General features: G+C 43.4%; 7 protein-coding genes, 1 long non-coding RNA gene and 2 pseudogenes across 19 annotated transcripts in view; 8 read left to right on the top strand and 2 right to left on the bottom strand.

The window, feature by feature from the left end:
• Positions 1-610: 610 nt before the first annotated feature.
• Supt6h (SPT6 homolog, histone chaperone and transcription elongation factor) lies at positions 611-34,417 on the bottom strand. 5 transcript variants are annotated; one of them, XM_003469725.4, is made up of 39 exons: positions 34,258-34,415; positions 29,553-29,623; positions 29,028-29,123; positions 26,141-26,282; positions 25,095-25,253; positions 24,924-25,000; positions 24,413-24,605; positions 24,102-24,186; positions 23,044-23,317; positions 22,419-22,520; positions 21,632-21,748; positions 21,198-21,287; positions 20,884-21,026; positions 19,726-19,874; positions 19,478-19,576; positions 18,664-18,793; positions 18,428-18,578; positions 18,116-18,270; positions 17,759-17,954; positions 17,145-17,284; positions 16,903-17,020; positions 14,876-14,952; positions 14,504-14,639; positions 14,078-14,215; positions 13,833-14,000; positions 12,995-13,122; positions 11,535-11,742; positions 9,869-10,016; positions 9,385-9,527; positions 8,005-8,145; positions 6,467-6,662; positions 5,858-6,096; positions 5,216-5,329; positions 4,928-5,052; positions 2,875-2,987; positions 2,550-2,627; positions 2,297-2,463; positions 1,639-1,826; positions 611-1,359 (listed from the first exon to the last, which is right to left on the bottom strand). In XM_003469725.4, the coding sequence occupies exons 4-39, from the start codon at positions 26,247-26,249 to the stop codon at positions 1,173-1,175; spliced, it is 5,181 nt and encodes a 1,726-aa protein (XP_003469773.1). In that variant the 5' UTR covers positions 26,250-26,282; positions 29,028-29,123; positions 29,553-29,623; positions 34,258-34,415; the 3' UTR covers positions 611-1,172. The 5 variants fall into 5 exon arrangements, with proteins under 5 accessions (XP_003469773.1, XP_013007602.1, XP_013007603.1 ...); XM_013152148.2 differs by lacking the exon at positions 29,028-29,123; XM_013152149.2 differs by lacking the exon at positions 29,553-29,623 and having other exon boundaries at positions 34,258-34,410.
• Positions 4,162-12,022, top strand: LOC134476509 (uncharacterized). Its single transcript, XR_010048225.1, has 3 exons — positions 4,162-4,311; positions 10,710-10,817; positions 11,459-12,022. It is a non-coding gene; the product is annotated as an uncharacterized LOC134476509 (long non-coding RNA).
• A 249-nt stretch (positions 34,418-34,666) lies between the features above and the next one.
• Sdf2 (stromal cell derived factor 2) lies at positions 34,667-43,415 on the top strand. The gene is made up of 3 exons (XM_003469726.5): positions 34,667-34,881; positions 39,060-39,256; positions 42,598-43,415. Exons 1-3 carry the CDS (start codon positions 34,731-34,733, stop codon positions 42,883-42,885), a joined length of 636 nt encoding a protein of 211 aa, XP_003469774.1. The 5' UTR covers positions 34,667-34,730; the 3' UTR covers positions 42,886-43,415.
• Positions 40,064-41,086, bottom strand: LOC106027623 (Y-box-binding protein 1-like; annotated as a pseudogene).
• A 4,611-nt stretch (positions 43,416-48,026) lies between the features above and the next one.
• Positions 48,027-85,190, top strand: Bltp2 (bridge-like lipid transfer protein family member 2). 3 transcript variants are annotated; one of them, XM_013152119.3, is made up of 39 exons: positions 48,027-48,194; positions 48,923-49,052; positions 49,719-49,768; positions 50,051-50,198; positions 50,536-50,654; positions 50,880-50,940; positions 51,070-51,259; positions 51,795-51,918; positions 52,076-52,200; positions 52,436-52,503; positions 52,834-52,979; positions 54,210-54,328; positions 54,601-54,764; positions 54,901-55,159; positions 56,402-56,607; positions 58,866-59,958; positions 60,494-60,685; positions 60,827-61,029; positions 61,148-61,266; positions 61,373-61,593; positions 62,563-62,753; positions 62,990-63,089; positions 63,219-63,421; positions 64,853-65,147; positions 67,886-68,043; positions 68,307-68,513; positions 74,900-74,999; positions 75,309-75,491; positions 75,837-75,958; positions 76,978-77,133; positions 77,211-77,332; positions 77,760-77,940; positions 82,385-82,475; positions 82,814-82,920; positions 83,058-83,193; positions 83,294-83,424; positions 83,588-83,689; positions 83,962-84,096; positions 84,396-85,190. In XM_013152119.3, exons 1-39 carry the CDS (start codon positions 48,127-48,129, stop codon positions 84,576-84,578), a joined length of 6,708 nt encoding a protein of 2,235 aa, XP_013007573.2. In that variant the 5' UTR covers positions 48,027-48,126; the 3' UTR covers positions 84,579-85,190. The 3 variants fall into 3 exon arrangements, with proteins under 3 accessions (XP_013007573.2, XP_013007574.2, XP_063107242.1); XM_013152120.3 differs by having other exon boundaries at positions 63,222-63,421; XM_063251172.1 differs by lacking the exons at positions 48,027-48,194; positions 48,923-49,052; positions 50,051-50,198 and having other exon boundaries at positions 49,750-49,768.
• A 231-nt stretch (positions 85,191-85,421) lies between these two features.
• On the top strand, positions 85,422-98,624 carry Rskr (ribosomal protein S6 kinase related). 3 transcript variants are annotated; one of them, XM_063251177.1, is made up of 12 exons: positions 85,422-85,547; positions 85,937-86,161; positions 86,255-86,338; positions 86,461-86,529; positions 86,811-86,880; positions 87,115-87,219; positions 87,399-87,439; positions 87,681-87,708; positions 87,819-87,908; positions 87,996-88,084; positions 88,191-88,301; positions 95,377-98,624. In XM_063251177.1, exons 1-12 carry the CDS (start codon positions 85,491-85,493, stop codon positions 95,488-95,490), a joined length of 1,083 nt encoding a protein of 360 aa, XP_063107247.1. In that variant the 5' UTR covers positions 85,422-85,490; the 3' UTR covers positions 95,491-98,624. The 3 variants fall into 3 exon arrangements, with proteins under 3 accessions (XP_063107247.1, XP_003469611.1, XP_023420822.1); XM_003469563.5 differs by lacking the exon at positions 95,377-98,624 and adding an exon at positions 88,707-91,064; XM_023565054.2 differs by lacking the exons at positions 87,115-87,219; positions 95,377-98,624 and adding an exon at positions 88,707-91,064.
• On the top strand, positions 94,122-94,735 carry LOC100726654 (solute carrier family 2, facilitated glucose transporter member 3-like; annotated as a pseudogene).
• Positions 98,625-100,570: 1,946 nt separating the features above from the next.
• Spag5 (sperm associated antigen 5) lies at positions 100,571-119,972 on the top strand. Of its 2 annotated transcripts, none has more exons than XM_063251174.1 (24): positions 100,571-100,707; positions 100,918-101,043; positions 103,202-104,292; positions 104,430-104,607; positions 110,975-111,049; positions 111,293-111,385; positions 111,477-111,611; positions 111,816-111,935; positions 112,040-112,132; positions 112,230-112,343; positions 112,886-112,979; positions 113,135-113,282; positions 113,363-113,465; positions 113,647-113,780; positions 113,976-114,114; positions 117,261-117,372; positions 117,507-117,593; positions 117,865-117,985; positions 118,087-118,198; positions 118,597-118,677; positions 118,804-118,959; positions 119,040-119,114; positions 119,341-119,421; positions 119,660-119,972. In XM_063251174.1, exons 1-24 carry the CDS (start codon positions 100,699-100,701, stop codon positions 119,729-119,731), a joined length of 3,549 nt encoding a protein of 1,182 aa, XP_063107244.1. In that variant the 5' UTR covers positions 100,571-100,698; the 3' UTR covers positions 119,732-119,972. The 2 variants fall into 2 exon arrangements, with proteins under 2 accessions (XP_063107244.1, XP_003469777.1); XM_003469729.4 differs by having other exon boundaries at positions 100,611-100,749.
• Positions 119,973-120,484: 512 nt separating this feature from the next.
• On the top strand, positions 120,485-124,510 carry Aldoc (aldolase, fructose-bisphosphate C). Its single transcript, XM_003469730.5, has 9 exons — positions 120,485-120,688; positions 121,976-122,099; positions 122,195-122,406; positions 122,516-122,570; positions 122,664-122,824; positions 122,934-123,017; positions 123,388-123,562; positions 123,688-123,887; positions 124,027-124,510. The coding sequence occupies exons 2-9, from the start codon at positions 121,988-121,990 to the stop codon at positions 124,120-124,122; spliced, it is 1,095 nt and encodes a 364-aa protein (XP_003469778.1). The 5' UTR covers positions 120,485-120,688; positions 121,976-121,987; the 3' UTR covers positions 124,123-124,510.
• Positions 124,511-126,549: 2,039 nt separating this feature from the next.
• Pigs (phosphatidylinositol glycan anchor biosynthesis class S) overlaps positions 126,550-138,129 on the top strand; it is a 15,285-nt gene continuing 3,705 nt past the window's right edge. The window contains exons 1-8 of one of the 3 annotated variants that reach the window (XM_003469731.5): positions 126,550-126,696; positions 126,962-127,101; positions 127,186-127,297; positions 132,516-132,605; positions 133,428-133,519; positions 135,287-135,494; positions 135,851-135,993; positions 136,872-136,986. In XM_003469731.5, the coding sequence (XP_003469779.1) occupies positions 126,663-126,696; positions 126,962-127,101; positions 127,186-127,297; positions 132,516-132,605; positions 133,428-133,519; positions 135,287-135,494; positions 135,851-135,993; positions 136,872-136,986 (934 nt within the window). In that variant the 5' untranslated portion in view covers positions 126,550-126,662. Of the gene's footprint in view, positions 126,697-126,961; positions 127,298-132,515; positions 132,606-133,427; positions 133,520-135,286; positions 135,495-135,850; positions 135,994-136,871; positions 136,987-138,129 lie in introns of all 3 variants that reach the window. The other 2 variants (XM_013152311.3, XM_063251175.1) reach the window with 2 other exon arrangements.

Here is a 138,129-nt window from a genome sequence, read left to right on the forward strand (position 1 = left end):
GGGAGATGGGAAATGGCTTCCACTGCAACATCCCAGCTCCCTTTCCCTAGGCCTCTGTGAACGTGTGAGTGTGAGAGAATGTGTGTGTATGGCCAAAACCCTGACTAGAGGTTGTCAGAGACCAAGGAACACCTGGGCAAAAAGAAAAAGTGGCTAATACAGGGGCTCAAGATTTACTTTGGGAAGCCCCTTCTCCACTACACAGGGAAGACCACCAACCCAGTCAACAGGCACTGTGTGCGTGTGTTGACAGTAGCTCATATTCATGAAGCCATGGGCAGCTCATACCTGCGGGGTCCTCATGCAGGCTGATAATGCTGGTATCACCGTTTCCCTTTTAATTTTAATGTACGTGCTGCCCAAGCAAGCACATCATCTCCCTTTCAGATAAGAAAGTAGCTTAAAACAACAAAGCTGGCACAGGATCACGGCTCAGAAGAGGGCAGGATGGTGACCTCAAGCACTTCTGAAGCACAAGCTGCCTGTTTTTCTCTGAATGCTCACTTCTAAAGATCAGAAGGACTGTGGGGGGACCTCAGAGCTTCAAGCTCTACTTTGAAAGCCACCTGGTGAGCAGATAGCTGAAGAGTGAGAGAGAGGCTTGGGCAAATTCTCTGTAGAAACACTGTTTATTCAAACAGGCAGGAAGCGCAGTGGCAGCAGGTGGATGACCAGGCAGGGGCTGGCAGGTTAGCACTGTTCTCTTATGTCCCCCACAATCCTGCTTTTATAGCCACTAGGCTCAGAAACACTTTCCCTCCTGCCCCAAACTGAATAAATAGCATCCCTCTCCCCATGAAGGCTGGGGAAACACAAGTGCTGAGCTTGTTGCCCCATCACAGCCCAGAGTCAGGTGAGGGCAGAAGCTCAAAATGGCTTGTTTGGAGTAGAATCCAAAACTGCTCCACTCTCATCATCTTCCTCCTTCCTGCCACACTCCCTCCCAGCCTGGTCCCAGGACGGGTGGTCTGTGAGCATCTGAAGTGGGAAAACTGCTGCCTGGCATACACTGAGCTCAAGCTCACAAGGCCATCAGCCTGTCACGCATCCAGGCTGACCACCCAAGAGAATGCCACTTCACACCACTTATGGACAGAAAAAGGGGCAAGGAGTGAGGCAGTGGTAGGCCTTTCACAGCCTCAGAGGCAACCAGAGTCTGAAAAGCAGGCCTCCTACCGATCCATCTCATCCAGGAGTGGGGTGGCATCGCCAGCAATGGACATGGGGGTGCTTTCGATCATGGGGCTGGGGGAAGGCCGAGGTGTTAGCCGCTGCTTCTGTTTCCGCCGTTCTGCCTCCTTCTCTTGCAGCCACTGCTCTGCCATCTTTCCCCAGTCGATAGCTGCATGGCTGTTGGACCTGAGAGAGGGAAGGAAAGGCCTCTGAGATCAGCTGTCTTCTGGGGCTTGCTGGAAGCCTTTCCACCAGTCACTCGTGGACCAAGCATAGGGAGTACCTGCTGCGCTGTGGCAGAGCAGAAGCCAAATGTCACAATGGCCTTTTGATCTTGCACTACAAATCAGTGCCTGGAGTCCTCACAAAGGATCAAAAGCACCTTTTTATCCTAAGCTCCCCAGTCCTCATGGTAACACCTGTCCCTACCAATAACTTGCTCTCTGCGGCCACCTGTATACTTACTTTGGCTGCTGCTGCCGTTGCCGGGAGCTGGAGGAGGGCTGGGGCTGGGCTTGGGCAGACTGTGGAGTGGTGCTGGCCTGGAGCTGGTGGTACTGTGGTGTGGTGATGGGTTGGCTTGGGGTTGTGTAGGAATAGCTGGGGGTCATTAGTGGCGTGGCCACTGGCTGCTGGGCTGGTGTCGGGAACACCTGGAGAAGCATGGACACATCAGTGAAGACAGGTTGTGGGGTTGTTTGATTCTGATTCAAATTTCTGTGATCTGCAAGGGTGGGCCCTGCACAGAGCTTTGCAGCTGTCTGACCACACTTTGAGCACAGTGTGGTTCTGAGCAGCAGAGGGAGGCTAGCAGTAAGGCACAGGCACCCAAGTCCACCAGTCCTGAATATTTCAGATTTCCAGTGGCTGGAGGGTTCTAAATATCCCAAAGGATTCTGGAAAGGCAGATCTTCCTTTTATTCTCTTCTCTATGCAATGGGCTAGAGAAAAGGAACATCTACTGGGGACCTTCCTTAATGTTGGCACATTTCTTATGCAAATGAAGCACCTCAAGGTGGACATAGCCAGATATCTAAGCTGGTAAGTTGGTAAGCTGGTAAAGACAACTGTTCCCATGTTCCTAACTACCCCATGCAGGGAGCCTTCTCCCCAAGCAACATACGTGGTAAGCACTGCTGCCTCCTCCACTGCCACCATAGCCATACTGGCTGGAGGCCCACTGGGCTGGGGTGGCATTAGGGTTCTGACCCTGGCCTGTTACAGCAGCAATGGCACTGAACATCTGCGAAGTCATGTTCTGGGGCAGGGCATTCACGGCCCGAGTTAGATCTGTAAGCACAAAGGTGAGGATCAGCATGTCAGAGGTGAAAGTCCCTTGGCTCTATCCCTCCCAGGCTCAGCCCTAGGTGCCTCACCTGCAAGGTTTATGTTGGCCGGGGTAGCATTGATAGAGGCAGGAGTCCTTGTCCTGCTGCTGCTGCTGGGGGTGATGCCTGTGAGAAATGGCTGGAATTAGTTTTGTCCCTCCAGAAACCTACTTCTGGCTTTCCAGTTCAAGGGTTTGGAAGGGTGGGAAGGAACTCTGTACAGGCCCAGGGGATGGAGAACCTTCCTGGTGCTAGGAGACGGGCAGGAGTGAGACAGCTAAAAGGACACCCTAGCAAGGCTAGTGATCACTTTGGTCAGGCTGTACATGTCCTTCCAAACACACCCCAGAAACTGAGGGAGAACAAAACTTACCTGGTACAGGATCTTGGTAGTGATCCTTAAACCATCTGAAAAGTCCATTAACAGTTGGGAAGATTTGGCCACGGTACCGGAATCCCTCTGGAGTCACCGTTACATATTCTATCCTGGGGTTTTAGAAGGAAGCATACTGATGTTACTTAGAGTAGCTGTGAGTGGCCAGAACAAATGTTCAACATGTGAACTAGCCACTAGGTGCCAGGGGAGAGGAGAGATGACAGAGCCTGTTGCTGCCCTGTGAAGTGAGGCTATGTGTAGCTGAGTACAGTGCAGGGCCTGCACATAGGCTGCCAAAGGACTGCAGGCTGGAGGAGGTTGTGCTACCACACAGCTGGAGTGTGAAGGCAGCATCTGCAGGTAAGGGCAAAGACAGGTCACGACGTCAGGGGACCTACCAGGGAAGTAAAGTACAATGCCCCCTACAAAGATGTTTTTCTGCCCCTAGAAAGTGGTTAATCTGCCTTTATTCAATACTTCTGAGAGAAAGAGTATAGCTAAGAGGAGGACCAGGGCTCAGACCTGGTTCTTACTCTAGTTTGAGATTTGCCACGTACCATCTAAATGACAACGCACCAAATTATTAAATTATAGTCTGCTGCTGCTGCTTTTTTTTTTTTTGGTCTTTTTGAGACAGGGTCTCACTATGCAGTTCAGGCTGGCCTTGAGCTCACTTTGTAGCTTAGGCTGGTCTCAAACTCACAATGATCCTCCCTCTTCAGCCTCCCAAATTCTGGGATTACAGGCATGCGCCACCATACCCGGCTTATGCTTCATTTGTAAAATAAGCTTAACAGTACTTCAACCCACAGTATGGGTGTAGGGATTGAGAATGTGTACACAAAATGCTTACCACAACACCTACCTTGGGTTTGTGCTCAACAAGAGCTATCAACAGCCAACAGAAAATACCATGTGGCAAAGTTCTCACATCCACCTAAAACGTGCTTCCTAAATCTTCTCCAAGTGTGAATTCTGCTATATTTGGAGAATGTGCAAAAAGTCTACACTCCTTTTCATATGAAGCCATCATGACAGATCTGCTCCTGGTTAGAGATCTCCAGCTTACTCAGCTGTTCCTCATGGCAGTTACCAGCCCTGACACGACCTTGGCTGCTGTCCTCTGGAAGCGTTGTAGGGAAAAGCTTCTCAGAGGTCTCAGAGGGAGTACAGTATTCCAGATGTGCCCACAGTATGCAAGGCTTGTCATCTGGCCTCTAGGTCCACTAATAGTCTGAGCAGTGTTTCACATGTGCCCAGTACAGGTTAAGAATAGAAATGCACATGACCTAGCCAAAAGCCAAGAGAAGGACACAGGGCAGGGCTTGGGCAGACAAGGTTGATGTGATCCCATTGATGAGTGCAAGAGACAAAGAAGGCAAGCCTAAGGAAACAGGACTCTCCTTGGGGCTCCTGGATGAGCTAGAGGCACAGGTAAATGCATGCCTTGGGAAGGGCAGCCTGCAAGTCATGTACAGAAGAGGGAGTGCAGTAGACAGAAAAATGCCCGTGGACCCATCCCCTTCATTGTGGGCATAAGAGTCAGTACACTGCACCATCAGTGAATCATTGGCTAAGAGTCTTGGGGAAGGTGAAATGGGACAGGAAGGAAAGACCAGGGTGCTGCCCTGTCTTGCACCTCAGAGTGTGGTAATTCTGGGAGACAGGTAAGATGCAGTGCTACTGAAAGTGCCAGTAAGAATCTTTAGCTGGATATGGTGGCTCATGCCTATAATCCCAGCACTCAGAAGGCTGACGCAGGAGGATCATTGCAAGTTCAAGATCAGCCTGGGCCACAAGATTAGCTCAAGACCAGCCTGAAACAGCATAGTGAGACCCTGTCTCAGAAAGGTAAAAAAAGACAAAACAAAACCCCCAAAAAACCCCTTGCCTTTGCCTCTAAATTATCATCCGCTTTCCCATCTCAAACTTCAACCTCTATTACAGGCAAGAGGAGAAAGGCAGTCAGGCAGGACCAGAGCCATGTGGCTCCCTTCCAGGCTATCTGCAGACCCCAGTGGTAGCACCTTCTCAGCACCAGTGCTCTCACCTGGGTTTACCCCGGGGCTGGTATCCCAGGAGGAACTTGCCGGGCAGTTCCTTGCAGGCACAGATGAAATAAGGGATGAAGGTGGGCTTCTCCTTCTTAGTTTTGATGAGCAGCTCCTCTAATTTCTGGGGGTAGAATGAGGGAAAGAAGTTGGGACAGTAGCATGCTTGGTACACAATGTCTGGTGCATTTATACATACACTTCTGCCATCACCCCTACATTGAAGGGAAACATACATCCTTAGAGCCTGCAAGCTGTCATCCCTCCTCAGAGGGCTCCAGGCTCACCTTGCGGTCCCCACCACTGCAGTCCTGATAATACTTGTGGTTCAGAAGGTCCCGGGCAAAGGATGCCATGGGCTGGACATAGCGGGCAACAATCTCATCCAAGTCTTCAAATTCCTGTGGGAAGAAGGTAAAGGCTCCATGTGATACATCTAGACCTGAAAATCTAAGCCCTTCATCATCAAATCCACCTTGAAGAGAAAAAGCAGGAAAGGTGGACTTCCTGGTCTTGCTAAAACTGCACTGCACTACCAGGCATTCTCAGTTTGTCACTGAGTCATACACAGACACACTGGTTCTGGAGTAGAATTCTGTGATTCTTTCCTGGTTCTTGGAAACAGTAGGAAATGTCATCAGACTTCACTCAACACAGGAATGAGAAACTTGATATGTATGTGTATGCACAATACACAGGTATTTTTTCCTTTTTCTTACTGGATTTATTTTAAAATTTGGACAGGCAAGAAGGGGACAAAAATATACAAAATGGACAAAGTTTATTCCACATCACATCTATTTGTTTGCTTGCCACAGCTAAAATACATATAATGTATCCAAGGTACTAATGTCCAATGAGAGTGGGCAGAAAGGTCTCGTTTCTGGAATCAGGAGCGGGGCTGGCAGGTAGGCATGCGTCTGTCTCACCTCACTGTTGATCCACAGCGTGGCTCCCAGGCTGAAGGCATTTTCCTTGCCCTCCTCACGCACATCCACGTGCTGATAGATGCCATCACTGACTTTCCAGGTCACGGTTAGGTGGTTCTCTCCCTTACTGCTTGGTCGGATGATAACGTCACCCTGGTCCATGGTCTCCATCATCTTTTCTGCTTGCTTGAAATTAATATTATGGAAGGATGGATGTGCAATCACTCGTTTGATATATGCTAAAGAAGGCAGGAAAGAAGTACAGACAGGTGAGGGGGCTGGGAGCCCATACAAATGGAGAGATGGGGGCTTAATTTCTGATTTGCCATACGATAACTCTTCTCCTTGAGATTCTCTGATGTAAATGACATGTTAGACTGGGTTCCTAGGATGCTGAGACAATGAGATTTAAAAGGCACAAGGCCTTAGTGAACAAATGTGACCCCAATAGTCACGTCACATACGACTTTCTTTAACATCTCTTTGCCTCAGCCCCTTCAAGTTGAGCTCCCACTCCTGCTGGGGAACTAACACACACCCCCCCCCCCCCGCCCCGTGGCCTGAGTCCTGCAATGGCAGGACTACCAAGATTCAGTGGTTACACTCAACTGGTCCGCTGCTGCTTCCGCTTCATGTCCTCCTCTTGTTTGTGGTCTGCTGCTTCAGCATCAAAGTCATAATAGGTATCTTTGGGGAGTTTCCACTCGTTGTTCCTGTCCATGAGGTCTGAGGTACGGCAGGTCAAGTCTGCACTGAACTTCTCAATGTCAATCTTCATGATGCGGCAGTGAACAGTCATTCCCACCTAGACCCACAGAACACGTGAGCTGGAAGGCACAAAAATTATGTAGCCCGGGGCTGGGGATTTAGCTCAGTGGCATAAACGCCTGCCTTGCAAGTGTGAGGTCATGAGTTCGATCCCTGGTACCGATAAAAAAAAAAAAAAAAAAAAAAAAAGATTACATAGCCCAAAGCCTTATTTCACATATGCAAAAACCAAAGTTTAAGTGGAAAGGTGGGACTTGCCCAGAGCCCACCAGCCAAGTAGTTGTTTGGGGATGTATCTGGTATGCAGACCACAGGTGATGCCTTGCACCGGTATCTCTCAGCCTAGGCAAGAAAACGTACTAGTCTGCTGGGTTTACCCTGTCACGCTTCCCTTCTCCCATAAAATTGTTATTATTGCTCCTAGGGTGTGACCAAAGGCTCACTGCCCTTTTTTGAGGAAAAGCAAAACAAGGGCTGTTTTCTGTACCTCAGTCAACTTGCTTGAGCCCTTCTGTCTAACTAGTGGCAAAATTCAGTTACCTTGCATGGCTCTCCTGCTGAAAATCTCCTCAGCTCTATTAGAAATGTGTTTATTAGTATATGTGCTCACCTTGGCAGCACATGTACTAAACTAGGAATGTGTCTCCCCAATTCTCCCATGGTTACAGCTCTCCTGGGTTCATAACACTTAGAAGCATAGAATCTGGGAGAACTGGCCTTGGCTGTATCACTGAGTGAGTGATCCTGAAAGCACATGACTTCCTCTGAAAAAAGAAAATAATCTTTTTCCCATTAGTTTATAAGATTAAAGACAATGTAAGTTCAATGTCAAGTGCTATGTCTAGTGAATGTACAGTAATGGTAGCCATGGCACAAGAAAATTAGAAAAGAGAGAGATTTACTTAGGGATCTGCTCTTAACCCTATTAGGCAGAGACCATTTGAATGTTTCTTCTTTGTCATCTGCTTTGTCATCTGTGCTGTACAAGCCCTGAGGTGGCCTGTGCTTGGGCTGTGGCACACATTTTTATCCATCTCCTAGAACAGTGCCACCTGGTCTTGGGAGAACAGGCAGAGCCTTTCTATTTCACAGCATGCGATGCTAAGCCCTGCTTCTGCCCTCTTCCTAAATGGCAGCTTCCCACACAGGAAGAGAGCTCACGCTCAAAGGCTGGCAAGAGGCAGAAACTGCCTTAAGAAAGGCTGTGGACAAAGACAGCTACTCATTCAGATGCTGCTCACTGCAGCCTCCCCCAACTAGTTAGAAATCTCTGCTGAAACTCCACCAGCAGGGACTGGGAACAGAGCCTAACTTCCAGAGGGGAAAGCCCTAAGTTAGAGAATCTCACTGCTCTGATCCTAGGCCAGTCATTCATCTACCTTTACTCGCTCCTCTGGTCGCTTTACCACTTTGTCACTGAGGAATTTGGTGGGGATGAAGCCAGTGACACCATTGTCTAACCGTGTTTTGACACCAATTGCCTGGCCTGGGCACGAACCGCTGTCAAAGTGGTTCCAGACCTAGAGAAGGAATGAGGAAAGAAGGTTGATCGTTAAGATTCTAGAGATCACACATTCAGAAAAAAAGCAGACACCTGGCACTGGCAGAAAAGTCAGTCACAGGCTGAGAGACTTTTAGCATCTACGATGTTCCTTGACTCACAGCTGACATTTGGCATCACAGGCCATTAGCTGAATGTGTCATGCTGATCTGATGTACATCCTGCTAGCTCTTCCCCATTTGTCCTGCCCTAGTGAGCACAGAAATGTCTACTCAGCCTTCTCAGTTCACTAAGTGAATCAGGAATCCCGTGGTTGTCTTAGGTTCTGGAAAAAAACCACCACCTTTCTACTGGGTAAAGTTGAGAACAAGAACTTTTACAATCTGCTAATATCTTAAGGCCCAGGAAAAGTTTGTTTGATTTAGTATTTTGAGACAGTTTCACTATGCAGGTCAGGCTGGCCTGTAGGCCAGGCTGGTCTCAAACTTGCAACAATCCTCCTGCTTCAGCCTTCCAACTGCTAGGATTATAGGAGTGTGCAACCACACCTGGCTCTTTTACTTTTCTTTAAATTTTAAAACAGGATCTTGCTAAATTGCATAGGATATTGACTACTGACCTTATGATCCTTCTGTCTCAGTTTTCAGAGTGCCTGAACTACAAGTGTGTACCACTATGCCTGGCTTAAGTGATTTTTGACCACCAAAAAGACAGATGACATTTAGAGGCATGTGGGATGAAATTAAACAGTGTGAAGAACACAAAAATTGAAAGAAGCCAGGTGTGGTGGTGTAAATCTGTAATCCCAGCACTCAGGAAGCTAAGGCAGGAGGATCAATGTGCATTTGAGGCCAGCTTACACTCCACAGTGAGTTCAAAGCTAGCATGAACTACAGAGCAAGACCCTGTTTCAAAAAACAAAAAACCAGAAGGGGAAAGGAACATGAAGGTGTCTTCTAAGAAGCATACACAGGAACATTATGTCTACACTGCAGGAAAGAAACATGTCTTTCCTTCCCTAATCTGGTAGTGACCTCTTTGGAGAACAGGACAAGAATTAAGGGCTAGAGTGACCATGCCAGAAGAAAGGAAAATACAAGTAATTTCACAGTAGCATTCTGTATGACCTCTACTTGTTTTCTTTGTATACTTGTTTGATAAAAATATGGTCTAAGATACTCCTTTCAGATTTCATTCTAGATCACCAAGCATGCAATTCCAAGAAATCCACTGCACATGGTGACGCGTCAGCACACACCTCACTCAGTTCAGGGAAGTTGTCCTGCTGACAGAAGGGGCACTGCCACAGCCCTGTCTCATCGTTCCGGATTGCCTGGTCGTAGCTCTCACCCTGTGGACGCCTGTGAGCAATGCCAGTGACATTGCAGATGATGAGCTTTCCTGAAAGAGCAGGGATAGAAAGGGACAGGCTGAGAGGATTGAAGGGAGGGCTCTTTCACACCATCTTTCCTGACAGAATATCCGACTTAACATATCTTTACTGATCACCTTTCCCTCCTGAAGGTACACCTTCCCCCAACTAGATGGTAAGGGACAATGAGGGGCTTTAGAGTGACCCATTAAGAGCCCAAAGCAGGTTAGAAGCGTAACTGTGTATTGTTTTTTTAAAGTTCCTTTGGTCTTCCCTACGTGTAGTACAAACCTGCCTCATTCTATTGGAATCACATTCTGGGTTCCCCAACCCATTCTCCTCTAACTAAAAATACATCCCTAGAACTAACCAATGTAGAAAGTTTCTGGTGTTTCTTTGGTTAACATATTGAAGATCTCCTCTGTATTAGGAGAGCGGTATGCTGTCCGGAGGTCCTTGTATCGACAACTCAGTTCTGCCCGGATGTCATACAGTGTGATGTGTTTGTCACCGTAGCCCTGGAAAAAAAAAGTGTATCAGGCAAACTCTTATAAATTGTTTCCCAACTTGAGTCATGAAGGACTGTTTATTTTTTTGTCTTTTTTTTTTTGAGATGGGGTCTCCCTATGCAGTTTAGGCTGGCCTTGAGTTCACTTTGTAGCCCAGGCTGGTCTCAAACTCGCAAGGATCTTCCCACCTCAGCCTCCGGAGTGCTGGGATTACAGGCGTGAGCCACCACGCCCAGCTAGGACTGTTTTTTTTTTTTTTTTTTTTTTTCAGAACCGGGACTTTTTTTTTTTTAGAACGGGAATCAAGTTCAAGACCTCACACTTACTTATTTTTTTTGGCACCAGGAATTGAATGTGGGACCTTGCGCTTGCCAGGTAGGTGCTGTGTGGCAGCACCTCTATCTCCAGCCACCCTCTTTTTTTAAAAATCTTTTTCATTTTTTATCGGTACCAGGGATTGAACTCACGACTGCCTGCTTGCAAGGCAGGCGCTTATGCCGCTGAGCTAAATCCCCAGCCCCCAGCTCCTCTTTTTTTGTCTTTTTGAGACCTGGTTTCACTATGCAATTTGGGCTAGCCTTGAACTCACTTTATAGCTCAGGCTGATTACAAACTCATCAGGATTCTCCTGTCTCCACCTCCTGAGTCCTGGGATTATAGCCATGTGCCACTGAGCCTGGCTTTTTTTTTTTTTTGACACAGGTTCTCACTATGTAGTTCAAGCTGGCCTTGAACTCAGTATGTAGTCCAGGGTGACTTCAAACTCACAGCAATCCTCCTGACTCCGCCTCCTAAGTGCTGGGATAACAGGTATGTAATGCCACATATGGTTCCCATGGGGGATTTCAAAGAAAGTAATAGGCCAGTTGGCTCCTATCAAGCCTTCTTACCTTCCTTCCCATTATTTATTAAAGGCTTTCTTTCTTTTTTTTTGAAACTGGTTTCTCTACCACTGAGGTACATCTCTAGCTCTTTCATTTTTGAAATAAGTTCTTTTTTTTTTTTATCGGTACCACATATCGAACTCACGACTGCCTGATTGCAAGGCAGGTTCTTATGCCGCTGTGCTAAATCCCCAGCCCCGAGATAAGTTCTTACTAACTTGCCTATTGCAGAAAACTATCCTCCTCCTGGCTGCTGGGATAGTGTAGTTAATATGCCTAGTTCACTAAAGTTTTCAGTCAGCCATGAGATGCTTTAATGAAAATGCTTTATGAAAATTCCACATGAAAAACAAATGTAAGGCTGCACTGATAGGAGGAAAGAAGGTATAGAAGGAAATTCTAGAGCTGACATCCTTCTAACTCCTTCCTGCTCCTCACAATTATGGTCACATGTGAGACTTTTCTGGCTCCTTAATAAGCTTGTGAAAAAGTCCTCAAAAAACCTGGTAGCGCACAGGCTGAGCCTGGAGCCTTCTGTGCTAACAGTATTGGGATTTCCCTGGACAGCTGCTGTCCAAGTTTCCTCCCATCCAGGACATTTGGGATGAATTTTTGTGCCAGGCCTTCCACTGTCACCACCAACCTGTCTCTCCAGTTCTTCTGCAAAAGCATCAAGGTCCAAGTCCTTGAGTCGTTCTGGGTTTTCCAAGATTTCTTCGAGGGCTCCTGCAGGATTGGCATCCTCAGCTGACTCATCATATTCTAGGGCATCTACTGCCATCTTCCTGGCCCACTCGTAAGTCTCAGGGTGGACTCGGGAACCATCAAGGACTTCAATATATGAGTCAGTGCTGAAGGAAAAGCAGAGAAGGAAAAGGATATGGAACAACAAGCTTCTAGGAAGAACCCAAATGTCCACCAATGGGGAGCTGGTTAAATAAATCAGGGCACCTCCATATGATTAAAAAGAATGAGATAGATCTATGTGTGCTGACATGGGAAGATGACCACAATATACTGATACGTGAAAATGCACTGCAAAACACTATGAACTGTATGATCCTATTTTTGTAGTAAATGGGTAGTTAGTAAATGCATAGCAAAAATAAAATTTAGAAAAACTGTACTGTACATAAAGTTTGTTATGGTAGTTATCTCTGGGAAGTGAGATTATGGGGGACTTGCACTTTCTGTATAATATTTGTTTATGTTGATTTTTATATAATGAACTTACATGAATCTTAGGAGAGGATGAACAAGAAGGGGGAAAAGACCTTTGAAAATTTGCTGACAGCTGTTTTCCCCCATAAAGCCTTCCCAGGCTGATCTTGCCCGTGCACTCACATGGACCTATGTTATTCGTGGAGTGTTACAGCAAAGCTGAGTGGAAAATGAAGTTTTAGAACTTGAAGCCTATTTCCCCACTGACTTCCATTACTGAATGAGGAGCTATGTGCCCGTGGAAAAGATCCTCCAAAGACTGAGTTGATAACTTCTGGAGAGGAAGAGGTCAATAGTGAAGTCCAAAGTCCAAGTGAATAGAACTTTCTCTTAATAACATCATCTTAAAACAACAAATCTCTCTCCCCTTCTATGTTCTCTCATACCCACACTTTCCATTGCCCGTCCTATTCCCACCCTTATCTGGCTGCAACAAACCACAGAAACAAAAGAAGCTTGTGTCCACTGAACAAAATCTTAGTTTTGGTTCTTTAATTTGTAATCTAAATTGGTTCTCTGATGTTTCTCGCATGAAAAAGGCCCTAATAATTGAACTGATCTTTTCCATAGGTCAGGGGCTCTTGAAATACATATATTCCTTACCTTTGCATTTGTTTTTTTACTTGAGACAGGGTCTCACTATGTAGTTCAGACTGGCCTTGAACTCATTATATAGCCTAGGCTGGCCTTGAACTCACAGCAATCCTCCTGCCTCAGCCTCCCAAGTGCTTTGATTACAGGCTACCAGGCCTGGTTCCTATCTTTTCTTTAAACATTTTAAAATTTAAATGGCTCGGGACCCTCGATATCCCTAATGCCCTGAAGCCCCAAATTTATAGCCCAAGGGAATGTCTTCTGGCCCATCTAGGCAGAGGGCATCACCTGTCCCCCAGGGAGGCTGTGTCAATCTTGAGGAAGCCAGCACAATTCATGAAGACTTTGGGACCCATGTGACACATGGTGACCAGCTGGGTCCGGCTTTCAAGTCTAGTGTTGTTCTGCTTCAGGATCTAGGGGAGAAAGCTGGAGTGAGCGAAGGCAGTAACCAGGTCCTATATCCCTAGCCTGCTTTCCAATCCCCATAAAACCCTCCATGACTCCATGGTTGAACACTGTCTCCCCTCAGTATCTAATTGAACACAATACCACATTATCTACTATCTACCATTAAAATAACTTCATTAATGAGGATGTTATACCTATCAAAGACTATATACAGGTTAATGTACAGCTTAAAAATGTGACATGCCACAGTCACCACTACTCATCATTTTTGTTTCTTTGAGACTATGCTATTCAAGCTGGCCTTGAAGACGAGAACCTCCTGCCTAGACTCCCCAAGTGTGGGGATTATAGGACTGTACCACCATGCTCAGCCCCTATTACTCATCTTAAGAAAAAAATTGCCAATAGCTTTGAAGCTCCACGCACATTCCTCTGAGAAACGTCATTGTCCTGAGATTTTGTGTTGAACATTCTTTCCTGCTTTCTTCTTTGTTTTAAATCGCCATTTTTCAATGAGCCTTAGAGTACAGGAGTGGGAACATAAGCTTAGCCACTAAGGTCTGAAATGAGACTCTCTTACTAGCTGCCTGACTCTGGACAAGTGACTTTTACTTCTCTACTTTTTGGGCTTCCTAATCTGTTAAATCATACTGATAAAATACATGTTTATAATGAAATGGTAATTTCTGAATTTCCTGATTCAATTCAATCCTACCTTCAGAAGGTGGGTCCCTTTTCGAGGTCCCAGGCCACAGACATACTGGATCAAAGCCTGGCTGTAAGGGTGGGCAATGGCACGGTTGACATCGACCCCGACCTCATTGACTCGGTTGATAAATTCACAGTATAAGGAATTGAGCAGTTCTTCTTTCACAACATGTTCCTATCAACATACAGCAGATAAGGATAAAGTTACTGTGCTTTTCGGCTCATCTAGCCTGTCTGTCACATCCTACTCACCTGCAAGGGGTGAAACTTGAGACACAGGATGTCTTCATCGGAGCTGCACACCTGGGCAAACTCTATCAGAGGGTCTTGGATGCGCCGGGCCAGGGAGACAGCTTGTCTCAGTACTGGAGGGTAATCCCGGAACTCTGCCTGGAGTCAATGAAGGTCATTCAAGGGCGTTAAGGTTTTCTCAGTGCCACCAGAAGGAATGTAAATCACTGTAGCTTGAAGCCATTTTTAATTATGACACCTTTTGTCATCAAAACACTTTAATCTCTTGGGCTCCCAATCTGTGCTATGACTGGCAACATGGAAAACCACTGCATGGATGAGTAAACAGATGAAGTAACAAGCCCTGGTAACCTTTGTTTACCTATTAAAACTCTGGGGTTTACAACAGTTGCCTGGGAAGGACCTGAGGTAGGGCTTCAAATTTACCTCTGACTTTTTGCTGTTCATATACAGAATGGCCAACTCGTTGTCAACCAGCTCCACTCCAATAGAAGACAGTTGTTGGCCCTGGTCCAGCTCATGCACAATGCGCTTTATATCCTCAATTAACATCTGGGCATCCCTGGAGGGATGAGGAATGGTAGTCAAAGGATATATATATCCTCAGGGATGGATAATCTCATGATTGGCATGAGTCGGGTAGGGAAGGAAGAGCTTTAAAGATAAAGAGGAACATCCTCAGAAATATCAGTACTCTTGCTGGGCACATACTCATTCTGTTATGGAGATACACCAAACTCAACAGTAAGGGATGAGTGACTCCAGGCCAGTCTTGGCCTAGTGCTTTGGTGCTCCTACCTGTTCTCTCCTGCAACTGTTACCACATGAGGTTTCTTGTTCAGAAGAAATTTTTTCAGCGTTTCAATATCTTGTGCCTGGATTGAAAGAAAATTAGAGCTAACTGGCTCTGAGCATGGGGAGATTTCAATCTCCTTAAGTAGTTTGAGCTCTTATAAAACCAGAGAACACCAAAAGCTGGAGAGTTTTCAGAGGGTATCTGATTTAAGGTGTCACCAAGACTTCAGTCCTATTTGTTAGGTTGGTGAGCCTGCTTCTGCCTACTTGATTGACTAATTAGAACTGACTTTGGTGAAACTAGTAGCCACTAGTCAGAGGTAAAGAACAGAATTCCTTTTACTGTGAGCCACAGCCTGTTTCCCTCCAATACTTAGCCACTTGTCTCTGTTGCTTCAACTTCCCAGGATTCACTTATTTCCCCTGGCAGTACTGGTGATCAGATCAAGGACCTTGTGCATACTAGGCAAGTACTCTACCCACTAAGTCACACCTGCAGCTTTTTTTTTTGGTACCGGGGATCAAACTTATGATCACGTGCTTGTAAGGCAGGCACTTATGCCGCTAAGTTAAATCCCTGGCCACATCTGCAGCTTTTTAACAAAAATTTACTTTGAATTAGGATCTTGCTCAGATTTGCAATGTTTCTACCTCAGCCTTACAAGTGGCTGGAATATAGGTGTGTACTACCATGCCTGGCTTAGTTCTAGTTTGGATCAAGCAAAACGAAGAACTAATTCTATGTTCTTTTGTTCTTATGTTCTTATGTTCTTATGCTGAAAAGGACAACATGGCAAGTGCTTGTTTTCTTCGCCTTAACGATGCCACTTCCTACTACAGTTCCTTTATCATTTCATTTCCAATCCCATATACACTTGGATATTCTATAATTCCTATGGATGTCTATTTCAGTTCTCGTGTGATATCTACTGAACACCTGAGTATAACAAAGTAAGGGAAGCAGTAGTATTACCAAAAAGCTGAGTCTGGTACACAATGTGAAACTGATTATCATTCTTATCCTGGCCCAAAGGAGCTTCTCACTGATGAGACTCCTCTAAAGATCCTAAACAAAACATAAGTTATGTTCCTCTAGCCAAGAAATGTGATACATCTTTCCCCTTTTTGAGCTGTTCTCAAATTTCAAGTGTCCCACTAATTTTCTAAACAGAAGAAGTCAATACCTTCCTTCTGTGCCCCAAATCCATCTGGGCTACATATAGATGACCTGATGCGTAACTACATACCCAGTGGAGTGGGTGCTTGAGTAGTCTCGTCCCTCTTTAAATAGGACTCTCAATGTTAGATATGATGCACTGTATGTTGGCTAACAACAGAAAATACACTGGGGCCTTTGGCTTGAGTATTATAAATCTGTTACTATTTTCTAAGATAATTATACTTTTGGTTGAAACCTAGGCGTGATCAACTAAGTACACTTGAGTCTTATTTATATAAACTATGGCCTGATAGTACTATTCTGATACTCTGATCTCTATTTTAAGATTTTTATTGTGAAATGCTTTTGTCATTATCTTCAAAATGTGGGATCTGACAATAAAACTGAGATAATATCGGGATAAAAAATTTCAGATACAGGGCTGGGGATTCAGCTCAGTGGCACAAGTGCTTGATTGCAAAGCACAAGGTCATAGAATTTGATCCCCAGACATATACAAAGTAGATGAATTCAAATTCTTTTCATGGAAAAAGAGGTACTAAAAGACTAATGCAGGGAAAAGGTTGGCCAAACGCCCCAGTGGCTTTCATTTCCTAGAACAGTATGACTCAGATGCTAGTAACAACAGCAGCAACAAAGGCAGATCAAAAAGCACACAAGGCCTAGGAACTGGCCTTAAGTCAGAAGCAAATTCTGTACCAGATAACATTAGTGCTATCTACTGTCACGGATGTATCACTAATCCCAAGGGTCAGAAATAATCAATGCTTTACACAGGATGCTGCTTAGACCATAGCACTTATCCCACTGAATTACGTGATATATTCGCTAACCCGTCCTGGAGACTTGCCTTCTTTTCTCGTTCTTCCTCTCTCCATGCAGTTCGCCTTTTGGTAAAGTGGGGCAGCCGGAGAAAATCTGTCACTTCTCCTTCACCATTAACCAGGGCACAGAACACAGGGTGATCTCTACAGCCAAACAAAAACAAGAGTGTAATAATAAGCAGTATCAGGCTATCAGTAAGAGAAAAATGAAATAAGGATAATAGGTAAGAGACGGTGCAGAGCAGCACAGTCGTAGATATGCAGTTACCTGGCAGAGGAAAAAGCAATGCCTAGGACTCGAATGCCTTTCCCTTGGTTTTCATCCATAAAGTCATCATCTTCTTCTACTTGCTGATCTGGTCTGTAGGGTGCTACCCTCAACCAATTGTAGAGCTTTCGGCTACAGGCCTAGGGAAGATAACACGAGACACTATGTGACCAAAGTCACCAGCTGGACTAAGGAGAAAAATATAGGTACACATGTACAATGTCATGTATTCTTTTTTTGGTACCAGGAATTGAACTTAGGAACTTATCCTTGCCAAGTAAGGCATTGTACCACTGAGCTATATCCCCAGCCCAAGGCCATACATTCACAATGTGCACAAGCTTCTAGCCTCTTACAATTCAAACGCATACCTCACTTTTGCAAATAGGGTAATACACACAGGACATTAAAGAAACAAGGATTGTCTAACAACTAGGAGAAGGCAGGAAAGAGGCTCTTGGAGAGCTCTTGGGTATGACCTCATGCCTAGTTTGTACTGCCTCTTAGATTATGTGCCACTTGCCCACACCATTTCTGTTACCCATGGAGCACTACTAAGGGGTTCTTTCATTCTAGTCCATGGAAACCACAAGACTGAAGAAAAAAATTCTTACCTTTATGACATAGTCTTTGGCCTCAGCCAGGAGCTTGTTCTTGAGCTCTTTGGCCATCTGCACATAGAGAAACTGCTGTAGAGCTCGCTCAATGGCCATGGTGCGCTGTCGGTTCCACTCCTGAACTTGGTGGCTGAACTCATCCCGGTAATAGAACTGTTTGATTTCTTCAAAATATGTCTGGTCACTGCCATAGCTGAGAAGATACAAAGCTATGGTGTTAGGGATGAAGAAAAGGTGACACAGGATGTCCACAAATACTGAGCTGGGGACAATGGATAGCTCTGAAATAGTGGTTAAAATTCCCAAGAGACCCCCTCCTCCCACCAAGAGTCCCCAGTCAAGGGCTTTGCTTACCCCTCCACTCCCTTCATATCTATGCTGATGTCAATGACAAGCAGCCCCTCATCTTCAGCCAGGCCCATCTTGAGGAACTGGTCATCTCTCAGTTCTTTAACAGGTTTATTCTTTAAATATTTAAAGGAATAGGCATAGTGGGCTTCATCCACATCCTGTATATCAAGAGGGAATTATTAGTCTATGAACAGATGTGCTTCAGGGAGAAGACTGCTTCAGTGCTTGCAGAGACAGCATGGCCAAGGGAAAGGGACAAAACTTGGTCACTCAAACAGAAAGCAGCCACACTTTAAAGTCATTTATCCAGCTCACCTTTCTACCTTTCTTGGTAGGGGTTATATTTAGCTTGGCTCTCTCCTGAAAGGTCTGCCTCAGCACCTGCCGGACAAGGGGTTCACGGGCAATCTGCAGGGCTACCATGTAGCGGGCACCTTCCAGCACAGCTTCTGGAGTAGGGAACTGGCTGTCGAGAAAATGGTGGAGCTGCAGGAAGGGGGTGTCTTAACCATCAGGCCCTTCCTGCCAGCTATGTTCTTCTACACGCCTACCTGCAAACATAATCCTTGGCCAGCTCCAAAGGTTCTGCAGGAAATTGTTCTGTTTCATGCCGCTGGTAGCTGTCCCGCAGGTTTTCCCCAAATTGCTCAGGAGTAAGCCCAAACTTTTTGGCCAAGCCATCTGAAGCAAACAGCAGAATGAAGGTTAAGGCAGCAGCTGGCCTGAAAAACCTCTTGGCTTTCAGAGTGTAGAATAATCGTCTGTATATGAGACTAGTTTTTCTTTTTTTTAATCGGTACTGGGGATCGAACTCACAACCATGTGCTTGCAAAGCAGGTGCTTATGCCGCTGAGCTAAATCCCCAGCCCAGAGACTTTATTTTTAAATTTTTAGACAGCATCTCACTAGGCGGTTCAGGCTGATCATGAACCATGTAACTCGGGCTGGCCTTAAAAGTTCTGGGAATCCTACCTCAGCCTCCCCAGTGCCAGGATTATAGGCATGTACCACCATGCCCGGTTTGTATACTCGACTTTAAAGGGACCATAAATGAGTAGGACCAGACTGCCAAAGAATAATGTAAAAATTGACTTGAAGCACCTGAGGGACTTTTATGGGCATAAGATATAGGATAGACCCTTCCTCTGAGGGTAAGATTCTCACTATTTCATGACTTTAGAGGATCAAACCATCAGGACAGGGTGGGAGAGAGCAGAGGAAAGATTTATGTGGACCATGTGGTAGGTTCATCATGGACTGGTACTTAACTCAGATATCCTTTTCTTTCTATCTACTGGTCTTCTTCCTAGATAATCCCCTTGCTCAAGGCTAGCATGCTCAGGTCCCAAAGAAGCTTGCTGTTACCTAGCCCTGCACTCTGGCAGATGGTGTACATGTCTCGGCGGGAGGCCTGCTTGAGCTCTGGTCCCCTCTGTTCTTCGTCTTCTGCCTCCTCACCTTCCCCTAAGAAGAAAACATGAGGGGAATTAGGCTCTGGTTTCTATCACTTCCAACAATCTGACACATGTTGACAAGCACCACAGGGAAACTAGACAAGAACATCCTTGGAGATGTGTTAGCCAAGCCTCCTTGTTTTCTTTTCCATTACTCACCTTCTTCATCGCCCTCTTCTCTTACACGCTTCAGCTTCTTGCGGCTAGCCTTGGCAGCATTCTGCATTTTAGGGATGTCACGACCATAGTAAAGCAGAAAATGGTTATAGACATCTTTCAACTCATCCATTGACTGTACATCCTTGAGCCTGAAAGGAAGGTATACGAAAGCTCAGTTGTCACTGGGGAAGCAGTGTATCTAAGTTTTGCTACAAGGAGTTGAAGTTTCAAAGGCAAGCTCCGGACTAGGGTGGGTGCTTAGATTCTACAATCAATATACACAAGACCCTCAAAACCATACCTAGAGTACTAGTAGGTATCTTAATGAAGGAATATGTCAAAATGAAATGGCTATTGGTGATTGTTACAAATGGAAGCATAAGCAGACAAGGCAGCAAGTCTCAAGTCCAAAGTCCTGAGACTCCTTTGGTTGTACAGTATTAGCCACTAAAACTATTTGCTGCTCCTGTCACCTCCCTGACTGTTAATTTGGCTTCCTGCATCACTTTATTTACATGAAATAAATACTCAGATCACCAAATCTGAGTTTCTGATCCTTTTGTTTTTTTTTGGCACCTGGAATTGAACTCATGATCTCGAAGTTGCCAGGCAGGTGCTTACGCTGCTGAGCTAAATTCCTGGCCCACTATCTGATACTTTTAACAGTTAAATTTTTAATCAATAAGTCAGTGTCTTTTATATAATGATATGGATAACTAAGATGAATTTGTCAGAAAATTATGTTTGATGTTTTAACTAGTAGGGTTTTTTTTTCTTTGTATTTTTGAGACAGGGTTTCATTAAGTAGTTTGGCTGGCTTTGAACTCATTTTGTAGCCCAGGCTGACCTCAAAATCACAATGGTCCTCCTGCCTCAGCCTCTCTGGGACTCCAAGTGCTGGGGCCATAGGTGTGTGGCACCATACATGGCAACAGGTAGGATTTTTAAGGGATGAAACCCTTAATTTTATAAGATAACACTGGTCTGTAGAGACTGCTTTTGGCCTGAGTGTTCCTGGCAGTGGATTTAAACTTTGCTTTTTTAATGGTACCAGGGATCGAAATCATGACTTTGTGCTTGCCATGCAAGCACTTAAGCCACTGAGCTAAATCCCCAGCCACAGGTTCCCTGCAGTGGAACAAACCCTGTATATGCTACCTTTCCATGTCGGTGGTGTCCAGAGCCCGGATGCCATCAGCAAGAGGTTTGTCAGGGTCAGCAGAGATTTGCTCATACTGATAAGCTTGCATTTTCTCAAACAGCCGTGTTAGGTTTTCTTTGCGGATCCTTAGCTGGGTCCACTAGGGAATGGCAGGGGAGGAATGAGTACTGATGCTCAGCCCTGGAGAGCCAAAGTTGCTCTGTTTCCTTATGAGATACAGAAGGGGAAACTTGGCAGGCCCAGAGTAGTTGGGCTTGTAGTGGAGTCTGTCCCAGACCACAGCTCTTTGGGGGCCACATCTCCACCTTACCTTTTCATCCCACTGCCACACCCTCCATAGGTCATTGATGTGCAACTCAGGCTCCACGTATTCCTTTCGGTAGAAAGCAATGAAAGGGACCTAGAGTGGCAGAGACTGAAGTCACCCAAAAGAAATAGCTGCAGGATTCCATTTGCTAGAAGGTATTTATCTCACAGACAAACAGATCTAGGAAATTGAACAGCTCAAAGAGTGGTTCCTCAACAGGCCCATCCAAGGAAGGATACTCTCCCCAACAAATGAAGATAATGCTGGAGACAGAGCAGCCTGTACCTCAATTACTAAGGTCTCCACTGGTCCCAACAGAGCTATCAGGGACGACTTGTAAGGATGGGTAAGGTCCTCACCTTACTTAGTAGCTACCTTTTCTCTCATCCTCTGACTTTCTATCCAATGAGATATCAATTTCTAACCAACGGTGTTACCTCAAAATGCTGATTTCTCATGAAACCCAGGGCCTCTTTGATCTTCTGAATTGTGCTGGGCCCTTTTCGACTAAAGCTGCTTGTTGGCTGGCCTCGGTCTAGGTAATCACAGCTTTCCTACAGTAGAAAAAAGAAAAGCAAAAATACTGTCACTTGCTTTGACTTACCACACAAAACTCCTTCATGACACAAGATGGCCACACACTTTTCTCTACTAGGAACAGAACAGGGCAGGGGAGAAATAATAGCTGCTCATCTTATTCAAGTGGCTCTTGCTTCATGTCAAGATCTAACGATTGCCTGGCATGGTGGTTCACACCTAAAATTATACCATTTTGGGAGGCTGAGGCATGAAGATCCCAAGTTTAAGAGCAGCCTGAGGGCAAGGGTTTTAGTTCAGTGGTACAAGCGCCTGCCAGGCAAGTGCCAGGTCATGAGTTCGATCCCTGGTACAAAAAAAAAAAAAAAAAAGCAGCCTAGGGAACCTAGTGAAACTCTACCTCCAAATGAAAACTAAAAAAAGGACTGGGGATGTAGCTCAGTGCAAAGGCCCTGGGTTTAAACTCATACATTATACAACAACCCCTTAGGATCTTTAGCTGGTGTGGCAGTGCATGACTGTAATCCCACATTTGGGAGGCTAAGGCAGGAGAATTGGTGTGAGTTTTGAGGCCAGCCTGGGCTATGCAGTGAGTTCAAGGCCAGCTTGCACTACATATTGAGTGCAAGCTGTCTCAAAAAAGAAACCAATCAGACAAACAAAAAATTAAGAATCTCTTTTGGATACCTGTAGAGAAATGGTTGGTGTGGCAAATGCATTCCTGTAGATCCAGTCAGCTTCTTCTTCTAGTTCATCATCTTCAGCCCCCTTGACAGGGATAGAGCGGAGCTACAGGGATAAAAAAAGATGAAACTTACTTTATGCCATGTCACAATTAGCAAAAACACATACTATTTCTGGAACAAAATGAGTGTTCCTCAGGCACACATTTTCAATACTTTATACAGTATTGTATGGCCTAAAATAAATAATTTACAGATTGTTTTTTTTTTTTCTGGGTACTGGGGATTGAACTCATGACCTTACACTTTCCAGGCCAGCACTTATGCCATTGAGCTAAATCCCTGGGTTCACAGATTTCTTAAAGAATGCCATATCAAAAACTACAAAGCAGAAAAAAAAAAAAAAAAAAAAAAAGAAAAAAAAAAAAAAAAAGAAAGGAAAAGGAAAAAAAAGAACCACACGCAGGATGATAATCTTGTCTCCTGATCTTGAAGAGTTAGAGTCTCTGGATCTACATCAGATGAAGTTCAATGCCCTAGATACTACTCAAAGTCAAAAATCATTACAAGACTGTTGTGGCCACAAGGTGATGGAGTACCATCAAAGACACAGGTTGGCAGTTTCTTACCTGGAACCTTTCAGGCAGGTCAGTGGCTCGGATTTCATTGTCCTGATCTGTGAGGTGGCTGCTTTCCAGCTCACTAGGCTCATACATCTCAAAGATGCTCCTGCGACTCACACGTTTCTTGGTGGTCTTCTTGGGCCGCACTCGGATTTCACCTTCAGCCTCATCATCCTCATATTCATACTCTTCTTCCAATTCTTCATCATACTCATTATACTTCTCAAATTCACCATAGTCAAAATCGACACCAAAGATCTCCTGGGCTTCTTGTAGGGCTCTGTTAATAAGAGAAAAAAATGTAACCTCTGCACAGATCCTTTACTTGCCCCAGAGAAAGAAGGTCACAAGAAAAGTAAGACACCATATTCACTAAGGAGAAATAGCTTAGGTCTAGGGTATTTCTTTGTAAACTACTGTTTATTAGAATAAAAGTCCATCTTTGGCACTGCAGTGATAGAAAACAAACAGTACCTGGAGCAGAAGGGTTTGTATCCTGCTTAGCGGATCCATCTTCTGTTGAAGCATTATAGTACTCCCTTTAGAGCAAAAGCTTTTGAACTTCTAAGCTCTGATGTAAGGAACTTTTCCCCCACAACATTATATTTAGAAGGTCAACAGCTATGTGGTGGTGCACTCCTGTAATCCTAGCACTCAGGAGGCTGAGGCAGGAGGATTGCTGCAAGTTTGAGACCCTTGACTATATAGAGAGTTCAAGGCTGGCCTGGACTACATAGCCAGACCCTATCTTATAAAACAAACAAATAATTAAACAAACAACGAGGTCAATATATAAATGCGTAAACATAAAGCTGAAGGCAGAAGAGGAATGTTAAAGCCTTATTCCCATTGGCTCCTCCCTAATCCCTTAGAGGTCCTGAACTGCACAAAGCTTTCAGGGATAGTAGGAATACAATAGCAGGAATTCTTCGCCTACCACAAGGTATCGGAGGCACAGAGGCAAAATGGTGTGGAACTGGGAATATCCCAGGAAGCCTGTGACCTCCTTCCTGAGTGGACTCACTCAATGCTTTTATCACTATCTTGTACCAGACCCCACTCACGCATCTGTGTATCCGGGAAGCTTTTTCCGCCACTTTGGTTTTTTCAGGGGCTGTCCATCATCATCTACAATGAAGTCATCAATATCTGGGTAGAGAAGGGAGGGATTATTGTTCAGTGTCAGGGGCTGATCTAGGTCTTAATAGCGCTAAGTTTCTGCCTATGAAAGTAGTACAAAGGTTCCTAGAAACACAACTTCTTTATGTGGAAGGCAGAAGGCTGTAACTGAGAAACAGTTTCCCATTCGAATTCCAAGGGAATAGGAAATCTCAACATCCATCCAAACACTGGCTTCCCACTCAGCGCTACATACCTGACTCCTCATCATCTTCCTCCTCTTCCTCTGGAGGAGCCATGGGGGCCTCCACAGCCTCCTGTCCCTCTTCCCCTTCCCCATCCTGGAAGATTTCCTCAGCGATAGCTTCTTTTTCATGCTCCTCCTTGCCATATTCCTCTTCATCATCATCTTCATCATCTGACATTTTTTTGACACGTCGGTATTTTTGCTAGTGGTGAGAAAAGTTGCCTTATCAGGATCTGAGCGGTGTAGCACAAGGGTCCCTGCTCTTTAGTATCATTTCCATCTTCCCACTATAATCACCCTATCTAATGGGAAAAGTGGGAAAGAACACACTGAATGATGCTCTTTCAGCTTTAAGACCAATCCTTGAAATTGACAAATTTTTGTCTAGCACGTACCCAGATCTGGAAAGCAAATCCAGGGTCCACAGCATAATGGTATCAAGCACCATTCTCTTCCCTGCTGGTCCCCAAACTGGGTGTGCTCCCTCTCCCAAGGAGAGAAAAAGAAAGATTACACTTACTCCTCGTTTGACTTTGACACCCAAATTCTCCTCAATGAGGTCGAAATCATCATCCTCCAGGCGATCATCAAAAGATGCTGAAGAAAACAATGTTATACAATGTGCTGGAAGGCCCCTTCCCTACTGCAACTTCCACCTCAGCATCACTGGTCAGAAAAAGAAACTACTCACTGCGTTTTCTCTTTTTGTGACCAACATCATCTTCTGAATCACCAGAGTCACTGCCTTCATCCTCCTCTCCTTCATCTTCATCATCATCATCATTAATAAAGCCTTTTAGGTTGCCTTGCTCATCTTGATCATCTAGGTTCTCCTCTTCCTCCTCTTCATCTGCAACACATGCATGTTTGAGTCATGGAGACTTGGAAACAGGCTGGGAATGGGGCAAGGCTATCTGCTTAGCTACCAGGCCTGCAACTATGGCCTCAAGTATCAGGTGTTGTGTTAATTCTTCTGCAGCAGCAGCACCTAGAAAGGATGGTTTCTTTTTCTATCCTTTTCCTCTGTACTAGGGACCGACCTAGGACCTTCACATTGAATTATATCCAGAGTTTCTTATTTTTGTTGGAGATAGGGTCTCATTAAGTCAGTAGGTTGCTCAGGCTGTGCTCCAGCTTTAGATGCCCCTGCTTAAGTTTCCGCATGTGTCAGGATTAAAGGCATGGACCACCATGTCTGATTCATCATTTATCTTTAGGAAACATAATCTGCCTGTCTTCTCAAAATTGCTACAGAAGGCTTAATAGGCACCCCAAGCCTATTTTCCTCAGTTTATAAACTCAGTTGCTATGTGCCTTCTATAAGCTCTAATTTTGCTGATAACTTATTTCCTTTTTTGTTGTTGGTCATTTCAGTATTCTACTCTGCTAATGATCCTTAAGGTTAGGATTAGCCAGGGCAATAGGAAACTGGGTGTACAAAGAGTCCTCAAGGCCAAAAGCAAGAGGCATTAGTGTGAATTTACTCATTGGTTAATGTCTGCTCCTTCTCACTAATGTAAACACTCCAATACCTGGGTTTTTGTATTAAGCGACAGTGCCTCTTAAAGAGCAGACAGATGCTCTTAAGCATTTTCTAAGATGACTGAAAGTGCTCAAGCTGGAACCTCATGTGTGAGAACTTCTGTGCTCAGCCTGAGTCTTTTATCAGTAAGAATCCCCTATCCAAAGCTTAGCAACGATGGGGAGAAGCTTGAGGTTGGGGCCTCCCCTCCTCACCATCATCCTCTTCTTCCACAAATTTCTTGGTGACTCGGGGCACCACCTCGCCTTCATCATTGTATTCTTCCTCTGACTCTTCAGCTTCGCTTTCTACAAAATCAGACATTGCTGCGGCTTCTCACAGCCTGCCTGAAAATGACTAGGGAAGGGAGGGAAGTAGGGAGAAGAAATGAGACGTGATTTTACTGAGGGTTCTTACACCTTCCCATAAAAAGCCTTTAAGCCATTTTCCCTAGTCCTGCCTACTCAGTCATTTCCACTTGGGGAGAAGAAAGTAGGAAGCAGAAGGACTGGAGTATATTCTAGTTTCAGTGATAAAACACTTGTTTACTATGCACAAGGCCGTGGGTTCAAGTCTCTGGACCCCTTCCCTCATGGTTCTATTCTCTATCCTCTTCCATTTCCCATTCTTTCCAGTGCAGTTTTCTCATGTGTACTTCAAAAAACAAAAACAACAACAAAAAAACCTCTTATACTGGATTTGTACAGATATCACTTCCTTTACTCAAAGACTTTTGCCTTACTATTTGGAGATAGAAATGGGCAGATGAGGAAAGAAATTAATGCAGGGATGATTATATAATCTTGCCTGAGTCCATGAGTGCTGGGATTACAGGTGTGCACCACCACACCTGGAAGCAGTGGAGAACTCTTATGAAGTTTGCTGAGTCTTGTGTAGGACTTTAACAGCACATATCACACAAGCCAGAGCACCAAGAGCTCATGCTGGAACCCAGAAGCTGGCTGCTGATAAACTCAGCACTATTCCTTACCCTGTCCTGTACGATGGTTTTCTTTTTTGGGTACCAGGAATTGAATTCAGGGCCTTGTGCTCGCCAGGCAGGCACTAAGCCACTGAGGTACATCTCCAGCCCTCAAACAATGGTTTATGCTATGTGTCCCTTTTCTCTATCTTAGACTAAAAACTTGTAGAAGACGGAGATCATATCTAATTAAAAGACTAGTATGAACCATGAAAACATAAACAGCAGTGTAAGAGATATTATATGACTCTACTGCAAAAGCTGTCTCCCTATAAGTGTTCTGTACAAGTCAGGAACTATTATGTGTTCATTAAATAAATCTTCAATTTAGTGGCTTTTATCTCCCCCAAAACTACCCTTACTTATATCAACCAATATAATAATCAATTAAGACTAGCTGAGCTCAAGAAAACAAAACTGGAAGCATTGCGCTCTGATGGAAAAGGAAATCAATGTTCAATTGTAGGCTGAGATCTCAGGTGCCATTTTATTGAGTGCCTCCCACAAACTGAGTGCCTACCTGCTAGGAGCTGGAGATGAAGAGCAGGATTATCTGCTCTGAAGGAGGTAACTGTCTAATAAAGAGGAAGATATTAAAACAAATAAGGAGCATAAAAATAGTTTTATGACAGATATATAGAGAAGACACTAGAACTAAAAAAGAAACCTAGAAATTAACAGCATATAAACAAAACTCAACCAAAAGTAATATAGGTCTCTTCTTGGAATTTATTGCAAGTGCCAGAATACTTCATAAATATCCAATAAATTCCCACACTGCCATATGCATACTTCTCTATCCATTCAAAGAAGGAAAAGATAGATTCAGAGGTAAAAACTCCTGTGCAAAGCAACAAAACTATCAACAGGAGAGATATATCTTGACTCCACAGTCATACTTTGTATCAGTAATTTTCAAAATGCTTTCCAAGAACCACTTCTTTTCTTTCCTGAGTATGCAGTGGATTCTCCAGAGGTTTTATGATACATGGTAACACAACAGACTGAATACAGAAAGAGACAGGAGAATCCACCTGTATTTTATTTTATTTGGTACCAGGGATCGAACTTAGGACCTTGTGCTTGCCAGGCAGGCGCTTACACGACTGAGCTAAATCTCCAGCCACCTGTATTTTATTAAGACAGACATTAAAAAGTTTTGCTGCCAGGCCTGATGGTACATACCTGTAATGAGGCCAGCCTGAACTAATAGTGAGACCCTGTCTCAAAAAAACAGCAACAAAAAAGAAACTTGGAAAATACCAATATAACTCATAAAGCAAAATATTTTGTAATCCTAAGTTTTTATTTGTTTATTTATTTATTTATTTAAGACAAGCTTGTCTCACTACGTAGTTCAGGCTGGCCTTGAACTCACAGTGATCCTCCTGCCTCAGCTTCCCAAGTACTGAGATCAAAGTTGTGGATCACCATGTCCTGCTTTAAATAATTCCTAAAGAATATAAAATCATCAGACATGGTGGGGCATGCCTCTAATGGCATCACTATGGTATGAGGAGACACAATGATTCTACATTCAAATCTAGCCTGGGAAACTTAGCGAGACCTTGTTTCAAAATAAAAAAATAAAGCCAGCCTGTAATCCTAGCACTCAAGAGGCTAAGGCAGGAGGATTCTCCAGGAGTTCAAGGCCAACATGGAATACATAGTAAGACTCTCTTCCAAAAACAAAAGTAAATAAAAGGACAGGAACTATAGCTCAGTGAGACAGCTCTATCTTCAATCCTCAGTACAGCAAAGAAGAGAATAAAGAAAAAAAAGCATAAAGGGGTCCCAAGACCAAAAAGTTTGAGAACCATTATAAAGGCCCAGCATGGCTGTGACAGATGTTCTCAAAATCTATCCTGTTAAAGTCATGTAAGCTGAGTACACCCAAAAGTGAAATGTCTTAAGCTCCTGCCAATTAAAATATGGAGCTCTAATTTTAATTTTTGTTTCCCCTCAGCCTTAATTAAAAACAGATTTGATTAGAGCAGCCTCCACACAATATGCTTTAATTAGGCTATCAGACCCACAAACTTAGTCTTACAAGCCCTCACCATCTTCAAATTAAATGACATGCCCCCAGCCTGCTTGCCGGAGAGAAACACAAAGCCTACCTGAAGAAACAACAGCTTTCCTCTGTCCTGGGAGCAGCTGGTGCTCTGGGCTGTACTCGGCTTGGGAAGACAGCTGTGTTCCCTCATTCCCATCGCCTAGGTTAGCAATAAAGCACAAGCTGTGCTATAGCTGGGGAATGCCTCCAATGTAGCTCAATGCCAAGACATCCAATTAAAAGGGCTGTGCCAGAAGCAATTCTGACTTGTTGCAACCTGCAGGAGCTATATGTGGAGTATGTTGCAGCACTGTAGCCTAAGGGTCCCAAGCAGCAACTACTCCAGAACAGAGATAATAATTATTTGTTTACAGATGATCATTATTAGTACAGGGTACCTGCGATGAGCCTGATATAGTTTGAATTTCGCATTTAATACTTACACTCTTCAAACTTTACTCATATTCAGATTATAAGTTAAATATGCCACTGGCCTAGAACTATAAGGGAAATGGGATGCTGAAGGGAGGTTTCTCCTGGCAGAAGCATAGCTGCAGTATAAGATGAGACTCAAAAGAGTGGTGGTTACCATGACATTTTCTGGAAGAGCAATGGAGCTGGGATCAGATTGCCACAGGGGAGGCCCTCAGTAGTTTCTTCCTTTGAAAAAGAAATTGAAGGAGCCAATTAAAAGAAGACCAGAGTGAAAAGAGATCTACGCTATTAATTCCCTCTACTTTGTGGCTTCCAGCCACATAAATTAATCTTTTTTTTTTTAAGGTCAAGCTCTGTGCTGGGCCTCGGGTATACAGCAATGAATAAAATATGCTTTCCACCTTTGTGGAGTTCACCAATCTATCTCAAAAAACAAAAAAAAAGGTAAACACATGACATGACAAAAACATGACTGGATCTGGGGGTGTATGGCTGACTGAAGGAGTATTTGTCTACTACGTAAAAGACCCTGGGTTCAATCCCCAGACTGCAAAAGTAAAACAACACATTTCATAATTAGTGTTGTATTAAGTTGCATACTCTATGAAGACGAGAGTAACATGAAAACAGAGATTGTGGAGTATGTCAGAAAAGATGATGTGTTATTGAGGAGTTAAGAATGGGGACTAGAAAAAGGGAACAGTGAGCAAAACCTAAGGCTTAAAAGGACTGGTTGGTTGAGGAACAGCCTTAGAAGTCTGTTGTGAGCTTAAACTGTAAGTCATTTCACATTTTACATTGTGTGAACAAGGCAATAGGCCCATTTCGAAGCTAATCTAATTTGAAATTTAAAAACCTGAGAAAGTTTAGTAAATAAAAATTTCAGAATTTACCTTTTTTAAAATCTGAGATTCAGAACTATTATGAAAAAGACTAACTATACTAAATACAAAATTAAAATACAGAAAAGGGTAGTACTATTGTTTTCACATGCATGTTGTGTTTATTGCTAAAAAATCTCAGGTTTTTGGCTTTTTTGGGGGGGCAGGTTGGAGCATTAAGGAGCAATATAGGGGTATTCTACCATCGAGCTACATCCTTAGATTTTTTTCATTATTTTTGAGACAGGATCTCCCTCTGTTGCTCAGGTTGGCCTTGAACTTGCAACTCTCCTACCTCAGCCTCCCCAGGAGCTGGAGTTTCAGATGGGCACCATTGTACCCAGCTTAGAATCTTTTCAATGAAGAGCATACTCTTTACTCAATAATGGTTTTTAATATAATTAACTTAAAAATACTATTTATCCTTTTTCTTTCCTGACTTCCTTGGGGGAACAAAAAAAGGACAAAAGAAGAGCAGAAATAATAGACTTATGTAACCAGAATCAGAACCCTTGCAACATGGGGAGGAACATTATTGAGTCTTGAGTTTCACATATACTGGAGAAGACACACTTCTTGCTCTAATGCAGGGGTCTCTACAGAAAGCCTTATCTGTCATTATAACACAAAACTATACACAGACCATGTGTATATTAAAACCTGAGAAACAAATGAAGTAGTCAAATTTGGCCTAGTCTGGTGATTTATATGCGGGAGTTCAAGTCTTTTTTTTTTGTCTTTTTCCTTTTTATTGGTACCAGGGATCGAACTCACGACTGCCTGCTTGCAAGGCAGGCACTTATGCCGCTGAGCTAAATCCCCAGCCCCAGAGTTCAAGTCTTTAAAGAACTGAAGATGAGAGTTCCACAGAGGCAGGCATGGTAGAATGCTCATATACTCCTCCCAGCATTCTGGGAGACTAAGGCAGAAGGATTGCAAAGTTGAGCCGGGCCCGGGCAATTGAGCAAGTTAGCAAAATCTTGTCTCAAAAGAAAAAAAAAAAAAAAGGTGAAGAGGAGGAGCTGATTTTTTCTAGAGGCAGTGGCATCAACAGAGGGCTGATCTGGGCAGAGGGAGAATGGTTGGTGAGTCAGAGGTAAAGGCATAAAGACCTTTGTAGGTTAAACTAAAGATTTGGACTCTATCCTAAAAGTGCCAGGAAGCTACTGCAGGGTATTGAACAGAGAACTGATTTATTGTACTTAGTAATTCAACAAATACTAATTTAATGAATATCTATCATATGCTAGAAATGTATAAGTAAAGGTCCCCACTCTGTTCAAGACAAGGATTCCTGTATCCTTACAGAGGAGACAAAACATAAACAAGTCAACCTTGCTGTAATTACTAAGGAAAATAAAATATCTCTGAGATGGTAAATTTAGGTAGACTGAGATGTCGAGAACAGATTAAAAAAACAAACAAACAAACAAACAAAAAAAACGAGCATGCAAAGCCGAGGCAGAGGATCCAGGAGAAAAAATGGGCAAGAACTTGGCATATCGTCAGTGATGCTCTAGAATCAATGTAATTACAGTAGACGCAGTGAAGATAGACGAATAAGAGAGAAGTGAGGGTCTGTTAAAGATGGCATGAAAGCTAAGGAAAGCACTTGAGTTTTCAGTAGGAAAATGATATAACTTGACAAGATTCTGCTACATGGAAAATAGGCTGGAGGAGGATATAAGTGGAAACAAGGAAAACTAGGAGAGCATTTTGATCATTCATGCAAAAGATAATGGTGGCTCAGAATACAGTGGTAGCCATGAAGATGAAAAACAGATTTGAAATATCTTGGAGGTAAAAGTTACAGGACTTGTATAGAATTTATATGATTCTTAGAAGTCTGGTTTTGGTAACCAGGCAGATGCCAAGTACCACTTAGCGAGATGGAGAACAACAGGTTTGGAATGATGAGAAAACCAAAATTTTCTTTTGATTATGTTAGCTTTGGGGTACCTAAGACAGTCTAATTAAATAGGCAGCCTGAGATATAATTCTGAAACCAAGGTGACTAGATCACTTAAAGGAAGCACGATTCCCTAAGGGACTCAAGATTAAATCCTGAGAAAAACCTAGTTTACTTTCTTTTCCTTTTTAAGACAATAGGTAGAGAGGACAGGAGGCTAGCAGAGAAGACTGAAAAGCAACAGCCAGATAAATGGAGAAAATCTGAGCATAATGTCAGTGAAACCAGGAGTGCAGTTTCAAGAAAGGAGTAATTGTGTCATACAGTCTAGGAAGCTAAAAACAAAGTATCCACTGGATCTGGCACATAGAAATCACTGATGACCTTGACAAGAGTAATTCCAATGGATTGGTCAGAGAGAGGACTCTGGAATAATCTGAACAACGAGTAAAAGGTAAGAAAATCGAATTGGCACAGTTGGAAATCTGGTTATGAAATTTAAAAATTAGGATGGTAAGTGGAGAAGCACATAAGGGATCCTAGAAAACAATTTGTCTGCTGACAGGAACAGTGTATGTCTATTCCTGTTGTTTGTTACAGTACTGGGGATTGAATTCAGGGCCCTGTGCATGCTAGACAAGTGCTCTACCACAAAGCTACATCCTCAGCCCTGCGAACACACTTTTATAGATTCATGGATTGGTTGTGCTGGGAAATAAGAGAAGAGGAAAACAAACGTTATGCACTGTATAGACAATGGCTACCATTTACTGAAATCAAGAACATAAAAGCAAGGGCAAACTAATTTTCCTCCAAAGGCCATAATATTTCTATAATAAGCAAGCTTTCTTTTTTGTGGTTTCCTCTGCAGGGAAAGATACAAAATATGACCCAGTCTCTGTAAGCTGTATCACTTTCTGGAGTGATTAATCTCTTAAAACTTCTTAGTGATGACACCATGTTAACCTAATCTAGTAGCCACGTAAGCCAAATGAATAAAACTCGGTTTGTACTAGTGCAATGAACGTGAAATTCTCAAGTTAATAGGACAGCAGTCATGATTTTGCAATTAAAACACTTAAGATTTAGGCCAGGCATGGTGACGTGTACCTATCTCAGCTACTGGAAGGTCAAGCTCAGGAGTCTGAGAGAAGCCTAGGTAACCTCAACTCAAAAACCAAACAATTCTGAAGACTAAAAATTAGTAACTTGCAGTGGAATTACACTTTTTTCCTGAAGAAATGAGTCAAATTCAATATTGTTCACATTGTAACATAATAATTTAATACTCCCTTGCTCCTTGTGATATTACATTTAATTTTCATGAAAATGTTTTTAAAAGCTTAAGCCTCCCGTGAAAGGGAAAGTAACATCTGTGCTTGTGACAACCCAGGGAAATTAATTGCTCTGGCTAGCTCAAGAGAGTGCTAGCAGAAAAACACAAATACAGTAAGAAGGCAAAGTTTAGACTTAGTCCACACTGATATTTATGGTGGGTGTTTGGAAAAATGTTTGAAAAACTGAATCTATAGAAAATGGAGGGGCTTCAGGTACTTCTACAAGCCGTCTGAACTTCAGAAAGAGATGAAGGTTACAACTATCTCCAAAAAGTTCTACTTTTCAACAATATTGTAAGCGCTATAATGTAGCATGGCTCCCTAGCCTGATAACTGAGTTGCATGAAGCCAGGCAGGATTCACAACCCCAAAACAAATAATTCGATCACCTGATCGCAGGTCAGAAGCCCTAGATCCTTTCCATTCCCAGTCCTTTCGCGTGGCCCACTTTTCAAAAAGCTCCGAAAGACAGAATCCCACGAAGCCTGTTCATTCAACAGACCACCCAATTTACAGGTTTCAAGTGCTACTGTGTTAGGAAAAGCCTTGAGACTAAGAGCAACTACCCTGCGTTTCTTCCTCCTCCCCGCTCATAAGAGTAGAAAAGGCCTGGGGGCCCCCTTCTTCCCGCAGACGGCTCCCTACTGCCTCTTCCCTTATGGGACCAGGCCCTAGGAGCCCGATCTCCCACCTGACCCAAACGAGAAACACACTCTCCAGTCTGAACTCTACCTGCTTGCGGCCCGCCGCTTCTCTGGTGCGCAAAACCCCAACTGAGGAAAATGGAGTCGTCGAACCGAGACTGGGAAAGGATAGTACAGACCCACCGCACGGCCCCTCCGCCGCGATCGCCGCCACTGCTGCGTCAACGTGCTACGTCACTTCCGGCTCCCTGTCACTGGGAGTGGGCGGGCCACTGCTTGCTTTCTTTTATTTGGTTCTCTTGGACGTTTTAGTCCAGAGAATGCGGAAGCCCCAAGAAAGCGATTTAGGAAAGCAGCTGTCACACAGACCTCGAAACACAGAGAGGGACTCGAAGACAACCTGGTTCAGAGGGTCCCCCTCAGGCCGCTCTAGCCAGAGGAACCATAAAGATCAGATAAGGTCTTCTTCACTTCCTCTTTTCGGTAGTTCTGCATCAGCTTCCGGTTCCGGGGAGGGGCTAAATTTTCTTCGAAGATTAAGGTGTTTGAGGTCCCGCTAGGATGGCTGTCGTACCTCTGTTGTTGTTCGGGGGTTTATGGAACGCTGTGGGAGCATCCAATCTGGCTGTCGTTACTTGCGGTTCTGTGCTGAAGCTACTCAACACGCGCCATAATGTCCGACTTCACTCACACGACGTGCGCTATGGGTCAGGTACTGTTGGGTACCGGGTTTGAGTGAGCTGGAAAGGCCTAGTAGACTCTGGAGGGGGCGGGATCTTGAAAGGGTAGGGGTTCCCTGGGAAGGTTTCTGAGGTTCACAACATGTGAGGTGGAGAACTAAGCAACTTAGTCGTAATACCTGCTTCTATACGATGAGATACCTGCCACGTATGTTGCATCTGTACTTTCCCCCAATTTTAAACATTTCAACGCGATAAATAGTACTGTTACTCTGATTCCCTACAGATAAGGAAACTAAGAGAAAGTAAATGGCCTATTTAAATTCTTATAAACTAGTGAATGACAGACAGGATTGGATTCAAAACTTTCAGGGGCCGGGGATTTAGCTCAGCAGCATAAACAGGTCGCGGGTTCAATCCCCGGTACCAAAAAACCCTTACTTTCAGTTTTTCTGGGCTGTCTCCATTCAGTGTGGAAGGGACAGACATACAGAAATTTACAGTAAGGGCTGTATCCCTGAAGTCTCAAACTCCAAGACCCTATCTTTTATTACAACCCTCAGTTTTCCAACTCTCACACTTTATATATTCTTTTAGCGCCTATCTTTTGGCTCCTTTTTACTCAGCCTTAACTTTCTTATAAGAAACTTAAAGCAGTAGCAGACATTGCAGAGGAAACTGACTTTTATTACATAATAAATAATTTGTGGCACATGCCAATAGTCCCAGCACATGGGAGACTTGAGTTGCAAGTTCGAGACTACCCTGGGCTGTGAAGTGAGCTCAAAGCCATCCTGAACTGCATAGTGAAACCTTGTCTCAAAATAATTGATTTGTGGCTCCATTCATTCAGCATAGATTTAATGAACATCTTGTTCTAGATATAGATGACAGTGAATCTCGCAAATTACAAGGAAGAAAGTAAAAAAGACAAAAGAGAAAAAAGTTTAAAGGCTGGGGAGTTAGCTCAGTGGTAAATTTCAAAGCTCTGGGTTACATCTCTATTGCTGAAAAGAAAAACAAGAACAGCTAGCGAGATGTGAGGCGCATCTAAGATAACTTGGATGATGCTATTAGCTGAGAGAAGTCCTCTCAAGCAGGCTGGACTATTATAGTTCATGATCCAGGGTGGGGAACCTGTTTGACCGGTTAAATTAAGAAAGGAGCTGAGGGGAGCTGGAGATTTAGCTCAGTGGCATAAATACCTGCCTTGCAAGCAGGCAGTCATGAGTTCGATCCCCAGTACAAAAAAAAAATAGTTTCTCACTATGCAGTCCAGACTGGCTTTGAAATTGCTACCTAGCCTAGACTAGTCTGAAACTCATGATTCTGCTACCTCAGTCTTTGCATATTAGCATCTGCCACCAGGCTTAGCATATTTTGTTACATCTTTTCTAAAGAAAAGGCAAAGAACAGAAAAAAAAGGCAAATTAACAGCCTTTTACTTCTAGTTACCGCCTCACAGTTCTCTCAGTCCTCACAGCCCTGCTAACTAAATTTTATTCTACATTTCATTTTTCACCTTTTTTATCCCATCTCAATCCTTATACCTTGCAACTACCAAGTTCTGTTTCTATTTCCATCAATAATTTTTAGGCACTTGTTGAGACTCAGTACTCAGTACAACGTTTGTATTTTCCACTAGTACTGCCTGTACTTCAAATTGACACAGAATTTACTGTAACTTTCAGATTGAGGAAGTTCATCCTGAGCAATTTCATCAACTCTCATCACACCACAAACCATCTGCCCAATGCTGTATATCTAACTCTATCTCAGGTTCAGCACTGATTCCCCTTTTGAGCTCCAACAGAATTCGAAACCTACTTTCTTATCTCCATTCTAATTCAGTACATTCAAACTAGAAAACTGGATCAAATTTAAAAATAAGCCTAAAATATAGTGACTGTCACTTGAATAGTTGCTAGGAGAATTAAGACATCGTAATGAGCACAACTCAGCTCCTTTCTTTTTATTTTTTATTTTTTTTGTCTTTTTCTTTTTTTATCGGTACCAGGGATCGAACTCATGATTGCCTGCTTGCAAGGCAGGCGCTTATGCCACTGAGCTAAATCTCCAACCCCCCTCTGCTCCTTTCTTAATTTAACCGGTCAAACAGGTTCCCCACCCTGGATCATGAACTATAGTCCAGCCTGCTTGAGAGGACTTCTCTCAGCTAATAGCATCATCCAAGTTATCTTAGATGCGCCTCACATCTCGCTAGCTGTTCTTGTTTTTCTTTTCAGCAATAGAGATGTAACCCAGAGCTTTGAAATTTACCACTGAGCTAACTCCCCAGCCTTTAAACTTTTTTCTCTTTTGTCTTTTTTACTTTCTTCCTTGTAATTTGCGAGATTCACTGTCATCTATATCTAGAATAAGATGTTCATTAAATCTATGCTGAATGAATGGAGCCACAAATCAATTATTTTGAGACAAGGTTTCACTATGCAGTTCAGGATGGCTTTGAGCTCACTTCTCCCAGTGGGAGAAGCAGTATAGAGGAACTCTGATAGTTTGTTTCTTTCACCCATGTAGCTAGTACCTACAATTGTAAAATGTTACATGGTGAAAAGGAAGTTCTTTAAAAAGTTTTGATCAGTAGAGCCCAAGAAGTCAAAGGAGAAAGGAACAGGTGAGAGTATTTAAGGAAGTTATCTGGGAATACTATATGTGGTATGAATGAGAGGTCTAGGGAAAAGTATTTCTGGAGTTTATGAGAGAGTAACTGGTTTGTGGGAGAGTAACTTGACAGAAAATAGGCAGGAAGAAGAAAAGTAACCTTTGTGGAATATAAGTGGGGAATAGTGTTAGTTCCAGTTATCCTTGGTAGAACTGCATAGTATTCATCCTTTCTAACATTCTAATGTAAAATGGAGATACTAATGTAAAATGCATTCTAATGTAAAATGGGGATAATAATGCTTAACTTAGAGAACAGATGCATGTGTTAAATAACATGTGAGCAGAAAACTTGGTTAGTGCCAGAGTGAATGCTTAATATGTATTAGCTATGAATCATATGTATGTCTATAGATACATATGTGTATACATGTATATACACACATATGTATATGTATATATATATATTTGTTGGAGACAAGGTCTCACAGTGTAGCACAGGCTGGCATTGAACTTGCAGTGATCCTCCTACTTCAGCCTCCCAAGTGCTGGGATTACAGGCATATGCTATCATGCCTGGCTACCATGTAGCTACATATTTAGCCCAATTTTTTTTTTTTTTTTGGCACCGGAGATCAAACTCATGACCTTGCACTTGCCAGGCAGATACTTACGCTGCTGAGCTAAATCCCCAGCCCTTTAGTCCAGTATTTTATCCTGAAGCTTTGCACCAGTTAAGGAAGGAGCCACCAAATTTAGATGACTTAAAGAGTGTTTTGCTGCTACTGCTGCTGCTACTGTTGTTTTTGGTACTGAGGATTTAACTCAAGGCCTTCGCACTGAACTATATATCCCCAGTCTGCCTGCCCACCCACCCACTGTGCAGTTGCTCTTTCTTTCTTTTTCGCTTGCTATTTTGAAACAGCGTCTTAATAGTTGCCAGATTGCTTGGATTGGGCTTAAATTTTTGATCCTCCTGTCTCAGTCTCTCAGAGTGTTGGGATTATAGGTGTGTGCTGCCAAGCTTGGTTAAATATTTTATAATACTGTACATTGATTCGTGGGCTATTTATAGGAGTTTGGGAGTTGTATTGGCTGCTTGGTGAAAGTTGATGGCATAAAGTTGTCTTACTTTAATTGTGAAATATTAAAAAAAATTTATTGTAATATATAGTAGACATTGAGGGGCTGGGGATTTAGCTCAGCTGCATAAACGCCTGCTTCGCAAGCGCATGGTCGTGAGTTCGATCCCCGGGACTGATTTAAAAAAAGAAAAAAGACATTGAACAATATTACAAACATAACAAAATTATGTGCTTAAGTATCTGACATATACTAATTTATGTATTTATATATCTAGTGCTCTTTGGAGCTGGCATAGTCTTAATATAACATCATTATAATTAAAACTATGGTGTATGAACACATTTAGTATTTTACATAAGTATTTTAATGTTGTAGAAGGAAAAAGTATTACCAAGTATTGCTTCTTCCCCATCCTTGCACATCAATTTGTAAGACACAGAGCACGTAGGTCAGGTTGTGCTCACTTGCTTTTCTTTTCTTTTTTTTTCTTTTTTAACTGCAGGCAGTGGGCAGCAGTCAGTGACAGGTGTAACCTCTGTGGATGACAGCAATAGTTATTGGAGGATTCGGGGGAAGACTGCCACAGTGTGTGAAAGAGGAACCCCTGTCAAATGTGGCCAGCCCATTCGGCTGACACATGTCAACACTGGTCGGAACCTCCATAGTCACCATTTTACTTCGCCTCTTTCCGGAAACCAGGTGAGGTGGTATCTAATGGATCACTGCGTTACTCAATTGGCTTGTTATTTGATCTCTGGGTTCTTAACCCTCTCTACTCTTTTTCTCTCTTTCTCTTTTCTTTCTTTTCTGGTGGTAGCAACTGAAACCAGGGCCTTGAGCTGAGTACATGCTCCAACATCAGTAAACTCCAACACCAGTAAACTCCATGGGTACTTGAACTTTCGGAGGATATAGACCCCTTGGTGTCTTCTTTCTCCTATCCCCTACTCTAAAACTGTTTTCCCATTAACACCTTACATTAGCAGAGTAAATTTGGTATAGCTAAAGAAGCAATATTGACTATGTGTGTGTGTGTGTGTGTGTGTATAAGCTAAAGTCCATAATTTATTCTGGAGTTCCTCTTTATTTTTCTTTTTTTTTATTATTTAAGACCTTTATTAACAGTTGCTTGCAGTTTGTTGACATTTTTTGAAAAAATCAAGTTGTAAACTTTTATTACAAATTAAAAATGAAGTTCTTAAAAATCTTAACTTGACCAGATATGAAACAATTTAAAAACCTTTAAAGATGTATTGAGAAAAACCAGGCTTTTTTAAAAAACACGTTTGTCATTACCAAAAAGAGACATCTTTAGATAAAAATAATAAGACCCCCATACTGCATAGATAATGCAGATAGTTCTAGTTATCTGGTCAACAGGCAAAAAGCAAACACTTAAGGTCTTCAGTTCCAATCTTTTGTTCATTTCTTATTGCTGGAATTTCCTATTTGATTCTTTTTGCTGGATGACTACACCAGATGATGATAAAGATGTTAAGCCGGCTTTTACTCAGCCCGGCACTGCTCAGCCTCGGGAGCTGACGAATTCTCATTTGGTGGATTGGCTGCTTTTGTCTCTTTGCCATCTTGTGGTTTAGGGTTTTCTGGGCATCTGCATCGGTAATTGAAGTTGAGGTGGCTGCTGACCTTGGGTCTCATCTCCTTGGTTTTCCTTATCTTCTTCATTGCCGTCCTCTCTAGGCTGTCTTTGGTGAGGAGGGCCCCTGCGTAATCCTGATCTATAGCCTCGATACATATTTTGTCTCATTTGTCTACCCTGTTCTCCTGCACCCTGTTTGTCAGCACCCTCCATCACTTCTCCTTGCACAGGAGGGTTGAAATACTGTGGTCCACACCCATAGGGTCTCCGCATGTAGTAAGGTGGGAACCTTCGTCTGCAGTAGGGCTGGCGTTGCTGGGCCTGGCCTTCGGAGTGCTCTCTGATCCCTCATTCTTTTCCCCACTCTCACTATTTTGGTAATTCTGCTAGTAATTGCATGGAGGACCCCTACGACGTGGATAGCGTCTATAATGGTTACAGTCTGCCGCATATTTACTGCCTTGAACTGGAACTTCACCAGGGCCTGTAACATTTGCTGCCTTCGCACCCTTTTCTCCTTCAACAACCTCAAACTCCACAGTCTCTCCATCTCCTACACTGTGAAGGTACTTTCTGGGGTTATTTTTCTTTATGGAAGTCTGGTGTACAAATACATCTTCCTTAGTGTCATTTCTGTCGATGAAATCATATCCGTTTCTTACATTGAACCATTTTACTGTTCACAAAACCTTCGTTGTGATGAGTTTCTTGTCCCCTCCGGTAGGCGCTGCCAATGTGAGGCCACCCGGGCCATTGCCGGGCTTGGTATCAGCAGCACTGAGGGCTGCTGGGTCTTGGCCTCGCTGCTCATGGTTGCGGTGATGGGACTGGGCCTGCCTGCGGCAGCTGCAACCTCTGCTGGGGTGGCCAGAAGCGACGGTTCCCCTTATTTTTCACCTAATGTTCTTTTTCTGTCCCAGGTACTGCATTACATTTAGTTATCTCATTAGACTTCCATTGGTTATGATAGTAGGAGGATTGCTAGGCAAGTGTATGGTGGATGCTTTTCTTTCGCAATCTGTCTCATATTTTTCTTATGATGAGAGTGTGTTTATAAAGATATTTAGGAAGAAAACTGCAGAGGCAAAGAGCTGTTTTCATCATGTCCTATCAAGTGTCCATCTATCTACATGATTTGTGTTTGCTGTTGACCATGATTACATGACTAATGATACAACAAATTTACACTGCCAACGTGAGATGTTAATGGCAAAACTGTTTTCGAGTAGGGGATAGGAGGAAGAAGACACTAAGGGGTCTATGTCCCCTGAAAGTTTAGCTGGTTGGGGGCAGGTGGGGTAGCAGAGGGACATTGCAGAGGAGAAACAGTCCATGGCAAGGAAAGGTAGGCAGAAGATAGTAAGAAGCAAGTACCTTATATTGTATGTAAACTACCAGGATCAGGGTAATGCCAAACCAGTCAGCAGATTTTTTTTTGCAGAATGATGTTAAAAACAAGATTTAGGTTCTAAGTGAACTTACTGATTATCGATACTTGGGTGTTATTTCTTTTAGGTCCTCTTCTGACAGAGCAAAGAAATGTTTGTGTGTGTACAAATCCATATATATGTATAAATATATATGCATATATCTCTCTTAAGTATTGGTTTGTGTAGTATAGTCATCTGTATATCGAGTTAAAATAGGTTGTTTTTTTGAAACAGGGTCTTGTTGTGTAATCCACACTGGTCTTGAACTCAGAATCCAGTCTAGGCTGGCCTTGATCTTGAAATTATCCTTCTCCCTCAGCCTCCCAAGTGTTAGGATTACAAAGATGTGCCACCTTGGCCAGTTTTAAAATGGGTTCTGAGCCAAGCATGGTGGCATATGCTTGTAAGCCCAGCACTTAGGAGGCTGAAGCAGGAGGATTGTTGCAAGTTTGAGACCAGCATGGGCTACAAAGTGAGTTAAAGGCCAGCTTGAACCACAAAGTAAGACCCTATCTCAAAAAAAAAAGTTACAGCTATAAAGTAGCAGGTTTTCAGTTCTTTGTAAATATTTGGCTTTAAGGAGAAGGAGATTTAGATGAGCAGTGGAATATAGAGAATCTGCTATATTTTGTTTAATTAGTATTTACTATATTGCCATCATTTTGTAGGGGACAAGAATGAAGGCTCAAAGGATTTACATAGGAAGGAATCAAGCTGAGATTCAAGATCTGCTTGAATCTAGAGCCCAGTGTTTTTCCAACTTTCTTACTAGGTCGCTTGAAAACTAGGGAATTGGGGGCTGGGGATTTAGCTCAGCTTTAGCTCCCAGCTTCTCTTTCTTCCCATTGCTTTGCTAACACCCCCCTCCCCCATACCAGGGATCGAACTCACAACTGCCTGCTTGCAGGGCAGGTGCTTATGCCGCTGAGCTAAATCCCCAGCCCCTGCTTTGCTTACTTTTAAGCCTGGGTATCAGCTATGCTAATGTTGCTACCTTCTATGTTTTCCAGGAAGTGAGTGCTTTTGGTGAGGAAGGTGAAGGTGATTATCTAGATGACTGGACAGTGCTCTGTAATGGGCCTTATTGGGTGAGAGATGGTGAGGTGAGGTTTAAACATTCTTTCACCGAAGTACTGCTGTCTGTCACGGGAGAACAATATGGTCGACCCATCAGTGGACAAAAAGAAGTACATGGCATGGCTCAGCCAAGCCAAAACAACTATTGGAAAGCCATGGAAGGCATCTTCATGAAGCCCAGTGAGTTGTTGAAGGCAGAAGCCCACCATGCAGAGCTATGAATCCAGAGGTGCCAAGCCATGTCATTATACAGTATTCATTGACATCTGTTGCTGCTTCACCCACGGATCCTTGCCACACATCACTTGGGCAGTGGCTATGCCCCCATGGAGATGAAGATGCACAATCAAAAGCAATGGCTGTGTTTGGAAGCTGCAGCCCTTCACCTTGGAATTGGTTGTTCTCCCAGACTTGAGTCAGCTCTGAGTAGAGGACTTGCTGGTAAAGCACAGATGCTTTCTATTCATATTGATATAAGAAGCTATGAAAATTTCTTCCTACTAGGAGATTTTTTCTCCTCAGGTGCTTGGCATCATGGAGTTTTTTGTTACAATTTTTTTTCCCAGTATATATTACCAGTATATAACGACAGCATTTATTGTAGGGAGTTGATACATGTACATAATACATCTTAAGTCTTCTTACATTCCCTTCCCCTCGCCTCTTTCTGTTTTTTGGTATAGATTGTTAATGTGTGTGAATTCCCTTCTATTTTTCTTTCTCTAAAATGATAAAAATTTATTGTCAGTTACTGTATTGTAATTTATTAATAGCTGTTTCATGATCTACTTAATCCTCAAGTCCTAAAACTTTGGAGATGCTGGAAACCTTCATCGTGGGCCATTTTAGGGGGTTTACTTACATTCAAACCTTTTCTTTTTGTCTCTTCATTTCCTCCCAGGCACCTCATTAAATTTTTGAGTAAGTATGACTGATGACCCTCAAAAAATATAGCATAATGAGTAGCTAATGAAGTATTCTAGTCTGGATCTGGTGCTGCACATGAGAAAAAGGGGTAGAGGTAAAAGAAGAACCAACATTAATTAACTGCTGAATGCTAGGCATCATGTTGTAGCTGTCACGTCATTTAATCTTCATGGAAATTATAGGACAGACATTAGTTTTACCAATACAGAACAGAACAGTTAAGTATTGCCTGTATTTCTTTCTTATTTATTTTTTTTGGTGGAGGGCATGGGCATTTGGATGGGGAAGTGGACTGAATTCTTAAAACTGGTAAATAGGATGCTAGCTGTGTCTTTTTCCATTATGCTACAATTTTTGTATTTAGCTCTTGGAAGATAGCATCTTTTTTGATTGATAGGATAGGGATATCTTGTTTTGAAAGGTTATGGGAAAGGTTTTTTTTTTTTTTTTTTTTTTGGTCTTCTGCCTCATTTTCTTCTTTTTGTGCCACTTATTTCCAGAAAACTTGAACCTATTTAATTTTTTTCTCTTGTAGTATTAAGTATTGAACCTTGAGCTATATCCGCAGCTCTTTTTAAAATTTTTAATTTTGAGACAGGAGTTTGCTGAAGTCATCAAGTTGGGCTTGAATTTAGATTCTTCTCTCAGTTTCCTAGACTGCAGTGATTAAAGGGCTGTACCACCATGTTTAGCTTTCTTCTGTGTCCTCCAAGCATGGTAGTAGAGAACAGAGATAGTTGCCATCTGCTAGAATTTCAGTGACTAGCAGGTTCTTGTTGTTGATTTTGTTTTTGGTGACAAGGTCTCACTATGTATTGTAGTTTAGATTGCCCTTGAACTCACTATGTAACAGGCTGGCCTTACACTCTCAATGAGCCACCTGCCTCAGCCCCTCAAGTGCTGGAATTATAGGTATTTGCCCCTATACCTAGCTAGCAAGGTTTTTTTATTTTTAAAACTTTTGGGTTTTTCTTTTTTCTATTTATTTTAAGATGTTAGTGTTGAACATTTAGAGACACCAGACATGGTGCATGACATTGAGACTTGTTTTCTTTTGGGGGGGACCTGGGAATCAAACTCAGGACTTTGTTATTGCCAGGCAGGCACTGTGCTCTGAACTCTTATCTCCAGCTCCAGCTTTCTTTTATGACTTACAGTCTCAGTAAACTCTGGCTATGAATTAATAGAGTTCCATCTCTGCTTTTATCTCTCTTCCCTATCCCACTTCAATTGTTTTTACTTAAATTTAATTAATTATTATTATTTTTTGGTAGTGGAGATTGAACTCACGATCTTGTGCTTGCCAGGCATGTGCTTGTGCTGCTGAGCTAAATCCCCCGGCTCTTTTTGTAAAATTATAGAATGAAAAAAATAAAAATGATGATGCAGAATTTCAAAACAATAAAAGGACATTAACAATAGTTAATATATTGTATATTGTTATCTTCAGAGTAGTTCAGATTACAAAATATAAGCATGAAAAAATGATCAATGAAAGCACAAACTTATTTTTGATGAAATAACTTATTAGTATAGTTATCTATCTTGTATATATCTATAATATTTTCCCTCTTTTCTTTTTTCATATCCCAGTTGTTATTTCCTTTTTTTGTCTTTTTGAAACAGGGTCTAACTATGCAGTTCAGGCTGGTCTTGGGCTCACTTCGTAGCCCAGGCTGGTTTCAAATTTGCAAATGATCTGCCTGCCTCAGCCTCCCGAATTGTGGGATTCAGGAGTGTACCACCATGTCCTGTTGTTCTTTTTTTTTTTTTTTTTTTTTTTCTGTCTTTTTCCCTTTTTATTGGTACCAGGGATCGAACTCACGACTGCCTGCTTCAAGGCGGGCGCTTATGCCGCTGAGCTAAATCCCCAGCCCCTGTCCTGTTGTTCTTTCCTTTTGAGCAATTTCTTTTCCTTTCCCTTTCACAATATCTATTGTGCATTTGGATCTTAGTTACTCTTTCAGTTTTTCAAACTAGGGAGACAATATGATATTTATACATTTGAAACCGATTTATTCCACACTGTTTTGATTCCTTGGGAATCAGTATTGTCAATAAAATAACAATATTTCTGGCTCTGAGATTGCTAGTAGGGGTCATGCAGTCTAGGGAGAAGGACGAAAGTGATAGGTATCTTAGCTAAATTTTAAAAAAAAAAGGTGAAACAGGATGAAGGAAGAGTATGGAGATGGGTTCCAAGACACTGACCTGCAGTTTCTGGACCTTCCCTGAGCATTCAGGGAACATACACTGATGAAAGCTACTAATTTTAAAGAGTAACAGAAATAATGATGTTTGGAAGGTAAGTATGACCTTGAAACAATAGCGGTGGCCCTGGAAGATACGGGAAATAAGTGATTCAGGGGCTAGATAAGTAAACTAGTTGGAAGAGTAAAAGCAACTTTGAGTAACATGCTGGTGAAAGGGTGTTACTTGCTTGTGTTTTATCTGATCGAATCACAAAGAAGCTCTGAGAAATCTTGAAGGATATTTATGGAGACTAGGAGTCTAGAACAGAGTTCTCCATAATACTGACTTTTGAAAGTCTTAAGGTTTCTTTAGTATTAGTAAGCTATACTTTAGAATCAGTAAATTATTCGGTATTAGTAAATCATTCAGATAGTGACACACAAACTGGGCTTGGTAGCTCACACCTGTAATCTCAGCACTCTTGGAGGCTGAGGCTGAGGTATGAGAATCACAATTCAGTCCCAACCCAGGCAAGTCAGGGACTTAGGGAGACCTTGTCTTAAAAAAAAAAAAAAAAAAAAAAAAAAAAAGTTCCAGGATGTAGCTCAGTAGCTGCAATTCAAAAAAAAAAAAAAATTTAGTTTTTAAATAGGGTTCCCCTAAGTCATTGAATTGTGGCTTAGGCTGGGCTCAAATTTGGCATTACTCTGGCCCGAGCCAGGTAGAGTGCTGGGGTTACAGGCTTGTGCCAGCAGGCCCATCTAACAAAGCTATTGATTGACTCATAACATCATGGTAATTCTAAGGGACCTTTGTCCAGTTCATTTTACAGAGAAGGAAGTAGATAAAATTAACCATGCCCCGAGTTGACCTTCAGGTTTATTTAATGTAGAGTAATTGTTTTGCTTCCCAGATAAACTTGTTGAAGGACAAGAACAGTATTCACTACTGTAGTATTTACACTTCCGGGCCCAGTTCGTGCTACAAACATTGAAGAAACAAGTTTTTCCAGTAGTGTCTGGAAAGGTCTACACAATAGGTTAGTAAATATAAATTGGCCAGATCCGTATTCAGGCAGTAAATGAGTTAAAACCTCACGATTTCTCTTGTGGGTGGAATGAGATGGAATTGCTGATGTCTTTCAGTTGTCTCTTGGCTTCCTCATTTTCTTTTTTTTTTCAATTTTTTTATTTAAAAAAATAAAAAATAGAATAATACAGAATTCAAAAAAATTAATAAAATCACTAGTTGGTACATTATACATTGTCATCTTAACAGTAGTTGTTAAAGTTACAAAATCAAATCAAAAAGTGGCTAGACACTTAAAAATTGACAGTGCAAAGCCTTCTGTTCAATGATCTAACAGAAATTTAGTAATATGCTCATCTATCTTACTATATATAGTGTTATATTCTTTAGACTACTTTCCTTTCCTTTCACTTTTACAATATACTTTTTGGATCCCATCCAGTCAGTTATTACTATTTTTTACACTAGAGAGACAATGTGGTATTTTCTAATGTGAATCTTATTTCACTAATGGGGATATTCTCAAGTTGCCTTCATTGACCTATAAAGGCCTCAAGATCATCCTTTTTTATAGCGGAATGGTATCCTTTCAATCCTCCTGGGTATTTTCCCAGAAAAATTGAAAAGGTCATGTCACAGTGATACATGTGCACCCATGTTTATAGCAGCACAATTCGTGATAGCTCAATCTTGGAAACAACCAAAATGCCCATCAACCGCAGAGTGCATGGCTTCCCCATTTTCAAGAAAGACTCTTTGAAGAATATGGAAGTACTATTACTTCTGAACCAGGGGTATAGTAAGTTGGACGGATTTCTCGGTCTAGTCCCTGAGGGGCCAGATTGACTCTTTAGCTGTCTTAGAAAATGTGTCTTGAAAGTGGAACCCTAAGGCTGACGTGGGCCAGGCAGGTCATCGCCAACCCAAGGAGCAGACTGGGACTCTGAGCCCCAGCACCGAGACACTGCCAGGCGCGCCCAGGGCGGGCCTCTGGCAGCTAGTTCACGGTCCGCCCCGCCTCGCCTCTGCCTGGCGGCTTCCTCCGCAGCCACTCCCTCACTTCGTGCACGCACTCAGTCGTCCGGGCCGGCTCTCGGGCGCGGGGCGGGGCGCGGGAGAGAGACTGCTGGCTGGCTGGTTGGCGGGCTGCGGGGGGCGGGGCGCGCGCGCGCACCAACGCTTCTCGGCTCAGCATTGGCTCAGCATTGGCTCTGCGCGCGCGGCTGGTCGGCCCGCGGCAGTGCTGCGCGGTTCCGGCGTCGAGGCCCGGCATGGCGGGGGCCGGGGCCAGGCCGGGCCGGACCCGGACCTAAATGCCTCTGTTCCTTTCTGCGCTGTTGGTCTTGCTGCTGGTTGCGCTTAGCGCCCTCTTTCTAGGCCGGTGAGGGGCTTCTACCCGCAGCGGTTGGGGGAGGGGAGGAACAGGCTGAGACTGAGGAGGGGGCGCGCACTCAGGGCGCAGGAGGCGACCGGGGTTGAATCGAGGACGGGGCGCGCGGGCGGAGCTGCAGGAGTGAGGCACGAATGGGGGAATGCCGAGGTTCCGAATTGGATAGGTATGTGGAGGAAGGGGCCTTGTGCATTGGTCTCCCACGCGCCTCTGATGTCTCCTTAATTGAGCGCAAAGGGTTCCTGCAGTCTTGCTCTGAGAACGCGGTTAGGAGGACTGGCCGACCCAGGAGAGCTGCTTTTGAGCTGGCCGATGACGCCTCGCAGTGCTTTCCCGCGGACACCTGTCTGCGGGGTGAAGGCAGAGACAGACCCCTGGAAAGGATGTGATGGCACATTTGACGTGGTTGCCTCCGCCTTGAGTCCTGTTGGGTCATTGTGTTACTTCAGGTTCTTGAGGATTTGAGGAATTGCCTTTTTTTTTGTCCCATTCTTTGAGGGTGGAGATGTTTATTTGGTTTCGTCTGGGTGGAAGAGTCATTCGGGGGTAGGGTCCTGGTTAGTGAGCCTCAATGAATGTACTGGAGAGGTTCTTTCGGAGACTGCAGATTTGCCCAGAAAATCTAGCTGTAGAATACTATTCTGAAAGGCCTTCTAGCACCAACTGAGGGTATGGGAACCTTGGGAGAACGTCCTATGAACTCAGGGATTTTTCTGTAGGTGGCTTGTAGTACGGTTGGCCACCAGGTGGTGTCAGCGGAAGCTGCAGGCGGAGTTGAAGATTGGCTCCTTCCGCTTTTTCTGGATTCAGAATGTCAGCCTTAAGTTTCAGCAGCACCAGCAAACGGTGGTGAGTTTTGGGAAACACCTTGAAGTGAATGGGGTGGGGATGGTGGAGAGGTTGATCCAGTTGAATTTCAGCCTTGAAGTTCCTAAAAAAAAAAAAAAAAAAAATTCTGGTAACTTTCCTAGTTAACCCCATCCCTTGCTATTTCTTTGCTAAGATAATTTTAGAGCCGGTTGGGGGAACACTGGGATTGATGCAAGTTGTTCAGTTAAAAAATGTTAGTAGGAGGGCTGGGGATTTAGCTCAGTGGCATAAGCACCTGCCTTGCAAGCAGGCGATCGTGAGTTCCATCCCCGGTACCGATAAAAATGAAAAAGACAAAAAAAAAAAAAAAAAAAAAAATGTTAGTAGGGCACTAAGTGTCCAGGGCACAAAAGAAAGATACTGAAGTAAAGCTAGCTGGAGCTAGAAAAGTATACTGTTCTAATTTAAGAGGGGAGGCAGGATAGCATATCCAAAAGAGAATAATCAAGTTCAACTAACATCATTATGAGGAACTAGATCTTAACTGCTAAGCAGAAAACCCTTAGAAATGGAATGGGCTATATTTAGTAAATGGGTGGATATCACTTCCTCCTTTTCTGTGACCCAGAACCCTTCCTGGTTTGTTGAGCTGCTCACTGCTTACCTAGCAACTAGGGTACAGAGCTTTCTCCCACACTTTTTTAGGAAATTGATAACTTGTGGATTTCCAGCAAACTCCTTAGCCATGATCTGCCGTGAGTACCTCATATCCTTATTTCTCCCCTTGGGGAATATTATAGGGTTTTCACAGAATTCGATTCTTCTACGGTGTTGCCTTAGCCCAAAAAGGGAAAGATGTTTTTACTGGAGTCTACTTATTAGTCTGAGTGCTATTTCCTGTGAGACAGTTGTTGATTACTGCTTGGAGGCTATCCTTTGCTATTTGAGCTATGTTTCTGGGGACATTGGAGAGTAAATGTGAGGGAGGACTGGTGACTGCTATGGAGGGATAGCATTAAGGTTTCTCTTTTGAGCAGACACTATGTGGCCTTGTGCTTTGGAGAAGTACGCATCAGAACGGACCTACAGAAGGTTTCTGGCCTGTCTGCTCCATTCTCACAGAGAACTGGGGTGGATCAAAAAGAACTGTCTTTCAGCCCATCCTTACTGAAGATCTTCTGTCAAGTGAGACTACTACTTTTTTTTTTTTTTTTTTTTTTTTTTTTTTTTTTTTTTGGAGACAGGGTCTCGCTATGCAGTTCAGGCTGGCCTTGAGCTCAGTTTGTAGTGCAGGCTGGTCTCGAACTCGCAGCGATCCTCCTGCCTCAGCCTTCCGAGTGCTGGGATTACAGGAGTGCACCACCACTCCTGACTGTATTCTTCACTGTATTCCAGGGAGATTTGGCATTGGAGTTGTGGGTGGATTTTTCTACCATTTTGTGGGCATAATGGTAAGATCTGCCTCTCTCAACTGAAAAGAAAGGGAGTTGCCTCGACATTAATTTTTGTTCCTTCCTTTCAGCTATTCTCCATTCATGTAGATGCTATAAACATAATGGTTCTCAAGGTGGCTACCTCTGAGTCCTTGTGGCACATTCAGATCAGTAGAAGCAGATTTCTTTTGGATAGTGATGGAAAGAGGTAAGGGCTGGGTGCAAGAGGGTCTAGAGTCTCATTCTTGCCTTGGGTTGCTTCAGGGAAGATGAATATTAGATTCTCCTCATTGTCAAAGCATCAAGTTCTCATTCTGTGAACTTTGAAGAGTGGTCTTTCTGCTTGCCTTGCTCTTTCTTGCCAGCAGAGCTTGATTGGAGGTAAATGGTAAGCAAAGAGGACCAACTGCTTTTAATCTTTTCTTTTTCCTAGGCTAATCTGTGAGGTGAGCTTATCTAAGATCAACAGCAAAGTTCTGAAGAGTGGTCAGCTGGTGAGTGTGCAACTGTAATTCCAGTCCCTCATTTCCTCCTACAATGTAAAGGCACTTAGGGCCTGTATTCTAGCTTCTGTGTCTTTGTGGGTCCCTTATGAACATCTTAGAGGCTGATTTTCCCTGTAGGAGGACACCTGCCTAGTGGAACTCTCCCTGGCTCTAGACCTGTGTCTCAAGGTGGGCATCAGCAGTAGACACCTGAAAGCTATCACTGTGGGTATATGGACATTCCATGCTGAACTACATGAGGGCCTCTTCCATAGTCAACTCCTGCGTCAGGGCCGAAGCCTGGTATCCAAGCCTGTTTCTTATTCAGGTAAAGCCCCAATCATTGTACTTCCTGGTTCTTTTGGAAGTAGTAAAAGACAGTGGTTCCACTATTTATTTAAGTTTGAGTTGTTAGTCATCATGGCCTTTGACACTGAGGATAGAGGAAATAGGGTGTTTGTAATGAGTAAAAAATTTACATTTAAGTGGATACCCATCATAAATTACAGTTGTACTTTGTGTTTTTTATATTTTCTCACTAAATCCTCAATCTTTCATAAATAAGGAAACTGAAGCCCAAGATGGTCAGTTAGATAAATTGTCTAAGATTAGTAGTCAAAATGAGATTTAAATTATTTGGTGCTAAAGTCCATATTCTTTCCTGCTCCCATGCTATTTGTTTTTTAGAATCTGGGAAAGGGAGTACATCAGGTACCTTGTTCTGTGGTATATTTGCCTGTGGCTTTGTATGGGCATTTTCTTAGAATATTTTATTTGGTAGAATTTGGCCAAAGAAGGAGGACTTGGAGAAATTGAGAGTGTTAAAGATGGATGGCTCTTAAGTTATTCATTCATATTCTCAGAGGTGACAGAGAACTTGGCTGAACCAATGCTTCCTGGTCTGTACCTCCTCCAGCAGCTGCCAGACCAGGTGAAGTTGAAGATGGAGAACACAAGTGTGGTCTTGTCCATGAATAGTCAAAAGAGGTGAGGTCTTTGTGACACAGTATGGAGAATGATAATGTAAGCTGTATGCTGCTACATATAACCAGTGTAGCAGATGCAGTGATCTTACCTGTAAGGAGAAAGGAAGCAGAAAATGGCGTTCCGTGTCTTTCTAAGCTAGAATCTTCTCTCTGGCCAGGCACCTGACTTGGACACTGAAGCTGCTACAGTTCCTCTACCACCGTGATGAGGATCAGCTGCCTCTGAGAAGCTTCACTGCACACTCTGATATGGCACAGATGAGCACTGAGCTCCTACTGGAAGGTTCATGAATAGGGGTACTGGTACTGACAGAACAGGAAAGACCAGGCAGTCTCTTTGCTCGTGTCCTACACAATCTCCTTAACTAAACAGCAGCATTGAAGGGGGAAAGGGAAATGTACTGAGAGAAAATAGCCCCAAATGACAGTGTTGGTGACTGCCTTGCCTTGGTTTGATTCTCCTAGTTTTACTTGCCCTCACTTTGCACTCCTCTAACCTGTCTTCTAATCTTCTATAGATGGATTGTTGCTGTCCCAGAGTCGCCAGCGCATTATCTGCCTCAACTCCCTCAAGGCTGTTGTGCAGGTATAACTGTAGTATCAAGAATTGTTCCTTTGCCGGGCCTGTGATGCACATCTGTAATCCTAGCACTTAGGAGGCTGAGGCAGGAGGATTGCTGCCAGTGTGAGGCCAGCCTGAGATACAAAGTGAGTTCAAGGCCAGCCTGAAATGCATAGTGAAACCAGATCTCAAAAAGACCAAAAACAAACAAACAAAAAAAGCAAAAACAAAAGGCCCTGGGTCTGACATCCAACACCAAAAGAAAAAACAATTGTTCCTTTCTCCTCTGTCTCTACAGTGTTACTAAGTTAATGAAATAAAACAAGCCTACAGTTCTAGTTTTCTCATTTTCAGGTGACCACTATTGATCTCTCAGCCTCTCTACTTCTGAACACATGTATCATTCATTACCGGCACCAAGAATTTTCTCACTGGCTGCACATGGTAGCATTGGAGACTCAAGGGTCTAGTTCATCTGTCCTTAAGCAAAAGAAAACAAGGTCTGTTTAATCTTTCTTCAGCCACAGTCTTATCAGGTGAATTCTTTTGGTACAAGTGGCATCTTGTGTTAAATATGTGTTTGATGGTTTGCTACTTTTCTAAATCTTAGTCTCGGAAGCAATTCTGTTTTATTTATTTTATCCATTAGATCATACTCCTTGATGGCAGGGAGATGTGTTCATTTTGTTTTCTTAGTACCTTACACAAAATAAATATTTGTTGAACTGAATTTAAGTGATAGAGTCTTGTCTGCCGTAGGTTTTAGGATGACAATGGCTAAACTGTGGAACATTTTTTCTCTTTGTATAGTACTTCCATTGTATGGCACATAGAACCTAATGGTTTAGAGATGGTATTTTTTGACTTTATTAGGTTAAATCTTTTGATATGCCAATGTTCACTATGTTGACTGAAAATGGCAATTTCAGCCAGGCGTGGTAGCTCACGCCTTTAATCCCAGAATTTGGGAGGCTGAGGCAGGAGGATCGTTGCAAGTTCGAGACCAGCCTGGGTTACAAAGTGAGCTCAAGGGCAGCATGAACTGCATAGTGAGATCCTGTCTCAAAAGACAAAAAAAAAGAAAAAAGAAAATGACAATTTCATGGGGTTCAACTTAATGTCTTTCTGAGGTTCCTGCAGATTACATTGGCAGAATAGGGGCTGGGGATTTAGCTCAGCGGCATACATAAGCGCCTGCCTTGCAAGCAGGTAGTCTTGAGTTCGATGCCTGGTACCGATAAAAACGAAAAAGACAAAAAATAAAAAAAAAATTGGCAGAATAGACCAAGTTTAGTCTAACTTTCTAGTCATAGCCATTCCTAAGAATTACATCAAAACCAAATTCTCACCCTGATTTTGGGAGCTTCAGCAATCTGCTTCATGGTAGGAATTACTTCTTTATCAAACAATGATGTGTTAGCTTAGTGCATGCCTGTAGTTGCAGCGTCTGGGAGGCTGAGGTAGGAAAGACTGCAAGTTTGAACCTAGCCTGGGAAACTTAGTTTCTTAATGAGACCTTGTCTCAGAATAAAAAATAAAAAAGGGTTAGGTGCCAGGGATATAGCTCAGTGGCATAAGTACCTGCCAGACAAGTACGGGGTCATGAGTTCAGTTCCTGGTACAAAAAAAAAAAAAAAAAAAAAAAGGATAGGTTTGTAGTTTAGTGTGAAAGTCCTGGGTTCAATGTCCTGTACTGCAACAGTAATAAAAATAATGTCTTATCTCTGTAGAATCTTCCCTCAAATCCTGGCTCCTATTATCTTCAACACCTCCATCTCCAATGTCAACATTTCCATTCAGCTTGGAGATACACCACCTTTTGCCTTGGGATTTAATTCCATCTCTCTGGGTAAGGCTCTGGGATAAAAATGAAATAAGAATTAAAAGGGACCATCAGAGCTGGGTGTGGTAACACATGCTTATAATTCCAGCACTCAAGAGGCTGAGGCAGGAGGATCACTGTGAGTTTGATGCTAGCCTGGACTACAAAGTGCGCTCAAGGGCAGCCTGAACTGTGTAGACAGACCCTTTTTGAAAAAAGACCAAAAAAAAAAAAAAAAAAAAAAAAAGTGGGGGGACCATCAGAGCTTAATGGAACTTTTCTTCTCAACCTTTATTCAGATTACCAGCACCTCAGGCCACAAAGCATCCATCAGCGAGGTGTCCTAACTGTAGACCACCTCTGCTGGCGTGTGGGCAGTGACTCCCATATTCAGCGGGCACCACACCCACCCAATATGCATGTTTGGGGTGAAGCACTTGTCCTGGACTCCTTCACCCTGCAGGTGAGTAGAGACTGGTGAGTAGGGGCTTTTATAGCTTCCTATCCTGACATGCTTAAAGCACTGAGCATTTCTTGGCATAAGGGAATCACAAAACTTATCTATATGCTTTTAGTGAGTTCTTCTGCTTCTTTTCTAGGGTAGCTATAACCAGCCTCTGGGGCTGTCCAGCACTCAGTCAGATACCCTTTTTCTTGATTGTACTATTCGAGGACTTCAGGTAGAAGCATCAGACACTTGTGCCCAGTGTCTGTCTCGTATCTTATCCTTGATGAGTCCACAGCCTGGGAAATCAGCTATCTCTAGGGACTCTTCATTTGTGGATGCTGTGACATTACTGTGGAAGGTGGATCTGAAGGTAGAAGACATGAACTTGTTCACTCTCTCTTCTCTGGTTGGTAAGTGAGACAGGTAGTCTGTGCTAAAATGAGTAGTGTATTTTCTCTTTTTTTTTTGGTCTTTTTCGTTTTTTTTATTGGTACTAGGGATCGAACTCACGACTGCCTGCTTGCAAGGCAGGCGCTTATGCCGCTGAGCTAAACCCCCAGCCCTAAATGAGTAGTGTATAACAAAGCAGATTGTGCTGGCTCAGTGTGTTCCTTCTCATTTAATGAAGCTGATTATCTAGAATGTTTCTAAATTAGAAACATGAGTTGCTGGTAATTTTTATGTAACTTGGGTTTTTGCCATTGCTTTGTTTGTTTTTGGTTTTTCTCTGGTACTGGGAATTGAACCCAGGTCCTTTAGATTGAGCTACATTTTCAGCTCTTTAATTTAAGACAATGTCTTGTTAAGTCACTAAAATTTCTCAGGCTAGACTTGAATTTGTAATTTTTCTGCCTTGGCCTCCCAGAATACTGGGGTTACACATCATTGCTTGCTGTTTTTTTTCTTCATTGCCCCACCCCCCACCTTTTTTTTGTTTTGTTTTTGCACCTGGAGCCTTCACACTGAACATTGTAATCCTCAGTCAGCTCTTTCTATTTTGAGACAAGATCTTGCTAAGTTGCTCAGGGATCCAACTCACAACCACATGCTTGCAAGGCAGGCACTTATGCCACTGAGCTAAATCCCCAGCCCTGCCTCAGTTTCTTAAAGTGCTGAAATTACAGGCATGTCACCATGTCTGGGTATATTGCTATTTCCTTTTTTGTTTGTTTGTTTGTTTTTGAGACAGGGGCTCCCTGTGTAGTTCAAGCTGAAACTCTGTGTGTAGCCCAGAGATCCTCCACCTCAGTGTCTCAAGTGCTGGGATTTCAGGCATGTGCCACTACACTTGGCCTATTGCTGGTTCTTAAGGGCTTATGAAAGGCAGTTTTTAAGCATGACATGAAAGAACAAGATTTAGCCTTGATGTTTTCAAGAGAATGGGTTGTGTTACTTTTTATTTTTCTTGTCTGTTTAGTCTTAGATAGTAAATGATACATTTCTGGGCAGTTTGTAGGAGTTAGAGAACTTCTTTGGCTCTACCAGATTTAAAGAGGGGAAAGGAAAAATTTCCCTTAAAAAAATGGAAAATAAACATAGGGAAGCCAGAATAAAGATAACTAAAATAGAGGGAATAAGTAAGAATGGAGAATGATGGGGGAAGTGGTATTTGAGAACTGAGAACTAATGCTCACATGGTTTCTGGATGTTAGGTGCTTCCGAAGTACGACTGGACACACTGACAGTCCTGGGTAGTGCTGAGACATCCCTTGTGGGGATTCAGGGGTTTGTGCTTGCACTGGTAAAGTCAGTCACAGAGAAGATGCAGCCGTGTTGCAAGGCTCCTGACATTCCTGCTCCAGTGCTCCGTCTCTCCATGCTCTCCCTCACCTATCACAGCAGCATCCGCTCTCTAGAGGTAATATGCCCGTGGAAAGGCGGGGCCAGAGAGATCCCTCCTCGCTACCTAAAGCCTATCTCATTCTTTGAAATATCTCGTCAGAAAAAAAAAAAGACACTTGCTGCCTTTCTTTTTGGGGAGCTTGTTCTGTACATTTTTAGTTTTTTTTTTTTTTTTTTTTTTTTTTTAACTATGGAATTAAAAATATATGCAAAACTAGAGACTTTCTTACACCCAGCTTCAGTAATTATGAATTCAACTTGTTTTGACCAACTTGTTTAAGTTATACTCGTACCAGTTTCCTCTGTCCCAGGCTCTGGGATTATTGTTACTGTTTTGTGGTATTGAGAATTGAAACCAGGGAATGTGAAGTACACTCTCAGGCCTTTTATTTTTCTTATTTTAAGATAAGTTGTCACGTGGCTGGGGATTTAGCTCAGCGGCATAAGCGCCTGCCTTGCAAGCAGGCAGTCGTGAGTTCGATCCCTGGTACCAGTAAAAAGGAAAAAGACCAAAAAAAAAAAAAAAAAGATAAGTTGTCACTAAATTGCCCAAGCTAGCCTTTAACTTGTGATTGTCCTGCCTCAGCTTGCTAATAGCTGGTGTTAGAGACATGTACCTGGCAAGGCTCTCGGATTACTTTGAAGATGTTAGATGTGTAATTTCAACTGTAAATACTTTAGTATGTATCTCTGAAAAATAAGGAACTTTTAAAAAATAATGATCTAGTTGGGTGTGGTGGTATATGCCTGTAATTCCAGCACTTGAGAGGCTGAGGCAGGAGGATCACCTTGAGTTTGAGTTTGAGGTTAATCTATACTACATAGTGAGTTTAAGGCCAGCCTGAACTATATAGTGAGACTTTATTCCTCCTCCCCCCCAAGAATAATGTTTTGGACTAGCTATGGTGAAGGCTGAGGAATAGGTAGTTAGTTTGATGCCAGCTTGAGCCACATAGCCAAAACCATTTCAAAAATGATAAGAAAAAAAATCTGGTGTCATTTTCTTTTGAGAGCTAGAAGTGATCTGAAGATAGGAGCAAATTTTTTATTTTCATTTTTATGTTACTTTTTGAGATAAAGTCTCACTGGGTAGTTCAAGCTAGCCTTGAACTCACCTGTCTAGCCTAGGCTGGCCTAGAAATCATGGCAGTCCTCCTGTTGCAGCCTTCTGAATGCTGGGATTACAGGTATATGCCATGGTGCATAGCAGAAGCAAGTTTTGAGAGGCTTCCCAGTGTCTTTCTCATACAGGTATGGAATAGAGCCCCCCTTCCCCAATGGAATCCAGGGCTTTGACATTGAGCCACATCCCCAGCCACCCTCAGCCCTTTTTTTTCACTTTTTGAGACAGGGTTTCACTAAATTGTTAAATTGTCCAGGCTGGTCTGCATGTGTTTGTTTTGTTTTCTTTTATGTGAGACAAGGTATTGCTGTGTAATCCAGACTGGTCTTGAATTCACTATGTAGTCCAGGCTTGTGGCAATTTGCCTTCCTTGGTCTCCTGAGTGCTGGGATTACAGATGTGCCTTACGATATCCAGTTGTGTCCAGGCTGGTCCTGAACTTGTGATCTTTCTGCTTCAGTCAAACAAGTTTTGAGAGGCTTCATAGTGTGTTTCTCCTTTGGGTGTGATATGTAGGACACTTTTTCTCAGACTTCACATTTCTTTGGCAACTAAAGAGATTCTTTCTTTCAGAAAGTGGAACTTGAGAGAATATTTCTGTCCTAGAATTTTAATTTTTCCTATGCACTTAGATGCTCAGAACTGACTTTGTTTTTCAAGCTGACAAAGACTTTACTCCTTCTTTGAGGCCAGAAGTCAGTTGCTCTGCTTAATGGATACTTTTTATTCTACTTTTTAAGAATTAAGTCAAGATGTAATCAGTTCATGAAGCACTTCAAATTGCAGTGGTTATTAGAGTGTTAATAAAATGGCAACTCATGAGCAGAAACATGAAACCAGTAGATTTATTGAGTACCTGCTGTGTGTATAGTGAGTGTATTATAATAGATACTTAAAAATTAAAACACATGGCACCTATTCTGAGACAATTTACAATCCAAATGGGGAGATTATAAAGGGTAAGTGCTAGTAATGTGAGGTAAGTGACAAGTGGTAACTTAGTATATTAATATTAAGGGGAACAAAGGAAAGCAGTAATTAATGTAGTTATTCAGGAAAGATTTCCTGGTAGAGCTAGTTCTTGAGTAATCCCTGCCATCTCTACTATTCTGAGATATAGTGACTGACACATCCTTTTCTCTTCTGTAAAGGTTCAGTGTGGTTCAGGGCTGACCTTACTTTGGAGCCCCCCTGATCATATGTACCTGTACCAGCATGTCCTGGCCATCCTGCAGTGCCGAGACCTACTGAGAGCCACTGTGTTTTCTGAGACTGTTCCATCCCTTGCACTGGAGACTCCAGGGACCACTCCTGACACAGAAGAACATCTCCCTGAGCTGTCTCCACCAAGGCGGCTGCTAAACCTGACACTGGAGGTGAGCACAGCCAAACTGACTGCCTTTGTAGCTGCGGACAAGTTCATTACCTTGGCTGCAGAGAGTGTGTCACTGAATCGGCATGGAGGCTCATTGCAGGCTTACTGCCCAGAGCTGGCTGCTGGTTTTGATGGCAATAACATCTTCAACTTTAAGGAGGTGGAAATACAGCTGCTCCCTGAGCTCGAGGAGATGATTCTCCACCGGAACCCCTTTCCTGCTCTGCAGACCCTCCGGAACCGTGTTTGGCTTCTCTCCCTTGGCTCAGTCTCAGTGGAGTTCCCTTACCAGTATGACTTCTCTCGAACTCTAGATGAAGCTGTGGGAGTTCAAAAATGGCTGAAGGGGCTGCATCGAGGGACTCATGTTTGGACGTCTCCAAGCCCTGCCCCACTACCACCTGATTTGCTCTTGAAAGTTCAACACTTTTCATGGGTTTTTCTGGATGACATTTTTGAAGTGAAACTTCATGATAACTATGAACTGATGAAGGATGAAAGTAAGGAGAGTGCAAAAAGGCTGCAACTGCTAGATGCCAAAGTGGCTGCCCTTCGGAAACAGCATGGGGAGTTATTGCCAGCCCGAAAGATTGAGGAGCTCTATGCCTCTTTGGAACGCAAAAACATAGAGATCTACATCCAGCGCTCTCGTCGTCTCTATGGCAACACACCCATGCGTAGGGCATTGCTCACATGGAGCCTGGCAGGGCTAGAGCTAGTGGCTCTGGCAGATTCCTCCTTCCATGGGCCTGAGCGTGTGGTAGAGCAGGTTCGAGAGCTGGATCCCAGCAGCCCTTTTCCTGCTGAAGGAATAGATCTTGTCATTCAGTGGTGTCGCATGCTTAAGTGCAATGTTAAGACCTTCCTAGGTAAGTAGTACTTTTAGGAGCCTGTTGTTGGCTGGCTGAGCTCCAAGAAGCTGAGTGGTTATAGAGGAACTAGTATTTTTGGGAACTGTGGCTGTTTTTGAATGGGTGGAATGAGAAGAGTGGACTTCCCTTTTTCTTTGTTCCTGAATTTTACCCAGAAACCGCTTAACTGACATAAAGGGACAACTAGCACAGTCATCTTTGAGGTTTTTGTGGTCCTTGGATCTCAGTGCCATGCCTCTCACCTTCTCTAGGATCTCTGTGACCTTTCTAAGTTTTGCTCCTTACCAGTTACTGGGCCTTGTGTTTTTTTTTTTTTTTTAATCGGTACGGGGGATCGAACTCATGACCACCTGCTTGCAAGGCAGGTGCTTATGCCGCTGAGCTAAGTCCCCAACCCCCACTGCTGGGCCTTGTTTACTCAGTTGAATTTGTAAATACACACGGCTAACAGGAATGGCAAGGGGGAAAAAATGCCTAGGAGTGCTAAGACAGCCTCTTAAAATGGTCATGTGCATATTCCCTGTAATAACAGTTCGGATCAGAGACTATCCACGGTACTTGTTTGAGATCCGTGACTGGAGGCTGATGGGTCGACTCGTGGGCACGGAGCAGAGTGGTCAGCCTTGCTCTCGTAGACGACAGATATTGAACTTGGGACTTCCATGGGGTAATGTGGCAGTAGAGAGAAACATGCCCCCACTGAAGTTCTACCATGACTTTCACTGTGAGTAGAGAGGGTATTTGGTTTTGCTGTGGGATATTTGCGGTGGCTGGGGTGGAAGATAAGTTGAGGCACTTGTGGAATGAAGGTACTAGAGCCGGTGACATTCTGTTATAAGCTGTATCATTTGTTCCTCTGTGCCAGCGGAAATCTTCCAGTACACGGTGGTGTGGGGTCCATGCTGGGATCCAGCCTGGACATTGATTGGCCAGTGTGTGGACCTATTGACCAAGCCCTCAGCGGACCCCAGCCCACCCTTGCCCTGGTGGGACAAGAGTCGTCTTCTGTTCCACGGGGACTGGCACATGGACATTGACCAGGCGAACCTGCACCAACTGGCTACTGAGGTGAAGGGTCCCTTGGGTCCTTTTCCTGTTAGAGGGTATAGTTGGGGCCTGTACAGCAGGTGTGGGTACGGGGGTGGTTCTCTTATGCGTATCTCTCAAGTTGTTGGGATGGTTGTAGGACCCGTACAATACAACTGAAAACATGCACTGGGAATGGAACCACCTTTCTTTTCACTGGAAGCCTGGTCAGTTTGTGTTCAGAGGTGACTTGGATATCAATGTGAGAACAGCTTCTAAGTGAGTGGCACGAGGGGTGAGGGTCTCAGGTGGAGGGAGAAGGGAAGAACCAAGGGGGGAGGCAAGTGACCAGGTCACTGAGGGTTGGGGCTCCGTTGTGAGGCAGGTATGACGACTGCTGCTTCCTTCACCTGCCTGACCTCTGCATGACACTGGACCTGCAGTGGCTGTGCCATGGGAACCCCCATGACCACCATGGTGTCACTCTGAGGGCCCCAGAGTTCCTGCCTGAGGTACCCTTGGGCCAACTCCATGACTCCTACCGGGCCTTCCGCTCTGAGAACCTCAATCTCTCCATCAAGATGGATCTGACTCGACCCAGTGGGAGTGAGATTTGGGTCTGGGGCAGTGGAGAGGGAGGGCATGGAGGATGGGCTTATTCTCTGAGGACTTCAACTTAAAGGAAAAGAGAAGATAGAAGGGCGGGGGAGAATATGGATCAGGAAATTTTCACGGGGAGAGAGGTTTGAATCTCTTTAGACCACTGTTAGCAGTACCATAAATTGGCCAGGCATGGGGGCACATGCCTGTAATCTCTGTACTCGGAAGGCTGAGGTAGGATGATCGCTTTGAGTTTGAGGCCAACCTGGGCTACATAACGAAACTGTTTCAAAAAGACAAAACAAAAAAACAGTACCATAAATTGGATGGCTTATAAACAACAAACTTTTTTTCTCATAGTTTTGGAGTCTAGGAAGTTTAAAATCTGGATACTGGCATCTTTTTTTTGTACTGGGAGTCAAACTCAGGACCTTGTGCTTGCCAGGCAGGTGCATATGCCATTAAGCTGTATCCCAGATCTGGGATACTGGCATCTTCACTGTCTCTGGAGGGCCAGTCCTTATAGATGGTACTTTTGTGCCTCATAGTAGAAGGAGCTAGTGATTTCTTTTTTTTGTTGTCTTTTTCGTTTTTATCGGTACCAGGGATCAAACTCACGACTGCCTGCTTGCAAGGCAGGCGCTTATGCTGCTGAGCTAAATCCACAGTCCCGGAGTTAGTGATTTCTGTTTATAAGGGCATTAATCCCACTCAGGAGGGCTCTGACCTCATGACCTAATCACCTCCTAGAGGCTAATTTCTACCTTAGGGTGTAGAATTTCAGCAAAAGAATTTAGGGTGGGCATATAGCCATAGGTGAAAACAAAGAGTTGGAAAGAAGATAATTCTAGGGATGATGAATATGAGGTTGGGTATTGTTTGGTTTTTAAACTTCTAAAAGTTGAAGCTAGGGAGAGATTTAGTTATACCTCTATTTCAACAGTAGCTAAGATACATCTATTCTTTCCTTTGCAGCAATATCCCAGCCCCGAATTCTGCTATATAGTAGCACCCTGCGCTGGATGCAGAACTTCTGGGCAACGTGGACTAGTGTCACAAGGCCTATCTGCAGAGGAAAGCTCTTCAATAACCTGAAACCCAGCAAGAAGAAACTTGGCCAGCACTATAAGCAGCTTTCCTGTACCGCACTTTTTCCCCAGCTGCAGGTTAGGCTCTAATGACTGACAACTTCTGTTCCCCTTCTCCTCTTTTCTTTTTTTTGTGGTACCTGGAACCTAACAACCTTGTGCTTGCCAGGCGGGTGCTTATGCCACTGAGCTAAATCCCTAGTTTTCTTTTATTTTTCTGTCTTTCTGTCTGTCTGTCTGTCTGTCTGTCTTTATTTCTCACATTGGATCTCAAATCATCCCCTTTGTTTAGTCTGATGCTTCGCTGTTGCCAGGTGCACTACTGGGCTTCATTTGCCCAGCAACGGGGCATCCAGATTGAGTGCAGTCAGGGTCATGTCTTCACTTTGGGAACTCAGCGGCTTATACCTCAAGGTAAAACCAAAGACTGTCTTCATTTCTTCTAGCCTGTTCCTTGTCCGTTTCTCCTCTCAGTTTTATTGCTCTCTTAATGACTTAAATTCTGAACTGTTTTGTCTGGGCTCTGTATGCCTCTTTTCGTAGCAGGCACAGTGATGCGGCGCCTCATTTCTGAGTGGAGTGTGACCCAGATGGTTAGTGACTTAAGTCAGGTGACTGTTCACCTGATGGCGTCGCCCACAGAAGAGAATGCTGATCACTGCCTTGATCCCTTGGTAACAAAGACCCATCTGATGAGCCTGTCTTCCCTCACCTACCAACGGCATAGTAATCGTACAGCTGAGGAGGTACCACCTGACATAATCTATTACCTTAGTTACATTAGTAGATATCTCAGTCTGCTTGAGCTCCCTTAACAAAATTCTGTACACCACATATGACTCAAACAATGGAAATTTATTCGATGAAGTTTTGGAGGTTGACAGGTCTAAGATCAGAGTGGCAGCAGGATCTAATTCTGATGAGGACTGTCTTTTCCGTTTGTGGATGACTTAGCTTCTCTTTGTGTCCTCAAATGAGGGAGGAAGGGAAGAAGAGAAGATGCACTCAGGTGTGTGATGTGTGTGAAAGTGCCTTGATGTCTCTAATAAGAACACTAATCTTCGTCATGAGGAACCCACCCTTGTGACCTTATCTAAATCTGATTATAGCACTTCCCATTGGCGTATACCATCACATTGGGGTTTAGATCTTCAACATACGAATTTGGAGAGCACCTAATTTAGGCTGTAGAAGTAGAATTTAAGTTTCTGGTAAAGTTCCTAGCGATAAACTAGCATATGTGTCATTTATAATATACTGTATAATATAATATCCTTAGAAGCCAGGTGTGGTGGTGCATGCCTTGTAACCCCAGCATTTAGAAAGCTGAGGCAGAAGGATTGTCGCAAGTTCGAGATCAGCCTGAGCTACCAAGTGAGCTCAAGGCCAGCCTGAATTGCATAGTGAGACCCTGTCTCAAAAAGACAGCAAACCCACAGAAAACAAAAACTCTTATTTAGCTGCTTCAGCATCCCCTCTACCCCGAACTATATGTCTAGCCCTTTTTATTTTTAAAGGTTGAGACAGGGCCTTGCTAAATTGCTAAGTTTCCCAGGCTTAGCTTGAACTTGTCTTCTACCTTAGATTGTAAGAATTGGTATTGCTAAGATTATAGATATGCTCCAACACATCCAACTTCTTACCATCTTTTAGAAGATTTGTTTTCTCTCTTTCCTTCTAAAGTAGTCTCTTGTCCAGAAACCAGAGTAAAAATTTGTTATTAGCACCAAATTTGGTGCAGACTTTTTTCCCCTTTAGGGAAAAATTTTAAGTTGAAATTCCGAGTCATTTAAAACACATTAGAGCTGGACATGGTAGTGCATCCCTGTAATCCAAGTATCCTGGAAGGTTGAGGCAGAGGATCTCAAGGTTGAGTACAGCCCAGACAACTTAGTGGAGCCCTGCTTTAAAATAAAAAAGATCTGGAAGTATAGCTCATTGCAAAGACTTTGGATTAAATCCTGGTACTACAAAAAAAAAAAAAAAAAAAAAAAGTAAATAAAATAATACATTAGGTATCACCAGGATGTAATATGCATAGTAAGACTACTTAGTTTTTCTTTCTCCAGAGTCTTTCCTTCTCTTCCAGAATGGACTTTTTGTTCTGTTCTTATTTGTGGGTTAGAAGTAGTGAGAGAATGTTCATTCTACACTGAGGTCCTTTTCCTGTTTCTTAGGAGCTCTCTACTCGAGATGGGGATCCTGCCTTTCACACCCACCAACTGTACTTGGTAGATTTACGGATTTCCTGGACAACCACCAACCGGGACATTGCCTTTGGTTTATATGATGGCTACAAAAAAGCAGCTGTACTCAAACGTAATCTTTCTACTGAAGCCCTGAAGGGTTTAAAGATTGACCCCCAAATGTCAACCAAAAAGCCAAAGCGGGGTGTCCCAAAGAGTACCCTAGCATCACCTCATGTTGACACTCCTAGCTTCAGTGGACAGCCTGATAAGGGGTCATCAGGAGGTAGGTTGGGGCAGACAAAACTCTGTATAAGCTTTAGGTTTATGATGTTTACCAGGGCTTGGATGAAGGTTTTTAAAATGGTGAAATTTAGTATTCCATATCAGGCCACTTTAGCCTTACATGCTAAGGCATCAAAGGGCCTGATCTGATAGTCCTAGGAGGATTAGAATGAGTAGCAGGGCCAAAACAGGATGTATGAAAGAAAGAAACTAAAAGATTAAGAGAATTCTTCCCCTCCCGTTTCCTTCCCTCTTTGTTGTTTTGTGCTTAGCAATTGAACCCAGGACCTTGTGCATGTTACATAAATTCTCTGTCTCTGATTAAGATTTATTCATTCACTGAATTACGCATTCAGAGTCATTATAACCTTTTTGGAGGTTAATAATATATCAGACAAGACCATTGACTGTCTTGGAAATGCAGACATTAGAAGCTCAGATACTAGTTTGTGATGAGACATAACAATTTCATTCTGAAAAATGCTTTGTAAGAATGTTCAAGAGGGGGCTGGGGCTTTAGCTCAGCGGCATAAGCACATGCCTTGCAAGTGTGTGGTCATGAGTTTGATCCCTGGTACCGATAAAAAAGAAAAAGATAAAAAAAAAAGAATGTTCAAGAGAAAAAACAAAAAGAAGGTTGAGTGGTGGTGCATGCTATAATCAATCCTAGCACTGAGTTTGAGGCCAACCTGGAACTACATAACAAGACCTTCAAAGAGAAAAAACAAAAGGTGTTCAAGGGAGCCGTGCATGATAGGGAGGCTGAGGCAGGATCACAATTTCAAGCTTAGCCAGGCAGCTTAGTGACACTGCAAGACCTTGCCTCAAATAAAAAATAAAAGGAGAACTGTAGTTGTAGTTCAGTGTGAAGGCGTTAGGTTCAGTTGCTACAATTGCTAACAAGAAAAAGTCAAGAGTACTAAAACCTCATAGAATATAGTATAAATCAGTGTTAGGGTGTGTAGAAAGGCTTCACAGAGAATGTGGTAATTTTAGAGAGAAGGCATAATAAATATAGAGGAACACAAGTTTCTAGGGAGTTTGAGAAGGTTGTGAAAAGTGATTACTGCCACATAAAAGGAATGAAAGAATATGGTAGTTGTTTCTGACTGACGTGAAGGAAGGAAGGAATGTAATCAGGGAAGGGTTCCTAGACATTTGAACTGTACCTTGAAGGCTTAGTTTGATTTGAACATGTAAAAATGGGGAGGAAAGGCAAGCAACACAGGGAATAACCTTTTTTTTTTTTTATTTTTAAAATTTAAAATTTTTTTGAATAACCTGTGTTAATAATGGAGTTGACAAAGCTCAGTATGTTCAAAGGAGAGTGAAAACTTGGATTTAGTTGAGAATAACAAAGGAATAACAAATGGAATGTGGAAAGGGATGATGGAAGTAGAAAGGGAGGATAAAGGAGGATCATCACAGACTCACAGGGCTAAGAAGCTTTAGATCTTTACTCAGTAGGGAATGGTAAAATGCTGAAGGTTTTGCATAGGGTTGTGTCATATTAGAGTTTTACTTTTAGGAAAATAAATCAGGCAGGGGAATATACGAGCATTGGAGAGGAAGAAACTGAAGGTGGAGAGACAAAGTAAGAAACTATTATGGAGTCTTAAGTAGTAAGAGCTAGAACTAGGTAGACAGCAGTGGGAAAGGTGATGGGATGAATAGAAACATTATTTTGCTTGTAGGAGGTGAAATAGAGCCATAGGCTAGATACAGATTTGGGGATATTGCAGGATTGTTGAGTTCAGATTTGAACATGGTGAATTTGTGGCAGTAATAGAATAGTTAATAGGCCAAACGAACAGCTGGAAATGAGATTCTAAAAGCTCGGGTAGAGATACAGAGGTTGGGAATTTCAACATAGAGCTGGGCATTTAAGCCAAACATAATAATTGTTTACCATGTGGAGGGTACTCTGCAAAAACATTTTTATGTGTTTCGTTAAATTTTCATCAAAACCTTAAAGATAGTATTAATTTACAGACGAGGATAGTGAGACATACTGATATTAAAAGCATGCTGTGGGGCTGGGGATTTAGCTCAGCAGCATAAAGGGCTGCCTTGCAAGCGCGCAGTTGTAAGTTCGATCCCTGGTACCGGTTAAAAAAAAGCATGCTGCTAAAAGTTATAGTCGAGTATGTGATTGAGATAAAATCTAAAACACAAGCAGAATAGTCTACTGCAGACTGTCCTCTGGTCTTTAAGAAAAAGAGAAAGTTGGAAAGGAAGTGAAAGAAAAAAATATGCTAAAAATGGATTTTAGGGGAGACTAAGATGTGGGAGACTGAAGAGGGTCTAGAGATACAGTCATAGAAAGCAGCAAAGATAGAGCACAGTGGCACAGATAACAGTGAAGTAAGTGGTCTCAAGTGGAAAGGAGGAGTCATAGACTAGCAGCGTGTAAAATAATGTGAAATGAGAACAAAATGGTGGTGATGGTCGTAGGAAATCCCAGAGTAGTCGTGAGGTGCCTAAGAGAAAAAATGCTGTCACTTACCTTAGAAAAGTTGCTGTTGGGAATCTGTTACTTCATTAACACATGAAAATAATGAAGTGCCAACCCTTATTTAACCCTCAGGAGTCAAAAGTGGGGAGGAATGGAGTTCCAGGATGAGGAAGATGTATCCTAATTCTTTTCTACCTAGAGAAATTGCAGGTTTGACTCTGGATGTGTTCTTTCCCTTTGAGACAGTGGCCTTTCCCCACTTCCTATTTATTTGCCATTGTTAGGTGCTTACATGTTGCAGAAGCTGATTGAAGAGACAGATAGGTTTGTGGTATTCACAGAAGAGGAATCAGGTATGAGTGACCAGTTGTGTGGCATTGCTGCCTGCCAGACGGATGACATATACAACCGAAACTGCCTTATTGAGTTGGTCAACTGCCAGGTACTTTTTCTTTAATAGAGGACCCCAACATTGAGCTAGATCATAATCATATTGTTCATCTTCCTTTACCTCTATATAAGAATGGATGGGTAGAGCAAAAATTTTCCACTTTCTGCAGGTAGCATGAACAATCACTTCCATGTCTAAAAACCATGGAAGTGAAGCTACCTCATCCAGAATTAAACTCAGCTGCAGTGGTTGATATAGTCTTAGTAGCCTTCTTACCTTTCTTGATGGCTTAACTGCTTCTATGTCTGGCATAGATGGTTCTTCGTGGAGCAGAGACAGAAGGCTGTGTCATTGTGTCAGCTGCCAAAGCCCAACTTCTGCAGTGCCAACACCATCCAGCCTGGTATGGTGACTCTCTGAAGCAAAAAACATCTTGGACTTGCCTGCTGGATGGCATGCAGTACTTTGCTACTACTGAAAGCAGCCCTACTGAGCAGGATGGCCGGCAGCTCTGGCTAGAGGTTGGTTAGCAGAACTGGAAAGTTCCATCATATCCCAGTTTTCCATGGTTATCCCCACCCAGTAGAATAGGAGGAAAAATCTTGATAGTACCTATTATTTAACAGAATAATAAGACAATACCTGTAATGTGGGCTATCTGTGGTCTGTAAGCATATATTGTAGTACTTTTGGGGTAGGGGGAGGTACGGTGGATGGAACTCATGACCTCATGCTTACCAGGCAGGTGTAGTACTTATTTTTAATGTCATGGTATTCTGTTCATTGAACTTCCAGCTCTAGAGTGAAATGAGTTGGATCTTTTTTATTCTTCAAGTTGATCCCTGTTAAGGGTTATCGCTAACCAATGGCAGGCAAGAAAGTAGCCTGTATATCTGAGTTTTCATTTTCCAGTATTGTCCCCCAGTACTGAAGGTTAAACTGAATGGCACTCTAGTACTCTTGGGAGTTTTTTGGTTTCTCTGGCCACAGGGTCTCACTATGTAGTGCAGGCTGGCCTTGAACTTATGGCAATCTTGCTTTAGCCTCCTGAGAGCTGGGATTACAAGCATATGCTGCCATGCCCCACAATATGTTTTTCATCCAAAAAATGATTTTGAACAGTTCATTTTAGGTATATATAATGATCACATTCATCATGGGAAATTTATACCTGTACATGTTACATTTGATTTTTTTTCCCGTTTCCCAACCTTCCCTTCATTCCCTCCATTACAAAATTTTCTATTTTTTCCGTTCTCATTTTTACTTTTCCTCTCTCCTACTCCTTTCCTTTGTTCCCCTTCCATTTGAACATTTTCTTCCTGTTTCACAATATCTGTTTATATACTTTGGTTCTTATTATTTACACTTTTGGTTTCTCACACCAAAGGAACAATGCAGTATTTACATGTGTGTCCATTTTATTTCACTTTAAGAGTATGGTCTCAAGGTGCATCCATTTACCTAGGAATATCTCAAGCTTATCCTTATTAATGGCAGAATGGTACTCCATTGTATAAAACAATCACATCATCTTTATCCATTTACCAGTTGATAGGCATTTGGGCTGTTTCCAAACTTTGGCTATTACAAACTGTGGTGGTGTGCATATATCTCTGTGGTATGTTGCTTGTACTTCTTTCAGTAAAATACCAAGAAGGGGAATAGCCGGGTCAAATGGAACCTTTAGACCAAGTTTTTTGAGGAATCTCCACACTGATTGCACCAACCTGCACTCCTTCCAACAATGGAGAAGTGTTTCTTTTTCCCCATATTCCCACCCACATTTGTTATTGGTTAATTTCTTAATAACAACTGTTCTTTCTGGAGTGAGATAGAATCTCAATGTTGTTTTAATTTGTATCTCTTGAATGAAAATGATGTTGGAGCCGGGTGTGGTGGCTCATGCCTGTAATCCCAGCACTCAGGAGGCTGAGGCAGGGAGGATCGTTGCGAGTTCAAGACCAGCCTGGGCTACAAAGTGAGCTTAAGGCCAGCCTCAACTGCATAGCGAGACCCTGTCTCAAAAAGACCGAAAAAAAAATGATGTTGAACATTTTTTCATATATTTATTTGCCATTTCTACTTCTGAGAAGTGTCTATTCACTTGAGATGCTCATTTTTGGATTGGGCCTTTAAATTTGGGATAGGTCTGATATTTTTTCAAGTTTTTTATAAATTCTAGATTATAGTCCTCTGAGGAAGGGCTGGCAAAATTTTCCTCATGGTGCAGGTTATATGTTCATTCTTCTGGTAGTTTTTCTCTTTTTCGAGGGGGATTGGTGGGTTTCTCTTGCTGTACAAAAGCTTTTTTAATGTGGTGAGATTTTAGTTATTGATTCTTTGGAGTAGTTTCTATGCAGTCAGGGTTTTGTTCAGAGAATCTCTGCCTATATCAATGTCTTTAAGAGTTCTACTTTGTTTTCTAGCAGACTTAGTGTTTCTGTTTGACTGTAGATTTTTTGATTCATTTTTTATTTCAGTTTAGTGCATGTTGAAAGATATGGGTCTAATTTTAATCTTTCGTGTGTGAATAGCCAATTTTTCCAGCACCATTTATTAAAGAGGCTGTCTTCATTCTAGTGAATGTGTTTGGCAACTTTGTCAAAGATAAGGTGGCTTAACTATGTCTGTAATTGTTCCTGTATCTTCTAATCTGTTCCATTGATCCTCAGGTCTTTTTTTTTAAAACCAGCACCACGGGGATTTAGCTCAGTGGCATAAGCGCCTGCCTTGCAAGCATGCAGTCGTGAGTTCGATCCCTGGTACCGGTAAAAAAAAAAAAAAAAGAAAAGAAATAACAGTTTAAAACCAGCACCATGCTGTATTTTTTTTTTTTTCCACTATGCTGTATTTAATCATGGTAGCTTTGTAGCATAATTTCAAGTCAGGGATTGTGATGTCCTCTACCTTGCCTTTGTTGCCTAGAATTGCATTTGCTATTCTAGGTCTCTTCTGGTTCCAAATGAATTTTAGGATTATTTTCTCTAATTCTGTGAGATGTGCTGTTCGGATTTTGATTGAGATTGCATGAAATCTGTATAACAGTTTTGAGAGGATGGCCATTTTTACTATATTGGTTTTTTCTACCTAAGAGTAGGGGATGTCTTACTGTTTTTCTCTTCCTCTTCTTTTTCCTCCTCCTCCTTTTTTTTTTTTTTGTAGAATAGGGAAAAAAGAGAGGCTAGGTGGGTGACTTTCGGGTTGTTTCACCTCATTGCCCCCTCTGTTTGCCTTTGGTGATATGGATGTCTGTGATTGCATTTTGTTTAAGTGTCTTCTAATTTTCTGTTTTATTTTACTGTATTTGATTTGATTTGATTTGATTTTAATTTATTTAATCCCTGGATTGGTGCTTATAAATCACCTATGATGAATAGCTTTATTGCTATTATTTAGAACCCTTAGGTAATGACCACTTCTGAGATGTCTTCCAGATGTAGCTGTCTTTTGGATTTTGAGAGTATTGCAAGAGCCTACCTCTTCATCTCTTACTGGGATGAGAATTTGCTGCCTACTTGGCACAGGCTCTGTTTTTCTTTGCTTTTTTTTTTTGAGATAGGGTCTTTCTATGCAGTTTAGGCTGGCCTTGAGCTCACTTTGTAGCCCAGGCTCATCTCAAATTGGCAATGATCCTCTGCCTCGGCCTCCTGAGTGCTAGGATTACAGGCATGTGCCACCAGACCTGGCTGAGCCCCCCTGGTTCTTTGGCACTGGCCTATAGTAGTATTTTTTGTGACCCTTAGGCAATCTTAGTCTTGGTACACCAGGAAGAACAACTGTTTTATAACAGTTATGTCACTTTGGCTAAAGTGGTATAATCAGCAACAACAATAGCATCAAATACAACCTAAAAAATGACAAACTGAGGTTACTATTAATTTGCCACCTTTAACTGTATGAACTAGATTAGTGGTTATGTTAAAAAATCTAAAACAAACCAGAAAATTGTGTGCAGTAAATAAGCCTTCCATATGCCAATTTTACCCTCATTGGAGAAAATTTAGAAGGAGTTGGAAAAGAGAGAAATAGAAGAAAATGAAAAGGTTAGAAGCAAGCCGGAGGGGCTGGGGATTTAGCTCAGCAGCATAAGCACCTGCCTTACAAGCAGGCGGTCGTGAGTTCGATCCCTGGTACCGATAAAAATGAAAAAGACAAAAAAAAAAAAAAAAAAAAAAGACAGTAGAAGCAAGCCGGAGGGCAAAGGAGGATCATGCAAACTATGGGAAACTGTGCAGAAGACAGGAGGAAAAGATAAGGAATTTTTTAAAAAAAAGTACAACCACAAAACTAAAACCAAATAAACAAAACCAAAGAAAGAGAAAGGAAAATAAGAAAGGAAGAAAAAAATGTTTAAGATGTATCTCTGCTGGCACTGGTAAACAACGTGGGGAGATAGGATCCAGATCCATGTTGGTTAATGCCAGCAAGCCAGCACTGTACAGCAGTAGCTGTACAGTGGAATAGTGAGTAATCCCAACGAGCTTGCACCTTTATTTCTTTTGAAGTTTAGGCTGGTTTCTGGCTGTGAGGCTAGAACCAGACCATTCAATTTGCAGCAGTCCAGCCAGCCTTCTATGGGCTTGAATGCTGCTGGGGGCCGCTAGGTGGAGCCAGCAGTTGTTAATGAGTTCAGACTCATCCCTCTCCAAGATGGCTCCCAGCCAATCACCCTCTCTCAAAGGAAGGCTGATCTGGTACCACTTAGCACCAACTACTGCTGTCTTCTGTATCCACTGCTCTGTTCCACTTGTGCATCTCTCTGTGGAGTCCTCTGTTGCCAGTATCCCCTGTGTTTGAACTGCTCCTTGCACACCTGAGGTCCCAGCTCAGGGAAATGGTACTGCCGACTGTCTCCTTTGTTGAAGTTTCTGTTTGTAAGTTTCTCTCTTGGTCTCTTTGTGGGTTTCAGATCCTCCTGGGTCTAGTGGATCTATTTTCTTTCTTTTCTTTCTTATGTTACAGTATCTGTGTCTGGACACCGAAGTCTTTGAGAGGCTCTTTTTTCTGCTGCTTATCACTCTGCCATCTTCCCAGAAGTTCTTTTTACTTTTATTTTCATTTTCATTTTTTTGAGACAGGTATTGCTTCTTTCTGCCTTAGCTTTCCTAGTAACCTACAAGTGTGTTGCAAGTGTGCGTTAGCATGCCTGGTTGAGTCTTAAGATTGTTTTTCCTTTTTTTGAGACAGGGTCTCCTTATATATTTCAGGCTGGCCTTGAACTCACTATGTAACTCCAAGCTGGCCTTGAATGCCCAGCAGTCCTCCTGCCTCAGCTTCCCAAGTGCTGGGATTGCAGGCATTATCACACCATCCCAATTGATTTTGAGATTTTTTTTTTTTTCCAGTAGGGATTGAACTCAAGGTCTTGTGCTTGTGCTCTACCACTGAGCTAAATCTCCAGCCCTAAATCTGAGATGTTTGCTGTTTTTGGTTTTTTGAGCCATGGTCTTGCTATGAAGCGCAGGGTGGTCTTGGACTCACTGTGTAGCTCAGACTGGGCTTGAATTTGTGGTGATCCTCTTGCCTCTGTCTCCTGGGTACGAGATTACAGGAGTGATTATATGACTTCTAATGACAACTTTGCCATTATAAAAACTCATGAGCCCTTTGGGTAAGTCATTTTTATTTGTGAACTGGAATTAACAGCCTGAGTAGATCTGGCATTTTCTGGATTTCTGCTGCTTTTAGGCATGTCAGCTTTTACAGCTGAAAGCCTTGTTTTTTAGGCTGGGTTACTAGAATTAGAATGGAATATCTGTTTGTGGGAAGGACTGTGATCTTTGCATTCCTCATAAGAGTTTTTTGTGACTTGGCTGAGTTGCCGTCTTGAAACTTTGATTTTTACCACCTTTGGACTTCCCATGTCACTTTTTTTTTTTTTTTTTTTTTTTTTCTTTTTGGAGACAGGGTTTCACTATGTAGTTCAGGCTGACTTTAACTCACTGTGTAACCCAGGCTGACTTCAAACTCGCTGCAATCCTCCTGCCTCAATCTCTAGTTCTGAGATTATAGCCGTAAACCACTGTGCCCATCTTTTTTTTCCCCCTTCTGAGACAGGGTCTCACTATGTTGTGCAGACTGACCTTGAACTCACTGTGTAGCTCAGGCTGCACTTAAGACTCACAGCAGTCTTCCTTCAGCCTGAGTACTGGAGTTACAGATGTGCCACTATACCTGGCTCTTCTTGTCTTTTGAGACAGGTCTCACCATGTAGTACAGGCTGGCCTTGAACTATGTAGTCTTTTTTTTTTTTTTTGCCTTTTTCCTTTTTATCGGTACCAGGGATTAAACTCATGACTGCCTGCTTACAAGGCAGGCACTTACGTCGCTGAGCTAAATCCCCAGCCCCGAACTATGTAGTCTTAAGCCCACAGCCAGTGATCCTCTTGCCTCAGCCTCCTGAGCATTTAGGAAAGTCATTCAAAAATATTTTTTGCCCCTAATATGATTTGATTTTAACCTAGTTCATTAGTTTTCTGGCCCCAGATCTGTGGGCCTGGAAAAATAGCATGTAATTCAATTGAGTTGGAGAATTTAGGTGACTTGGGGCAAAAGAGAGAACTGTATGGATTCTGTATCCTGGGTTCAAGGTGTTCAAGATGGTAGAGGTCTAGGTACTAAGTATGGTCATGTGTTGCTTAACAATGTGGTACATTCTGAGAAACATGTTGCTGAACAATTTCATCATTGCATAAACATCTGAGTATATCAAGACAAACCAAGACAGCTCTGACATCATTGGGTGATATCTTTTGGGATTACCACCACATAGGAAGTTTGTTGTTGACTAAAGCATCATTTTGTGGTACGTGACTATTTGAGGTGTGAAGATCTAATAACTTAGTTGGCCAGAACAAGCCACTGTTTGCATAGCAGCTAGTGGTGCTTGTATTTCTGTCTTCAGGTGAAGAATATTGAGGAGCACCGGCAGCGCAGTCTGGACTCTGTGCAGGAGCTGATGGAGAGTGGGCAGGCAGTGGGAGGCATGGTTACCACCACCACAGGTCAGCTGTCCCCTTTCTCCTCACAATATGGAACAGATGTGCACCCCAGAGGGGCCTCATTTACTTAACTATTCTTTGTGCTTTTTATTTTTTTAAAGTAGTGTTGGGGATCAAACCCAGGACTTTGTACTTGCTCAGCATTCTAATCTATTCTTAACATAAATATTATACTGGAGTAGGACCATTCTGTGCAAAGCTGGGTTGAAAGCACTATTTTTTGAGTTCTCCAGGCATCACACTATACCTGGGAAGCTCTCATTACACCTTCATTGAGAATGTCTTTTTGTTATCTTTCCCATTTCTTCTCAGATTGGAACCAGCCAGCTGAGGCCCAGCAAGCCCAGCAAGTTCAGCGAATCATTTCACGTTGTAGTTGCCGAATGTATTATATTAGTTACAGCCATGATATTGATCCTGAACTTGCGACTCAGATTAAGCCACCTGAGGTTCATGAGAACCAAGAAAAGGAAGATCTCCTAAAGAAGCAAGAAGGTATTCAGCTTGAATGGCTTCTAGGACATGGTTAGGGGACTTTGTAAAAGGAATTATTTCCTTAAGTGGTTTTGAGGCGAGAGTTACTAGAAGTCCTGTTTTGCACTGAAACTTCAGTGTGGTTTACATTTTCTAAATTTTGCTGTAAGAGAGCAGTTTATACTTGTGGAGGAAAGTGGGAATAATGGGTATTGGGTATGGTTCTGAAACAAGCAAATCCATGAAGATGTCTTACCTCCTTTCTATGGGATTGACTAACAAGAGTAGTTCCAAATGTGGGTTAAGAGATAGAGTACATACTTATAAGAAACTTGAGCCACTTACTTAGATACGGATAATTACTAGGGGCTGTTGATACCTTTACTCTCATCCACCATGAACTGGAAATTTCGACCAACCCAGCTCAGTATGCCATGATCCTGGACATTGTCAACAACCTGTTGCTCCATGTAGAGCCTAAACGGAAGGTGAGGATGGGCCCTGGTAGAATACAGAGAATGCTAGATAGCTTTATAGACACCACTCCCCTCTGCCCCCGCCACTTTGTGCTTTATTTAGACCTCAGTAAGAAAAATCATGTTCACACTGCAAAAGGGCATTGTGATTAATATATTGCACTTGAAAGGTCTGCTTTTCCCTGAGATGCAGAATCTTTTTGCTGGATCCCTACATTTATGCATGTAGTCACCTAAATGCTCTTCAGAGCAGTAACTGCACTCTTTACATCCTCCCCAGCCTGGGGGCCTGACTGATTTAAACCTACATTGTTCTGTCTTTTGTACTGACCAGCCCCTCATTCTTGCTAATAGTGACAGATAAAGTTTTGTCTTTTTGGTTTTTGGTTTTTGTTTTCATTCTTTTTGGTGGGGGTGGGAGTGGGGGTGGGGAGGTGCGGGTGTGTGTGTGTGTGTGTGTGTGTGTGTGTGTGTGTGCTGGGAGATCAAACTCCTGACCTCACACTTGCCAGGCAGGTGCTTAAGCCACTAAGCTAAATCCCCAACCTCAATAAAGTTTAATTTTATAGAAGCCCACTTCTCCACTTTTTTTTTTTTTTCCCCAGTACTGTGGATTGAACCCAAGGCTTTTCCACTCAGCTACGTACCCAGCCCTTTTTTATTTTTTGGAGATAGTATCTTGCTAAGTTGTCCAGGTTGGACTTAAATTTGTGATCATGTAGCTTCCCAGAATGCTAGGATTACAGGTGTGCATCATCATTCCCAGTTCGTTCCTTGCTTCATTTCATATTACTACAACATTCGTCCCAGCCTGGGCTACTAAGTGAGCTCAAGGGCAGCCTGAACCAGCAAGACCCTGTCTCAAAAGCAAACAAAAGATTTGTCTATTTAACAAATTTATTCATGGAGTTGTTGATGGAACTCAGTGATAAAGCATATGCTTAGCAGCTTGCTAAGCATGGGCTCGATCCTCAGTACCATAAAAAACAAAACATTAAAAATTGTATTTATTTCCCTCTCTTTTCCTTTAGGAGCATAGTGAGAAGAAGCAACGAGTTAGATTCCAGCTTGAGATTTCTAGCAACCCTGAAGAGCAGCGCAGTAGCATATTGCATCTTCAGGAGGCTGTGCGGCAGCATGTGGCCCAAATACGGCACCTGGAAAAGCAGATGTATTCTATCATGAAGGTAGTCACTCCAGGGAATCTGACAGGGAAGTTCCTCTGATGGGGATTTCCTTTTAATTTCTTTTCCTGGTTCTCTAGTCTTTACAGGATGACAGCAAGAATGAAAACCTGCTTGACCTGAACCAAAAGCTTCAGTTGCAGCTAAACCAGGAGAAAGCCAATCTACAGTTAGAAAGTGAAGAGCTCAATATCCTCATCAGGTGCCCCAGTGATCCTTTTCCACTCTTTTCCGTTGCCCCAGCCAGAGTTGTTTCTCTTACTCTGAGTCCTCAGTGGAGTACTTTCTGGGAAAAGGTCTGCTGCAAGAAAAGTGGGTAGTTGGGAAAAATTGCTCATGGCCTTGTCCATCTAAACTTACAATATCTAGAGGCTGATCAGGAAGGAGCAAAAATATAGATACAAAAACGGGTTTTTAGAAGAGGCTACTTTATCAAGAAGCTATAGAGTTGAAACATGAAATTTGGACAGAGTTAGACAGTAAATTGAGTGAAAAACATATGAGGCCTGTCTCATTCAGAAGAGGGTCATCCCTAGATTTGCCATCTTCATCACTCTACAATATCTCATCCCACTCCCAGTTTCTATGCTGTGTCCCTTATTGACTTTGGCTGTCCTGTCAACTGATAGGTGTTTTAAGGATTTCCAGCTGCAGCGAGCCAACAAGATGGAGCTGCGAAAGCAGCAAGAAGATGTGAGTGTAGTCCGTCGCACTGAATTTTACTTTGCTCAGGCTCGGTGGCGCCTGACAGAGGAAGATGGACAACTGGGAATTGCTGAACTGGAACTGCAAAGGTTTCTTTATAGCAAGGTATCTAAGATAGACAGTTGCACAAAAACAGTTATATTGGGGTGTTAACCTATCATATCAGGAATCCAACTCATAGCAAGAAAAAAAGGACTAATTATTACATAATCATTGTCTTAACACACATTCTTGTCACTGGGAGACAATATATAACATCCATGACTTAAAAGAGCAGAGGTTTGTTTTGGCTTGTGTTTTAGAAGTTTCTGTCCATGTTTAGCAGACTCAAATATAGAAACCTTAAGGCAGAAGGGTCTAGGAGTAGGCTGCTCATCTTGTGGTGGCCTGGAAGCAGAGAACAAAGGACAAAGTGGGAGGAGAGATACACCCAGGTCATAGCCCCACTGACTTCTTGCCCCTACCCCTTGTCCCTTCTTGCCCCTACCCATCTCTAAACTGTAAACTATAGTATCCCCAAAATTCGGTCACCATCCAAGAGCCCAGCCTATGAGTACATGAGACTCCTGGGACATCTATATATCAACCGTAATAATTATTAATGATGGTCGTGAGTAGAAACATTAGAACTCAGGGCCGAGGATTTAGCGTAGTGGTGTAAATAACCTGCCTGGCAAGGGCAAAGTCAACCCTCAGTACAAAGAAAAAAAAACTTGTAAAGTTTTTTTTTATATATCTCAGCAGTGTGTGCATCAGAAATATGTCATTGCTCTAGAAACCTTAGAACTCCTCTAGATAATCATAATATTAAATAATATAGATATAAGTGAGTTTGATCAAATGTTTCTTGCATTAAGATTATTCTTAGGCCTGGTGTGGTGGTGTATACCTGTAATCCCAGCACGTGGGAGGCAGAGGCTCAAGGTTTGTTGCAAGTTCAAGACCAGCCTGGGCTACAAAGTGAGCTCAAGGCTAGCCTGAACTGCATAGCATGACCCAGTCTCAAGAAGATTAAAAAAAAAAATTCCTAGAAGTAATTCCCATAGGGAAGTAATTTTTCCAAATCCACCTTAGAGCCATTTTAACACTGACAGCTTTCCTGCAGTTACCCACTGATAATGGAAAGAGGACATTATTTGTTTCTTTTTGACAAGCTATGTATGTTTAGAAATGAGTGAGACTATTTTAATGTCTTTTTTTTTTTTTCTTTTTTTTTTTTAATTTTATTTAAGGAGAAAAGAAAAAAAAGCAGGGAAAGGGTACAAGTTATACAGATTTACAGAAAAAAAAATGAACAGTAGGAAATCACTAGTTTATGGATTACATATTGTCATCTTAGAAATAATTGTTCAAGTCACAAAATTAAAGGTTGTAAAGTGGACATTCCATCAATGATACTGCAAACAGTTCTGTTCATTGATCCAATAAAACTCTGTGATATCATTTTCTATCTTATACATTTAAATATACAGGCAGTTATATAGTTTGGAGCACTTTCTTTTCCTCTCTTTTGTATAATGACTATTACACATTTTGGGTTTCATTGCTCCCACGGTTCTTATTACTTTTTTGGAAGAGAGTAAAACCAAATGTGACATAACAGAACAGAATCGGTCAAGTTAAAAGGGTGGACATAATAGATAATGTAAAAACATAATACAAGGTGATCAACAATGGTTACCATAATGCCTCCCGCTATCTCTAATAGAATTGCCTATATCGTTGGTTATAATACAATTGAACAAAACAGTAAAGAATAAAACCGACAAAACCAAAACATTGGAGACATTGTAGGTCTTCAAAAGTATATAAAAGTCAACAAGAATGGGCGTCATAATGAATCTCATTATCTTCACAACTGATGCCTAAACTTTCGAACCTGATACTATCCAGCAAAACAGAATAGGGGAACATCAGTTAAAAACCAGATGGTGAGAGTAATACAGGGCTTTAAATCAAGGTAATGAAAAGTCAAAGTGGGTTACTATAATATATCCTGCTATTTTTTTTTCCTTTAATTAAAAGGATAAAGATAAAAAAGTAAATAATGGAGTGGAGATTGAGATAAAAGAGGGCATAACAGCGAAACAGCGCAGATCAAAACATAACCATTTAAGCAGAATAGTGTTTCACCACCAGAAAATCCTAACCTAAAAGTAGTTACCATATTGTCTCTTTCTTTGAAATCCTTGAGTACAACTTCGTATACTGTAGCATTAAGTATATCAAAACAATGTAAAACCATTCAAGAGAATGACAGCATTACAGAGTATTTAGAATCGACTAACAGAAAATGAACAATGGTTTCTGTATAATCTCCTTGTCTTTAAAAGGTTTTTGCTTATACTATCGTACATAATAAAATCCAATAAGATACAGCCTATTTAGACCATTGGAGATAGAAGGACAAAAGCTAGATGAGACTCCAAAACAAGATGATACTAAATCAGTATTACCTATTAAGATGTCATTTTCTCCAAAATAGCTGTTCCTATCATCCAATCTTCTCTGCCTCATTTCTGTTGAGCTCTTTTTCTGTCAGTAGCTGTCAGTTTGTCTTCTTCATTTTGTTCTCTTCCATTCGTTGTGGCCTCTCTGCCATTATTTCTGGACTCTTTGTATTTTTCTTTTTTTAGAATATCCTGCAATACTCTCTGTAGAGTTGAACTGGTGGTTGCAAATTCCCCCAGTTCCTCTTTATCCTGGAAGCACCTTGTTTTTCCATCAATTTCCAGGGACAGTTGTGCAGGATATCTCAATCTTGGCTGGAGATTATTATCTTTCAAAGCTTGAATTATTTCCCCCCACGCTCTTCGTGATTTGATGGTTTGTGCAGAGAAATCTGCTGTAATTCTGATGGGTACTCCCTTGTAAGTGGTCTGTTTCTTGTCTCTGACAGCTTTTAATATTCTGTTCTTGTATTGAATTTCTGGAATTTTTATTATTATATGCCTGGGTGTTGCTCTGTTTGGGTTGTAGGTAGCTGGGGTCCTGTATGCCTCATACATCTGAGTATCTTTACCTTTTGCTAAATTAGGAAAATTCTCCTGGATTATTTCTGTGAGTAGCTTTTGTAGTTCACTTGTTTGTGTCCCTACTTCTTCTTTTATGTTCTTAATCCTTAAGTTATGGATCCTCTTATCATCTTCTTGTCTTTGTATTATTGCTGTTTGTTTCTTTGTTATTTTTAAGAAGTTTTTCATTTCATTCTCCCATATTACAAGTCTGCCCTTCAGTTCAGATAGTCTGTCCTTAGTTTCTTTCAAGCTGTTATGCCAGTCTTCGATAGACTTCTTAGTATCTTGGTAGTCCCTTTGAACCTGCTTCACGTATTCTATGCTTTCTCTGTTTTCTCCATCAAACAATTCTCCCCTTTTTTTCTGTTCTTCCATTCCACCACCTGTTTTTTCTTGGGTGGTACTTAGCATTTCTCTAACTATTCTGCATACTTCTAGCTTCAGGTCGTTGATAACTTCATTCCTGAATTGGTCTATGAGGCTCTCTATATGGCGCCTTATGTGTATTGGTGCGGTGTCTGCTATTGCCTGTTTCTCAGAATTGGGGGCTGAGGAGCCTTTCTTGTTGCTGCCTCTTCCCATGCTGCCTCTTCTTCTCTGTTCCTTATATATGCAAGCTTATATAAGAGGCCCAGCTTCTCTCCCAGTCAGCCACAGCCTGATCGAATTGCGCCAGTTAGGTGTTCCCACTCACCGCTGCACACCAGGGAGTTACGGATCAGGCAGCCTACGCGTCTCCCCTCCCAGCAACCGTCAGGCTCTGGGATCTGGGTTGGGACAGCCTACCAGGTCCGCCGGCAGCGTCACGCAGGCCAGGCAGTTTTCACTAATCCCGCCCGAGAGGGGGATGTGTGGCTGGAGTTGCCACCGCGCCCTGCTCCCACAGGACTGCTCGGGCTCAGAAAGTCCTCTGCTGGAGTCAAACTGTGGTAGAGTGTCAGTTTCTCTCACCTCACCACAAGTCAGTGCATGCCTCCCTGCCGTTCGCAGATTGCCATTCTCAGAGCTTCTGTGCGTCTCTCTCCTTGCCAGGCCACTGCAGAGGCAGCCAGCCGCCGCGCGGCAGGAAACCCAAATCGCGGCTTACAATGGCGTGGGGTCGAGCCTCCACACCGAGGCTTTTCTGTTCCTGTTTTAGCACCAGGAATGCATTCCAAGTTGGTTTCTCTTAGTCCAGTTCGTTCCTGAGTCAGCAGAGCATATCTCCACCTGCTTATGTCTCCTTAGTCTGCACCATTCCTGGCTTCTGAGCCGAGTCTTTCAGAGAGCCTCCGGTAGTTGCTGTTATCTGTCCGCCATGTTCTCCCGGAAGTCCTATTTTAATGTCTTAACTAGAATTACTACTAGCATTTAGTAGTACCTATGAGAAACACTAGGATACAGAGTATGTTGATTATATGAGATTAAAAGAGAAGTAAGAAGTTGTTATTAGTATATAGTGAACTAGAAAACAGGATATGTTAACAGTTCTCTGACAGGCTTCTGAAAAGATTTACTATAGTAGATAGGTGGAGCAAAATCTGTTTTTACAGGTGAATAAGTCTGATGATACAGCAGAACATCTTTTGGAGCTGGGCTGGTTCACTATGAACAATCTCCTCCCCAATGCTGTCTATAAGGCAAGTCTTTCCCTACCCCCTTTTTTGTTTTTGTTTGTTTTTGCTTTTCAGGTTGCTGGGGATTGAATCTAGGTCATTGTATGTACTGGATGAGTACTCTAGTACTAAGCTGCACTCCTAACCCTATAAAGCAAGTCTTATTTTCTCATTCCTATGCTTCTTAGCACACAGCATTTAAAATGGCCCTTCCATATAAGCGTACTACAGAAAATGTGATCTTAGATGGAAGCTTGCCCATCTTAACCAAGATTGTTGCTTTTCCTTTTATTCTTCAGAGATTTCTGGGTTGATTTTATGGTAAGAACATTTGGTCGGCTCTTGTTCACTCTGTCCTATAGGTAGTCCTTCGACCTCAAAGCTCCTGCCAGTCTGGGCGACAGCTAGCCCTTCGCCTCTTCAGCAAAGTCCGGCCCCCTGTTGGAGGCATCTCTGTTAAGGAACACTTTGAAGTTAGTAAATAATCCCTTGGGAACCCAGGAACAAAGGGCAGCCCAAAGCTAGCTTATGTGTAAATGTGAAATAGGAGTAGAAACTGAGGCATAGTGTCTGAACATAATTGGTTCTACAACCTTTTTTCCACATTTAGGTAAATGTGGTGCCTCTTACCATCCAGCTGACACACCAGTTCTTCCATAGAATGATGGGTTTTTTTTTCCCTGGCCGAAGTGTGGAAGATGATGAAGTTGGTGATGAAGAGGATAAATCCAAACTGGTGACTACTGGTGAGAACTTTTCTGAGAGGATACCAGAAGATGAGGTGGAAGCCCCAGAGACAACCAAAGCTTCAGAAAGAGGGGTAACGGTGCTTCTGCTTTTTCACAGGAATTCCAGTGGTGAAGCCTCGGCAGCTGATTACAACAGATGATACAGTACCGCTGGGCCCAGGGAAGGGTGTAGCGCAGGGCTTGACTCGGAGTTCTGCAGTCAGAAGGTCATTTCGCAAATCACCTGAGGTATTACAAATGTTGCTGATAACAAAAATGGAAGAAGATTAAGGTTGGGCCTGTGTAGGATTTTAGTTTTCTCTGAGTCTACTTTAGGGTTGAAAGGAGGGGGGCACTAAGCTGCATTTTGTTGAGTGGGTGTAGGGGCTCATACTACTTTTATGCCTTCCAGCACCCTGTGGATGATATTGACAAGATGAAAGAAAGAGCTGCCATGAACAACTCCTTTATCTACATAAAGATTCCACAGGTTCCACTGTGTGTCAGCTATAAGGTTTGCATTTCCCCAGCATCTTCTAGAACAGGGTAGGAAGGGAACCAGATAAGATCAGCAAAGGTTGTAACCAGGCAGTCAGGCTTCTTGTAAAGCTGTGTTATGCACTCTACTGTTGTGCTCTCTGGAGGAGTGAGCCACTACTGGATTGCGTTAAGGGGAATTCAGTATAGGTTGCTGTTGCAAGACTTTACATTTGGGTACTGGTTTAGATTCAAAATAGCAGTTAATGTATTTTTTCCCTCTTCTCTCCCCTCCCTCTCCTCTTACAGGGTGAAAAGAACAGTGTGGACTGGGGTGACCTTAATTTGGTGCTGCCATGTTTGGAGTATCACAATAACACATGGACATGGCTGGACTTTGCTATGGCTGTCAAAAGAGACAGTCGCAAAGCCCTGGTTGCCCAGGTATCCCACCAGGGCTCATGGCTGTTTGGTTAGCAAGGGCTGGCTATTTACTAACATTTCATATACATTAACTACCACTAATTTTAGGGAACTAATAAGGGATGCTACCACCCCAGGCTTAGAACAGGTTACAATTAGACTGTAAGCTTCTTGAAAGCAGAGACCATTTCATAATTTGAATTGCCCCATTGTACCTTGCATGTAAGTTTAATAAATCTTTGTTGACTTGGCTTACTTTTACATATTCTGCCTGTCCCACTAATACTTACATTTCCTTTTATTCTTCTCCATCCTGTCAGGTAATCAAAGAAAAGCTAAGGCTAAAGCCTGCAGCAGGGTCTGAAGTCCGGGGAAAGCTAGAAACTAAATCAGACCTCAGCATGCAACAGCAGGAAGAGGAGGAGAAAGCTCGGCTCCTCATCGGTTTAAGTGTGGGGGACAAGAACCCTGGCAAGAAGTCCATCTTCGGCAGGCGCAAGTGATCTGGCTGCAGTGCAGGATCTGACTCTGGATCAGGCCCCTGGGACTTGTGGAGTGGGAGGGGCTTCCCTTTATTCAACAGGATTTGTGGGAGTTTGAGCCCACAGGTAATGAGTGAGGTGTTGCCGTTTAGCATCTGGCCTATTCCCAGTGAAGCATGGTGGATCACAATGCTGAGTTCCATTTTGTGCTTATCAGGCCCAGGGCCAGAGAGGCAATGAGAGCAAGACCCAGGGAATGGGCCCAGGGGCTGGGATCCTGTTGCTTTTGGGTCGGCTGAAAGGGTGGGAGAATAATTCTGATCAAGTGTGATAAATTTTTATAAATAGACATATATATAACATATACATATATATATATATATTTCTAAGTGTAACTGTTCTTTCTTTGTGCCAGGAAGCTGAGGGGAGGGAACGATCCTCTGTCCCTCATTCCACTGCCTTGTATGAAAGTTTATTGTTCTGGGGGACCAGCTTTTTCCCAGTCTGTATGCCCACTTGGGAGAATGGCAATAGGAAACAGGGATGGCCATGGGCTCCCTACTCTTTCCCCCTAAGATGTGCCCTGGACAATGGAAAAAAAAAGATTTAAAGAAAAAAATATTTTAAATGATACTGCTTTTTTTTTTTTTTTTAACTTGAGTACATGCATTCAACCTGTGTTCTTCCCAGTCCTATGAACTCCACATACCCTGTAACTGCAACTCTTAACTCTTGAGAGGATCATCTTTCCTTGTCTTACAACTGTATCACACATACTGTGCAGCCCTAGTAAGACATTGGCCCAAAGCTGATGGATCTGTGCACATTGGAAGAGGTGGGGCTTATGTATAATACAGCATCGAGGAGAGGAATCACTTATGTAACTAGGACAGCAGATTTAGTGGAAGGACAGCAGAGGCAGAGAGGCTCAGGATGGGAGGAGTGGGCTGTCGGCAAGGGCAACAAACCCAAGTGGCTGCCTCTCATAAGGTAGGCTATGGGGCTGTAGCGGCTGTTGAGGGAAAGTGAAGGAAGCATGAACCTGGGGCTTAGGAAGTAACTGGCTAGGAGCCAGCTATCAGTGATGGGGGGGCAGAGGGCATATAATTTGAAACCATTGCAACACTATTCAGAGGTTGTATCTTGGTGCATTATGGGGAAAGTGTCTTAATTGCTTTCCTAGAGGATTTGGATTATGTCCAGGAAATCCAGGTCTCATCGTAAAACAAGGTTAGTGGGAAGCAAAGCTAGTGGGAATGAGGCCTGGTACTCAAAAATGTACCTTCAGTGACAGACCTGCGAGGAGGGAGTATCTATTAAGATGGATATAAGCAACAGTACTTCAGGGCTAGGTTTAGAGTGGTTCCCTTGCTTCTCAGGGTGGCAACATCCAGGTCCCCTGGGTCCGAGGCTGGAAGAGCCTCTGGTCAGGTGTGGGGACCATGAGGTCAGGTCTGGAAGAATTCTGGGAACTACAGGGGCATCAGTGCCTGCATCAGGAGACATTAGAGAAGCCTCTGTCTGAATGGCCTGTACCTCAGTTCATCGACCTCTTTCTGCCAGAATTTCCCATAAGGCCCATTAGGGGGCAGCAGCAGCTGAAGGTAAGTTAATGGAATCCCTGGGAGGGCTGTGTCTTTGGGAGAAACCTAGGAACAACCAGTCTTAATTGCTCTGTTCTCCATTTTTCAATACAGATTTTAGGCCTAGTGGCCAAAGGATCTTTTGGAACTGTCCTGAAGGTGCTAGATTGTGCCCAGAAAGCTGTATTTGCAGTGAAGGTAGGAGTCTAGGTGCTCATCTATATTACTCTCTAGTTCCTGATTCCAAGAGAACTGAGAGGTTAGGAGGAATAAATAGTAGCACTGTTCTCCTCTGAGTCATTGCTCCTCTTATTTTATAGGTGGTATCCAAAATAAAAGTCCTACAGAAAGACACACTGAGGCAGTGCAAAGAGGAAGTTAGCATCCAGGTATGCAGAGTTCTGGGAAGGATGATGGGAAAAATTAGAAAAGTTGCTATTATCAGCAGTTATCCCAGGTACTCTCAGGGAAATCTCTCCAACACATACCCTAATGTATTAGTAGTAAGCTGATATCATGACTTCAGGGCAGACAGTAGCAATTATTAAGTTCCTCTGAACCCAAGAGTTGAAGCACCAGCTCCATTTCTTCACATCTAGGTAAAACCTAATTTTTTTTTACTGCCTTTATTCTCAGTGATGCTGTTCTAACTTGTTTTCTTTGTCCCTAGCGACAGATCAACCATCCTTTTGTACACAGCTTGGGAGACACCTGGCAGGGAAAACGGCACCTCTTTATTAGTAAGTGACTGGCCTTTCTCCTCTTCTGCAAGGGTCCACTGACCATTCTCTTGACCTGAGATTACATATGTTTGAGCTTATTCTGCCTTTGTTGTGTTCCTCTTCTCATAGCAGTGCACCATCTCAAAGGGAGAGGGAATAGGAAGGGGCATCATTTTGGGTATGAGGCGTATAATGCCTTGACCTCAAACATTGTAGTCCCCATACATTGTCTATATTTGTGGTGTTTTGCAGTGTGTAGCTACTGTAGCACAGATCTGTACTCCCTATGGTCTGCTGTTGGCTGTTTTCCTGAGGTTTCTGTCCGTCTCTTTGCAGCGGAGCTGGTCCTTGTGCTGTGTAAGTTAAAGGGTAGTAAAGAAAATGGGAAGAATTAAGTCAGTGGGAAGATAGGAGAGAATTGGTAGCAACTCTGGAAGTCAAAGAATAGGGTTAGGGATGGGATAGTAGCTACCAAGGCAGCTAGAAAGGAGAGAAGAGCTTTAGTATGTTTCAGTGCTTTTTGCTGTCACCCACAGGTTATCTCCATGACTTGGGCATCATCCATCGAGATGTGAAGGTAAAGTGCTTGTTCCCTTAATTTGAGGAGGAGCAGCTTCAATAAGAATTCCAACAGGTCCAAAAGGCAGGCAGGAGCTGAGAACAGCTGATCTTAGGGACCCTGTGGGTTCAGTGAGGGCCCTCCAACTATAGATTTGAATGCTGAGTAGGGCACCTACTCAGCTGGGGATGGGGGGTGCTATACACAGTGAAAGACAGTTGAAGAGGAAGAAAATAACTTCTTACCTATAATCTTTCAGATGGAGAATGTTCTTGTGGATGAACGAGGTAAGTCTTTCCTTGCTTAGCACCAGAATGAGAGGTACCTCAGTTTGGGAATAAATCATGGCTGATAAAGATGAAATGGAGTGGTACTGTTGCCTTACCTTCTTTTATAGGCCATCTGAAACTGACAGACTTTGGTCTGTCCCGCTACTTGCCCCAGGGAACCCGAGCCTATACTATTTGTGGCACTCTTCAATACATGGGTGAGAGAGAAGCTAATACTGGTGGGTATACATTGGGTTGGAGGGTAGTCAAAGGATGTCAGTGACACGGATCTTTAAAATCTATAGCTCCTGAGGTCTTGAGTGGTGGCCCTTACAACCATACTGCTGATTGGTGGTCCCTGGGTGTCTTGCTTTTCTCTCTGGCAACTGGAAAGGTGAGAAAACGTTAGTGCTGTTAGGTAAAAAAGAGAGCTTTGTACTGTGGTGGGAAGGAAGACGTTAGGAAATCTCACCTTATTCTTACCCTCCTATCTATCTCAGTTCCCAGTGGCTGCAGAGAGCAATCATGTGGCCATGTTGGCAAGTGTGACACACTGTGACTCCAAGATCCCTGCTTCTCTTAAAAAGGAGTTCTCACTCCTACTTCAAGAGGTAAGGGCAAACACTGCTTTCCTTTTTGCCTGCCAAACTATTTCCCTTATCATTAAAGTGCTATTTCCCTGTTCCTCTGATTAATTTTTTGGAGGAGGATATTTGTGGGGTGCTCCAGGTTAACCACTTATTTGCCCTCTAACTAGTACTTTAGATTATATGACTGAGTTCTGGGTCTCTCCAGTACCCTCCCCATCCATGCTTTCTCAGAGAGTGGACCAGTGCTGCAAAATTAGTAAACTGGTAGCATCTTTATTTCCTTCTCCTTAAATTATTCTGTTTCTCCCTTTTTACAAATCCTTTTACTCTTTAGGCTCTTTTGTTTCTGCCTTCTTATTTCTATCCTTTTTGTTTATACTCTTGTCTATCTCAGTCTCTCATCCTTCATATTCTATTTCCCTTCAGCTCTTGTGCCAGAACCCTCTCCACCGACTACGTTACCTACATCATTTCCAGGTCCACCCTTTTTTTCGGGGTGTGGCCTTTGACCCAGAGCTCCTGCAGAAGCAGCCAGTGAACTTTGTCATGGAGACACAAGATACCCAACCCAGTCCATTGGAGGCCATTCCCTTCAAAGACTTTGACTGTGATCTGGAGCCCTTCCTTGTCCACTCTGTCCCTGCTGAGCTGGGATCCTGAGGATCCCCTTCATTAACTCAGTATGATCAGCTTAATTATCTAGTCATTCTGCTACTGGCAGCCACACCTGAGTCTAGCCCTTCCTGTCATACAACCCACCTCTCAGAATTCCGCATCTCAAACCAAGGTAGTGACCTTTGCCTTTGCTTCACTTCTCTGGTACTCTTAACCTCAAGCTGTCATCCAAAGGCTTTTGTCTCTCCTTGTTTTTCTGCCATGTTACCTCTCTTGGTTAGTAATGATACATCATGAGTCCTCAAGGTGCTATTCCTGTGTTTAAAAGTCTGGTCATAAGCAATATTATTTTTCAGAGGTCTCAAGCTGGGTGTGGTGGTGCATGTTTGTAATCTCAACACTCCATAGGCCGATGCAGGAGCATTGCCATGAATTTGAGGCCAGCCTGAGGTACATAGTGAGTTCAAAGCCAGCCTGAACTCTACAAAGTGAGACCCTGTCTCAAAAAATAAATACAGATAAAAAAAGAACCAGCTGGGTGTGGTGGCTCATGCCTGTAATCTCAGCACTCAGGAGGTTGAGGTAGGGGATTGATGCAAATTCGAGACCAGCCTAGGCTACAAAGTGAGCCTAAGGCCAGCCAGGACTGCATAGTGAGACCCTGTCTCAAAAAGACAAAAAACAAACAAAAAAAGAACCATGCGAGAGGTATCAAAAGCTGGCATTTTAACATTGAAAAATATGCACCCAGGACACACTAAAATAAACCTAAATTTTAAAAATCATAAAGTGAATCTAATAGTCTAGTATGAGGAAGAAAATAGAAACTGAAAATATCAGTGGATAAAATGACTTTTCTAGGGATACATGGAATAGCTATCTAAATCTTTACCAAAATGAAATCTCAGAACCCAAGAATTTTTAATTTTCTTTCTTTTTTTGGCAGTACCAGGGATCGAACTCAAGACCTTGTGCTTGCCATGCAGGTGGTTATGCCACTGAACTAAATCTCAGGCCCTAGAACACAAGAATTTTTAAGTTGATCATTTGTAGACAGCCCAGTATTTAGTTTTTTAAGTTGGGCAAATCAGATTGAGAGGCATGACTTTTAATCTTAAGATTTAAGATTAGAGTTGTGGGGCTGGGGATTTAGCTCAGTGGCATAAGCACCTGCCTTGCAAACAGGTGGTTGTGAGTTTGATTTCCGGTACCGATAAAAAAAGAAAAAAAAAAGTGTAAGTAAGATTAGAGTTGTGTTTTAAGAACATTTTCCATTCGTAAAGAAGATTGTCTGGACCATGAATTTATGCACAGTTCTTGCTTTTATGATTTTTCGTTCTTTTTAACATCTCAGAAGTTTCACTTTTGTTGTGTTTGGGGAAAAGGTATACTTTAATCTAGGCCACATTATTCTTAAGTTCAGATGGAAGAGAATGTAGAGAGTATCTTATATATATATGTTTATTATTATGTCTATAGATTAAGCCAGATTTTCCCTGTATAGAGCTGACATTTTACTGAGCTCTGCAGAATTAATTTTCCTTTTTTATGGTATTGGGAATCAAATTCAGGACCTCTCTGCCATTGAGCTATACTCTTGGTCCCAGGTTTTCTTGATAGCACTTTGGCAATCCCTGTGAATGTCAGTGAAACTTAGTACTTTTAAAAAGTTATTCATTAGAGCCAGGGATTTAGCTCAATGGCATAAACTCCTGCCTGGCAAGCACAAGGCCATGAATTCAATCCCCAATCTCTCTCTCTCTCTCTCTCTCTCTCTCTCTCTCTCTCTCTCACTCACACACACACACACCGGCCTTTGGCTGAGATCAAGTGTAAAAAGTTACTCATCATTACAGTTTATAGCGTTCAGTTCAGGATGCATGAGTGAAATTTTCTCTGAACCTGCTGTTTGGTTTTTACTTTGAAGACACTAAATATTCAAACCAGCTGTTTGGTTTTTAATTTAAAGACACCAAGTATTCAATTGATTGTATTTTTCTCCTTGTACTAATGCTATACCATTTGGAACCCAATTTGTGGCTCACTTTCAGCAAGTGTTTATATGTTTTATATGCCCATCATATTCTTGGTTCCATCTTAATTTTCTACCTTATTTTTCTTTTTTCTGTTATAAGCTTTTTTGGAATAAAAGTGGTTTGTAAATAAGAATGTATCCTTTGTTCTTTTATCTCATTTGTTTTTCTTTGTACATTTTTATAATTTTATTACATTTTTTAATGTAATAAAAATGCACATTAGATAAAACCCTGAATACTAAAAATAGGAATTAATGGTTTCCAAAATAGTACTTAAGAGCATTAGATTGGAATTTAGAAGATCTGATGCCTAGATCCACCATTAACTATCTCAGTATCTGTTTTGTTTGTGAGTGTGTGCTGGGATGGGATACTGGGGGTTGAGCCCAAAGCCTTCACACTAAGCTATGTTTCCAAGCTCCTTTTTAAAATTATGAGGCAGGTTCTCACTAAGGCATTAAGTTTTCTGGGCACAAACTGGTGGTGTTCCTCCCTCTGCTTTCTAGAATGCTTGGGATGACAGCCACGTATCACCCCTCCTAGGTTATACTACTTGTACTTAATTATAGGGAGTGAGTTTCAGATTTCTGTGATACCTTTTCTTTTTCTTTCCTCTGCAGTACTGGTAATTGAACCCTAGGGCTGTGCTCATGGTAGGCAATGAATGTACCCTTGAGTTACCTCCTGAGCCCTCTTTTTTTCTTTTTTTGGTACTAGGGATCAAACTCATGACCTTGTGCCTGTCAGGCACGCACTGATGCCACTGAGCTAAATCCCCAGTCCCTCCTCAGCCCTTTTTCAAATAAGATCTTTGCCACATTTCCCAGACTGACCTGGAATTTGTGATCTTCCTGCCTTAGCTTCCTATGTAGCTGGGATTATAGGTGTAGGCTGCTGTCCCCAGTTGTGATGCTTTTACAAAGGGCAGATATAGAAGATTTTGATACTGTGTGTCTGGCCCAGTGTTACTATTAGGTCCTCCAACACTGTGGCTCCTCTGGTCACAGTGGGTACAGTGGGTTAAGGTCCTTAGGGAATGCCTAATGTACTGGCAATAGGATCCCTTTTCTACATCATATTACACAGCTTAGAGACGAACTTCATGCATGTTGTTTGAATTATTTCTTCCCGGATAAGGACATTTTCAACACTTTTTAGTGTTGCACTTAAGCAGTGATTTTCAGGATGGAATGGAAGGCATGACAAAATCAAAGTTTCAGAAAGTAAAAATTTTTTTTTAAAAATTTTTTAAAAAAGGTAAAAATTTGAAAGTCTTACTTCCTCCCAGTTTTGATATCTCATCTATGGAAAGCATTTTCTTCCCACTCTTCATCTCAGTCAGAATCACTAACTTAAAATATTAATACCTTTATTTATTTATATGAAATTTACTTAAGAGAATTTTATTTTTTTGGTACCAAGTATCAAACTCATGACCTTGTGCTTACCAAGCAGGTGCTTATACTGTTGAGCTAAATCCCTGGCCCAAGAATTTTTAAATATATAATCTGAAATGATTTTTTTTTTTTGGGGTACCAGAACTTGAACTCAGGACCTTATGCTTACCAGATATGTACTTATGCCACTGAGCTATTATCCCTGGCATTTTGATTTTTCATTACCCAAGAGAAATTAACAATATCAGATACACCTGAAAACATGTATATTTTACCCCATTTTCCATATTTTGTGAATTTAAAATTACTGTTATTTTTTTTTGTGACACGAAGTACAGGCTGACACTCACTGTGTAGCCCAGGCTATGTAGCCCACCACTCCAAGGCATGTAACACCAATTTTATACACTTGTAGAAAAGTGTGTTTGGCCCGGTAGGTGCTGTAATGGTAGCACTCAGGAGGCTAAGGGAGGAGTGCTGTGAGTTTGAGGTCAGCTTGAGCTACATAGTTCAAGGATGGCCTGAACTATACAGCAAGACCCTAAAATAAAAAAAAATTTTTTTTTACTTGTTCAAGCCACCTGGTCTACAAGTTTACTGTGGTAACCCTTTCCAACTTAATATAACCCCTGTGAATCAGGAAGTATATTTACAAAAAGTCATGCTACTTTATCCCATGTAGGGTTAGGATTGGTTTTGCTTATATTTTGAGAACATGTTTCAGATTATCCTCTTTTGAGTTTTGCTGATACATTGAGTCCTGTTGATTAGCAATTGTCACACTGCCTCCTTTTTTCTGTATTCCATTATACATAGCAGTAGGCCTCATACTTAAAAAATACCATCATTCATTTATTTAGAGATAGGGTCTTGTTACATAGTTAAGGCTGTCCTTGAACTCAGCCCATGCTGGCCATGAGCACACGGCAATCCTGCTTCAGCCTCTCAAGTACTGGAATTACAGGTGTGTGCCACCACACCAGACTTAAAATACCATTTTGTTAGGAGTGGCTGAAGCTGGAAATTGATCCCATATGTGGAGCTGGAGCAAGGCTGTCAGGAGAATAAAGGGCATCTGGAGTAAGCCATATGAAAAAGCTGTTCCAGTCCCCAAACATCAGACCCTTAGGTTGTCCTGGGGGACAGACTGTTAGGCAATGGTGTGTTATATGACTTAATTGCAATTGCTAGAATTCTAAATAAACACACTGCTTTGGTTGAGCAGTTCTTTTCCTCCCATCTGGAGAGAGGGCTGTACCTGATCCTCAGCTTTTGTCTCTTTATCTGTTCCCATCCTCTTGCTGTTCTTCCCTACTCTGGGAAACATCTAGAGCTGCAACCAGATGCAACACCATCTTTTAAGTTTGCCCAAAACTGGTAGATACTTCTGGTTGCTGATTTGGGTTATATGATTGGATTTCTACAGAAGAAATCTCTGGCTGGAGAGAGGACTGAGCAGTGTAGACCTCGCTGCCTGCCTGAAAAGGACATTTTGCACATCTTGTTGACTGAAAGAGGTGGCTCTTACACCTCACCCCTAGCTTTTGCCTAAGACTTGCAAAGCACTAGGACCATTGGAGATACAAGGTTGACCCTTGTCTGGTCTTTGCCACCACTCTTGCTGTAATTGGCCCTTTCCGATTTGGCTACAACATTGGGGTCATCAAAGCTACTGAGATGATCATAATAAAAGTTTCTCAGTAGCACCTGGTCACAGAAGTTAGATGATCCTCCCAGCAAGGGACTGTTTACAACCCTGTGGTCCTTGACTGAGGCCATTTTCTCAGGGCAGAATGCTTAGCTCCTTTTCCATTGGACTGTTTGTCAACCACTTTGGCAGGTGCAAATCTGTGCTCACGGTCAACCTGGTTGTGGCCAGTGGCTATCTTACAGCTTCCTGCAAGGCAGGAACTTCCTCCAAGTTCTTGGAGATGCTGATCCTGGGCCACTTGATCACAGGCATCTTGGGTGGGCTCTCCATGGGGTTTGTGCCCATGTACATCGAAGAGGTGTCTCCCACTACCCTGTGGGGTGTCTTTGGCATCCTCAACCAGCTGGGTTCATCACTGGAATTCTGGTGGCTCAGATCTTTGGCCTGAAGTTCATCTTGGGGATTGAAGAATACTGACCTCAGATCTTTGGCCTGAAGTTCATCTTGGGGATTGAAGAGTACTGACCTGTGCTACTGGGTTTCACCATCATTCCAACCATCTTACAAAGTGTAGTGCTTTCTTTTTGCACCAGAAGTCTTAGATTCTTGCTCATAAACAGAAAGGTAGAGGAACATGTTATGAAGATAGTTCTCTAGTGACTTTGGGGCTCCTAGGATGTGTCCCAGGACATCCAGGAGATAAGGAATGAGAGTATACCATACCATACCACCCTGAACGCACCCGATCTCATCTGATCTCAGAAGCTAAGCAGGGTCGGGCCTGGTTAGTATTTGGATGGGAGAGTATACAGATGAACCAGGAGAAGAAAGTCACTGTGCTGGAGCTCTTCAGATCCTGCAGCTACCAGCAGCCCATCATCATTGCTATTGTGCTGCACCTCTCCTAGCAGCTCTTGGGGATCAACACTTGAGTTCTGTTACTCAATGGGAATCTTCAAGAATGCAGGCCTCCAGGAACTATCTGCACCATCACTGGAGTGAGCATGGTTAATGTTTTCACTGCAGTTTCCATGTTTCTCCTGAAAGGGATTCTTCACAAAATGATTGGCCTCGGCAGCATAGCTTTTTGTTCCATTATCCTGATGATTTCTGTTACTGAAGAACAGGTACAGTTTCATGAGCTACATCTGCATCACAGGAATCTTCATGTAGATTGCCTTTGAGATCTCTTTGGGCCCCACCCCTTGGTTCATTGTGACCGAGCTTATCAGCCAGGGATCCTACCCAGCTGCCATGGCCATGGCTGGTTGTTCTAACTGGACCTTCAGCTTTTTGATTGGACTGCTCTTCCCCTTGGCTGCAGCCTCTTTAGGGTCTACATTTTTATCATCTTTGCACAGTTTTCCTTATTATCTTCTTGCTGTTCACCTTCAAAGTCCCTGAGACCTGAGGCAGCACCTTTGAGGACATCACACCGGCCTTCAAAGGATGAATCTGACACTTTCAGATCCAGGAAGAGCCTCACCCTGGAGTTGAAGTCTGCATCCTGAGAAAGAGCCAGTCAAATGGGGCTAGGTCACCTCTGCCAGGACCACAGACAGCAAGTACCACCTGGGGAGCCCTCACGCCACAAACCCAGAATTGACTGCTCTAGTGCTGCTCCCTGTGCCTGTCTCACCCTCACCAAGCCCATGGCTCAGCCAGTCCCCAGGCTTTTTGAGTACTTCGCTTCTTGGACCTTCTTCTGTAGGAGCCAGGTGACCACACTTCAGTCCAGGTCATGCAGCCTTTTCTACCCTAAGCAGTAGCTCTGCTGTGGCACAAGGGAGAGATCTAGGGACTCCTTGCCTCACAGTTCTCCAAGTCACTTGGAATGTATTATTTTATCTTATGGTTTTATTGCATAAGTGAAAATTTTACCAAACAGTGACAATGTAAGGAAATGGAGGCAAGGGAGAGGTGTTTAAAGAAAGGTTATAGGTGAGCAAGTTTGATGGCAGAGCAGTTAAAGTATGAGAAGGGAGAACTCATGATAAAAAGGTATGATGTGGTCCCCAAGGCAGGCATGTGGCTCCCAGTAATTTCCATGTCTCACAGAAGATCCCTTATACTTCATTTCAGTTAAGTCACATGTGTATATAGAAAAACTGGTTTCCACTGGAAGTTTGCTTTAAGATTATATATAGTAATACTTGAAATCTGGGGTTGTTAGTAGGATGGGCATTGTAATTAAAGGCAGTTGATAGGTTTTGATTTCAGATGGAGTCCCGAGACGGAACACTGTAGAAAGACATCTCTTCCTCGACAGTAGACTCACTTGTGTAGACCTCACACTGCATCTTCATGTGGGAGCCCTCCAGTGAGAATTGAAAATACTGGTGTTCAGCAGCACTTCGGTGTTTCTCTACTTTTAAGATATTTTCTCTCTTGATTTTGATTTTAACTGGTATCTGTAAAGAAGTTCAGAGGAGAATCCTCATGGGTAATTTGGAATTTGTAACAACAGCTCTAGGGAAGGATTTTTCCTGAACAATGACTTTGTGCTTTAAGTGTGCTGCCACTTGTAGGGTCAGGGCTTGCTAGTCTGTGTCTATTACCATGTCAGGTCACTCTTGTACCTTGTTACTGTGACATTCACTAGGTGCTCTCAGGGACCTGAATCCTCTGAAGGACATGTTTGAGACAGTAGCAGTGAATGAAGTAGTCCATAGCCCACTTGTTTCCTGTGTTGCTGTTGCCTCTTTTTGGGTAGAATGTATTAAAACCCTGCCCTGTGTATAGATGCAACACTGTCTGTGCTGGGTGGGCTCTGCACCCAGAACTTCTGATTCTGACTCATCTGCTGTCTTTCCCTGCATGAGGAGAGCCACCTCCCTGCATCCTGAAGCTGAGGTGGAGGGGAAAAAGAAGAGAGAGCGTGGGTTCAGCCAGGTGGCTCTGGGGAGCTGCAGGGAGAGGAGGTGGCAAACTTCCAAGGGAACAAGAAGCAAATGAAAATTTGCTTCTAATTGGAAGGGTTCAGACAGTTAGGTGGCAGCAGGGCTGCCTCGGGCCACTGCATCTGCAGGTGTCTCACCACCCCCAGCCCTCTTACCCCTCTCCCTCTCATGCTTACAGGTTATTCCGTTCCCTTTCCCTCCTTAGTGCTCACACATTTCAGACCTCTGAGCAGACAGCAGTGTTCCAGCCTTTGGTTCCCACCATTCTTGGTGGTCATCAAGCCTTGGGATAAACTGTAGCTAGGAAGTAAGGCTTGGTTGCAAAAGGTGACTTTCCTCAAGCTTCACCTCTTCTGCCTCAGCAGTCACTTGGCGGTAATGCAGGGTGGAGTTTCCATTTCTCGATGACCAGGTTCTAAAATATTTTCACATGGATTTTCTACTAGTAATGTTACTGTGGTTCTCTGTTTTGAAATAAAAGTTCTAAATGGAAAAAAAAGTCTCTGGGGGCTGGAGGTTTAGCTCAGCGGCATAAGCGCCTGCCTTGCAAGCAGGCAGTCGTGAATTCGATCCCTGGTACCGATAAAAAGGAAAAAGGCAAAAAAAAAAAAAAAAGTCTCTGATAAAAATTGTAACTTTCAAAGTAGTTGGATCGGGGCTGGGGATTTAGCTCAGCGGCATAAGTGCCTGCCTTGCAAGCAGGCAGTCGTGAGTTCGATCCCCGGTACCGATAAAAAGGAAAAAGACAAAAAAAAAACCCCAAATAGTTGGATCCTTATTTCATACCATACCCAAAATTAATTCTAGATAAAATTTACATATGATAATCAAAACATTAAAATTCTTAGAATATCTGGGACTAGGCCTTTAATCAGGTGATGGAGGAGACACCTAAATTAGGAAGGAAAATGAAAGCACTTGAAACCTTGATGAATAAATTGGTCAATACAGGTGAGAAATCTAGATGCTATGGCAACTACATCTTGACGACATAAAAACTATGTCTGGGCCAAGGATATGGCTCAGCGGCACAGTGCCTGTGTGGAAAGTACAAGGTCATAAGTTCAGTTGCTGGTACCCACCCAAAAACTTTATGTCCACACATACTATTATTCAAGTCAGTGGAAAAAAAACAGATTAAGCCAGGTGTGGTGGCATGTGCCTATAATACCCATACTCAGAAGGCTGAGGCAGGAGTATCTCTGCAAATTCAAGACCAGCCTCAATTAGAGTGAAATCCTGTCTCAAAGGAAAAAAAAAAAAAAAGTGATAGCAGCTAATGTCTATAACACAGAGGCTGTACAAATTAGAACTCTTTTTTTTTTTTTTTTAATCGGTACCAGGGATCGAACTCACGACTGCCTACTTCCAAGGCAGGCGCTTATGCCTCTGAGCTAAATCCCCAGCCCCACAAGTTAGAATTCTTTAAAAGGAATTTGAAGTGATAAATTAGACGTATAACAGTTGGTCTAGAAGGCTTTTTAGAAGACATTGAGTGCATAAAAAAATGCAGAAATGTAAGGAGGAATCCAATGTTTGTAAAGGACCCAGTGACCCCCACCTGTGGTGGGAGAGGAAAGAAAATGTGAGAGAAAAGACCTGGAAGAGAGGAAGAATGTAAGTGGAAAAAGGGAGGGAGGAAAACAATCTTCAAACCCAGACTCCCCAGCTTATGCATCAATTAATTTGGGGGAAAAATTGTGATGTATGTGTATGTAAATAAAGCTACCATGTGTGTTTTTATACTTGTTTGTAAATTATTTTCCAGTACCAGGGCTTGCACAGGCTAGGTAAATGCTGTACAGCCAACCCAACCCTTTTTAGAGATAAACCGTCTTGCAGAGTTGCCCATGCTGGCCTTGAAATTGTGATTCTCCTGTCTTTGCACATACTACTTATTTTTATAAATAAGTACATATAATTTGTATAGAGGAGGGTAGCCTGGATGGGAGTCTTTAAGAAAACAACAACAAAAGTTTAACTATGTAGCCCAGGCTAGGTTTGAGCTTGAAATCTTTTTGCCTGTCTTTTTTTTTTTTTAACTTTGAATTGATTGAATATTTATTGTAACAGGAAACTATTTTAAGACAGTATTATTTTAGTGCAAATGATAATCTTTTTCATTTATTTTTTCTCTTGGAATCAGGGCTCTGAAGAAAAGTAACTTAAAGGAGGTTTTAACATTTAGTGATTTTGAACATACAAGTACACATTTATGCCACCCATCTTATTTTTTAAGGTCTTTTTAACTCACTACAGATTTTCATCAGGATTCCATTTGCTGAGTCTTGGGCAAGCCCAGGCTCAAGACTCATTTTGTCTTTCCTGAGTTTTCATTTAAGCAGACTAGTGCCTGCAGGGTGGTACCCTGTTCCCAGGGCAGCACCATCCAACAGAAATATAATGCCAAATACATGAGTCATTTAAAATCTGCCAGCTATGAACATTCAAAAAAAAAAAGGCCAAGTACAGTGGAAAATACCTGTAATCTCAGCCAGTGGGGAGGCTGAGGCAGAAGGACTGCAAAGCCAAGCTTGAGGCCAGCCTGAGCAATTTAGTGAGACTCTTGCAAAAATAAAAAGGGCTTGGGATGTAGCTTAGTGCTAAAGTACTTGCCTAGCATGAGTGAGGGCCTAGATTCAATCTTTAGTACAACAAGGAATACATGAGCAACAATTTAACTTGGAAATACTTACCTTTTAGGCAGAAGTCTGTAGTCACAGCTCCTTAGAGGCTGAAACAGGAGAAAGCTTGAACCCAAGAGGGTCTGTAGAGAGGTAATTCAGTAAAATTAGGTCATATGGGTAACAGAGAAACTGGGCCTGCATAACATCACACAATGGAAGATCTTGAGCTGTTTCCAAAACAACCAATTTCACCAGCGGCGGGCATATTTCCAGTACAGAGGGGATTTGGATGCAGTAGTGTGGGTTGGGAGCACAGCTCTGCTATTTAAAATCTGTGTGACTCCAGGCAAATCACCCTCTCTCAATTGCTTCATCTATAAAATGGGGGAAAAAGTAAAAAAACGCGGAGCCAGATGTCAGATGGCGCCAGCCTATCATTAGACGGCCCCACATGTCTGAAGCAAGCCTGAACTACATAGCAAGACACTACCTCAACCCAAAAAGGAAATAAAAAAGGGGGATGGGAGTTGTAATGCTTCATGGGTTTCTATAAGGATTAAATAAATACGCAGCACCAGGCATGTAATGAATGTTCAGTACATTACTTGTTAGCTGTTACTCTGGTACACTTGTAGGCTCTAAGGTTAATTCCTAGGAATGCCCAGAAATCTTTAGTCATGACTTGCAGGCCTAGGTTGATATCTACCTCTCTCAGGCCTTCACGGATGCGTGGACAGACCAAGCATAAGTACTGACCGCCCCTCTCGCTTTCCCACCCAGACTCTAGTAGAAGCTGAGGACTGCCCTCACACCAGGCTGCGGAGACAACGTCCCCGGCAGGGCGTGAGGGAAGGCCACTGGAAGACCGGGGGCTGGGCTTCCTAACTTGGTACCTACGCGGTCCTCCCCGTTGCGAGGACGCAAGCCCCAGGGCCGCCCCTCGGCTACGCTGCGGTAAAGTTTCTGACCAAGTAGTCGTTGATGCGACTGCGCTGGGAACGTGGGGGCGGGGCGTGGTGAACACAGGCTCCGCCCACACGCCGGTCTCGGGTCCGGAATGGGTCCGCCTGGCTGACGCACTGCGGCTCTCCAGCCAATCGAGAAGCGCAGACGAGGTTCAAATGGAGACGGCGGGTGAACCTGGCTAACAGGGTTTAGTCTGGACGCGGTCTACCTGCTTTCTGTACTGAAGATGTGGCGAGTAAAGAAACTGAACCTCAGCCTGTCGCCCTCGCCTGAGCCAGTGAGCCGGAAAGAGCTAGGATGGGGTTACCGGGATGGGGAGCGCTGGAAGACTGGGTTGAGCATAGGGACGGGGAGTGTTTGGAGTGTTTGTTTTTCTTGCTCCTTAAGCGCGACTCGGGTGGGAACTGGCTCTTCACGTTTGTTTTCTTCTGGCTGTCTTTCTCAGGGGAAACCAGCTATGAGAACTCCTTTTAAGGAACTTAACCTGCAGCCCAGTGACTTCACCAACTCAGGACAATGCTTCGCTCTGTGCTCCACGCTGACTCCGTCACTGTGCAAGCTAGGGCTGCTGGTGAGATTCGACTGGACAGCTGCTCACTGGGCTGTGTGCCCAGGCCCAGAGCTCAGAGGAACAGAGGGCCAGGGCTGGAACGTAGTAATTAATAACGATAATGAAGTCTCTACAACAGTGACATCCATTTACAGCTATCCAGGCCAACAGAGAGGTGCCCTAGGGTAGTTAAAGGAAATCCACTGAGAACCCCAACCTCTATTTAGCTGTTGGTTGCATGATCTCCTCCCCCATTCGACCTTTACCAAACTTCTGAGAAATCTTTCATCCTAATTAGTGGTCTTTATCTAACATGGGCTGACAGAGAAATCTGTCTGATACAGCAGTGAAGCAATATCTACTCACCCTAGGAGGCAGTCAGAACTCTCCTTGGGATCAAATTATATTGTGGGATAATTATTATTGTATATTGATTATATAATCATCATTGTCATTATTACTAAACTATCCCTAGCAGAATTGCTCTTACTGAGTTAAGCTTTTAAAGATCTTGAGACAAGTAGCCAAGAACAAACTGCTTCTCAGTTGCTGGTAAAAACTTGTCAAAGAAAGAAATCAACTGGGGCTGGAGGTTTAGCTTAGCAGCATAAGTGCCTGGCTTGCAAGCAGGCAGTCGTGAGTTCGATCCTCGGTACTGATAAAAAGGAAAAAGGCAAAAAAAAAAAAAAAAAAGAGAGAGAGATCAACCTCCTCTAAAGGATTCCTTGAAGATTTTTTTTTTTGGTGGGGGGTACTGGGGATCAAACCCATGACCTTATACTTAGCAGACAGGTGCTTATGCCACTGTGTTTTATTTTGGTTTCCCCTACCCCCTCAATCTGTCAGGGAGCCCCTGCCTTTCATGTAGCTCCCTTGGCCAGCAGTGAGGGAGCCATGGCCTCGGAGAAGCTGCCCTCCTCTTCTCCCTTCACACTAAAACCCTAGTGGGGGAGAAGGGGTTGGGTGCTGCTTGTGGCTAAATTCCAGGCCCCTTGAAGAAATTTTTTAGAACTTACTGCCTCGGAAAAGTACTCTTCCTTAAAAAAAAAGACTTATCCTTTTCTCTTTCTGAGATATAGCCAGATGTGGTGGTGCATGCCTGTAATCCCAGCACTTAGAAGGCTAAGGCAGGAGGATCACCATGAATTCAAGGCCAGCCTGAATTAGGTAGTGAGACCCTGTATCAAAAAAAAAAAAAGATGAAATTTGTATTTTCCCTCTTGCTTTAACATGGAAAATACCCAGGGTGTTTGTTCAGTGTGGTAGTACTATAATCCCATCTACTTGGAGATAAGGAGACCCTGTCTGCAAACAAATAAGCAAGCAAACAAACAAAACCTGGAAATGTAGCTCAGTGTGAAAGCCCTGCAAAAACAAAACAAAACAGGTATGATGGGGGTCTGAAGATATAGTTCAGTGGGAGAGCACTTGCCTTTCATATGCAAGGTCCTGGGTTTAAACCCAGGTAATCTCCCCCCTGCCCTTGCTAAAGAAATGCTCAGGGTCAAATTCAGTTATAGCTATTGATACTCCTGATAATTTGGTTTTCTTTCTTTCTTGACAATGATTTTGTTTTCTTATCATCATCACTGGCATTATTATTATTATTTTGGTGGTGCTAGAGATCTAGCTCAGGGCCTTGTGCATGTTATGCGGTTGTTTTGTCACTGAGCTACTCAGCAGCCTTATTTCATTAGCATGTGTCTGTCTGTCCGTACCTATTCTAGATTCCTACAGGTGGGTTGAAGTTAGGAAGTGAGAGGAGCAAGGTCACATTCAAGCTAACATTTCCTCATGATCTGGATAGATATTCTCAGTCTGTTTATACTGAAGGCTGGTTCTTTTGGAAGGGCCCAAAATGGCTTCCTAATTTTTCTTTCTCTACCATTGGGTCTGTGGAGTAAGCAACAAGAATTGACCAAGTAGCTAGGCATGGTGGCGCATGTCTATAATCCCAGCACTTGGGAAGATAAGGCAGGAGGATCGTTGCAAGTTCAAAACTAACCTGGTCTACAAGGTGAGGCCAAGGCCAGCTTGAACACATAGTGAGACTCTGTCTCAGCCAAAAAACAAAAAAAAAAGTAATGAGAACTTTTTAAAATTTTGGATTGTATTTTATACTCATATATTGGGAACTGAATTGACTGGCTTATCAACTTCCTTTTGTTTTTATTGGCAGGAAGGCAGCAACAACTCATCTCTACTGGATTTTGTCAATGCCAAGAGCACAGACTCTCCTTCAGAACAATACAGCTATGCCTCAAAATGGACAGAAGCTTGTCAACATGAATCAGACAAGCAGCTCCTAGAACTGACTCCCCAAACCAACTCTACTCCCAAAACATTTGAGGAAGAAATAGGCCCAGTGGAGGACTATGTGGTTAAAAATATGGTCCTTGAATCCTCTCCAGGTGGGCAAGAGCAAGACATCGTACTCGAGGCCCATTCAGATACCATGGCGGAGACAAACAGCAGCACTCTAACTGAATCTTTGAGGCCCGGAGAGCTAGTGAGGAAGGAAGTGGCAGCCTGCGTGGAAGACAGTTTTTTAGAAGTTGTTGCTGCTACACCTGAGAAGCCTGCCTTTCAAGATTCGCCATCCCATGTCTTGGACTCTTCATCCAACCGTTGTTCTGAGCAACAACTGCACTGCCCCAAGGAGAGCTTGAGGGACAATAGAACAGAATGTGTATCTGAGGACTTAGTACAGCCTGAAAGTAATGACTTCCTGCTTTCCTCCGTTCTCTGGCTTTCTCCTTCACCTGGCTTGGCAACAGATTTCCCCACCAATCATGTAGACCAAGGGGACGAAATTGTAGAGGACAGAGCTATAGAGGAAAGAGAAATGAACTCCCCTACACTCCCTGAAAAGGCTGAATTGGGAGATCAGGCACTTGTGTCACATGTGGAAAATGTTCCACCCACATGCCTGACACCAAATCCAGTGGCACTGGAATCCCAGGCAGCTCCAAGCCCAGTAGAAGATGCTGGTAGGATTCTTGGATGTGATTCAGAGACTTGGATGTCCCCCCTGGCTTGGCTAGAAAAAGGTGTAAATACTTCAGTCATGCTAGAAAATCTCCGCCAAAGTTTATGCCTTCCCACCGTGCTGCAGGATGCTGCCATTGGCACCACTCCTTTCTCTGCTTGCTCTGTGGGGACTTGGTTTACTCCTCCAGCACCGCAGGAAAACAGTACAAACCAATCCCGTCTAGGCCCTCAGAGTACCAAGGAAAAAAGTGCTTCAGAGACGCAGCACCGCCTGTGGGGGTAAGTGCCCCAGAGCCTGTGCTTTTGGAGTTCTGATACCCTGGATCGGCCCGCTCTTTTCCATCCTCTTCCCTCCCTTCCCTTTCCCCTCTCCTCCCCTTCCCTTTTTCCTCACATTCTTTTTTTTCCTGCTGTAGCCATCATCCTCCAGATCTGACTACCTTGTCTAGACATGACCTGGAAGATAATCTGATGAACTCTCTTGTCATTCTGGAGGTTCTGATCCGCCAGCTACAGGACTGGAAGAACCACCTGGCTGTCCCTCACCTCAAAGCCCAGGATTGTAGCACTCAGACAGATGCCTCTCCTCCTTGGGTAAGAAGCTTCCTCCCAAAGCCTGATAGATCTTGGTGGTGCTCTTCTTTAGAATTTAAGGCAGTAAACCAACAGAGGACAAAAGGGTCTCCTTAATCACAGGCTTTTTACTGTAGAATATGTATGAAGACAGAATCTGAAAAAAATCCTTAAAGCTGGGTATGCATTACACACCTGGAGTACAAGACTTTTCAAGGGAGAGCAAGGAAAGGGTTTTTTTTTTTTTTTTTTTTTTTTTTTTTTGTCTTTTTCGTTTTTATCGGTACCGGGGATCGAACTCACGACTGCCTGCTTACAAGGCAGGCGCTTATGCCACTGAGCTAAATCCCCAGCCCCCACAAGGAAAGTTTTGAAGGAATCAGTGTTTGGGTCTTCCTCTTCCAAATGTATTCTTCACTGTTTTTTTCTTTTCTACTTCCCCATTCTAACTGTCCCTACCCACTTTACCAAAGAAGAGCATCCTTACTTTCTAACCCAAATTCTACATAGCAATCAGAGGACAACTGAATACTGGTGCACATTCTGAGAAAGTAAATGACTAGAATAATCATATAATACCCTTTTTCATGTTTTCAACCAATTTGGAGGAAGATACTATGTCAATGTGTCACTAGACATTTTTGGTGACAGTTCATTAAGATCACTGGCATATAGATAACTATAGATATATTCCTAGAATTGGATGACATGCCCTTCTTTCCTTTTTTCATCCCTCCCAATCTTTTTATTTATATGAAGATTTCTTAGTACTTACATCTATTAGATTGGAAAATAGTGATAAATTTTTGCAGAACTATGTCTTGTGAGAATTGTAGTAATCTGTAAATACATGAACTAATATGGGGAGGAAATTTCCATTCATTTCATTAATAGGTGATTCCTAACAGGATTTCACTGAATTTGTTTAGGGTTTTATAAAAAATTATAGCCGGGGAGGCTGGGGATTTAGCTTAGCGGCATAAGTGCCTGCTTACAAGCAGGCAGTCGTGAGTTCAATCCCTGGTACCGATAAAAATGAAAAAGACCAAAAAAAGAAAAAAAAAAATTATAGCTGGGCGTGGTGGCTCACGCCTGTAATCCCAGCGCTCGGGAGGCTGAGGTAAGAGGATCATTGCAAGTTCAAGACCAGCCTGGGCTACAAAGTGAGCTCAAGGCCAGCCTGAACTGCATAGCAAGACCCTGCCTCCAAAAAAAAAAAAAAAAAAAAAATATATATATATATATATATATATATACATATATATATATATATAATGCTTAGTTGTCTACAACTGATGAAAATGTGTCTCTATCCAAAAGGAAGTTGTTGTTTTTCATTTAAAGTCTTCTGGTCAAAGAAGTTTAGAAAATTTTTAAATTTAAATTTAGATGAAGTTCCACTGCAGAAATGTAGATCAATAACAGATTTTACTTTCAAATCCATTTTATTTCAGTGAGAAAAAAAAAGAAAAATACCCCCAAAATTTGAAAACATGTCAATCAGGGAAACAATGGTACATATATTGCACTTTGTCATCCAAAAATCAGTCACCCAGAGCACAAGACATCTGCATTCAGTTGTCTGAACAATATTTGCACAAATTTTTCTCAATAAACTGAGTATAACTATCTTTTCTATGTACATACACATATGTTGTTTCTTTCAGCTTCTCACAGTAGTGACACAATATGATGTTTACATATTGTGTCTTATTTCACTTATGAGTATGGTCTCAAGTTGCATCCATTTACCTATTAAAGCCTTCAGTTTATCCTTCTTTATGGCTGAGTAGTACTCCATTGCATAAAAATACCACATCTTTTTTATCCATTCCTCAGTTGATGGGCATTTGGGTTGTTTCCAAGATTTAGCTATTACAAATTGTGCTGCTATAAATATGGGTGCATATATATCGCTGTGATGTGATACTTTTAATTCTTTTGGAAGATACTTAGAAGGGGAGTAGCTGGGTTGAATCCTCTAGTCCCAGTTTTTTGAAGAATCTCCACACCGATTTCCACAGTGGTTATACCTGTCTGTACTGCCACCAACAGTGGAGAAGGGTTCCTTTTTCCCCACAGCCCCTCCATAAGTTCAGTAACAGATTTTAAAGTATAAATATAAAATGCCTGTCTGGCAAGTGTGAGGTTGTGAGTTTGACCCATGGTACCAGAAAAAAAAAAAAAAAAAAGGAAATATAAAGTATAAAAATATACTAAAAGGCATTTCTTTTTTCTTTCTTTTTTTTTCCAGTACTGGGGATTAAACGTAGGACCTCATATATGCTAGGCAAGGCCTTTGGTACTAAGTTACACTTCCAGCCTGTAGGATGAAGTTCTATGAGGCATAAAAATACAGGTTCAATAAGTCAGGTAAATATGTGTAAGCCCAGCATTTGGCAGGCTCAGGCAGGGGATCAGGCCAGCCTTGAACTCACTGTGTAGTCTAGGCTGGATTGAAGCTCACTACATAGTCCAGCCTGGCTTCAGACTTGCCGTGATCCTCCTGCCTCAGCCTTCTGACTGCTGGGATTATAGGAGTGCACCACACCTGGGTGTTTTTTTTTTTTTTTTTAATGGGCTAGAGTTGTAGCTCAACAGGAAGGCCCTGGATTCAGTCCTCAGTACCACATACAATGAAGAAGACTTGATCCTCAAGTGCCCAGGAATGATCTTTGAGAGGAGAATATTCTCAAAGTAATGGTTACTTTTTGTTAGAAATCTTGGAAACAGGGGCTGGGGATTTAGCTCAGCGGCATAAGCACCTGCCTTGCATGTGTGCGGTTGTGAGTTTGATCCCTAGTACCGATAAAAATGAAAAAGATTAAAAAAAGAAAAAGAAAGAAAGAAAATCCTGGAAACCGCAGGCTCTTCAGTCTTCCTAACTGCTCACATTTTCTCTTATGTTATCATTATATCTTTTTTTTCTTGTCCTTAACCCTTGTTTCCCATCCCTGAATCTGCTTTGTGTCCTCTTCCCTCTGAGCTTGCAAGGTCCCTTTGGAGGCCACTGAAGCAGAAATGAAAGTGGAAAATGACATCACTTTCAGCCATTCCCTGGCACCGGCACCGGCACATCCTCGCCGCTTGGCTGCCTCTTTCATGTTAATCTTATCAACCTGCCTGACTGCCCAGCTCCGGGCAGTGTGCGTGTCCTACCCAGCAGGGCTCCGTGGCTTTCTGCATGATGCAGTTCATAATGATAACTGTGGCTGGGAAAGGGAGCCAGGAACCCCGAGAGATCTGAGGATGCTGCAGACTCTCACAGCCTCATGATTCAGCACTGCTGTCCCAGCAGTAACCTTTTTCCCAAGCATGGCTGCCTTTCAGCACTAAGAAAAGCAGTATAATTTTCTTTTAGAATCTGAGTCTTTTTGCCTGGCAAGCGTGAGGCTGTAGTTCAATTTCCACTACAAAAGAAAGTAGAATTGGAGTCTTCTTAGGGCTCTGCTACCTTTGAGGTTATACTTTCTACTCTGAAGAGCATGCTGGTTTTTGTTTTATTTTGTTTTTGTAATACTGGAGATTAAAGCCAGGGCTTTTACATCTTTAGCCCTTTTAAATTTTTTTTTTTTTAATTTTGAGACAGGGTCTCATGAAGTTGAGCTCAAGCTTTTGATACTCCTGCCTCAGCCTCCAGAGTGCTGTCATTAGAGGTGTGCACTACCATATCCAGCTTGGTTCATTCTTTCTTGAAGGCAATTAAAATCCTTAAAACGGTTTAAATTTTTTGACCCTGTAGCTACTTTTAGGGATATATCTTTTTTTTTTTTTTTTTTTGTCTTTTTCCTTTTTATCAGTACCAGGGATCGAACTCATGACTGCCTGCTTGCGAGGCAGGCGCTTATGCCACTGAGCTAAATCCCCAGTCCCTAGGGATATATCTTAAGGGAGTAAAGTTCTGAATAAAGATGGCAACAGGCAGAGGTAGAGGTGAGGTTCGTGCCTATAATCCCAGCTCTTGGATGGCTGAGGCAGGAGGATTGCAAGTTTTGAACTGAGCCTGGGCAATTTAGCAATTTAGTGAGCATCTGTTTTAAAGAAGACTGGGTCATTGTTGAATGAAGAAGACTGGTCATTTGAAGAAGACTGGGTCATTGTTGCTCCCTGATTGATATGTTTTGAAATTTTGTTTTAGTTTTCCTTTCTCTTCTTTTTGTTTTTCTTTTTCTTCTTGAAATAAAATGGATTGGGGGGGGGAGAAGAAGTAGACAACTGGGGATGGGTGTAAAAGTACACGCCTGTAATTCCAGCCCTTGGGAGGCTGAGGCAGGAGGATCACCTCAAGTTTTAAGGCCAGCCTGGACTATACAATGAGACTCTGCCTCAAAAAGAAAAGAAAAGAAAATATAAAGGAAGATGGAATATAGCTCAGTGCAAAGACCCTGAATTCAGTTTCCAGTGCAAAAAACAAAAAACAAACAACAACAACAACAACAAAATTATTTTCTTTTCTACTGAGAAATTGAACTCAGGGTCTTGTGTTTGCTGGGCAGCCTCTGTACTGCTGACCTGCAACGCTGGCCCTACATTTTTTTAATAATTAAAAAGTAAAAATAATGTAATATAAGATGGGATACTGTACAGTCATTAAAAAGTGTTCATGCTGGTGAGATAGCCCAGTGGTAGAGTGCTTCCCTAGCACATATAAAACCCTGGATTCTATCCCCAGCGCTGGGGGGTAGACTTAGGAGGAATTTTTAATAACATGGAAAAAATAAGTTTAATACAAGTTTGTGTTTGTTCAGATATTCTTCGAGAAACTTTGATGGTAAATAAAATATGAGCAAAAAATACTAAAAGTAGTGGACCTCTGGCCAAGTGGGGTGGCACATGCCTATAATTCCAGCATTCAGGAGGCTGTGACAAGAGGATCACTGAGTTTGAGGCCAGCCTGAACTGCATAGCGAGATCCATTTCCAAAAAAACAAAAACCCAAAAGAAAAGAAAGAAATGTGGTACACTACCTTGATAAGCCTTTGAAAGCAGGTGTCACATTCTCAGTCTATTCCAAAAAGGAAATGTTTAACTAGTAAAAACAGGACCCATTCCCACACTTGGGAGGTTGAGGCAGGAGGATTGCTGTGAGTATGAGGCCAGCTTGAGCTATAGAGTGAGTTCAAGATCAGCCTGAACTGTATAGTGAGACCCCCACTTGGCCCCACTGATGCTGAGGGATGTATATTATAACTTTAATTATGGTTTTTCTCAAGCATTACTTCATTTCATCAAATCTAAGGCATCATCAATATTAGGATGCAGTTCCATTTCAGAGCTATAAACTATGCAAAGGTATTCATCTGAGAATTTATTAATTATGGTAATTTATTTTTAAATTTGTAGCCTGCAATTTTTTCCCTGATACTTGAGGGCAATGCTATGGTCATTAGTTTTCAGGAAACGCCTTTGTCTCTGGGGGCAAGTGCTATATTGTTTGTTGAGAATCACTGTTCCAAGCCAGTTGTGGTTTGGCACTCTGGGAAGCTGAGGCAGGAAAACTATAAGTTCAAGTCTAACCAGGGCAATTTAGCAGCTAGTGAGACCATGTCTCAAAAGAATAAAAAGAAGGCTGGGGATATAGGTCAGTGTAAAAGCTCTGAGTTTAATCTCCAGTATTAAAAAAAATTGCTCCATATGATGAAATTATTAGACTTCTCTTTTCCTTCTTATTTTTTCATTTTCTAAAATTTCATAATTATGTGTTAGCCTGATAATCAGGAAACAAAAGATTTTAAAAGGAATGTTTTTACCTTCTCCTGAATTTTTCTTTTCTTTTATTGTTTTTTGGTTTTGAGACAGTGTCTTGCTATATAGTTTGGGCCAGCCTTGAACTGACTGCATAGCCCAGGCTGTCCTCAAACTCCTGGTAATCCTTCCACCTCAGTGTCTGAGATTATAGGCATGGACCACCATGCCTGGCTTGAATTTTCTTTCTGGTTTGGCTTCACCTAGTTGTGAGCCTTTGTAGGGGGACAACAAGCTTGTACCTGACCAAGCAGGGTGACAAAGATAAAACACAAAGAGATGCAGAATAGTGTGGGGAGCCAGGAGGCCTCTTATTTCCCTTTGAGAGAGAGCCCTGAGTGACTGGCTCACATTGGTTTTATTCACTCAGACATGGTCATAAGAAGTAAAACAGGATTCATCTGGCACATATCCGAGTAAACAGCCAGATCTCAGCTGTATTAATTTTCCCTGCAGCATCTGCCTTTCTCTCTACTGCTCATAGAAGAGGCCAGTTAGGCCTTAATCTCCCCATCTGGTCTCCTGCAAGCCTTGGTCTTGCTTCTAAGGAAGGAAGGCTCCTTTAGCTCCTTGGAGGAAAAGGGGAAAGAGAGGCTGCTGGTGCATTGTTTAAACAAAAGGAGCAATTTGCTTATCTGACTAGGTACCTAAGGAGCCTAAACATCTTCAGGAGGGCCAGAAAATTGGACAGGCCCTGCAGCAGACCAGCAACATCATGGTAAGTGTTGACTGACCATCTGTCATTGCTAGGGTCTCCTGCGAGGGTTGAAAATGGAGAATCTTGGGTGGTTAGTAGATGATGATACTCAGCTGTCATGGCCAAGGGAAGGTCCTAAATTTCTCTTTTTTGTGAAGGACTTATTAGTAGCTTGGAATTGGGGTCAGTGGCTTTCCTCCCCAGCTCCCCTGCTTCCTGTGTAGGGACTAAATTTCATCCAGCCTGGCCCCTCTGCCTCCACAGCAATCGTGGGTGCTAGCCTCTAACGAGCTCACAACCTTGCTTCACCTGTGCCTGCTGCATGTAGAAGAAGATAAAACAGCTGTGAGTCAGGAGGTAAGCAGATGAGGTGGAGGCAGAGGCCTCTCTGGTGGAGCTAAAAGGCAAAAAAAGGAATCAAACACAGCATCTTATTCTTATCTTATAGTCTTGGCTTGCAGAGACTTTGATCTCCTGCTGTTTTGATATGTTGAAGAAACTGAAAGCAAAGCTCCAGAGCCTCAAAACAGAAATGGAGGAGGCGAGGCACAGAGAGGAAGTGGCCCTCAGAGGCAAGGATGTGGTAAGATGCTGGGCATTTGTTCCTGAACACAGGTGTTCAGCTCAAGAGCTCCTATAAGGAATGCCCGTGAGACCCAGATGAGTGACCTAAGCACTGCCTGCCCTGGGGAATTAAGCATTACTAAGCTACTGGATGGTCACGGGTATTTGGGCTGTTTCCCTCCTCCATGCTTCATGTCCTTGCAATAACCTCCTCCCTAAACAGGCAGAGACAGTGCTGGAGGCTTTCTGTGCACATGCCAGCCAGCGCATCAGCCAGCTGGAAAAGGACTTGAAATTCACAGGGGAATTCAGAAGCCTTCTGCAAGAGGCCCAGGCCCACCTGGTAATAAAAGCATTTTGTTTGCTGTGGTCCACACTGACATATTAGGAAGGTGGTCAGCACCCCTTCCCCCTTAGTGACCTCCACAGTCAACCATTCCCTCACAGGTAGGCCTTCACACAGAGCAAGGAGAGCTAGCTCGGCACGCAGTGAGTCTGACTTCTACCTTGGAACAGGACTGGACATCCATGCACCTTGATGTGAGTGTTCCATCATAGCCACCCCTTTCCCATAGCCAGCCCTGTGAGGAGCCTTGCCCCAAATGCACACTACTGACCTGCTTGTTTCCCCTGGTAGTACGTGGCATGGACAGATTTGCTGAGTCAGTATCAACAACTCGCAGAAAAACTCACAACCAAGAGCCGACAGGCCTTGCAGGACTATAATGTTGCAGTTGAGGAAAAGCAGCAGGTACAGCCCATGGGTGGGGACTGCTTAGGCCTGCTTCCCTCTTCCTCTGCAGAGGCCTTTCCAGTGTGAGCCATCATTCTTTTCAGTTGGTCTTTCTACTCTGGGTTTAGAGAACAGCCAGGCTCCTTATCTATAAGAAGAATCAGACCCAATTTGTTTCTTTTGCTTTTCAGCACCTTCTTCTTTTTATTTATTTTTGTTGTTTTATTGTTTGTTATTGTTATTTTGAGACAGGGTCTCATTACATAGTTCAGGCTGGCCTTGAATTCACTATGTAGCCCAGGTAAGCCTTTGAAGTGCTCCTCCTGCCTCAACCTCCCAAGTGCTGAGATATAGGTATGCTTCACTACACCTGGCTCTTCAGCACCTTCTTTAAGTTAGCAATTTTTCTCATGTATCTTTTTCTTGAAGATCAGCTTTGTTTTGTGCAATGCTGCTACCCAGAAGCAAGGTCACTTGCTGTCTTGTCCAGAAAAAGAAGCTGCACTGAGTCCTGGTATTCTTGATTCAGGGAGAATTATAGATGGAAAACTATCTTTTAGATTTCCAGGGAGCTGGCACAAACCTCTACCCATTTAGAGGACTGCAAAGGCCAAATAGAACAACTGAACTTGGAAAAGGGTCGCTTAGCAACAGGTATGTGTGTGGTATGTATAAGCAGGTGAGCCTGCTAAAGCTTGGAATGTGGTGGTAGAACAAGGAAGTGCCCTGGAACACCTACTTTAGAACAAAAATGTGAAGGTTTCCTGGCTTAATGATTGCATGGTATCATTAGTTTACTTTTGATCTAGATCTCCGGGCTCAGCTACAGATGCTGGCCGACACGGATAGACAGCTAAAAGAGCTGCAGAATCAGCATGCCCACTGTACCCAGGACCTGGCCACAAAGGATGAGTTGCTCTGCCAGCTTACCCAGAGCAATGAGGAGCAGGCCGCTCAGTGAGTTCCTATTGTTTATTGTGGGCAGTGGGCACCCAGCACGTAAGACCAAGCAGGACTTAACATAAGGTCTCTGGCAGATGGCAAAAGGAAAAGATGGTGCTAAAACAAACGCGAGCTGAACTGGAGCACCAACAGGCTGTGTTTGCCAAGGAGTTGCAGGACCTTAAGGAGACCCTGCAGGTAAGGGAGCTGGTAAACCTTAGGAGTGAGACACTTGCCTGATGTCACTGAGGTTAGGTTTGGGACAACAGACCGGTAAAAGCCCTCTGTCCAAGGGCTCTAAAGTTCCATACTTGGACTCATTCTCTCCCTTTCCTCTCTTGTTCCTTCTCTTCCTTCCTTCCTTATCTTGTCTTTCTAGTTTGCAGACCAAGAGAGTCAGATTGCTCACTTGGAGCTGGGTGAGGTGGAGTGTCAGTTGAAAACCACTCTGGATGTCCTCCGGGAGCGCAGCCTGCAGTGTGAGACTCTCAAGGACACTGTAGAGAACTTAAAGTAAGTGTCCTCTCTTTCTGTACTTTCCACCAAGGGCTTATTTTTCCCAGAAACACATCTAGAAACCAGAGTCTCCAAGAAGGGAATCATGACAATATCGAGCTTCTGGTTTCTCTCCTTAAATTCAGGGGCTAATTGGGAGAGGTGTTCAGAAAAGATAACTTGGGCTAATATCTTTCCCATTCCCTATTTCAGGGCTGAACTGGCCAGCACCATAGCAGCGAACCAGGAACAAGACCTGCAGAAGACACGGCAGTATTCCCAAGAGCTAGGGGTGCTGACCAAGCAACTTCAGAGCCTAACCCTCTTCCTACAGACAAAACTAAAGGAGGCGGTAGGTCCTTATCTTCAAACTGTATCTTGCAGCCTGGCACGATGGCACATGCTTGTAATTGCAGCACTTGGGAAGCTGAGGCAGGAGGATCATCATTAGTGAGCCACTGGGCTATATAGTTGAGTTCAGGATCAGCCTGGACCTACATAGCAAGCTCTGTCTCAAACCCTACACACACACACACACACACACACACACACACACACAACAGAGTCATGAGTTTGATTCCTGGTACAAAAACAAAACTCCACTGTTGTAGTCGGGTTGGGAGGAGAACAATTAGAATCAAGATATGGAGTTTATATTATTTTTATGATGGTCACCCAGAGTTAACACAAGAAAAAAATCAGGAAATCTAGCAATAACACAAAAAAGACATAGAATATGTAGCCAAGGGCCTGGATTCCACAGCAGTGTCCCACAGGAGTCCAGATGAAGACCCAGAGCTCATGACAATGCCTCCCACGAGTCCAACTGGAAGTCTAGAGCCCACAAGAAGAACTCACACGTCTCTTTTACGGATCTGTGCTGGGAAGGCCCAAAGGTCAGTGGTGGAAGCTAGAAAGTCTATGCCAGCAGGGTGAAGGAGCTGTGCTGGCAGGCTGAGGGCTCCATGCTAGAGCCAAGAAGTCATGCTCAAAACAGAGACCAGAGCTGTCTTGAAAAGTACCACAGCCATTTTCAGTGACACAGAGGCCCCGAGCTCCTCTGACAAGCACAGTCAAGTACCTGCCAGGAAGCCAACGTGATGAGTTCATCCTGAAGACCAAGTGGCACATGTCTTCACCTCTGGAGCCAGGAAGCAATGCTCGATGTAAGGACCAGAGCTTCTCCAGGAGAACCAATGGCTCAAAGAGCAGCTCATAGGAGAACCCACAATGCCTCAATGCCTCCCTTCTTATCCACATCTCTATTTATGCTGGCAACTTTCCTCAGGTGAAACATCTATGCTCAGCACCATAGTGATTTAATTCCACTGGTGTTAAGTTGACCACCAGTTTTTAATCTATAACACCCACTATTTTTAAAATGTTCCCAAATCATATGGACTCATTGACCTCTTTGTGTGGTGCATCCCTCACAAGCTTACTGTCCTTTTGCTTTTGTATTGGTTTTCTGTGAATATCTGGTCTCTTCAAACAGACAATATTTCAAGAAAGAAACTTTGTTTCTTTGGCTTACTCACTGTACAAACTAACAATACATGGTTGACTTCTTTCAAAATACAGTTAATTAGCTCACTTAACAGTTAAAGGTACAACTAAGATTCTGACCCTCTTGCATGTATATGCTGAAATGTCTAACAATCTACTGTCTGGAAGGAAAGACAGATGCAACACTGTCATCTTGATACAACTGTGGTGGAAGTCTGGATGGGGCACTGGGAGCACAGAAAGGACAATCAGTTCTCTTTTATTGAGACAGGGTCTTGCTCTGTAGTTTAGGTTACTCTTGAACTCACTGTGTAGCCTGGGCTGGCTTTGAACTTGTGGCCATCTTTCTGCCTCAGCCTCTTGGCTGCTGAGATTACAGGCATCCACCATTACACCCAGCACAGTAAGTGTCTACCTTATAGCAAGACCTGCATCAGGTGCCAGGACGGCAGGAGAGAAGGTACGGCCCTGTTCATTCAGAATGTGGCAAGTGTGGGAAGTACTTTTCCCATGATTGGTAGTATAGGAGGTATATGGGAGAAGGCAGGAGAGGGGACAGTGAGAGTCTCCTCTAGAACTGGCAACCGTTCCTAAAAGGCCGTATGTGTGAGTTTGGCTTTGTGGGCTATTCAGTTTCTGTCTGAACTACCCAACCCACTTTTGTAGCTCGTGGCATCGCTCTTTGTTAAGCAGCCATTGACAGTATCTAAATGAGTGAGTTCGACTATGTTCTAATAAAACTTTTGCAAAAACATTTGGCAGCCCAGATTTGACCTGCAGGCCATATTTTGCTGCCCACTCTGCTCCAGAACAGTAAATACAGGATTAGGAACAGATTTTTGGTGGGAGTAGGACAGGGGAAATGGTGAACTCAGCTTTGCATATACTTTTTTTTGGTTTGATTTGGTTTTTTGAGACTGAGTCTTGCTATGAAGATCAGGCTGAACTTGAACTCATTATGCAGTCCAGGTTGGCCTTGAACTCATGGTCATCCTCTTACCTCGAGTCCTGAGTGCTGGGATTAAAGGCACGCATCACCACGCCCAGCTCAGCTTTATATATACTAAAATTCATATGGTCTGTGGAGCATTCTGGTAGAGTTTATTTCACAGGCAGTTAGTCTTTGGGCCTGGAGACTGGGAAAAAATCCGGTTAAAAAAAAGAGATCGAACAGTCATTCATGTGGAAATAGAAGCTAGAGTGAGTGTTTTTGTGGTGTTCCCAAGGTGTGACCACCCAGGGAAATGGATTAGACAGTGAAAAGAGGACCAAGGACTAAACCCAGAAAGGTCCAGTGGTTAAGGAAGGACCTATGGGTAGAGAGAAGAAATACCCAGAAATGCATGAAGCCTCTACAAGAAGGAGGGTCATGTCCTGGAAGAAAGGGCAGTTTCTAAAAGCACATGATATTTAAGAGCACAAGAACTCACCAGGTGAAATGAGCAGAAAAGTATTCATTGTATTTGAAAGTAAGGATGCCATCAGTGGACCAAATGGCAGGGATTGTGGTGGAATGCTAGGGTAGAAGCCTGAGTATAGTGGAGTAGGAGAAAGAAGATGGTGAGATACACAGGCTGCCTTTCTTTCTCTCTCTCTGTCTTTCAGGAAAAGAGGCCAGCAGTAGCCAAAAGGAGATTTAAGGATTTTTCTTGTGCTTGTTTTGTTTTTTATTATCGTTTTAAACAATAATTATGTGATGGCACATGCCTATTATCAAGAGACTGAGGGAGGAGAACTGCCTCACGTTCGAGGCCATCCTGGGCCACACAGTGATTTCAAGAGCAGTCTGAATTGCATAGTTAGACCTTGACTTAAAAAAACAGATTATATTAGCAAGCGAGGCTTAGGAATATAAACCTGTTTGCAGAAAGATGCTAATGGAGGACCTGGAGAGAGAGCCGCACAGCAGTGGGTGGAACCCGCTGGAAGAGGAGGCTGGAACTGAGGCATCACTCTAAACAGCAGTTGGTATTTGTCCTCCCTTGTCCTCAGGCTGAACCAGAGACCCTTTCACTAAGCACAACCCATGCTCTTGCAGAGGAACACCCTCTACCTAATGGCCGTGTCTCCGTGGGGAGCATCTGGACAGCAGACACAAGCGAAGGTTAGAGTCCCTCGGAGGCAGGAGCAGGAAAGCTGTTCCAGATGCCTTGCATCTCCCAGTTGTCACTGTGGCAGACCCCTGACCCTCACGAGAGGGGCCTTTCCCCATGGTGGCTTTTTGTTTGTTTATTTTAGAGCCAGAATCAGCTCCTGTGTCTTTGCTTGGAAGCGGCAAGAGTGCGTTCACCCGAGTAGCATCAGTGGTTTCCCTTCATCCTCCAGGTTAGGGAGGGGCTCCAGGGACCCTGCCTCATTTCTAGAAAGTCTGGTAGCGATGAGTAAAGACAAAAGCAGTGAGAAGCGCTTTGTTCTAAAAACCTCAATTCTACTTGGGCTCATTTTATTTCTGTCTTTTGGGATCTGTAATGTTCTGGATATTCAAATCCTAGGGGTGGGGAACACTGATAAAGAGTTGGTAGAAATAAATGGTGGCTATACACCCCTTCCTTCCAGGCTGAAGGGCTGCACCGCCATCTAGGACTTTCTCTTTCAGAGACCCCAGACATAGAGATGAACCTGGCAGAAATGAACAGTAAGCTGCTTGAGCTTCACAGCCTGTGTACCCTGCTGCAAGAGTCTAAAGAAGAAGCCATTGGGTCTCTGGAGAGAAAAATGTGAGTGAGATGGAGACTTGGTGGCAGGGGCAGTGGTTCCTTACCCGAAGAGCAGAGCCCCTCAGAGGAAAGGAATGATGAGGAATCCTTCCCTCCCCTAGCTGTGCTCTGCAGGGGAGGCTGCAGGCCCAGGAAGAACAGCACCAGGAAGCCCAGAAGGCAAAGGAAGCAGACATAGAGAAGCTGAACCAGGCTCTGTGCTTGCGCTACAAGGTGAAGGAGGGGCCTAGAAGTGGGGCGATGAAGAACTGGGGCAGCTCTGCTGGCCCACTGGGAGCCACTGTCTCTCCAGAAATCTGGGGGGTGGGGACTTTTCAGCCAGTGCTCTAGTTTCACCTTTCTTGGGGTCAGACATTTTGCATTATTTAAGAATCAGCTGCAGGCTGACCTGTATTCCCCAGCAAAGTAGAAGAGAATCCTAGTAGAACTCTCCCAACATTGAGCCATGCTTTGCCTCAGTTAGCCGTGGGGAAAGAACTGGAGTGGTAGGGTATCTGCTGATCCCAGCAGAGCCAAACACAGGGTCAGGCACTCTCCCGCCTCCTTCCTAGCAAGAGCTGCAGAGAAGCCAGCTCTCTCTCAGTGACTCCTCACCTCCTTTTCTCTCACAGAATGAAAAGGAGCTCCAAGAAGTGATACACAAGCAGAATGAGAAGATCCTAGAGCAGATAGACAAGAGCGGCGAGCTCATTGTACGTCCTCAGGGTGCCCAGCTCCTGCCTTCCATCAGGGTTACCCTGATCTACCTCTGTCCACAACGTGGGATAAAGGTAGAAAGGGTCTCTGAATACTAGAGATATCTCTGTCCTCATTCACAGAGCCTCAGGGAAGAGATGACCCAGCTCACCCGCTCCCTTCGGCGTGCAGAGACGGAGACTAAAGTACTCCAGGAGACCCTGGCAGGCCAGCTGGACCCCAACTGTGAGCCCGAGGCCACTAACTGGATCCAAGAGAAATTGTGGCTCTATCAGGAGGTGACGCAGAGTTAACAGAGGAGCTGGGCACATGGTGGGGACCCTAGGCTGTACCCCTATTTATCTGGACATACCCATAGGTGGACAAGCTGAGAATGATGTTCCTAGAGGTGAAAGATGAGAAAGCAAAACTTATGGTCAAGTTCCAGAGCCAGGTAAAGATTTCTGCACTGTCTTAGCACTGATTCCCGCCACACTGCCCTATCCTACCAAGCTATGCTGTTCCTTTTTTGGTTTTTTGTTTTTTTTTTTTTTGGTACCAGAGACCCAACTCATGACCTCGTGCTTGCCAGGCAGGTGCTTATGCCACTAAGCTAAAACCCCAGCCCAACTATGCTGTTTTTTTAAGCCCACGACTTACAGAGCACATTTGCTTCCTAGAGAAACATCCTAGAGGAAAACCTGCGGCGCTCTGATGCAGAGTTGACGAAACTAGATGAGATCGTTCAGCATATTTACAAGGTAAAGCAGAGAGGGAGATGATATGACTAAGGCACCTAAGGTCCAAAGCTTTTTGGTCGCAGAAGGTTCTGACGGGCACAGCTCCGGTTGGTTCCCAGCCTGTGTGGAGCTGGACCTGACTCCACACAGCAGGCTCCTCTGGTTTGTTTTCTCCCTTTGAACTCAGTGGGTGCTCCAGAAGCTGGGAGCCATGGGCCTTAGGCTTGTTCTGAGCTGCCTTTTCTGCCTTTCTACCTAGACTCTGCTGTCCATCCCAGAGGTGGTACAGAGCTGCCAGAAGCTACAAGGATTGCTAGAATTTCTGAGCTAAGAAACGGAGTAGCCAGTGGCAGTGGTGTGTGCCTGTAGTTCCAGCTACTCAGGAGGCTGAGGCAAGAAGATCGCCTGAGCCCAGGACTTCAAGACTATTTGGGAAAAAAAAAAGAAGAAACTGAAAACTGGTTCTCCCTCATCCCTTTTTACCTGCAGTACCCTCTCACCCCTACACTAGGACCAATAGGCCTAGAGCCAACTGTGCTTAATATTATTTAAATAAAGTATGTTTAAGTTGACTGAATCTTATTTTTGGGGAGGAGGCAGTGGATGAGGTCCGAACAGGGCCCTCAGGCCTGGGTACCCTGCGCACATTTCATACATTTCTTTCCGTCTCCTGCTGCATCCAGAGCTGTGGCTGCCTGCCCTCTCTTCTGTTGCTTTCCCAAACACTTTGGGCACTGGACTGCTTGTTCCCTGGCTCCTGGCCTGTGGGAAACAGAAAAGGCTCCATTCTCTTACTTTTCCCATCCCCCCCAAGGGCTTGGCTCTGGTAAAGTTGGGGCACAGGACAGAGACTTGCTCAGTTCATTACTCTGTGCCTCGTACCTGGGCACGCTGTTGGTGCTCTGTCACACCTACCCCATCTGCTGTCACTGTGAGACTCCTCTTCACCAGACCAGAGTTAACCTCAACCTCCAGCACAGTGCCCTGCACGTGGCAGAGATGAAAGCAAGGCCTGGAGGTGGGAGGGGGACAGTCCCCAGCAGATGGCGGGTCCTGGCAGCCGAGTCACTCCACCTCGTCGCCCCGCCTTCGTGGGCGTAGCCTTGCGCCAGACCAGTCCTAGGGACGTGCGGCCCAGCGGGGAGGCGCAGGTCCCGCCTCCCGGAGAGTCACGTAGCTCTGCGGCATCCGCAGCCTCTTTAACCGGAGGCAGGGCTGAGCTGCTGCAGTTGCGGACCTGATCCTGTGCTGCGCCTGTGGCTGGGGCTGGTAACTTGGCTGCACGGAGGTAAGGTTCCGGCCAGGCGGGAGCTGCCTGCATCTTCACTTCCTCCCAGAGCTCCTTCCTTCCCTCTAACCCTGCTCCCTGACTTACCCTGGTGTGCTTTTTAGGTTCTCTCCTTGCACCTGTTACCCCTGCTTCCCAACTCTTTTAATTGCAATTCGAGCTTTTCCAATCCCAAATCTTACTCTCTATCCTGGATTTTTTTCTTTCTGTATCGGTCTTTCCTACTCCAGTCGTTGTATTTTGTTTTGTTTTTCCACCCAACGCATTTTAATCCCAGCTTGCTTTTGCTCCTTCTGGGCTAGGTCCCTCTCCAGCTCTCTTGCCTTCTCGGACTCCAGGTCTAGGTCCACCCTGTCTGGTTATTTCACCATTGTCATCATCTCCCTTAGTCGCTCTCTTCTCCTGTGGGTCTTCCTCCCCTTCTCAGGCACTCTACTCATTCCTGTCAACCTTGAACCCCTGTCTCCCCACTGGGTGTCCGGGTTGAATGCTCCCTATTTCCCATATGTCCCTCCACACAGAGGAAGTGATTCTGGGAGCTGGAGATGACCTGGTGGTGTTACTTCCTCTGATCTTTACACCTAACTTAGCATCTTTCCCACTTTGCAGGCCCACTGGGGTAGGTTACAGAAACAGGTAGTCAGGTTTGCAGTATGCAAAGAAAAATAAAAAAGGAATTTATGGGACCCTGTGGCTGTGATTTGTGCCACTCCTACCTCTTATCCTGCCTGTGACAAGTACCTTTGCTTCATTCTGAAGCCTTGGAATATACTTTCCTTCAGGACCCTGTTGAGGATGAGAAAAGAGAAGCTGGGAAGACCAAGGCTTATATTCACCTCAAATTTAACGAAAGAAGGACTGGTGACTTTAACTGGGCAATAATATTTTAGTCTCCTTGAGTAGTTCAGACTGGCCTTAGATTCTTGGCAATCCTCCTGCCTCAGCCTCTCCAATGTTGGGATTACAGGTGTGCACCACTATGCCTAGCTCTAGGCAACAGTTTCATAAGACCTGTAGCTTCAAGGCTGTTTACCTCCCCAATCCCATCTTGCATCTTGCCTACAGGCTGGGAAGAGTGCCCACCAGGGACAAAAGGAGATGTGGGAACTGGGGCCCAAGCTTTCTAGCTGTCAGAGAGATTGGTGTCACTTTGATGCCCAGGACTCATGCCAAGGACTGCTGCTGTGCTCCCAGCCCCATGTTTAGGAGGACATTTTCCCCATTTGGTCAGGTGAGGAAGCAGAGGAGGTAGAGGGTGGTGTCTAGTCTTTCTTTTCTCCATTCCAGAAAGCTGTCACCATGCCCCACTCATACCCAGCCCTTTCTGCTGAGCAGAAGAAGGAATTGTCTGACATCGCACTCCGGATTGTGGCGCCAGGGAAAGGCATTCTGGCTGCAGATGAATCTGTAGGTAGGTGGGGGCCTATGATGGCGGTGGCAGGGAGTTGAGGAGGTCAGGGGGTCCTGGCCACAGAGAATGGCTGCCCCCATTTTGTTTGCCTCCAGGCAGCATGGCCAAGAGGCTGAGCCAGATCGGGGTGGAGAACACAGAGGAGAACCGCCGGCAGTACCGCCAGGTCCTGTTCAGCGCCGATGACCGTGTGAAGAAGTGCATTGGTGGCGTCATCTTCTTCCATGAGACACTCTACCAGAAAGATGATAACGATGTCCCCTTTGTCCGAACTATCCAGGATAAGGGCATTGTCGTGGGCATCAAGGTGCAGTCCCGGCCCTCCCCAGGGCTGGCTGTGGAAACAGCTGTGTGTAGGAGGGGAGGCGGAGAGAATCCTACCTGGAATCAGCCCTAAACCTCTGTTCCTGCTGCAGGTTGACAAGGGTGTAGTGCCTCTGGCTGGGACCGATGGAGAAACCACCACTCAAGGTATCCAGTGGGCGCATTTCAGGGCGGAGGAGGAGGTAGGTAGTTGATGGTGGCAGGCGAGGGACAGTGATGAGGCTGATGCTGTGACCACAGGGCTGGATGGCCTCTCTGAACGCTGTGCTCAGTACAAGAAAGACGGAGCTGACTTTGCCAAATGGCGCTGTGTGCTGAAAATTAGTGAGCGCACGCCCTCGACGCTTGCCATTCTGGAGAATGCCAATGTGCTGGCCCGCTATGCCAGCATCTGCCAGCAGGTGTGTCCTGGGGTTTGGGTGACCAGATGGGTGTCCTGTGCCTGGTGGGGAGCGGGTTGTAGGACTTTTTCCCATCTCACCTATTGCCCCGCCCAACTCCTGCCTACAGAATGGCATTGTGCCTATTGTGGAGCCTGAGATCCTGCCTGATGGAGACCATGACCTCAAACGTTGTCAGTATGTTACAGAGAAGGTAAGTCCACAGCTGGGCACAGACACATATTCTAGGGACAGCCTAGTAGGGGTGACTGCAGCCGTTTGCTGGCTTAGATCCAGACATTGTTCCCTAGTGTTCTTTCATTGTATTTTATTTTGTTGAGGCAGGATCTTGCTACATACATAGTTCAGGCTGCCTTGAACTCACATGATCCCCGTCTCAGCCTCCCAGGTGCTAGGATCACAGACATGTGCCACCATGCCCGGCAGCACTCTTTCACTGATGCTAGAACAGCCCTGAAAGTCTAAGCCTGTACTGAACCCTTACAGTCCATCCTACTCACCCCTAGATGGGAGCCTAGAACAGTAATGAGAACCCAGACCCTTTGAAAACTTCTGATCTCCAGGTTCTGGCTGCTGTGTACAAGGCCCTTAGTGATCATCATGTGTATCTGGAGGGGACTCTTCTGAAGCCCAACATGGTGACCCCTGGCCATGCCTGTCCCATCAAGTATAGCCCAGAGGAGATTGCCATGGCCACTGTCACTGCCCTGCGTCGCACTGTGCCCCCAGCTGTCCCAGGTACTACCCTGTTTTCTAACCTGCTTTTACCTCTGAGGGCCATCCTGATGACTCTTTGTGGTCATCAGGAGTCCCTTACCGTGGAAAATACGGAATGACCAATTAGCTGGTCTTCTCTCCTCCAGGGGTGACATTCCTGTCCGGGGGTCAGAGTGAAGAGGAGGCTTCACTCAATCTCAATGCCATCAATCGCTGTCCCCTTCCACGGCCATGGGCCCTCACCTTCTCCTATGGGCGTGCTCTCCAGGCCTCTGCACTCAATGCCTGGCGAGGGCAAAAGGACAATGCTGGAGCTGCCACTGAGGAGTTCATCAAACGGGCTGAGGTTGGGAGCTGCGTGTGGCAGGGGTAGTAGGGGGAGTGTGTGTGTAGCTGGGAAGGGCTGAGCACTGAGATTATCGGTGGTCAGGGTTTGACACCTATGGGCTGGCTCAGCCCACTCATGCCATCATCCCCTTTTGCAGGTGAACGGGCTTGCAGCCCAGGGCAAGTATGAAGGCAGTGGAGAAGACGGTGGAGCAGCGGCGCAGTCCCTCTACATTGCAAACCATGCCTACTGAGGTGTACTTATGCCACATACCACCCTTGGCCCACTTTTTGCCTGTAGTCACGGCCAGGGTCAAATAGCCATGCAGAACAGAGATGCCTTCACCCAGCTTCAAGTCGTCGTCTTTTTCTCTCCCCTCTCCTCTACCATTGCTGCACCTAGGACCATAGGATGAGAGAATAGGCATTTCCCCGTGTCTGATGGCAGGAGAGCTGCTAGAAGTCTGAGCAGGATGCCTGGGTATTCCTCTGTCTCCACCAGCCCTCACCATTTCCCCATGATGGTATAACTTCTCCTTGGGCTGTCCTTGCTGGCCCTCTCTCTAGGATGAGAAGGAAGTATATGAGCCCTGACTCATGCCTTGAATACACACCATATAGGAAATAAAAGGTAGCAAAACATGCTACTTTGTGTTGTCTATTTTACACATCAAATTCCCACCTTCTCTTTTCTGATCTCTGGTGATTCTGTCTCTGGGCCCTGTGACAGTGCAGGTAGAGGGTGAGGACTTGAGTTTTACTAGGCTTCATATTTATTGAGGAAGGGATGCCCAGTCACCATTCCCAGCTCAGGTTCTTGCCTCTTGATGTTTATGTCTGCAGTGGGGCAGTGAGGAGAGCTGTTGTCTTCTAGGGACTGCCACATCAGAGCCACTAGGCTGCAGCTACCAAAGGATGGAGTAGGGGGAGATGACCAACTCCCGAAGGCAGATTTTGTGGAAGGCTCAAAGGAGGAAGACAGCAGGACAAGATGGGATAAGGATGGGCAGGAATTGGATCCATCTCAGCAGTGTTGAGCCCAGCTGGAGCCTAAAACATTCCACTAAGGGCCACCACATTAGGAGGAACACCTGGGCTTCTATCCAGTGGGGGAAACCACAGTTTGGGTGGCTTCCAGGGCTAAGGAGGACGTCTAGGAGGTGCCAAGAGCTATGACCCACCCCTATTTGGAAGAGGTGGTGCAGTTTGAGGGTCTGGGCAAGGGCAGACCTGATGAGGCTTTCTGCTGAACTTTAAGCACTGTGCTGGGGGGTTAGGGAGAAAGAAAACCTGAGCACATGCACAATGATAGAACACCTGGATGCATTGGTGCACACCAGTAATCTCAACACTTGGGAAGGCTGAGGCAGGAGGATTGTCATGAGTTCAAGGCCAGCATGAACTACAATAGTGAGACCATGTCTCCAAACAAAGTTTGAAAAAATAAAGGAAAAAGAGATGAGAGAATAAGCTGGTGTGTTCTGTGTGAGCTGGGGAGGCCACCAATGCTCCACCCAGTGTTGCCTGCCTTATAACAAAAATAGCTACTCCATGGTACTTTCTATATGTTCCTGCCATTCTGTGTTCTAATCCCAGTATTATTAACTCAGCATAAACACTATTGGCTATTATCCCTATTTAGTTTTGATCTAACCCAGTGGTACTCTACCACTGAGCTAGTCTCAGCAGTTTTTAGTTTTCACTTCGAGACAAAGTCTTGCTATATTGCCGGGGATGGCCTCTCTAGTAGCTACAAGTGTGTGCCACCCCACTTGGCCATTAGTATTTAAATATGAGGAAACAGGCAAAGAGGCACAGAAGTCATTCAGATAATAAAAGAGGTGAACCCATGATTTGAAACCAGATGATTAGGATTCAGAGTGTGCTCCTGAATTTTCAAGGTTTTTTGTTTTGTGGGTTTTTTTGGAGACAGGATCTTGCTACATATTTCAGGCTGGCCTTGAACTCTATGTAGTCCAGGCTGGTCTCCAACGTGCAGCAATCCTTCTGCCTCAGCCTCCTGAGTGCTAGGATTATAGGCGTGGACCACTACATGGGGTACAGTTTTCAAGACTTTTAAAGTGTCCTGACTTTTCTAAATTGGAAATGAATTGAGATAAAAATACTGGCGTAACCAATCATGTTTTTAAAAAGTACAAGCTAGCTACCTCCGTGTCTGAGGCTCGAGGAGACGATGCTCAAAAGAGAAACTCTATGATAGGAACGATAATGCCAGCTGACATCTGAAGGCTTCCTTATGTGCCAGGATCTTTACGCACAAAGCCCATTTACTAAATGTCTCCATTTTTCAGATCTGAAAACTTCGAGCTCCCCGTGGTCACCCAGATAAGGACCGCATTTGGCGCCCTTCATCCGTGGGGCTATGACTATGTTCCACAATGAAAAGGGGCTTCATCAAGATTGTTCTACTAGAGGCTACGCAAGTGGCTCAATGATAAAACACCTGAAGAGTATGCATGAAGCCCTGAGTTCGGTTCCCGGCAACAAAACTAAACCACACCACACTAAACCACAAACCAAACACAGATTGTTCCACTAGCGCCGAAACACTCAGTTTTCTACCACCCCTCTAAATCTGGTTAACCTTCCAAACTCTCGGCCTAGTTCCACGCCAACTCCGCCCACTTGGTGGCGTTCTCGCGCGTGCGTCCGGAGTGCCGCTCTCCATTGGGTGCGGTCGCTGCCGTGGTCCAGTCCCCGCTGTGGGAGGTTTCTGATTGGGGAAGGCTTACGCAGCTCCGCCCCTGGCGGCTTAGAGTAGCCGGAAGCGAGCATGGCGGCTGCCGGGGCTGCAGCTACTGACATAGGTGCGGTGGGCTTTGGGTAGGAGCTGCAATTCTAGGATTGCAGGGGAGGAATGAAGGGGTGAGGATTGAGTGTGATAGAGATCCTGCAGCCCGGGGTAAGGGGTTGCTTTAGACGCGATCCCTTCAGACGAGGCTCAGGGTCCCTAGCACGGCAGTCTTTCCAAATGTGGGCCGGGGATCTCTGAGGACCGGTGGTCCGTGTCAGGGGTGGAGCTGGCAGCCAAGCCCGTTTCCCGCGCCTCAGTCGGTCCCCCGGTGTTCCCAGAGGTGGTCCGTGGCAAGCGCGCCGCCCTCTTCTTCGCCGCGGTGGCCATCGTGCTAGGGCTGCCGCTCTGGTGGAAGACCACGGAGACGTACCGGGCCCCGTTACCTTACTCCCAGATCAGTGGGCTGAATGCTTTGCAGGTGAGACCTCGGTGGGAGATTGCCTGGGGCAGCCCACCGGTGAGGTGGAGACTCAGCTGATGGCCGGGATCCTCCTTCCCGCAGCTCCGGCTCATGGTACCCGTCACTGTCGTATTTACCCGGGATTCAGTGCCCCTGGACGACCAAGGAAAGCTGCCCTTCACCGTTGTGCATGAGAGAGAGATACCTCTGAAATGTGAGTTGCTGGGTCGGTGGGTGGGCAGTCTTTTGCGTCTGAGCTGAGTCTGGAGATGTGTTGGGTAGGAGCAGCGTGGGTGTCCCATAACCTCTTATTAAAAGAGCTCTCAGAACAGTGTGTTTGGTTGAGTACTGTAAATTCAGTGTGTGTCATTAAGACAGCAATATTTTTCATAACATAATTTATGCCACCTGATCAGAGGCAGTTCATCCCCATCAGAGTAGAGGGGAGAAAGTGAGACGTAGTGGAAAGAACACAGTTTGAAATTAAATTGGATATGTACACAGACTCTTCGGTTTTTCGTTAAACACTATGGTTAGGCACTTTTTCTTAGGTACCAGGAATTTGGGGATGAATACGAAACTGATGATTTCAAGAAATTCATAAGTGGGGGCTGGGGATTTAGCTCAGCGGCATAAGCGCCTGCCTTGCAAGCAGGCAGTCATGAGTTCGATCCCCGGTACCGATAAAAAAAAGGAAGAAGACCAAAAAAAAAAAAAAAAAAAAAAAAAAGAAATTCATAAGTATGGGAGAAAGACACATAGGTAAAAGCTATTACTGTTGAAGTTATAAGAAACAGCATTGAAAACAGAGCATTTAACTATCTTGGAGGAAACAAAGGCAGAGAAAGTTTTAAATGATATAATTTTTAAGTTGGCTCTTTAAAGGATGTGTAGGAGTTCAGGTTAAATGGAAAAAGAAGAGACTTAGGAGAGGAAGTAGCATGCTCCCGTAGTAAGGATCACTAGCTTGTTATTGTTTACTGTGTGCCTGAAACTAGGTGAAGCTCTTTACATGTATTGCCTCATTTAATTTTCTAACATTAGGATTCCCATTTTATAATACACTGAAATTTAAAGAAAGTTTAATTTGTCTTGATCACAAAATGAATAAGAGGTGGTGCTGGGATTAAATCCAGGCCCATCTGATTGCAGTGTTGTCTTTTGACCAACAGACTGTACCTCTGCTGTGTAAAAGCATGGCTGTGTGAGTCAGCAAGTGGGGATCCATGAGCAGTTTTACCTTCCTGGAGTGTGAAGTAAAATTCTAGGAGTGGCTGGAGATAAAGGCGGACTCCTGACTGTGATGTGCCTGTGTGCCATTTACTTCCTAATTCTATAACCTTAGTCAGTACTTTTTTTTTTCTTTTGAGATAGAGTCTTGGTATCTGATTTGTGATCCTATCTAAATTGTGGTCCAGGCCTCTAATTTGTGATCCTCCTGCTTTAGCCTTCTGAGTGCTAGGATTAACAAGCATGTACTACCACACTCAGGCGTAATCAAGGGATTTTTTTAAAAAAGTCGTATTTATGTAGTTCAGCCAAATGTACACACACATTTTGTTTTTCTGAACAAAAAGGGTGTCATACCTCATATGTTGGTTTGCAGTTTGATTATTTTTAGTTTATCATGGACTTCTTCATATTTGGTGACATATTTTCTTTTTTGGTACTGGGGATCAAACTCATGACCATGCACTTGCAAGGCAGGCACTTATGCCCCTGAGCTAAATCTCCAGCCCACGGTGACACGTTTTCAGTAATACTGTGGATGCAGTGTAGTATGAGAGAACCAGATTCAAGGCTGGGCTTGGTGGTGCGTGCCTGTAATCCCAGCAATTTTGAGGCTGAGGCAGGAGGATCGCTGTGGGTTTGAGGCCAGCCTGGGCCACACAGTAATTCCAAGGCTAACCGTAATAAGGATCACTAGTTTGATAGCGAGACCCTATCTCAAAAAAAAAAAAAAAAAAAAAAGAAAGAAATTGAAAGAGAGCTAATTCAAGTCTTGTTCTGTTACTTATTTTTATGAATAGGATTATTCATTTATCCCACAAATATTTGAGTACCTATATGAGATACTAATCTAGTTGCTAGAGCAATAAACAAAACAGGTAAAGGAGAGAAGAGACAATAAAAAGCTAGATAAACATAGTATGTTAAATGGTGATTAGAAAAACAGCAAGACAGGGCAATAGAGATGTTTTCTTGGGATTGCAGTGTTATATTAGGTGACTAAGGAAGGCCTCATCAGAAAGAGGACATTGAGTAAAGACCTAAAAGAGGTAAGGGAATTAATTCACTGGGCACATACCCAGGGGTAGAGCTTCCTGGCAGAGGAAAAAGTAAGGCTGAGGTCCTAAGGTCAAAGTAGGCACCTTTAAGGAACATGAAGAATTTTTTTATGGCTGGACTAAAGAGAGGAATTGAAGTAAAACCAGAGCAGTAGAGAGTGCTAGATCACGAAGGGCTGGTAGACCATTGTGAGAATTTTGGGTTCTATTCTGGATGTGAGGGGAAGCCATTAATGGCTTTTTTAGAAAAATTGAAAACCTGACTACCATTATGACATCTCACAAAGGTAGCAATAATTCCTTAATACTACCTAATTCTCAATCTCCACTTAGAGTTCCTAAGTTATCTCAAAGGTTTATAGTTGTTTTCTTCTAATTAGGATACAGTTGGTTCAGTTTCTTTTCCCCCCTTTTATTTTACCTATATTAGCTCCCTTCTGCGTCACCAATATAATTCTGTTCTTCAGACTATTTGTTGAAGAAACCAGGATCATTTGTTTTAGAAAATATCTCACATTCAGGGTTTCCCTGAATCACTTCCTCATAATTTCATTTAACTTATTCCTCTAGTATCCATATTTCTTGTAGGCTAATAGTGAAATCTAGAGGTCTGATCAGAGCCAAGGGTGATCTTTTCAGGCGTGAGTACTTTATAGGTGGTGCTACGTACTTTGGTTGTGTTACATCACGAAATGTATGGTGGCTGGTTATCCATGTTGGGTGATGCAGAGGTTAGCAGTTCAGTTATTAGCAGCCTGATCTCTATATTTGTTTTATTTTTTTGAGACAGTGTCTTGGTCTGTAGTTCAAATTGGCATTGAACTCATGGCAGTCCTCCTACCTCTGCCTCCTGAGAGCTGAGATTACAGGCATGTGCCACCAGGCCCAACAATTTTAGATTTTGCCATCAACCTTTAACTTGAAGTTTTTAGCATCTGTGGGAACAGGAATTGATTTCATTAGCAATTGTCAAATAGTGATTTTTTTTTCAGTTCTATGATTTATGTATATGATATAGAATTCTTACTTACTATTTTTGATACTGGGAATCAAATTTAGGACCTTATGCTTGCCAGGCAGGCACTGTGCCACTGAGCTGTATCCCAACTCTTAGAATTTTTTTTACAAAGAGAAACTTTCCCAGTAAATTTTAGGTTCTGCTTGTTAAGTTTCAGGGAGCAAAGAAATCCTTTTGACATTGCCTTGTATGTAAGGTTTAACTTGCAGAGAACTGACATCTTTAGAAGGTCTACTCTTTCCATCTCGGCATTTTAAATTTTTATTATTACTGCAGTTGGAGATTCTTTTTTTTTTTTTTTAAATTTTTATTGGTACCAGGGATCAAACTCACGACCGCCTGCTTGCAAGGCAGGTGCTTATGCCGCTGAGCTAAATCCCCAGCCCCAGTTGGAGATTCTTAAAAATGATTACTTTCTAATTAAATATTGCTGGTATTTATGCAGTTGTTGATTTTTGTATATTCTTTCTGAACTGTTTCTGTGTGTACGTTTGTGTGGGTTATGAGACTTGAATTCAGGGCCTTTACACTTTCCTATTTCCCCAGCCTTTTTGTATTTTTCCTTTTTTGTTTTTGTGACAGGGTCTTGCTAAATCAATAAATTGTCCAGGCTGGGCTTGAACTAATGGTTCTCCTGCCTCAGCCTCCCAGAGTAATATAGTTATAATTGTGCCCCACCATACCTGGCTAACTTTGAAGTTTTAAGATTTTTTTTTAGTTGATTCTTTTCTTTTCTTTTAAAGAGAGTAAAACAAAAGAGGACATAACAAAGCAGATCAGATGAGAACAATGCAAGCAACGCAGCATTTTACCACAAGACAACCCGTAATTAGTAGTAACTGCCATAATGTCTCTTTCTTTGAAATAGTTGAGCATAACTTCATGTACAGTAGTATCAGACATAACAAAACAGTATAAAACCATTCAAGAGAACGAAAGCATTACAGGGCTTTCAGAACCAAATAACAGAGAACGAACAATGGCTGCTATATTATCTCATTTTCCATAGAAAATTTGTTTATAATATCACACATAATAATACCCAATAAGATATAACATGATAGAAGTAATGGAAACAGAAGAACAATAGCATGGTAGGACTTCATAGTAAGATGATATTAAATCAGCACTGGCTATTCTAATGTCTTATTTTCTTCAAAATAACTTCATACTACCACAGATAATAAAATCAAACCAGGATATAACCATTCCAACTAATGAATGCAAACATTATAAGGCTTCAAAGCAATGTAATGGAGAATTCTTTGATTTTCTTGGAAAACAATTTACTACTGTAAAAGTGGCCCTTTTGTCTCTTTTTTTGACATATTTATACATTTTATTTCTCTTATTTATTGGTTAGGAACTTCAGAGTGAACAATGCCAGATGACAGTGGGAGTATCTGAGGAGAGAGCAACCATCAATACTATATTACTTTTTTTTTCTTTTTTTGAGATAGGGTCTTGTTTTGTAATTCAGGCAGGCCTTGAACTCACTGTGTAGTCCAGGCTGGCCTTGAACTCACCACAGACCTCCTGCTTCAGCCTCCCAAGTTCTGGGATTACTATTACTAACTTTAATGGAATTGCATTTAGTGTTTTGTCATTAGGTGTTTTGGGTTTTGTCAGGAATTTTTTTTTTTTTTTTTTTTTTGTCTTTTTCGTTTTTATCGGTACCAGGGATAGAACTCACAACTGCTGCTTGCAAGGCAGGCGCTTATGCCGCTGAGCTAAATCCCCAGCCCTGTCAGGAATTTTTGTTGAATTTAATTATTGGAGGGCAGTAATTGGAATGACCATGTGATTTTTCTCCTTTCACCAATTGATATAATGAATATTGAAACACGCCCCCACCCACCACCTCACTCTGCAGTGAGAAGATATTTCATGTCAAAAGACCATTGTAGAGATAGGCACAGGCAAGAAGTGGGGTGGAAGACACAAGCTGTTATGTGTTTGCTGTCATCCGTGCAGAAATGATTGGAGTTGGCTGTAGCTGCTTGGTGCATGGTAATTCTCTGCAAACAACTATCTTGCTGTCTGCAGACACTGGACAGTTCTAGGGCGAGAGAGGTGGGCAACGTTTGATACTTGCCTTTCCCATCATGCATTTCCTTTCCCTGCAGACAAAATGAAAATCAAATGCCGTTTCCAGAAGACTTATCGGAGGGCATTGGACCATGAGGAGGAGGCCCTGTCATTGGGCAGTGTACAAGGTATGGGAAGGGGTGAATGAACTATTTTGACAAGAAGCCATATTTCTTTTTTCTTTTTCTTTCTTTCTTTCTTTTTTTTTTTTTTTTTTTTTTTTCTTGAGACAGGGCTCACTGTAGTTCAGGCTGGCCTTGAACTCATTAACTGTTGAATTTTATTTTTCAGTAAAATTGAACTCAGGACATTGCACTTGCTGGACAGGTGCTTTTGTAACTGAGCTCTATATTTGGCCCAGGCCTTGAACTCATTATGTAGCACAGGCTGCCTTCAAATTCACAGCAGTCTTTTTTTTTTTTTTTTTTTTTTTTTTGTCTTTTTCATTTTTATCGGTACCGGGGATCGAACTCACGACTGCCTGCTTGCAAGGCAGGTACTTATGCCGCTGAGCTAAATCCCCAGCCCCTACAACAGTCTTTTTGCCTCAGCCTCAGGCATGTACCACCACACTTGGCAAGAACCCTTGTTTTGGGGCTGGGGATTTAGCTCAGCGGCATAAGCGCCTGCCTTGCAAGCAGGCAGTCGTGAGTTTGATCCCTGGTACCGATAAAAAGGAAGAAGACAAAAAAAAAAAAAGAACCCTTGTTTTCCTGCTGATTTTTAAACGTATAATTTCAATGTTTTGTTTTATCTCCAAAGTGTCTTGGAAAGCTGGGAATATGGTACTTGGGTTTTAGCCTGGACCACTCAAGGCCCAAGAACCAGACTAGCTGAGCCGAATCTGGCCACAGTGCCAGCTGTGAGTGGTGGGGTGGCCTAGGCACTCTGTGGGGGCTGGGGGAAATGGTACGTGTTGCATGTGGTGTGCCACCTTCTCTTGTCTCCAGAGGCAGAAGCCGTGCTAGCTCAGCCCAAGGAGCAGGCGGCGGGCTCTCTGACTCTGTATGTGATCTCCGAGCACTCCCCACTCCTTCCCCAGGTGGGTAAACGAGCAGCTGTGGACCGCTTCTCTTCCCTTCCCTTCGCCCCTCCCAGTTATCTCCTTCTCGTAGCAGTGCTACCTGTAGCTCCTATTAACAATAGAAAACTCTGTTAAAAAAGAATGCCAGTGGGGACTTATTCATTGACTTTGGGTCTTTCTAAATTCAAGACTTATATGTGATTAAAGTGCCAGTAACCATTTAAAATGGAATTATAGGCGTGGTGGCACAGGCCTATAATCTCAGCTGCTCATGGAGGCTGAGGCCGAAGGGTCACAAGTTTGAGGCCAGTGTGGGAAAACTTTATGAGACATTATCTCAAAATAAAAAGGGGAGGGGTGTGGATTAGTGGTAGAGTCCTTGGATTCAATCATACTATGACCCTCCCCCCCAAAAAAATCAGGATTAAAAAGAAGTAGCTGCTTTAAGAGTTAAATCATATGTCCATAAACAGTATATTTAATTTGATTTTTGGGGAGAGGTACTGAGGATTGAACGAGGCCTTTTATGTTGACCTGCATTCCCAGCCCACTTCCACCACTATTTTCTCCAGAGATAGGGTCTCACTATGTGGGGAGCTGGTTACACTTACGGTCCTGCTGCCTCAGCCTACCAGAGTGGGTAATATAAATATCCACCCCATGCCTAAGAGTTTTTTTTTTTTTTTTTTAAGGAGAAGAGGTTTAATTTAGCTCATAAATTTTACATATATTTGAATTTATGTAAGTGATATTGTGTTTCCTTTTTTTTTTTTTTTTGTCTTTTTCCTTTTTACTGGTACCGGGGATTGAACTCATGACTGCCTGCTTACAAGGCAGGCGCTTATGCCGCTGAGCTAAATCCCCAACCCCAGTAAGTGATATTGTGGTATCACTGTGGTTCTACAGTGATCCATCTTTTTAAAAATTTTTTAATTTTTTTGGTCCATCTTCTAGATCTTTAATTTTTTTAGTATTTATGTTTGAAAGAATCATCTGTGATATAACATGTAGTTGAATATATGTGTCACTATATTGACGTAATTTATTCTGTTGTTAATGGACATTTGGTTATTTCTAGTTTTTACTGTTAAATGTGATGCTTACGGATGTTCTTATACTTGCCTTTTTGCCATGTACCATTTTTTTTTTTTTTTTTTGTCTTTTTCATTTTTATCGGCACCGGGGATCGAACTCACGACCGCCTGCTTATAAGGCAGGTGCTTATGCCACTGAGCTAAATCCCCAGCCCCTCATGTACCATTTTTATAGATCGAACTTTGCAGTTTTTTCTTTTCTTTTTTTTTTTTTTTAAAGAATTCAGTTCTTCTTCTTCCATGTGCCATCTCTTGGTTTCCATTTCACTATTTTATCAGCCTCTGAACAGTTAGATACTGCTAGGACCTTTATTGGATAGAAAAGAGAGAGGTGTCTCAAAAAGACAAAAAAAGGAAACATGCTGGGCCTGGTGGCACAGGCCTGTAATCCCAGCACTCGGGAGGCTGAGGTGGGAAGATTGTTGTGAGTTCAAGACCAAACTGGGCTACAAAGTGAGCTCAAGGCCAGCCTGAACTGCATAGAGACCCTGTCTCAAAAAGACAAAAAAAAAAAAAAAAAAAAAAAAGAGAGGAATGGAAATATATGTGAATACTCATATGTGCTTACAGCTCAGAAATTCTAGGTTGATAGCCAAGGTGCAGGACTTTGGTCAGTGGCAAAAGGCCATTGTGCTTTCCTGCATTCTTCACACTGAGCTACAGGTGTGCTGTCCCTTGCTTATCCACACAGGACATAATGAGTTACATTGGCCCAGAGAGGACAGCAGTTGTGCGGGGAATAATGCACCGGGAGGCCTTTAACATCATTGGCCACCGCATAATCCAAGTAGCCCAGGCCATGTCTCTGACTGAGGACGTGCTTGCCGCTGCTCTAGCTGACCACCTCCCGGAGGACAAGTGGAGCTCTGATAAGAGGCGACCTCTCAAGTCCAGCTTGGGTAGGGTACTGGGCTTTGCCACAGGTGGGGTGGAGGAAATGAATTCTCCAATGATTCTCCAGGAGGAGAGTCTGTGTGCAAGTTCTTCATTTCTTCTCTGATCACCACCTTTTCTTTGCCTTTTTTTTTTTGGTACCAGGGAGCTAACCTATGACCTCACACTTCCCAGGCAGGCACTTATGCCGCTGAGCTAAATCCCCAGCCCCTTGCCAACATTTCTTAAGAGCACGCAATATCCCACATCCTGGTTTATTCTCCTTTTGGTTGCATGATAGCAATCATCTTAGCCAGGGGTACATGCTGCCCCTCTTTCTTAATCCACAGGAACCTCTGATTCCTGAGTCCTGTTTCTATAGGCTATGAGATCACCTTCAGTTTACTCAACCCAGACCCCAAGTCCCATGACGTCCGCTGGGACATTGAGGGAGCCGTCCAGCGCTATGTGCAGCCCTTCCTGAATGCCCTCAGTGCTGCTGGCAACTTCTCTGTGGACTCTCAGGTGAGAGTGGGAGTGAGTCAAAGAGTCAAAATCCTTGCATATTTAATGTTTACAGATGCATCTATTCTGCCATCTGTCAGGGTTTGCTGATTAGCTGGGAATTCCCTGTGTTAGTGTGTGCATGTGAGTGTCATGGGGCACGTACTGAGTGGGGCTATGCCTGTGTTTGTCTGTCACTTGGGAGTAGGTTCTGGGTCTTGTCTTTCCCTCCATGTCCAGCTCAGAGAGTTCCATCAGTGGATCCTAGAACTCTTCAGCAGGTGCACCTAGATTTAACACTGTCAGTCATCCTTATGGAATTTCTTTTTATAAGTTTCTTGACATGTATGACTTTAGTAACAATAAAGATGTGAGGAATGTAGCTTTCTGTGTCATACTATGTCCTTATAGGGAAAATGTGGGAGAAATGCTTATTAGGTTTTTGTAGCGAGAGTGGTTGCTTCAGAATGACTGGCTTGATTTGATCTTGTAGACAGAACTATGCTGTTCTTTGTTTTGCTCTTTGTTTAGGCTGTTTGGAAACCTGGTAAAATGTGTGGTTTTCTTTCTTTTTCTTTTTTTTTTTTTTTGTCTTTTTTGTTTTTTATCGGAACCAGGGATCGAACTCACAACTGCCTGCTTGCAAGGCAGGCACTTATGCTGCTGAGCTAAATCCCCAGCCCCGAATGTGTGGTTTTCAAAGCATGTATTTAGTAGATTGACTTTACCCTTGGTTTTGTTCTTTTCTTCTAAGCCTGTTTTTCTCTCAACCCTGACTTTGTCTCTTATATTTTACCTTGTCCTGACTGTATCTTTGTAAAGTACCTCAAATTTTTTTTTTTCCAGCGAAAGTAGGCTATACATCAATGCATATAATAATCTCTCTCTTTGCTCCACAGATCCTTTACTATGCAATGCTGGGGGTAAATCCCCGCTTTGACCCGCTCTCGTCCAGCTACTACTTGGCCATGCCCAGCCTTCCCCATGTTATCAACCCCGTGGAGTCCCGGCTGGGTGAGCTCCCGAGGACAGGGGTCTTTCTGCCAGACCGAAGAGGGATCCTGAAGGCACAGCTGTGGGTGGAAATGGCTATGAATAATGATAGTTGCAGATTATGTATGGTGACAGTCCCTAGCTTGTGTTGGTCTGACAGCACAGGGAGACTTAGGCCCCTTTTTCTTGCTGCTCTGTTGATGTTGTTTCCATCCATACATCCACCTTTTTATTTTTTAAATTTTTAGTTTTTTGAGATAGCATCTTTTTTTTTTTTTTTTTTTTTTTTTTTGTCTTTTTCTTTTTTATCGGTACCGGGGATTGAACTCATGACTGCCTGCTTTCAAGGCAGGCACTTATGCCGCTGAGCTAAATCCCCAGCCCCTGAGATAGCATCTTGCTCTGTGGTCCAGGCTGGCCTCAAATTCCTGTCAGTCCTCCTGCTTCAGCCTCTCAATTGCTGCAATTACAGTACATCCATCTTATTCAGTTGCTTATTAAACATGATTCTTGTTATTTATTTTTTTAACAGTCCTGTGATTGAATACAGAGAGCGCTGAGCTACATCCCTGTCCCTTTTTAAGTTTTTATGTTGAGATAGGGTCTTGCTCAATTGCTCAGGCTGGCTTTGGATTTCCAACCCTCCTGCCTCAGCCTTCCCAGTAGCTGGGTTTACAGGTGAGCACCACCATATCTGGCTGTACATTTACAAACAAATAGCTAACATGAAATGAAATGAAAGCTAACTAGGAAAGATACGGTTGCATATGTAGGAAAGGCAGGAAAAGTACATAAAGGCAGAATTAAAAATGACAGTTCAGCTAGTTGAGGTGCAGGGACCCTGAATCTAGGATTATAGTTTTTTATTTTGAGGGTGGAGCCTAGGAAAAGTAGATGTGGCCAAGAACTGTAATGCAGGCAAACCAAAGTGAATGTATCACTCACTAGAATTTCAGGCCCAGAGCTGGACCAGCAGGGACCGTGGGTTATAAGAGGGATGGCATGTGAGAGCTTAGCAGATTCCTCCTGTCTTTGTTCTTTCATCGAATGAATTGGCTGAGGGACTGCTTTGTGGCAGTGTTAAGTACAGAGATGGAAGGGCAATTCAGGCAAAGCGAGCTAGGAATTTAGACATAGAAGAGAAAGCACACAGACATTCAGGAA

This window comes from Cavia porcellus, unplaced genomic scaffold (genome assembly GCF_034190915.1).
Source record: "Cavia porcellus strain 051 isolate PalLab524CR breed Dunkin Hartley unplaced genomic scaffold, mCavPor4.1 scaffold_6, whole genome shotgun sequence".
Classification (NCBI taxonomy): Eukaryota; Metazoa; Chordata; class Mammalia; order Rodentia; family Caviidae; genus Cavia; species Cavia porcellus.

Coding starts and splice junctions, on each gene's coding strand:
- Rskr (XM_003469563.5), top strand. CDS start 85,491: ATGGGAGGAGTGGGCTGTCGGCAAGGGCAACAAACCCAAGTGGCTGCC. Junction 87,220..87,398: donor GGAGCTGGTCCTTGTGCTGT/GTAAGTTAAAGG, acceptor TGTCACCCACAG/GTTATCTCCATGACTTGGGC. Junction 87,909..87,995: donor TGGCACTCTTCAATACATGG/GTGAGAGAGAAG, acceptor TAAAATCTATAG/CTCCTGAGGTCTTGAGTGGT.
- Aldoc (XM_003469730.5), top strand. CDS start 121,988: ATGCCCCACTCATACCCAGCCCTTTCTGCTGAGCAGAAGAAGGAATTG. Junction 122,100..122,194: donor GGCTGCAGATGAATCTGTAG/GTAGGTGGGGGC, acceptor GTTTGCCTCCAG/GCAGCATGGCCAAGAGGCTG. Junction 122,825..122,933: donor ATGCCAGCATCTGCCAGCAG/GTGTGTCCTGGG, acceptor TCCTGCCTACAG/AATGGCATTGTGCCTATTGT.
- Spag5 (XM_003469729.4), top strand. CDS start 100,699: ATGTGGCGAGTAAAGAAACTGAACCTCAGCCTGTCGCCCTCGCCTGAG. Junction 101,044..103,201: donor TGTGCAAGCTAGGGCTGCTG/GTGAGATTCGAC, acceptor TTTTATTGGCAG/GAAGGCAGCAACAACTCATC. Junction 117,594..117,864: donor GGTTTCCCTTCATCCTCCAG/GTTAGGGAGGGG, acceptor TTTCTCTTTCAG/AGACCCCAGACATAGAGATG.
- Sdf2 (XM_003469726.5), top strand. CDS start 34,731: ATGGCTGTCGTACCTCTGTTGTTGTTCGGGGGTTTATGGAACGCTGTG. Junction 34,882..39,059: donor CGACGTGCGCTATGGGTCAG/GTACTGTTGGGT, acceptor TTTTAACTGCAG/GCAGTGGGCAGCAGTCAGTG. Junction 39,257..42,597: donor CGCCTCTTTCCGGAAACCAG/GTGAGGTGGTAT, acceptor TATGTTTTCCAG/GAAGTGAGTGCTTTTGGTGA.
- Supt6h (XM_013152150.2), bottom strand. CDS start 26,249: ATGTCTGATTTTGTAGAAAGCGAAGCTGAAGAGTCAGAGGAAGAATAC. Junction 25,254..26,140: donor TGTGGAAGAAGAGGATGATG/GTGAGGAGGGGA, acceptor CATGTGTTGCAG/ATGAAGAGGAGGAAGAGGAG. Junction 23,318..24,101: donor CTTCCCGGATACACAGATGC/GTGAGTGGGGTC, acceptor TCTTATTAACAG/AGCCCTACAAGAAGCCCAGG.
- Bltp2 (XM_013152119.3), top strand. CDS start 48,127: ATGCCTCTGTTCCTTTCTGCGCTGTTGGTCTTGCTGCTGGTTGCGCTT. Junction 50,655..50,879: donor TTGGATAGTGATGGAAAGAG/GTAAGGGCTGGG, acceptor TCTTTTTCCTAG/GCTAATCTGTGAGGTGAGCT. Junction 52,980..54,209: donor CTTAAGCAAAAGAAAACAAG/GTCTGTTTAATC, acceptor TTATCTCTGTAG/AATCTTCCCTCAAATCCTGG.